The following is a 121896-nucleotide window of genomic DNA, read 5'->3' as shown; positions in this document are numbered from 1 at the left end:
GATTGTGATGTGTGGACACAAAACTTGTGCCACGCAGCGTGTGTCCTCTCGTTCTCTGTCTGCTCTCAACTATAAGAGGCAGGAGACATCCCCCCACCTCAACAGGGTCTTTCTATCTCTAAATGTAGCCCGGGGTGGGCTGAAATTCCTGGTTCAGCCTCCCAGGTTCTGGGAGAGCCAGGTGCATGTCACCACTCCCTGCTTGGCTCCCCCCCCCCCCCCCAAACACACGTGGCACTAGAAGCTTCTGGAAACAGGAAGTAAGACACATAGTGGCTGTGACACACTACAAGGAATTCAAATGAGTCCTTCCTTCCGTTCCTCAGAGTGACATATCCGGGAGAGTTTTCCTTAGTAGCTGTCGCTAAGAACCCGGGCCTCAGCTCACACGAGTGAAGCCAGGGGACAGGTATTTCCAGGTCTGGTGTTCAGTAGAATGTAAACAGGTCCTTAAAGTGCCAAACTGGCGCTAATGTCGTTAAAGGAACACTTTCTTGAAAGTGCCTCTGGGGTAAAGCTTTGGATCAAATTGGCACTATCCTCTCCTAGGGACTATCCTCTCCTCTCCTTTCGGTTAGAAACCGAAAAGTCAAAATTGCTCAGCTCAGATGTGTTTAGTCTTCCCGGTTTCCATCCACGTTCCCACGGTTCCACTTTCCCTGCGCACACGCCGCGGGCCCCGCCTCTCCTGAGCCTTGGCCCCGCCCTAGATCTTGGCAGCCAATGGGAGAGGCCTCACGAGGCTCGGGCGTGCCCACCCTGGCTCCAGGCCCTTTGCTGGAGCCCCGCAGGGTCTGCTCTGCTGGTTCCCTCCGCTAGCTCAGCTGTGCGGCCAGGGCCGGATCTGCCATGGCGTCTCCTGCAACGGGCGGGGTGGTGATCGTAGGCAGGTAAAGGTCTCAGTGGTGCCGCCGTGCTGCAATGGCTGGCGCCCTAGCAGCGTCCGGAACGCCGGGCCTCGCGCGGGCGGCTGTGAGTGTCTTGGGTGGGCATCCGACTGTACCTCGCTCCTCCAGGCGCTTCGCACTGGCGCCCGGGAGCTAGGCTGGCAGGAGACACGGTGTGGTGGCCTTGGCTTGGCGGAACCGTGAAGAAAGCTTATGTGTGCCTTAAGTCTGTCAGGGTCACCCGGAGGTTTCCACCTTTGTCAGCGCAAGCTGGACCGCTCAGTGGTGCAGGGCTACTAGAGGAGCCTGGCATCAGGTACTAACCGAATACTAGCCATGCTCCTGCGAAAACTATGTTCTAATGCTTTTGAGACGGGGTTGGGACTGGGGTGTCTCATGTAGCTCAGGCTGGCCCCCAAAGGTAGCTGAGGCTGTCCTCGAACTCCTGATTCTCCTGCTTCTACCTCCCAGTTACTGGGATTGCGGGTGTGCGCCAACAGCGGCCTTATTAAGAATGCAGACTAGAGATCTACCCAGGATGACTGTAACTGATGGAGATGCGTTCGTTCCAATGAGCCACTAGGCTAGGCTGTTGAGCTCTGGAGGCAGAACCCTTGTCAGTCAAGACACCCATATGTGCGTCTCAAGGTGAGAGGCTGAGTCACTTTAAAGCCCAAATTCATTCTCACTGATTTCTGTTGTCTTCACTTTTCCTGTGTGTGTGTGTGTGTGTGTGTGTGTGTGTGTGTGTGTGTGTTTCCAACAAGGAGGAGGCGTTTATGTGTACTTTTCATTGGCTGGCTGTCTAAACGTCCATCAACATGCAGCTACACATAGTAACTCACATTGGTGGCTGTTGGAGCCTCGTGTTCCTGTTTATACTTTTGACCACCTGTTGCCCTGCCTGCAGACCAATCCCAAGTTCAGGGTTTTTTCCTTTAGAACCCTTCGGAGGACGGTGTCAGAATGCCATTCTCTCTCTCACAGAACTATGGAAGTAACTGTACCTTTGTCCTTTCCGGTGGATGCCTGTGGTTGAATGGTCAAGAAATATCAAAAAGTGCACTTTGCCCCTGTGGTTAACTGTGCTGCCTCGCCTTCTGCGAGAGCCACAGGTGCCAAGGGATAGGTTTTTTTTTTTGTTTGTTTGTTTTTTTCCAGATCTCTGTCAGGAGTGAAGTAGTTCTCTGCTGGCACCTAGCAGATGTTAAGTGGAATTTTGACTCGATTCTGCTTTGTCTGGTGGTTCACAGTCTCCCAGGGAGGAGGTACTCAGCCGTCAGTTATTTCTGAGCTCATGGACAGGGAGCTAGAAGGGGCAGGGGCATCTTAAGGACCACAGGATGGCCTGGGGCCATTGACTTTTAATATGAACGTTCTGGTTTTGCTTACTCGCCCTCTCCTCCCCCTCCCCTCCTTCTCCCCCTTCCCCTCCCCTCTTCCTCCCCTCCTCTCCCCCTTCCCTTCCCCTCCCCCCTCGTCTTATCTGCCTATCCAGCTATCGGTCAATCATCTACTTATCTATATTACATCTACTACCTATTTTCTACCACCTATATAATCTTTATTAACTTTATTTCTGTTTTCTCTCTCACTCACCATCTCTGGCTTTCAGGGCCCCACAGGTGATTCAAGGGACCGTTCGTTTAACAGACGGTACCCAGAGTGTAAATCAATTCCCTAAAGCCTGGACGTAGAGCTTGGCAAGGCTGGCACCTGCACACCTGCAATCCTAGGGGGGCGGAAACGGGAGGATCTCAAGTCCCAGGCCAACCTGGGCAAGAGTCTCAAACAAAAACAAAAAGAACTACGAAACAGACCTGGCTGGGGTTCACTGTGGGTTTTTTGTTTGTTTGTTTGTTTGTTTTGTTCTTTGAAATAAGTTAGACAAGTTTAAAAAATATTTATGGTTGTGTGTGTCAGTGTGTGTGTGTGTGTGTGTGTGTGTGTGTGTTACAGTGTGAGTAAAGGTCAGGAGACAGTTTTGTGGAGTTGATTTTCTCTATACCTTTATGTGGGGTCTGGGGATCAAAGTCAGATTAGGTTGCTAGGTTTGCCCCTACAAGTACCTTTACACCCCAGCCCTCTCCCTGAGTCTCCCTCCCTTCCTCCCTCCCTCTCGATCTGGGTCTCCCACTCTCCCTCTCTCCATTCCTCTTTGCAGTGCTGGGGTTTGAATTCAGGGCCCTGCAAATGCTGGGCATGTTCCTTATTGAGTTGGACCTGTAAAAGGAGCTTTTATTCTCCTGGCTCAGTTGTTGTCTCGGAGGCTCACTGCCTCCTTCTGCTAGCCTAGGCCTAGTCCTAGTTCTGGTTTTTCAGCCTCTGAAACTTACTGCTTAATAAGCTCACTCTTTCTTGTTCTCACTGAGCCCTAGGCTGGCTGGTTCAACTCAGCTGTTATGGTTCAAACTCCTCTCCCAGCTGACTTAATTCAATCTGGCTTCTCTCTCGGCCTGGAATTGCTTTTCTTGGCCTCTAACTCCAGCAATCTGCTCTAACCTCCTGGCTCCTTCTCATTCTCTGGCTCGTTCTGTCTTCACCTGTGTCTAAATTGTTCTCTCATTCAACCTCTCTGTAAAACTCTCTTGGTAAAACTGCCTCCTCTCTCCTCATTATCCATGTTGCTTCCTAAGTAGCTTCCCTTCCCTCTCTGTTCTCATGAGAGTTATCCTATTCTGTCACATCTTTCTCTGATTTCATCTTTTTTTGTGCCACTCAATTAGACATCACTTTCAAACATGGGTGCTTCCTTCTACAAACGAACTTCACCTTCATTGTGTGGCATTAAAAGCATGTACCACCACACCTGGACCTACGCTTTTCTTTACCTGAAACTTGCTCTATACCAGGCTGGCCTTGAACTCAGATCTGCTAGCCTCTGTCTCCTGGATTAAAGACTCAGAAGCCTTCAATTGTCAATAGGTCCTCAGCTAAGGATGGGGGCTCTTAAGCAACACTTTTTTAACATAAATTTTTTTTTTCTGAGACAGATATTTTCTTCTAACTTCTGCCCCTACGTACTTCCTGAAAGGTGTCTCTGTTAGTTTTTCCACAGAGAGCCAACCATAAGTATAAGTGCTTGTTGCCTCTGAGTCTGCAACAGCGCTAATGTGCCCTTCCTAGGACACAGTAATGCCTCACGTAAATCAAGAGGTTAGGGGCAGCTTTACTTCAGCTTTTCCTCATAAAGAGGTAGCTGGAGAAAGACAGATCACTTTAAAAGTAGAGACAGTCAGGCTTGGTGATGTGTATAATCCTACCACCCAGGGGGCTGAGGCAGAAGGATTGCTGCAAGTTTGAGGTCACCCATGGCTACATAACAAGATAAGCCTTGAAAAAGAATAAATGGATAAATGAATAAATAAATGGATTTATTCAAAGCTGGCTCCTTGCTGTCTTAACATTCTTCTTAAGAAACCTTTGAGTAAAAGGAGTATTATCTCTAGGCAAGCAAGCTTCACAGTAAATGTTGTTAACTGTTGTGGAATTCCTGGCTCATAGCTGGTGAGAGATTTAAGCCAGATTTTTGGATGAGGAGCCCATTCCCTTCCCATACCTCTCTAATTTTCCTCATCTTTATGCCTCACTTAATATGGTCTAAATGCCACGTAAAGAGTTAGTTATTGTTTAGGGAGTAATGACCAGGAAAAGTCAGCATGTTCAGGACAGATGCAAGTTCTCCCAGTGTCTCACCTTTGGAGAGGCATCTGTCCAACCTTGCTGTCCAACCTGGTAGCCACTGTGACATGTGGACCTTGAGTACCTGAACTGTGTGTGTTCAGTTCTGCTCATCAATTGCACCTTAACATTTACTTGACTGTAATATAAATTTTAATAGTTACATGCAGCTAAAGTCTATCATATTGATCAGTACACATCTGGAGCTCTAAGAGTTTGATTAACAATCTGTATATATTCAATATAACACAACTTATATTATAGAAGATTTTGATTTTGCAGAACTTGGAGTCAAACCTGGCACAGTTGAGACACTGGCAAATACGTGCTCACCTGCCCTTCAGTTCCAGAGAGACTGGTTGTTCTACCCAGAGGCTCTTTTTGCCTTGTTCCTCCCCATCAGGCTCGTCTTGACACCAGACCCCTAAGACTTCCCCTACCTTGAATCACGTCCCTATTTATGCAGCTAAACCCAATGACTGAGTGTCAGTCCAAATCTGAACCTGATTAATGGCTTTTGAACACAGATGATGCTGTCTTTTCCTTGGGTTGTCATCCGTCTGTCTGTCTGTCTATTATCTATCTATATATCTATTATCTATATATCCATCATCTATATACCTATTTTCTATCTATCTATCTATCACTATTATCTATTTGTCTATCATCTTTATATGTATCTATTATCTATCCATCATTTATATATCTATCATCTATCCATCTGTCATCTATATATTTTATCATCTATGTATCTATCCTATCTATCTATCTATCTATCTATCTATCTATCTATCTACCCATCCATCCATATATCTAGAGCAGCTCACAGTACAGGGTATGTACGGAGGTCAGAGAACAATTTTCAGTAGTCAGTTCTTTTCCTGCCACCTTGTGGGATCTAGGTTTGAACTTGGGTGGGCAGGCATGTATGCAACCACTTATACTTGCTGAGCCATCTGGCCAGCCCTGCACTTCTCCGTTAGAGATGGAATATCCTACTGGATATGTAAGCAGGTCAGCCAAGGCTTCATAGTGAGACCCTATCTCAAAAAACAAAAACAAAAAAAAAAAAAAAAAAACCCAAAAAACCCCCAAAAAAAAAAAACAAAACAAACAAACAAAAAACCCAAAACAAAAGAAAGAAAGAAAGAAAGAAAGAAAGAAAGAAAAAGTTGGACTGTCCCAAAGCCTAAACCTTTGACTTCTATATCCACCTTCATTTTTGTGGTGATCTCACCAGTCTCATTCTTAGAGATGTCCATACAGCAATGCTCATATTGGCACCTCAGGTCAGGCCTCGACTCTGAACTCAGTTCCTATCCAGTTGTGTGCTAGACCAGCCTCTTTACTGTCTGCTTCCCACTTAAAAATATCCTGCACTGAACTGACTGCTTCCTAATGTCTTCATCAGTAGAGTTGATGGCATCTCACTCTTCCTTGTTCTTGGAACATAACTTGGCATCATCCATGGTTCCACTCCCCACTCCATCATACGGACCACCAGCAAGTATTTTTGAAGGTATGCAGCGCACCAGCAAGTATTTTTGAAGGTATGCAGCGATAGCCCAGCTTACCGCTACTTATCCCCCTCCACATCCTGTAACAGCTTCTGTACTCCTTACTCCCATGTTTGCCCAAGTACAGACATTTCTTGGCTTGTGATGGGACCATATTGTTGAATCCATCCTAAGGTGAACAACCATCCATCTGCACATCCCAGTTTAGTGTCACAGCACACTGTGGAATGTTTAGTTTCCTTAGTGATCCTGAGATCAGGGCTGACTGGGAGCTGCAGTTTGTTGATGCCCAGCCTCTTGAGGTGTGTGTGTGTGTGTGTGTGTGTGTGTGTGTGTGTGTGTGTGTGTGTGTGTGTGTTTTGCAGGGTATTGCTGTATAGCCCAGAATAGCTTTAAACTCAAAATCCTTTTGACAGCCCCTTGCGTGCTGGCATGCACTACCATGCCCAGCTCTAGACAGCTCTTTTTTTCAACTTTTAAAACCAGTCTGTTCATGTCTGTAATCTTAAACCTTTCATTAGCTCCCCATCACATCCCGATTAAAAGCCTAAATCCTACCCTGGCCCCTGAGGTGCTATGTAAGGAGCTCTCCTGTGCCCTCCACTCTCTGACCTCCTCCTCTGCCACTCTTTCCCAACACCTCCGTGCCAGTGGTGCCGCCATGTCCACCAGGACCTGCAAACACACTCCAGGTCTGCCAGACACCTTCAGGTTTGGTCCCTTACCACCTCCTCCAACTCCCCAGTGAGATAGTTCCTGGTTGTGCTTTCAGATTTCTTCTCTGCCTCCCAGTCGAGACCACTTCCTACTCAAGGTCCTTCTTCCTGCTACCTTGTCTTTCCCAGCACTTCCGTTCGTTGGCTGTCTTCCGCCCACTGTAAGCGCAGGAGCTGGAGTGCGGCCAGGCATACAGCCGGCACTCTGTATCTCCATGCTCCTGTGTCAACCCCAGAGGAAGCACCCCTGACCTTTATTTAGAGTTTGTCACTAGCGTATGTCAGCTTTCCCCCCCCTTCTATTGTCAACAACCAACACTTATTAAGCTCTACAATGTGCCAAGATTACAAAGGTTCCCAGAGCACGGAGTTCATCCTGTCAAACAAGCACAAAACAAAGTCGTACCATGGATCAGCACCATTTCCTCCACTTCCCTGCACAAAACTAACTGAAATTTTATCTGCTTGCTGAGCTAAGTACCAGAAAGATCTGGTTGCCAGCTGGTGAACCTCCCAGTGCTTGGGATTAAGGTGGAGCAAGGTCTTGCTTGGACATTTCCTTTGCTCCTAGGCACTGTCAGCCACACCTATGCCTGCCTGCACATGGAAGATGGTCCAACAATGGAGTCTGCCTAGAATTGGTCCCGAGGAAGACTGTCTTGACATTTCTGTGTCCTTGGATTCCATATCTGCAGATTTAACCAAATATGGATTGAAAGTAATTGACAAAAAAGTGCCTGATTTCATGTGTGCCAACTTTTTCCTGTTAGTACCCTCGAAATCAGTCATTCTCAACGTATGAAGGTCTTGACCTCTTTGGTCTAAGACCATCAGAACACACAGATATTTACATTACAATTTATAACTATATGATTATGAAGTAGCAACAAAATCACTTTATGGTTGGGGCCACTATAGCAGGAGGAAGGGTATTAAAAGGCCACAGCATTAGGAAGGCTGAGACCCACTGCTCTGAGCAATGTAGTTGTCTATTGACAGTCAGGTACAATGGCGTTTTCATTGGTTTACTTGTGTAGGTCATTTATAGGCAACCAAGGTGGGATCGACAGATGTGGAAGGATGGGTGTAGGTTCTGTGTCAGTGCTGTGCCATTTTATGTAAGGAACTCGGCCACCTACTGGGACAGGGACAGGAAGGCCCTGGAGCTAACCCCTCACTGAATCAGAGGCCACTTCGTTTGTTCTCTCAATGCCTCTAGATTGTGACAGTTTCTTCGACTTTCCTTGTTCTTGGTGACCTTGACAATTTTGAAGTATACCAGGCAAGAGGCTGAATTCTGCTTATTCTCCTAATACTTTGCTCCTGATTAGACTGAGGATATGGGCGGTGGAGGTGGGGGTGGATGGGGCAGGGCTCAGAGGTCAAGGGCCATTCTCATCACAGCACATCAAGGGAGTGAACAGTCAGCGTGAGTCACCATGATTGATAGTGACCTTGAACACCTGACCGAGGTCGTGTTTACCAGGCTTTTCTGTGGAGCTGAGTTTCTCCCTGTGTCCTTCCTTTCTCTACTTTTGAGAGTGGCTCTGCATAAGCTACATTTAGGGGTAGACGGAGGGTATACTAGTCAGAGTTGGGGTGTGATAGAATGAATATATATGAATATATTAATGAATACATATGTATATGTATATATAATTTATTAGAGTGGCTTATGGGCTGTGGTCTAGACAGTCCAACTATGTCTGTCTCCCAGTGGAACATCTAAAGAGTAATGGCCATCAGTCAAAGAGCAAATGCTTCTTCTTCTGTGTCCTTTATATAGGCTCCCAGCAGAAGATGTGGCCCGGGTTAAAGGCGAGTCTTCCCACTTCAAATGATTCAGTTAAGCCCATCACAGGTGTTCTCAGCTGCTTGGGTTTTAGTTATTTCAGATGTAGTCAGGTTGACAACCAAGGGTGGCATAGCCGCATAGATTCTTGGAATTCTCCTACAAGGATACTTCTTTTTATTTATTAATTTCTATATAATGAAAACTGGATTTCATTGCCTTGGCCCCTGAGCACTACTCTCTTAATGGTTTTATGTGTCCCTTTGACATGCTGGGCTGGGCTGGGTGGGCATCTACTTTAGCACTTCCTGGCTTTCTGGTGCTTCGGAGAGCTCCAGGGTCATCTCTTATCTTGCTTTCTCAGTCCCAGAGCTATTCATTTCTCCAAGGTGTCCAGCTTCCTTCGATGGAAGAATGGGATTAAAAGCCGTTTTGGACCCTGGATGTGTTCTGGACTCTTTTTTTGGGGGGGGGGGCGGTACATACCTTGCTATGTAGCTCATGCTGGCCCTGAACTCACGGCTTTCTTGTCTCAGCCCCCTGGCTCTGGGATAACAGGTATGTTCTATGTATGCCATGCCCTCTGATGTGTTGTTTTATAACTTCATTTTTAGCCCTGTGGAAACAGTGACCTTTTGCCCTTTTGTTTTTCAGTAAGTCTGGAAAAGTAAGTGCAATGCAGACCCCTGCTCAGGTCATAGCTTAGCTGGTAGTGTGGGAGAGGCTGTGGCTCTGCTGCTCTTCAGCACTGTAGAGACTGGGGTGGTGGCACACACGCCTAGAATCCCAGCACTCCAGAGGTGGCTGCAGAGGAATCAGGCCAAGGTTCTTCTCAGCTCTCCGGCCAGCCTGGGCTATTACAGGAGACCTTGTCTGAAAGCAAGAAAAATGAAAGTTGGATCTTGGGGGTTTCTCTTCTTAAGGACGCTCACAGCCATGCTCTCTGGCGTGCCTTTCTTTGTTAGTGATTCCCTTTTTCTTAACCTGAATGCTTGGAATCTATATTAAAAATATCTTTTGATAGAAGCTCCAGCTCACCTTTATAAAAACCAAACCAAACCAAACCAAACCAAACCAAACCAAACCAAACCGAAGCCAAAGACTAAGGACTCTTGAGTCAGATCTCTTGCCTTTGTGTCCTAGTCACAGCACACGCAGCCTGCCTGCAATCAACCCTTTGATATTTCCGTTTCCTCGAGTGTAAGAAAAAAGCTGATGGCATCTGCTATCTGGGGCTATTGTAACAATTAACAGAGGGGAGCCCTGAAAAGCCGCTAGTGGTGTCTGGCACCCGGTCCATGCGCGGGTGTGATGATAGTGCCAGTTGTTATCTGGGCATTGAGGGTGGGTGGGGACAATGCAGTTGTCCCTCAGTGTTCATGAGGGAAGGCTTCTAAGGTATCAGGTAGATGCTCAAGTCTCCTATGTAAATAAAAGGGGCAGCATTTGCAGAGAGGTGACGCACGTCTTCTGTTTAAATCCTTGGGAGATTTCTTGTTCCACGCAATCCAACATAAGAGCTGTGTAAACAAACAGGTGTCATGCTGTACCATTTAGAGAAATTGACCAGGAAAGCCTAGGTGTGCAGTACAGATGATGAGCCATTGTATAATTTTTTTATAGTTGTTTCAGATGAGACGTGAAAAGTGATTGGATCAATAAATGATTTTAATCTCCCCCTTCTCCTCCCACCCCCCCCTTCCTCCCCAGCGGACTCATCGGTCGGAGCTGGGCTATGCTCTTTGCCAGTGGAGGCTTCAAGGTGAAACTCTATGACATTGAGCAGAAGCAGATAGCGAGCGCCCTGGAGAACATCAGGTAAGCCTGGCTCGCACATCTGCAGGTACCCAGCCGGCCCTGCTCCTATCTGCCCGTCTCCCTCGGCAGGTGCTCCAGGCTGTGACTGTCTTTAATTGCCCATCTTCACAGCGCAGCTCTTGTACTAACTCTGAGATGATAAAGGCCAAGTTCAAGGTTCACTGGAACAGAACATGAATCCAGACCAGTAAACGGGCATCTATTGTGAAGAGAGCCTTTGCATTTGCCGGGAGAGGGAGCAGTGGGAGAGCCACCTATGAATGTTAGCCTTTGATCCCTCGCCAGCAGTTATACACATGTCCACCAGGGTGACAGTGACACTGGCAGCCCTAGCTTTAAGCTTTTAGAGAAGTTTTACACTCAGCAAAATCGAGAGGAAGGTCTAGCGATTCCTTATGTACCTCAAACATCCCCCAAATCCAACACTTACCACCTTCACCATCCCTCTCCCACTGGTAATTTGTTATACTAGATGAAACCACCTTGGTACGTCACTGTCACCCAGAGCTCTTGCTTGACATGAAGGTTCTCTCCTGGCCTTGTGTGTTCTGTCTGTGGGCTGCCCTCATGTGTTCCCACTGTAATGGGAGTGTGCGGAATAGTTCTTTTGCCTGAAATGCTTTGTGCCTTGCCTTTTCCTACACCCCCTCCCCCTAGTCCCCAGCAACCGCTGATAATTGTTGTTATCTCCGTAATTTGTTTTGTTTTCTTTGGTGTTTCAAGAATGTTACGTAGTGGAGTCAGGTGGTTTGCAGCTCTTCCCAACTGGCATCTTTCATTTAGCAAGTGTGCATTGAAGCTCCCTTCATGTCTTAACAGCCCACACTGAATAATAGTCCAATGCCTGGACTGTTCATTCGCTTTCTGAAGAGTGACTTGAAGAATGAGTATATATTCATTCTTGGAAGCAAGTTTTGGAAATTATGAATAAAGATGCTCTAAATATTCATATGCAGATTAGCATGGGCATGTTTCAACTCCTTTAAATAAATACTGAAGATCATGACCTCCTGAATTAAATGGCAAAAATATATTCAGTTTTATAAAAAGCCACCACACTAACTTCCAAAGTGGCTGTACTGTTGTGCACGCTCACCAGCAGTAAGTCGGAGTTCCTGTATCCCTGCCAACATTAGGTGCGGCCAACTTGCTACCCAAGTCCCTTGTAGCAATGTGGCATAGCATCTACATTGTGCATGCTCGTGCCCTGCGACCTTTCCTTCTCCAGATGGCGCAGGATTCCCAGTGCAATGCAAGTAGTCGTGCTGCGTTGCTTAGGGACAACGACAAGAAAACAGTCTGGGTGTTAATGAGTCACAGTGTGTGTCTAATGGTATCATCTTGTTTGTGATCGGCTGATGGTGTGTGACATTGGCCAACTTCCCATGTGATTTTTTTTTTTTTTTTTTGCCATCCGCACATTCCATTCTTTTCTTCCTTGCTAAGGATTGAACCTTGTATGTGTAAGCATGTACTCTGTTGTTAAGTAGATACAATCTCTTTCCTTCTTTCCATTAAAAACATGTTTTTTGGTTAATGAGTGAACCTTAAAGCTTTTCAAAGCACTCAGAGAAAGAATAGGAAGATTAGCAAGATGAGACTTGATAGGCTGCGACCATATGGTGAGGGAGGAGGTCCCCTTCTGTCACAGACCTAGGGGATGGGAATAGGGTGAAAGAGGGAAGGAGGGAGGAACAGGAGGAGACAAACAAGGGGATAAAAATTGAGAAGTAATATGAATAAATTAATTTTAAAAAAATTTTAAAAAGAAAAAAAAAGCTTTTCATTTGTGACTCCCTGGCACATGATAATTATTCTGAGCATGAGTTGTGCTCAGAATCCCATGTAAAGCTTTTGAAGGAAACTCTTCAGAAATTCTGGTCCACCACAATTATGGGAGTGGAAGTCTTCCGAGAATATTTAAATACATTAGTAAAAGCACATTGGGGATCCCTCACCAGACCCTGCAGACACCAAGTCCCTTGTAGCAATGTGGCATAGCATCTACATTGCGCATGCTCGGGCCCTGTGACCTTCTCCAGATGGCGCAGGATTCCCAGCGCCAACAGTCTGCGTGTTCCATACGATGAAAAACGCTTTTCTGACTAGTAGTTGGCTGATCCTGAGGATGCAGAGCCTGCAGACGGGAGGAAGGGCAATACTTGGTCAGAGTTGCCTTTTGTTACGTAAGAGCTTTGCAGACCTTGCTTTGGAAATGGCAGCTGGTAAAAGCGCCTGTTACGGTAGGGTTTAGGGTCAAATCCTGCCTCAGCAGCCCAGCAAGCGATGCTCGGTGATGCAGACATGGTTACAGACACAAGGTATAGTGAAAAGCAGAGAAAAAGATTTATTCAGTGTGGTCACACAGGGAACAGGAACAAATAAAGAGTCTAGGGACCCCCAAGTCTATCTTTGCGGGATCCTAACACAAGACTTAGGTTTGAACAGAGGGAAAGTGTTAGGCATAACTGAGCAGTCCTGGCCAAGGTGTGGCCAATGCTGAGTCCTTTTTGTCTAACTTCTGGTCCTGCAAGGAGCCTGATGAGCAAGCAGAATCATGAAGCCCCTTCTGGGAACCAAGTTCTTCCCTGGGCTGGTCCCAGGGCTTCGGTCCTTATCTTCCCTCGGTGTGAGGCGCCCACGGAAAGTTCAATTCTTAGAGAGCCAGTGTCTCAGTGGTCTGACCGCTGAGGGGAGGGTTTTCAGTAATCCTCATTTTTTTTTTCAGTGTCACACGAGCTCTGTTAGCCACTATGGATGACATTTCTTGTCTCAGAGCCTGAAATATAATAGGTTCTAGGTGTAGTTACCCACTGCAGGTTAAGTAAGACGTGATGCTCAGCCTCTTAGATCCTCAAAAGAGAGAACTCTCCTGGTGGTATTCCTTTTCTTTCTTTTTTTTTTTTTTTGTTCTGTTAATATTTTTCACAGACCCCCTTCCACAGTCATCTGTCCCCTACCTCGGCCCCCCTTGTGATTTGGTTTACTGCCCACATTCTGATTCTTTGTTTTTTTTGAAATAGGCTCTCATGTAGCCCAGGCTGACCTTGAATTTTATGTGTAGCCATAAATGGTCTTGAACTTCTGGTTTTCCAGCCCCTAACCCTCAGATGCTGGGGTCATAAGAGTGTGTCACCTGACCTGGCTTTATTTGGATTTTTCTGGAAAAAAAAAAAAAGTACAGCAGGGTCTTAGGAACGGTTCCTGGTGAGCTGACTAGGTTGTCAAGAACACCCGTGTTCAGAGAGGCCCTCTCAGACAACAGACAGCCACATGCAGTGCTAACTCCAGGCACCACCCGACCCTTCTTCTGGCCTCTTCAAGGGCCAGCACTCACAACTCTCTCTCTCTCTCTCTCTCTCTCTCTCTCTCTCTTTAGGTAGTCTTAGAAAAATCCTATGTGTGTTAGATTGGCCCCAGAGCACTGCCACTGAATAACATGCCCCCGCTGTATTTTCAGAGATGGTATCTGTTTATGTGTCTCAGACTGGTTTTAAACTTGCTATGTAGCCCAGGCTATGCTGGAATTTACAACCTTCTTGCCACTTCCTACAAAGTCCTGGATTACAGGTGTATATCGCCACTCTTGGTAACTAGTTTTAAACAGAAGAAACAGTGCACATTGATTTTGAAGGTGTGAAAACAAATTATAAAAGGAGAAATTAACTTTTTAAAAAAATCTTAGGACATTAGAGGCGAGGCATAGCAGTTTATGTCTGTAATCCCAGAACTTGGAATCTGAGGCAGGAGATTAATATAGATTCCATGTTACTCTGGGTCACAGAATGAGAGAGACTCTGGTGGTGCACGCCTGTAATCCCAACACTCAGGGAGGCAGAGGCAGGTGGATAGAACTCTGTTAGTTCAAGGCCAGCCTGGTCTACAAAGGGAGTCCAGGGCAGCCAAGGCTAACACAGAGAAACCCTGTCTTTCAGAGAGAGAGAGAGACGGGGGCGGGGGTGGTTAGGGAAGTTATTATAACTCACACCATGTGACAAGAGATTTGGTACAAGGGAAAAATGTCATCCAAGAGTTATGTTTTCCTAGCCCGTGGGGCAGTGAGAAACTTGTTCCTGGGTGTGGCGGGGAGAGGCCTTGCCCATGTGTCCCCGCTTTGTCTTTGTTTTGCTCCGAGCTCTGCAGGTGTTGGTTCTCAAAGCCCACCAGAACTACAGGAACACTTTATGAGGACAAACTGAAACCCAGTAAGCAAAGTGTCAACGGTGCCTACAGATCCGAGCGCGTTATTTCTGTTGTAGTACAAGAAGAGCCGCACAAACCACAGACACCAATCTCAGTGAGATATTGGTGGTTTTTTGAATGCCACAACCCAAGACTGACCAAGGTCAGGACCACAGCCTGGGTTCAGGGACCAGACTGTGACGCAGATCTGTGTCTAAGGCTGGATTTTTTTCCCCCCTGAAAAACCATAACCAGGTAACAACCAGGTAACCAGATAAAGGAAGTGGGGGAGCAGGAGTAACATACATCATTTTGACTAGCTAAACATAATTCATTTTGTTCCAAGTGTATCATATCTAGGTAGCTGGACAGATCATTTTAAGCTGCCTGGCTAGGATATATATAGGCTTGGGGACTTTTCAGTTCCCCATTGTTCCAAAAGAAAGGAACATAGCACAATGTTGTGGTCCTAACTCTAACAGAACATACATTTGTCTTTAACTCAAGTGAACATGCATTTATCATCTACCTATTAATCTAAGCAGCAAGTATTGAACTATTGAATTATATTCTGCACTCAGGTAGGTAGGGCCTGAAAACCTGAATTCTATTTCACCTTTATAATCAAAATAGAGACTTGGGGGCAAAATGGCTTCTGATATAATAAAGGCAGCAGCAGATAATAGTGGAGGAGCTACAGTTATGCTAAGAACTAAAGTAAAGTGGGTCTCAGTGGATGGGCTATAGAGTTTAGGCAGGTTAAGCAGGTTGCAACAGTTTCTTAGGACTTGCAGCTTGTTGCATTTCTGCGAGCCCTCCAGAGACCAGCACACCCTGGTGCAGGCCATGGGGTCATCATTTGACTGTCCCCCCCACCAGGTGAGGCTTAAGTCCTGGTCTGTGATCACTGTCTTTGGGTGACATCTCTGTTTGTCACCCGCCTTTCTGTACTCTGTGGGTCATATTTCTTTGCAAAAGTCTCAGCTTTTTATACAGTTGAGGAGTTAATAAACCACTGGAGGCGATCTTTGAAACAAGGCCACTGCCCTCTCCTCTGGCTCCTAGAAAGCTGACGTTTCAAACTCATGGCCTGCAGGTGACCTGGTCTCTTGTTTTTACCTCACCAACCTTCTGCCCCAGCCTAAACTTCATCTTAAACTCTGTTTCCACATGGAATCCACTGGATTTGTCTGTTTTTCTGCTTGGCAACTTACTTTTAGTTTCCCCACACACCTTAGGCCGTAACAGCTGGAATAGTGGGTGAGGTGTAGTGGTGCATGCCTGTAACCTCAGCACCTGGGAGGTGGAGGCAGGAGGATCAGCAGTTTGAAGTTATGAGACATAGTCACAAAACAAGATAAAACATCATCATCATCATCATCATCATCATCATCATCGATGACAACAACAACAACAACAACAACAACAACAACAACAACAACAGAAAACCAGTCCCTGGAACAGTGAACCACAAAATGGCCACAGCATAAACTACTCTCCTGTTTCCTGACATCCCCCATACCATTTTTTGTTGTTTTGCAGTACCAAGGATTGAACCCGGGGACTCACGTGTGTGAGGTAAACAGCCCTGTGCTGGCCCCTTTGCAATGTGCTTTTTGTTTTGTTCTGAGGCAGAGTCTCACTGTGTCCAGGTTGGCCTCAGCCCTGTGATTGCCCATGTGTATCAACCCCACAGAGGGTGACTTCCTGCTCCGACCTTGGACTCGGACCTGGCCATGCAGACTGGCCAGTGGGACATTGTTACCTGTGACTCAGCAGCAGCCTGGAAGGCACCAATGACATCAAGACCGCTGTCACTTGTGGTTGGGAAACTTTCCTCCACAGTTGCTCACTGTGACTTCCTGCCACTCCCTGGCACCAGCAGCCACCAAACAGCGTGGTCTGACAGCTGCCATGTTAGAGAGCCCTGCTAAGTGGGTGTGGGTAGTCCGGCCCTGAGGACATGAGAGCAGGAGAGCTGGCCCTCCCCCTTGGCCACTGTAGTATTGGGTGAACTAGCCAAGGCAGGGCTGGAGAGCTCGAGGGCTGACCAACTCAGGGCTGGCCTTGACTTGGTCCATCCCCAAATCTACCTCAACTGTGATCTGTGGGAGCCTGTGAAAGGGCCGGGCCTGCAGATCCAAAGCTGCAGGACCTCTGTGACCACAGCAACAACAGGATAACCAAGAGGAGTCCTGGTTAGGAGCCAGCATTGATGGTGTCTCAGGAGCTAGATGCCTTGAACCAGACTCATGACTCACTGTAGTGAACATTTGTAAAGATGTGTGGACAGAGGGGGTACACTGTGGGGCACACTGTGACACACTACAGCTCATCTGATGGGATGTTTCCTAATGCTTTGTTTTGTTTTATCAATTTGTTCACTTTTTATTTTGTTTTGTGGGGGAGAGGCTTCGAGGGAAGAGGGCAAAATATGAAGGCATGGGAGAGATGAGTGGGGTTGGGGTGCATGATGTGAAACTCACAATCAGTAAAAAGTTAAAACAAAACCCTGACCGGGCATGGTGGTGCACGCCTTTAATCCCAGCACTCGGGAGGCAGAGGCAGGTGGGTCGATGTGAGTTCGAGGCCAGCCTGGTCTACAAAGTGAGTCCAGGACAGCCAAGGCTGCACAGAGAAACCCTGTTATGAAAAACCAAACCAAACCAAACCAAACCAAACCAAAACAAAACAAAACAAAAGACTTGCCATGATGGGGCTGGGAACTGGTTTGCCTGCATCCTGCCTTGTACCTTAGCTGGGTTTTTGCAGTTAGCAACCACCACTGACTTCAGGACTAGGGGACTGGTGGCTTTGTGCTGCCAGAGGAGGCTTCCCTGCCCTCATCCCTGTCATCCAGGACCATTCTGGAAACAAATGGTGTTGTCCAGGACATAGCCCCACCCCTTTATTCCACAGTGTCTACTGTTGCGTTCAGTCTGCAGCATGTTTACACCACATGCTTGCAAAGCCTAAAGTGCCACTCGCCAGTTCGGGGAAGCAGGTAGCGACAGAGGAGTGCTGAGGCTGCTGGCGAGTTGGCAGTTCGAGCATACTGAATGTGAATGTTTGGGAAGGAGAAATTTGAATGTAGATTTTGTAGGTAAAAATCCCAAGGAGTCAGAGAAAATATCATATGGAAGAAAAAAGTTACTGTATTTGTATAGGTTGACTACACATAGAAAACAATAAAATATATTATCAGAATAAATATAGTATATAAAGTATATATAATATATGTATTGGGATAGGGTTTCTCTTGTCGCCTTGGCTGTCTTACAACTCGCTCTGTAGACCAGGCTGGCCTCAAATTTATAGAAGTCCGTCTGCCTCTGCCTCTCGAGTGTTGGGATTAAAGGCGTGCGTCACTATATGTTTTTCTTTTTCTTTTTTTTTCTTTTCTCTTTTTCATTTTTTGAGTGCTGGGATTAAAGGCATGTGCCACCATGCCCGGCTTACTGTAAATTTTTCAGGAAGTGTAAATATAGGATATCATAGACGCATTCATGAAGGGATGCTATGTCTAATTTTACTGATGAGTAGTAAATAAAATATAAATAAGTGGAGAGGCAGCTGCAGCCTAGCCCAGAAGGACGAGCAGGGCGCGGGTCGAGGAGTGACCTAAGCCTGGTAGTTTACGGTTCAGTCTCAGGTTGTGGATTCAGCTGGGCTGTTCCACCCTCGTTGCCCGGGTGTTCACAGATTCTGCTGTTACTTGGCTGTCAACATGACTGTTCAAATAATTGCTTCATTTCCCTTATTTGTTTTTCTCCCCAAACAGAAACAGCCTTAGGTGATCTGATTTGTAAAACCACAGGTGAGGACTTGACGTCTGAAAAGCTGGGGAGGCATCAGGATTCTGTGGCTGGCTCTTGACTGTGGGATGGCTGCAGGAGACTGTCCCTAAGCATCCCGAGGGCAGGGTTTCCTGTCAACACCGTTTACTTGGATACAGACGTGCCAGCCGGAGGGTAGGGCTAAAGATGTGGGCTGGGCGTGCTGCTGCGAACCTATAGTCCCAGCACTTGGAAGGCAGAGGAAGGTGCATCTCTGAGTTGGAGCTTAGCCTGGTCTACATAACAAGTACAGGACAGCCAGGGCTACATAGAAAGATAGTGTCTCAAAAAAAAAAAAAAAAAGAAAAGAAAGAAAAAAAAAATGATGATGTGGGATCAGAGAGATGCTGGCCCCACAACGTGACAGCCTGCCTTTGAATCCTAGCACCCATACAACAAGCGCCAAGAACGTGGTCTTGCCCATGTCTGCTTCCTTAGCGCCATGGAGGTATAGAGTTTGCCTGCCTACCTGACAAGTGTGAGCTTTAGACGCAGCCTGAAAGAAATTAAGGCAGCAGAAGAGAAGGGCACTTGCCACCCTCTCTGGCTCCCACATGTCTGTTTGTACATTCACACATCTGCATGTGTGCACACAACCTGCATGTATGCACACGCAAGAATTAGGTAATCTGTTTTTAAGAATAAATTTCAAAGGGAATGATATGACGCTTGCCGCAGTATTTTGATTCACGTTGCTGTAACAAAACGTTAGAGACTGCCTACGTTATAAAGAGCAGAGAGAGACTCGCCGCCTCGCAACATTCGAGCTGCAGACCCACTGCCAGGCAGCTCTGTTCAATTCTGGCTCTGGAAAGGGCCTTCTGCTGAATCACAAATGGCATCACACAGTGGGAAGACTTGGGAGTAGGAGAGGGTGTGTGCCACTCCCCAGGGAGGGGCGGGCGGGCTTGTTCTTTTTGTAAGACAAACTAGCCCGTTCCTGTGAAAGCTACTCATATACATGACCTCACCTTCTATAGCTCCCACCAGCTTTCGTTACTATTAAAGCTTCCGGCACGTGAACCTCGGGGCCCACATCCAAACTGTCACAGACTCTCTGTGTGCCCGGCTGACAAGCAGACACATGTGGTACCGCTTTCACGAGTGACCTGGCACAAGATGCTACACTGTATATTTTGGCAAAAGTGATCATCTTAACACTTGAGCAGACCTCTCCTGTTTCCCTGGCCTCCAAGTCCCAATGTTGCCTACCTCTAAGGAGAGAGCTCAAGAGAGGGAGAGGAGAGTCGCTTGTCAGACTCATGGACTTCCGTGGGCAGCTGGAGGCTCTTCCGTCTTTTTGCAGCACGTTCAAGCTCAGATGCCTCATGGAGATGGTTTCAGGTTCTCAAGGTTGGCTGGCTGGATAGAAGGTGTGGGCTGCTTGGTGGATGGCCCCGGGGCAAACTGCACATAGTCTTGGAAGCACTCGAAGTTTTAGAAAGCGCTGTGCTGACAGGGGAAGGTTGGTGTGCCTCTTGTGTTTAATTTTCAAGGGCTTGTCATGCCCACATTTGTTTCTATTGTCAATGAAATAGGACTCCAGTTTTCCATTGTCCTCACCTACTTAGACAGGTTCTTTTTGTTTCTTTGAGGAGAAGCATCACTGTGTAGCTTTGGGTGTCCTGGGACTTGCTACATAAGGTCAGGCTGGCCTGGAGCTCACAGAAATCTGCCTGCCTCTGCCTTCTAAGTGCTAGGATTAAAGGCAGGAGTCATTAGACTCAGCCCCCCACTAGTTGTTGATTTTTAAAATTTATTTATTTTTATTTCATATGCATTGGTGTTTTACTTGTGTGTATGTCGTATTTGTCGGTGTGAGTATCAAATTCCTTGGAACTGGGGTTACAGACAGTTGTAAGCCACATGTGGGTGCTGGGAATTGAACCTGAGTCCTCTAGAAGTGCAGCCAGTGCTCTTAACCATCTCTCCAACCTGATAGTTGCTGATTTTTTGCTTGGTTTTTGTTTTTCGAGATAGACTTTCTCTGTGTAGACTTGACTGTCCTGGACTTGCTTTGTAGTCCAGGTTGGCCTTGAACTCACAGCGATCTGCCTGCCTCTGCCTCCCTGAGTACTTGGATTATAGGTGTGAGCCACTGTACCTGGCTTACTTGCTGATTTTTAAATAAAACATCTAAAATAGAAATTGGGGCCCGTTGAAGTGGCTTTAGTGCATAAAGGTGCTACCAAGTCTGACCACCTGAGTTTGATTCCCAGGACTGTCATGATGGAAGGAGAGAACAGATTTCTGCAAGCTGTCTTCTGACCTCCATGTACCCTGCATGTGCTTTGGCCCATACATGCCCACACATGCACATACAAACCCCCCTAATTCTACCTTACAGTGATAGCTGTTTACATAACTTTTCCCCTTCTGAATTTTCGGGCTTTGAGACAGATCCTGAACTAATCCTACTTCCACCTTTCAAGTGCAGGGCCTACAGCACAGGGGCTTGGCTTAGTATTTTTCTTCTGTTTCATGGTGTTAGCCTGACATCTAGTGGTCAAATGCATGTATTGCAGTCATTACTAGCACAGTACACTAAGGGTGGAAGTCAGCACACTAAAGAGATACCCGCTTACTTTGTTTCCTGTGGCACCACGCTCGCTCAATAACTAAGTTATGAAACCCGTGTAGGTGCACACGAAATGATGAGTGCCTAAGGAAGATACGGTATGTGCGCGCACACAGTGGAGTATTATACAGCCATAAAGAGGAAGGAAGTAGTGTCATTGAATTAAGTAAAATGAGCCCGACATAGAAAGGCAGACAGATACCTGCGTTCTCTCATAAATGGAAGCTGAAGCAATGTCAATCTCAATGTAGGTTGGTGATTGCTAGAGGTTGTGAAGTGGGCGTTGGGTGGGAAAGGTTGGACTTCACCACTGAACATGTGTGTATTTGCAGTATTAGAATGAGCCTCATATTCATAGTTAATATGCATCAATAAAAATAAGTATAGAATTCCGGTGGTGGTCACGTTTTCAGATGACTATATATACATCCTCTACAAAGCACAAGGCAAACATTATTCCAAGATATTCAACAAGCAAAGAACTAATTCAAAGGAAGGGAATCACTGGCAAGTGGCCGGGTTTGAGGAGTTGTAAACCTAGAGAGGACGTTCCGAAACCTCCAGACTTCTCATAGTACTCTCCCAGGAGTGGGGTGAGGTACGGCCACCCATTTCCTGATTCTGTGTCTACCTACAGCCTATCCAGGGAGGAAGGGCCTTGCAGGTGAGGCATGTCTGTACATTCATCATCCTGAGTCTGATCTCTGATCTTCCAGGGCTGCGGCGTGTTCCCGTGTTCTGCTCCATAGAGGCATCACGTAGAGGAATGCAGAGGGGTTTGCCTCTACTTCTTGTCTTTCTTTTTCCTTTTCTCCTTCCTTTCTTAATCTTTCTTTCTGTCTTCACATAGGGTTTTTCTGTGTAGCCTTCGCTGTCCTGAATTTTGCTTTGTAGACCAGGCTGCCTCTGCCTCCCCAGCGCTGGGACTAAAGGCATGCGCCACCACCACCTGCCTCCATTTCTTACCTGACAGGATTTAATGCTTTTGGAAGGAAGGCTGTACGTTTGCTAGAGTTGATGAAACGATTTGAAGACACGTGACACGCCTCCAGAAGCTTGAAGGTGATGCTTTTGAGCAGATATGGTCCTCACGTCTAATTCCTTACAGGATAAAATGAATGGGCTTGGGCACCGGAAGACGCCATGTGCAGCTGGGGCGGTATAGCTCCTGCTGAGCACGCAGGAGACCCTGGGTGCTGTTCTCAGCACTGTAAGATAAGCCAACAAGCTAAGATGCTGTCAGTTCACTAGAAGACGGTGGTGTGAGGTGGGGGGTGACTCGGGGAGAGTTTTCTGTTGTGTTCACTTAAGAAAAGCAAACAACAGGATTGATGAGCAATTGCAGTTGCTTCTGGGTACTGGGCAGTTGGATGTTAATTATTCTTTTGACTTTTTCACTTCTTCAGTTATAAGACAGGGTCTCACTATGTAGTCTTGGCTGTCTGTCTTGGAATTCACTATGTAGGCTAGGCTGGTCTTGAACTCACAGAGATCCGCCTGCCTCCTAAGTGCTGGGATTAAGGGCGTGTGCCACTAACCTGGTCTATTTCTTGAATTTCGAAAAAAAAATCATAGAAAAAGTGACAGTCACGTTTATTAAATTATTAAAAGTTTATTAAATTATTAAATCTCTTGCCTATTCATTCAATAATGTAAGATTCTTACTTTAAAATTTTTTTATTATTACTTATTTTTAGTCAGGGTCTCTTGCATCCCAGGCTGGCCTCAAACTTACTGTGTAGTTGAGAATGAACTTGACCTTCTGACCCTCCTGCCTCCCTCCCTGTGTACTGAGAGTCACAGGTGTGCCCATTACATCTTGTTCATGTTGTGCGGGGATTGAACCTGGGGCCTTGTGCAAGCTGGGTGAGCGCTGTAGCGCTGAGCTACACATCAGCTCAATATGGCAGATGCTTTCAACTGAGCAAAGCGAGTCCCTGTTTGGTAGCACTACACAGTATGAACACTTTTGTTCTGGTTGTTATTTCTGGGTTATGTACTGTTTTTTCCCAGCTTTGTGGAGTCCTTAGAGATTGCTGCAGATCAAATTTGCACAAATAATTGTATTGCTAACTCAAAACTGAGCAATTCAGATGCGCCGTACACCCCGTCAGCCAGGAGGCCCTTCTAATCTCCAGGCAAAACAGGCTGCGGGCTCTTTGAGGTGACCGAGAACAGAGGTGTTCTGATCTCCTCTATCTGGAAGGACTGATTGTAAGACTGTGTGAGGGGGTGGGGGTGGGGCGACAGGAAGAAATCCCTGCAGGTGTGTTGCCCAGGCAGCAATGGGGCATCATTCAGGGGACACCTGAGCTGCACTGTCAGATGGCTGCTCCAGTAACACACAGCAGCTCTTAGCTGAGCAGGTCTTTCCCCAACGTCCACTGTTGTGTGACTCTGTGCTGCTCCTGTCCTGACTGTGTCCAATTGGGTGGGTTTCATTGCAGACTGCTTAGCTGCTGTTCGGCACAGGGTCCCTTGGGATGGTCAGCCCGTAAGATCTGTCTTTGGGTCAGTTCCCAACTTATCCCTGACCATGGATACTCATGGGACCCAATATGGCGTGTCTGTCGGTGACTGTTATGGGTTGAACATGAAGTGACCTCCATAGGCTCATGGTTTGAAAACTTGGGACCCAGCTTGTGGCACCAATTTGGGAAGTTTAGGAAAGTCTAGGAAGCAAGGCTTAGCTGGAGGAGGGAGGGAGGTTACTTGGGGGTGTGTTCCTCTGGGCATGCGTACTTACAGTTTACATATACATATACGGAAACACATAGACTTTTACAGACAGATACACAAACACGTACACACACTGTCTTAGGCTTTCTATTGCTGTGAAGACGCACTGTGGCCACAGCGGCTCTTATAAAGGAAAGCATTTCATTGGGGGGCTGGCTTACCGTTCAGGGGCTTAGTCCATTATCATCATGGCAGGATGCATGGCGACACACAGGCAGACACGGTGCTGGAGAAGGAGCTGAGAGTTCTACATCTTGATCTGCAGGCAGCAGAAAGAGACTGTGAGCCACACTGGGCCAAGCTTGAGCATAGGAGACCTTTAGCACTCTCCCATAGTGCCACACTTCCTCCACAGGGCCATACCTAACTTTAACAAGGCCACAGCTCCGAATAGTACCACCCCCTATGACCAAGCATGCAAATAAAAGTGTATGGGGGCCATTCCTAGCAAACATCACGCACACAAGCACATACACATATGCAGGTTACTTTGCCAGCAGAGTAGTGATCTGCAGGAGGCAAGAAGGCAGTTCAGCTCAATATGACTAAGTATCCAGTGTTGGGTCAAACTTCGGGAGTCTGACGCCAGTGATTATTTTCGGTATATTTAGGTACAGCACAATTTGGTGAAAATTTTCCTGGTGATAGTTAATTCAATCTTGTGCGCTCAATAAAGTACAAAGTCAGCTAAATAAAGGTCAGTTGTGACTACAGAGACACTCTGTGCAAAGAATACATTACTCCTTTCATAAAGACGGGTTCTATAGACTGACCGGGAAAAACAAGTTTATGAGAATGGAGCTGAGTCCTGCACATATGCACATGGGGTCATGACCTCAGTTCTCTCTTTGTTAAAATTGCAGGTTTCCCTCTCCTCAAATGCCAAATGGATGCAGTATCTAGGAATACTGGACTTTAAAGTAAAACTTTGCAGGTCTGATTTTGGAAATATTACTAAATGAGTGCCCTGAAATCCTTTCTAGTCCAAAATACATAAGACTCTCAGGCACATATATATTCTAGAGGATTTGAAAATAATGCACTGTTAATGGCAGCGGCACTGGCTGTTTGTTTTTGTTTTTTGTTTTGTTTTGTTTTGTCAACTTGGTACATATTTGGAAGAGGAACCTCAACCGAGAAAATGCTTTCAACAGATTACCTTCAGGCAAGCCTGTGGGGAATTTTTCTAATTAATGGTTGATGTGGAAGGTCCTGGGTGCTGTGAGAAAGCGGGCTGAGTAAACCGGAAGAGCATGCCAGGAAGGGGAGTCCTTCCATGGCTTCTTCAGTTCTTGCCCCCAGGTTCCTGCCCCGAGTTCCTGCCATGACTTCCTTTGATGGCAGTATGTGACATGTGATGCGGAAGTGTAAGCAAAATAAGCCCTTCCCCCCACCAAGTTGTCCCCCCTTTTAAATCATCATAGCAATGGAAACCTAAGACAGCAATGCGCACCCTTCACCCCCCCCCAATACTTATCAGCTACGTATGTTCCTTCTCTCTTTCTGTGGTGCTGGAGATGGAACCCAGCACCTTGCAAGTGCTATGCACTGCAGCTCCGTTTGCCCTGCTTGAAACTGGATTGCTACTGTTTAGGTTTTTTTTGAGTTCCTTATGTATTCTGGATGGCACTCCTTCAGATGCTGCCCCTTTCTGTAGGTTGTTTCTTGGTTCTGTTGATGCTTTCCCCTGTTGACACTTTTAGTTTGATGTAGTCCTTTTTGCCTGTTTTATTTGTTTAATTTATATTTGTACTTTTGTTTTCCTGCTTTGGGGGTCCTATACAATCATTTGTATTGAATTCTTGAATTTTTATTCAAGAGAGAATTTTTTTTTCTCAAGTCCATGTAGTTTAAGTGTTTCAGTTCTTAAGTTCAGGGTGTCCAAGGCTGGCCTTGAAATCCCTGAGCAGCTGAGGATGACCCAGTACTTCTGACTTTGATTCAGTTTCCCCAGCGTGGAGAGTTTCCTCCTGTGGATGCTGTCCCCAGCAGTGATGACTGACAGCTCTGTTGCTTTTGTCAAGCCTCTGGCTGTAGCTGTGCATCCCCCGCAGGGATCTCTGACCCTGCATCTGTTCTGTCAGCACCACGATGCCTTGGTCACCATGAGGCATAGGATGTTATGCTTGGGCGCTCTGATGCCTCCAGGCTTGTGTTCTTGTTCAAGATTGCTTTGTCTCTTTAGGGTGTGTTGGGTATCTTACAGATTTTAGGGCTTTGGGAAGAGTGTGGAGAAAAAGGAGAGCTTGAATTCATTTTGTGAACCTGTATTGCCATTATGCAGGGCAGTACAGAGCAGGTCTGCCAAGAAAGCTCAGAGCTGAGTGAATGTCACCTAAAACCTGCCATGCCAAGATTCTCCTTTAGGGTTCACCAGTGCTGGATGCATGGTCTCAGAGGCTATTTAAGCTTAGTAAAGACTGGCTCAGGGCCCAGTAAGATGCTGTGCAGTTGAAAACACTTGCCCCACAAGCCTTACAATCTGAGTTCAATCCCTGGAACGCACACAAAGGAGGGAGGAGACAGCCATTTCCACAATGACCTCCACATAAATGCTGTGGTATGCACCCACTAATAGTAAGAAATAAAATAAATTTAAAATGAAAGACTAGTTTAGTTAGTGGTTAACAGCGCATCATGAGCCCCTTAGAAGGGAAAGAGTGTTTTATTGATTTGTGTGTATGTGTATTTTAAGCTATTAGATTTACAGATTGGTATTTTTTAAAAAATAGAAACAGCTTGACAAAAAAAATCTGTCATAGGATTTTGAGACCATTAGAAGAAAATAATGGGAAGAAAATTAAGGCCAAAATTGGATGTGGTGGCACATGTTTGTGATCTCTAGTATTCAGGAGGTTGAGGCAGGGGGTTCATGAGTTCAAGACCAGCCTAAGCGACATAGATCCTGCATTAAAAAAAAAAAAGTCCAATTCCCATGTTGGTGATAAATCTACTGGTATACCAGGAGAGACTGCAGTGTCCATCCCCATGGTAGTCTCAGGGTTGTTTCCTAAAGAGTATTAGCTCCTTGTTGCTGTGATAAAACAAGAAGGGATCATTGTTTTACAATTTAAGAAAAGATACAGTGTACCATGACAGAAGGCGTGACAGTGGGGGGGGGGGGGGGGGGGGAGGAGTGAGAGAGGGCAGATGAAGTACCCAGTCACATCGTGTCCCTGTCAGGAAGCTGAGAGAGCTTAATGCCACTGGCCATCTCGCTTTCTTCTTATTCAGTCTGTGCCTCCAGTCCATGGATGGTACTGCCCAAACTTCCTTCCTCTGGAAACACCTTCGCAGACTTCCCGAGAGGTGTGTACACTGGGTGACTCTTAAGTCTTGTCAAGTTGACAATGTAGATTTGCCACCATGTGGAAGTTTTTTTTTTCTCTTCTTCTTCTTCTTCTTCTTCTTCTTCTTCTTCTTCTTCTTCTTCTTCTTCTTCTTCTTCTTCTTCTAAAGATAATGTGGAAGTTTATATTTTGGCACATCTCTTTTTTTCCCCCTTCAGCAACAGAGAAGCATTCTATACCTAAAACCAAAAATCAAAACGATAGTTTTAAGAAAGAAGAAACCCAGCCTTTAATCCCAGCACTTGGGAGGCCGAGACAAGTAGATCTTTGCGAGTTTAAGGCCAATCTGGCCTACAAAATGAGCCTAGGCAGCCAGGACTATGAAAAAAAGGAAACTCTGTCTCGAGAAAAGAAAGGAAGGAAGCCCTGTGGAGCTGCCCAGCATTGAGAGCTGTGCCATGGTACTCTGCTCAAGGCCACCAGTCCAGCTTTGTGACAGAACAAGATAGAGCAAGGCCAGACGGAGCAAGCTCACAGGGTGTCCTGGGGATAGCGAAGGCCCCAGAGGTGCCACGCCCCCCCCCACCCCCCGGTGGTTGAAGAGAGCACAGTTTGGTACAGGTCTGCTCACCCATATGTACAGTGTCCAGGGAGCCCATCCTCAGCTGTACTGCTTTGTGTGCCATCTAACATGTGAGCCCGCTGCCACTTCCCTCTGGCCCATGCAGGGAAAGCTCTGTCTGCCACCATCTTCCTGAGCTTTCCCCTGGGTGCTTGCAGCGTGTGTCCCTCTTACTTTCACAGCCTTGGCTGGATCTCCTGCAGTATGCTTCTGCTGGCTTTGGGCTGAGGAACATCAGTGGCTCAAAGCTAAACACTGTGGCAGAAAGAAGTACCACATGTGGCCTTCCTCACAAGCTGAGTGGGTTGCCAGAGGCTGGTGAGGAGGGCGAGGAAGGACAGAGGCAAGTTGAGCAATGGGAACCAAGGTACAACTGGGGGGAGGGGTAAATGGCTCATGGTCTATATAAACTATATATTTCAAAAACCTAGAAGAGATTTTGAATGTTTGCAAAATGTGTGTGCTGTGGTTTGGCCACTAGGTGGTGTATATACCTGTATCAGAACATTGTGTGGTACTCTGTGAATGTACACCACTTTAGTGTATTAGCTTTTCAAAAGGTAAAAACTTGCTGGGCGCGGTGGCACATACTTGTAATCCCAGCACTTGGAGGCAGAGGCAGAGGCAGAGGCAGAGGCAGAGGCATCTCTGTGAGTTCAAGGCCAGCCTGATCTACAAAGCAAGTCCAGGTTAGGCAAGGCTCCACAGAGAAACCCTGTCTTGAAAAACCACACACACACACACACACACACACACACACACACACACACACACACACACACGGGTAAAAACTATGACATGAAATGGAAGGTGTTCGACTTGCTAGTAGAAAAATCTGCAGTATATTCTGGGGGGCACAGATGCTGCCCGGGCAGTTGTATGAGGTTGTGTCTATGTTCTGCCTGCTTGGCGTCTCATGCATTGTAGGCAGCATTGGCAACAGAGTTTGTGAGGTGATGAGGATGTGGGCTCCCCACTCATACAGCACAAGCCCAGCGTGATGCACAGGTGACACCGCATGAAGCTGCCTCCCTCCTCTCCCAACACGCTTTCTGTCTTTAGCAGTGTTTCACTATGTGGGCCAGCCTGGTCTCATACACCCATGATACTCCTGCCTCAGCTTTCCACATGGTGGATTATAGGTTTACTATACCTGTCTAAGACAATGCTTTCACCTCACTCTTCCAGTGCTGGGGACTGAGCCAGGGATTAGAATGAATGCCGGGCATATCTACACCCCACCACTGAGTTAGTTCACCCTTAAAAAAAATAATTAAAATTTCAAAATGTGACAAAATACATGTCACAAAATCTGTTATCTCAGCATTTAAGTGTGGTTAATGCATGAGGCATAGCAGTGTTGTGCAGTTGTCACCACCATTCAGCCTGCGGAAAACTCTTCATCCTCCCGAGCAGGAACTCCGCACTCAGTCCCCTCAAACTCTCAGCTCTGGGACCTAGCACCCTGCTCTCTTCTTCCAAGGTGACGGCTCCCTATTTGATAGTAGCATCCAAAAAGTGTGAGGACTGTACATCATCGTGACTTTGCCTTCATTTGTTTTTAGTCGCCACAGTGACCGCTCTCTGCCCCTTTGCAGGAAGGAGATGAAATTGCTGGAGCAGTCCGGCTCTCTCAAAGGCTCCTTGAACGCAGAGCAGCAGTTGTCACTCATCAGTGGCTGCAGTAACCTAGCAGAAGCAGTAGAGGGCGCTATGCACATTCAGGTGAGTCAAAGCCAAAAGCCAAGGCCCTCAGGTTTGAAGAGGCAGAAATTGTCTTCTCTCTTTTCTGAAAGAGAGGGGCAGGATGCAACGACCTTGTGGACATTTTGTGCCTTCAAGGTTAGGATTTTGGCCAGGTGTGGTGGCACACACCTTTAATCCCAGGACTTGGGAGGCAGAGGCAGGTGAGTTCAAGGCCAGCCTGGTCTACAAAAGAGTCCAGGGCAGCCAGGGCTACACAGAGAGACCCTGTCTCAAAAAAAAAAAAAAAAAAAGTTACGAGTTTTTTCTGTGTGACAGGAATCAGACCTTGTTCAACAGCTCAGCAAACTATTATCACAATGTGTCTTAGAGTTGTTAGAATATTGAGGAAGAATAGAGTTTTGGGACTTCTAACACTGTTTAATTTCATTCTGTCACTTGGAACTTGCTATGTAGACCAGGCTGGGCTCAAACTCACAGAGTTCTGTCTCAGGAACATTGACATTAAAGGTGAGTACTGCCAGGGCTGGCTTTATCGCAGTCTTAAGTGGAGACATTGCTGCTCTAATAAGTAGAGAGTTGAAGGCAGTTACCTAAAAGAAAACATTCCATTGGCATTTTCAGTTAGTGATTCTTGACCAGTGGGGTTATTTTCTCTTCTGTAACAGGGCACCTGTGGTTTGCAGTGAGACAGCCTGCCGTGTTGCTCCGTCTGTAAGCTTATTTGCATATACCCCAGTACTAGTGGCTGTGAAGTCATGCCCCAGGAATAATGGGATACGCCAGTGTTCAAGAACTTTCTTGCTGCTCTTCAGGCTGGCCGTGAATTTATAGGTTCAAGGAACACTCTGTAGCCTCAGGAGTATAGGCAGATACAACCATGCCTGGGGATTTCTTGGACTTTTCTCCCTATTTTTGAAAAAAAAAAAAAAAAAAGTCTAGCAGTTGATCACCGTAACCACCAAAGAGAGCATATTGTGGGGCTGGGGAGGTGGCTCAGCGGTTGAGAGCACTGCTGCCCTTTCAGAGGACCCAGACTCAGTTCCTAGCAACCACTTGGTGGATTACAACCATTGATTACTCCACTTGCAGGAAACGAGACACCCTCTTTAAACCTACATACATACATGCAAAAACAAAGCACTCACACACATAAAATAAATAAATCTAAAAAAAACTTATAAAAATGAAAATCTTCACTAGCATGAAGGCATTGTAGTGGCTTGGATATAAAGTCAACCCTTTAAGGGAAAATATTTTTTAAATTTATTTTTAACTTATATGTCTGCTTTACATCCCGATCATAGCCCCCTCCCTCCTCTCCTCCGAGGGAAAAATCTTAAGGGGACATAGTGCTACATTATAAGGTCCTTGACTCAGCAAATGCTTCATAAATTATATATTGTATAATTTGTGTACAATTTTTGACAACAAGTAGATGACATAGAGGAAGAGCTGTCCTCCCTACACAGCTGAGGCTGTAACTAAGGTCTGTCTTTGTTTTCCAAGTAACGAATGTGCTTATGTGGAGCTCTGTCTGTTCTGCAGACTGACCAGAGCAGGGAGAGGAGGGAAAGAGAAGGGAGGGGGTGATTTCAGACCCTGCTAGGTTTCATGCCTGTAAGAGACCGCATGACAGAGAGAATGGGCAGGACTAGGGGAGGTTTGAGGCAGAGGATTTGATGAGTGGAGTTTGGGGCGGGGAAAGTGGGGTCAGGGTAGGAACTGTATTCAGAAAGAGAGGATGGGAGGAGACAAGTGTGTATGCCCTAGAAGGCTAGTGCGTCTGAGACAGGTGCAGTGTAGAGGAAGAGCAGTGGCGGCAGGAGGTGACTCAGGGTGGTTGGTTAATGCCAGCCCAGGGGTTAGCTACTTAGATGAAATGAGTTTCTAATACGCTGCGGATGATAGTAACACTGGGATGTGATAACGTATTTCCTGGGGCAGCTGGAGAGGTGGCTCAGTGGTTACAGTAAGTTTTCCTCAACTGTAAATATTCTGATACAGAATTAATAAGAGAAAATATTTAACTTTTAATGAAAGCCCTGGGTTTTTTTTTCTGGTTTATGAAAAACAAACTGAGAATGGAACGGGGTTTTAATAATTGCTCAAGATAACATTATTCTAAGACTAAATGGGCACAAAAGAAATTTACTGGGAAAGTTCACAGCAAAATTGACATATTTCTTAGCAATATGGACATAAAGATATTTGTCCTGTACATGAATTACTATTAATAAAAATGTAAGCTCCAAGGAAAAAAAAAAAAAAAGAACACTGACTACTCTTCCAGAGGTCTTGAGTTCAATTCCCAGCAACCACATGGTGGCTCACAACCATCTGTAATGTGATCTGATGCCCTCTTCTGGCCTGCGGGTGTGCATGCAGGCAGACACTGTATGCATAATAATGTATTTCCTGAATAGAATCTTCCAAAAAGGAGACAGGGAAGCGGGAGGGGAACGCATGGAGATCCCATTTGCTGCATGACTGATCTTCTTGGGTATGTTTGTGTAGGTTTGTCTTTCCTTTCCTTTTCTACTCTGCCTCCTCTTCTCCTTCTTCTTCCTCCCCCACCCCTCCTCCTCCACTCCTCCTCCTACCCCCACTCCTCCTCCCCAACTCCTCCTCCTCCTTGTTGTTGTTGTTCTCCTCCTCCTCCTTCTTCTTCTCCCCCCCCCCCCCCCCCCCGCCCCAGACAGGGTCTCACCCTGTAGTTCAGTTCAGGCTAACCTGGACCTCACCATGTAGGCTGGGCTGACCTCCTGCCTCAGCCTTCTAAGAGCCAGGATTACAGGCATGAGCCACTACACCTGGCTTGTACTTTCTTTACACAATAATTTTAAAAATTCTTAATTCCTTGAGGTGCTGGGTATCAAACACCAGGGCGTGGTGTATGGTACGCAAGTTTCCTACTGGTGAGCCACAGGACATAAGTTCTCCACTGCTGAGTTACATCTCAAGTCCCTGGTTAGACCAGGTCTTGCTCGGTGGCAAAGGCTGCCCTTGAACTTGTGATCCTCCTGCACCATGCCAGGCAAACAGTACACTTAATACTCCAACGCCTACAGTTAGCACCTGCCCATGCTTCAACTTTTGTTTACTAGGCAAACAAATGAACAAAACCCCCATAGAAAAACCGTGTAAAGCTATGCTACATGTTTTAAAGACTATGCTAATGTCCTTAATATCCAGGAATGTTAAACGTATAATTTGGAGAAGACTGAGGGTGGTGAGTCACTCCTATAATTGTACCACGTAAGAGGCAGAGGCAGGGGGATTGATGCAGCCATGAGGCCAGCGAGATTCCACTTCAAAACCAAACATTTATGTGGTGTGTGTATGTGTGTGTGTGTATGTGTGTGTATGTATACATGTGTGATATATATATATTTGCTAGATATATGTATATATGTATATACATGTCACACGCACATATACACACGCATGTATATCACAGATAACTGTTTTCTTGGGTCCATTATCCCAAAACAAACCCACTTTTTGATATATTTTATTTCCTCAAGACTGTATCAGACAGAAGTGAGGTGTTTGGATGGAACTTTCTATCTATGAATGTCATGAAAGCCAAAGCTTCAAAAGCCCATGGTGCCTGTCCACACAGCCTCACACAGCTAGTCAAGAGCTGTCTCTGAGATGTACCCACAAACCTCCAGGACTTTCAGTTTTTGTTTTTGTTTCTGTTTCTGTCTCTGTTTGGAGACGGGGATCTAATGTGGCCCAGGCTGACCTCAAACTTGCTACGTAGCTGAGGCTGGCCTTGAACTCCTGGCCTTTCTGCCTCTTGCTTAGAAGCACTGGCATCTCAGGTCTGTGTCACTTAACCCTGCCCGTCTGGAACCGCCCCAGGAGCTGCACCCATTCTCTGTTCCCACAACTCTCTCTTCCTTGTGGAAAATAAGTGGCTTGCAGGCTGTTTTCTTTTCTCAAAATTGTTATTCTAGTGAAATCTTCCAAAGCAGGAGGCAGGGCTTGAGGATAAGCAGACACATCCGGGGAGCTCGCCTGCCCTAGCTCCTCAGCCTGAAACAGGCCCCACTGAGGTGTGTGTGTTTAGTTCTTTCCCCCACGGATAATCTTCTACCCAAATCCCAGAGGGCAAGAGTGCCAGTGAGAAGCAGTCTTGAAATGTGGGCGCCTCTGAGAGGGAAATCAGAATGTCTAGAATGTAGTGCAATTCGGAAATCAAATCCTGCCTGGCAGGAAAGTCTTCCCGTACTGGAAAATAAGCTGCATCTAAAAAGCCCGTCTGAGAGTGGCACCCACCCTCAAGAGCGCTAAGGCTGCTGGAGCACTCTACCTGGGCATCAAGGTGGCAAGTGGGAGCCCTGAGGGTACCTTAGCAACTCAGGAAGTTGAAATGGAGCTTGCTTCCAGAGGCAAGACCACGGCTGAAATCTAGAAGCCCCAATCACACAGTCCCTGCAGATGAAGGGACTTTGCATCCGAACCTCACCTTTCTTTACAACTTGGAAAATGTTGGTCTCATTTGGAAAGGACTTCAGACGCAGGCATCAGTTACAGGAAGTTGCGCTCTTAGGTGGCAGTGCCTTTGAAATGGCTGTGTTCCTTTAAAGCATAGCAGCTTATTGGGCTCTGGTCTTAGTCTCCCGGGCTCACAATGGTCCCTTCTTCAAGTGGGGCTGAGGATGGGGATGGGGGTGGTTCAGGGAGCAACAGGGCGCTGGGATGGCAGCATTGAGCTGGCACAGGGGCGTGCACTGAAACTGGAGTTCCATGGTTCCTCTGTGGCATTCCTTCTTTTTTGAGACAGGCCTCCTTAGGCATGTGACAGCTGGTTTCTATGTTAAAATATTTTTAAATATAGGTTTTTGTCATCCGTTTCATCGCTGCCCAGGGATCGAATCCAGTGTCTTGTGTCTTCTAGGCAAGCATTCTATCACTGAATGTAGCTTTAGCTCTCTTAAACTCTTAAGAAATAAAGTAAGGTTTCCTAGTTTGTTTTTATTTATCTGTTTGCTTTGTGACAGGATCTCATGTAGCCCTAGATAGCTTGGAACTATCTATGTAGCTAGAGTTGGCCTTGAACTCCTGCATCTCCTGCCTTCTCCTCCCAAGCACTGGGAGGACAGGTGTGCCTTACTGCACACAGGCAAGGTATCATTTCCATATTAAAAAATAGGATTGTCTCAGTGTTCAGTACTATGTATGTGTGACAAATGTCCACACACCTGGCCTGTGACGCACAGAAGCCCATGGGGCTGGTACCTGTATTTGAGTTTGGTGGGGAGGACAGTACAATGTTTGTTGAATGCTTGTCCACATCCATGGATCCAGCCTATCATAGACAAGAACTATTTAGAAGAAAACAATATGGGGACTGGTGAGATGATTCAGCAGCTGAAGGTGCTTGCGGCTTGCCAGCAAGCCTGACAACCTGAGTTCAGTCCCTGCTTGGGGCCCACACAGTGGAACTGACTCCTGAAAGTTGCCCTCTGATCTCCACATGTGCCGTGGTGTGCACTCACACAGTAAATAAATAAATATATAAACACACACACACACACACACACACACACACACACACACAAACACACACACACACACACTGGGCTGGAGAGCTGGCTCAGGGGATAAGAGTGTTTGCTACATGCCCTTCCAGAGGACCTGAGTTTGGTTCCCAGCACCTATGTCCAGCAGTTCACAACTGCCTAAAACTCTAGATCCTGGTCCATGTGGGGAAGTTTCAAGGCACTGAGAGACCCTCTGTCAAACAAAGGGTAGGAGACACTTGGTGACCTACACTTGAGGTTGTCCTCTGACCTCCATCAGAGCTGTGCACACATGTACCAGCACCCATATGAGCAGTCATCTGGTCTACCCAACCACACCCCCATGTAAAAAAAAAATACAAGGAAAGAGCCCTCCCCTCTCCCCTCGAGATTGTGATTGACAGTAGATTAGTATGGAGAACTGGCTTGTGACAAAATTGCACCTTGGGACATGTGCATGGTATGCCCCTTTATTTACTTGTCTTTAAAATTTTCTCTTATGTGTTTTGTAGATTTTAATACCAAATTTGAACACATCTGTCAGATATATTTGTAAATGCTTAGTAATTTTAGTTCCCTTTCAATAACTCTGTCAAAACCAACCCATTTGAGTTGCTCTGTTCATTAGTTTATGTCCCGGGGTCCTGCTAAACTCATTCATTAGCTCTGGAAGATTTTTGGTGGTTTTTGAAAAATATTTTCTGGTAACAGCATCATGTGTCTGGATGATTTTCTGATTGCTATGATTTCTATTGATGTAATTTTTGGTGCTAACTAGGCTGTCTCATGTGGATCAGGAATATACGATCTGATACCCATGCCACTGTCTCGTTTTTATTTTTATTATGATGATGATGATGATGATGATGATGATGAAATAGTTTTATTTTTCATGACTAATTGAGATATTAGAGTTCCTTTTAAAGTTATTTTTGGTGCCTTTTATCAACTTGAGGAAATTCCCTATATTTCCAGTTGTTTGAGCATTGATAATGAATGGATGTTGAACTCTGTATTTTGTCAAGCACTGTTCTTTGTTCACTGAGAGAACTGTGTGGTTTTCTCTTTTAGTCTGTTATTAGCATTTTTCCCCTCCCTCTTTTCTTGGAGAACAAACTCAGAGCCTTAAGCATATGGTGGGTTCTATTGAATTATTTTAGAATGTTGAGTCAACCTTGCATACCTAGAGTACTTGGTCATAAAAAGTGCCCTTTTTATGTTCTCTTGGTTCATTTGGTTAATATTTATTTATTTATACCTACCGTTTGTGTGTGTATACTATTTCTGTGTGTGCGTGCAAACGCGCGGGTATGCTCTTGGTGCATGAATGTGCGTGTGTGGGCGCACGCACACACACACACACACACACACACACAATTCTCTATTTCTACCATGTGGGTTCCAGGATTGAACTCAGGCAGGGAGTGCCCTTAGCTGCTGAGTCATCTTTATAGGCCTCAATCAGTTGACATTTGTTAAAGATTCTTACAAATGTCTTTATGAGGGATATTGGTTTGAAATTTCATTTCATCTGCCTTTTGTCTTCGTATAAAACTGGTCCATAAATTACACTAGAGAAAGCCTGTCCCACTGTCCTCCAACAGACCTGTGTGGAAGTGATTTTATTTCTTTTTAAATGTCATTGTACACTTCACTGTGAAATTACCTAGTGGCTTGGTTGGTTGAGTATTTTGAGACAATGGGCATGGCTTTCTTAGTAGATGCAGAATGGGCTACCTATGTCTACTTGGATAACTTTGGAAGCTGCCATCTCTTGAGAAATTTGCTTATGCCATCCAGAGTTTTGAATTTATGGGAATAGTGTTTGATAACATTCTTACTGTCATTTTAGTGTCTCAAGATTTGTTCCTGTTTCTTCTCTGTTGTTGATAATCAGTTAGTGCAGTCTCTCTCTCTTTTTTTTCCCTAAGTGGTTTATCAATTTTATACTCTTTTCAAAGAACTAGTTTTTGGGGCTGGGTGTGGTGGCACACACCTTTGATCCCAGCACTTGGGAGGACCTAGTTTTTGGTTTTATTTATTTTCTTTCTAGCTGATTTTCCTTAGAGCGCACTGGTTTCTGCTGTCAGCTTGATTTGCCACCTTTTGCTCATTTGGGATTTCATTTATCTTCCTCTTCCTAAGTGTGTAAGTTACGAAGGTAGAAAATTGGTAACTTGGCTTGAGTCCTATGTTTTCTTCTCTTCCTCCTTTTTCCTGTCTTTGTCTCTCTGTCTATCTGTCTCTCTGTCTCCCTCTTTCTGTCCATGCCTCTCTTTCTTCCTGTGATTTTTAACCTATTTTCAGCTTTGTTGGGCCCTCGTTTCTGTAGAGTCTAGCGCTTTGCATGGCTGTGTTAGTGCTGTCTGCCCGTTAGCTGGAAAGTATGTTGCCTTAAAGCAATGGAAAACACATTTTGTATTGGAGGTACTCTGTGAAGTGACTTTGGCTTTCTTCTCTCTTGATACAATATTGGCTGGGGCTGCTGTTATCTAAGGTTTAGCTGGACCTAAGGCCCCATTTTCAAGATAGACCTCTCACATCTGCCAAGTTTATGGATGGAGGCTACAGTCCCTCCCTGTGGATTCTCATGGATCCACAGGCTTTCTCCATGATGGTGTAGCAGGCAAGTGATGTCATAGCACATGGCAAACACCACAGCGTTCGTGGTTACGTCTCAGAAGTCATGGGATCATTCCTCCCTCCCTCTCCAGGTCACACAGGCCAGACCTGTTCACCATGAGCAGGGACTGTACAAAGTCTAACCGCCATCCATCAAAGGCAGTTTTCTCTTTGCCATTTTCACCCGATGCTTTACTACAGTATCCAGCTCCCCGCTGACATCCCTTGTCTGTTCGCTTTGTCATCAGAACATTTAAGATGCTGATCTTCACTTAAATTCTCTGTTGAGTGGTCCACTCTCTAGATTTGCACTGGATCCAAATCTGTCCACTTTTTCTTTTTTTTGTGTGTACTTTCCTGTAATATCCCACAGATTGTTGGTTTGAGGAATGGAGTTGCATCCATCCAGCCTAGACGGTGCATTTTGCTGTTCCCATAGTTCCTTGAGGTCTGTCACCAGCTCCATGTGGCCCTGCGTCCTTTATGTCCCTGCTTCGTGAGTCTCCCACAGTGGCAGCCTTCAAGGAAAGCTCCGTCCACCCTCCAGCTGCACCCAGACTTTCCCGGGAGCCCCATAGGGTAGAGCTTTCTGAGGTGGATGTCACTTTGTGTCTGGGCCCTCACATTGGCACACACTCTGAAGGTACAACATCTTTCCCCTTGGTTCTTCGTGGATAATTTCCAGGACTTTTGATGGATGCTTGAAGCTGTGGAGACCAGCAAAGCCCGTATATCCACTTTCTCCATCCACATACATACTGATGACAAAACCAACGTACACACTGCTTTCTACACCCCAGGCCAAGGTGGGATTCCATGGGTTTTCTTCATTTTATAAGCTGGATCAGAACACTAGTGCTTAAAATAAGGGAAGTGGGCTAGAGGTGGCGTCGCATCCCTGTGATTCTCTAAGTCCCTGAGAGGGCTGAGGCAGGAAGATTGTAACCCTGGTTTGAGGATGCTTGGGCTACATTAGTGAGCCAGAGGCCAGCCTTGGTTACAGTGTGAACCCCTATCTCAAGAACAAACAAACAGAACCCTCGTTAGTTCAAACACTTTTATGTTAAGAATTTTAGAAGTGGCGTGAGAACCTAGCATAGTTGGTAAAGCCGATAGTATTCTCAGAGCCCAGGCCCCATCCCCTGGCTTGTATAAACTGGATGTAGTGGCACATACTTGTAATCCCTGCACTTGGGAGGTGGAGGCAGGAGGACCACAAGTTCAAGGTTGCTCTTGGTTACATATCAAGTTGGAGGCCAGCGTGAGGACTATAGCGTTGTGCTTAATGATATGATGCATCCATCTCTTTTATGTCTTTATCAACTGTGCATTCCTGTGGGTCGGGAAATAATTTCCGTGCACGTCATTCAATCATTAACTGTGTTTCTACAGTTGAGCATTAATTAATGCCCAGGACACAATATAGTTTAACATATTGAAGTAATCTTTATGGACGGAAGACTGAAATAATTATGACCGTAAATGTGGATATTATCGATTGACTGCTAAAGGTTTATGTCTAAAATAAGTTAATGGGAGCTCACTGGGCTGCAGTGTGCCCCTCGTCCTGGGCTTGTGTAAATGCAGCTTGGTCACAGCCAATGATAAAGGGCCAAACTGAGCACTCCTGGGGAAGAAGAGGATTTCTGTTGGGTTATCCATGAGACCACTGCTCAGACTTTCCCCAGTCAGACCATCCCATGCAAGCTTTCTCTGTACACCCCAGCGACAGAGCCCCAGACCCTCTTTTGTTTGGAGGTGCCTACATCAGGAAGGAGTATCTGGCTGTTTGTTCAAAAGAACTGTTAAAAGTTTAATGGGCCTCCGCGGGTCTTGTCAAGTGCTAATGACGCTGACAGCAATGTGAGTCTCAGCAAACCTTCTCTTTAAGATCTGGGCCAAAAATAGTTTAGGGTTTGAGGGCTGGGTAGAGTCTCTGTTGCAGATATCTTTAAAATTTTGTTTTTGTTTGTGTTTTATAGTCTTTCATTGTTAGTTTGGAGCATGGAGGGGTGCTGACCCAGAGTCCTGTTGGCTGCCTCCTGTTGACTATGCAGAAGATGCTTGCTATGGCAGGCTTTGGCGCCCCTCCCCAGCTCACCATGCTTGCTGTCAGTATGCCAGGCCTTGGCGCCCCTCCCCAGCTCACCACTTCTAGTCCAGGCTGGTCCTTACAGCCGTAAGATCTGGGATTCAGGGCCCAGCTCTGTCACTAAAGGGACCTTTGGGTGGAAACTAACTTCTCTGTCCTATCATCCTGGGTAAGTAGGAATAGCAGTGGTGCAGGGGCTTTGCTTTCATTCGCCAGCAGTATCCCTGAATTCCCGCCCTCCTTTCAGGCTTCTCCAATCCTACAGCCTCAGCTTCCCAGATGCTGAAGTGGCTGTCCCTGCCATTATAGCTGTAATTCGCTTACTAAGAACATTCTTTTCTTTTCTTTTTCTTTTTTGATTATTGACACAGGGTTTCTGTGTACAGCCCTGGCTGTCCTGGGACTTGCTCTGTAGACCAGACTGTCCTCATGCTCACAGAGATCTGCCTGTCTCTGCTTCCTGAGTGCTAGGATTAAAGGGGCGTGTCACCACCACCACCTGGCTGTAAGAACATTCTTGAAGGCCATCAGCGTTTGTGGGAGACTGGCTCCAAGATTCTCCTTGGATAGGAAACTCTGAGTCCCTTGTACAACATGTTGTAGTATTTGTACACACATTATGCACACCATCCCATATGCTTTAAATCATCCCTAAATGGCTTTTAATGGTTAATACAATACATGTGCTAGGTGAATAGTGGTTATATTGTCTACTTTCGAGAATGATGGCAAGAAGTCTACACTTTCTCAGCGAAGGCATTTTTTTTTGTTTAAATGCTGGGGATAGGATCCAGGGCCTTGTGCAGCATCCCACCACTGAGCTGTATCCTCAGACCTCAAGAGTGATTCTTCAAATAATATTAAATATGGACTTTAGTTGATGTCTTACTACAAAGTAACAAAATGCCCCGCGCACTGTCCCTGTCAGTTTATTTACGTAGCCGTTTGACTCTTATTAGATTGTTGTTATTTTGATTTCTAGGTAAAGTTTCCTAGCCATTGTCCCTCAGATATCTTTTGTTAACAGGAGGAAACAGATCAAGCACTGCCTCCTGCCTGAGCTCTTCAGTTTTAATCCCTACAGGAAGGGACCTGGGCTTGAGTAGCAAAGAGTTGGTGGTACTGATGTCTGCAGGTTGGGTCCTAGGCGCTAGGAGTGCCCTGTCCGGCTTACAAAGTGTCAAAGATGGAAAGAAACCACAGGAAAGTACCTTCAAGCAGAAAGGATTTGTTCAGGAGTGGGAAAAGTGGTTGTAACCCAGATGTAAGCTATGGCAAGCTGTAAGTATGCCATACAAGGGAGAGGAAGCTTTGCCAGCGAAGGGGAGAAATTCAAGTAAGTCACTTCTGTGCACAGTCTGCGGGCCTTGGGCACTGATCAAGGCAGGGATTGGCATCAGCTGACCCAAAGAGAGGCCACCTGAAGAGTACCTCTCCCAAGTTGTGTGACACCTCACAGAATATCCCAGAGAAACTTTGACAGAGACATCTGTATATACAGGAAGGGTGAGGTGAGTGAGGCATGTGGCTGAGAAGACTTTCAGGTGGTACATTCTAGAAAGTTCTTGAGACAGTTCAAATCTTCTACAAGCAAGGCACCAACTCCTCTAAGCCCCCCCCCCCCCCATCTTCCTGGCTTTGGGTTTTGTCTGCACCTGACAAAGAATGACTTTATCTTGGTATCAGCCATTTTTTTCAAAGCTGAAAAGTAGGTGGTAACAGGAGGAGATTGTGTGTGGACTGAGGCCCGGGGCAAGATTTCTGAGGTATGTCACCATGAAAACCACCTTTGGCTTTGTCACACGTCATACGTCTGGACGAAGGGAAGATTGTGGTGATTTTGGCTCAAGTCTTGTTGGTAGCACTGAGTGTGGAGGAGGGTGATGAAGAGAGAAGCCTCCTGACACTCTTGGCCCACTTGGTATCAGAGAAGCCCGTTTGTCTTAGAGTGCCAAGGCTCTATCTTAGAGTACAAGCTCCCCAGGGGTCCCCTCTGCTCAAGGGCTACTCAGAACAACACAGCTTCATTATTTGACTTGCAAAGTGTGAAGAACATTCTGTCCATCTTTCTTCTTACCAGAATCCTTAGTTTTCTGATAGGTCCTTCTTGCCCTATTCATAGTGGCTTCCAGACTTGAGCAGGAGGTCTGGTTTCTTGTTTCTGTGTATTTGCATTCTCTCTCTCTCTCTCTCTCTCTCTCTCTCTCTCTCTCTCTCTGCTTTTTTACTGGGGCATGTATAGCTTTCCAAGATACAACGTAATCAAGGAATAACATGTGTTACCATATACCTATGAGACAGAGGCACATTTTCTCTGTAGTTACGCACAGTTGCACAAACGGTGAGACTACTGCCATAGGACCGATAGGATTATATTCAATTCCCAGCAACCGCATGGTGGCTCACAACCATCTATAAAGACATCTGGTGCCCTCTTCTGGCATGCAGACACACATGTGAGCAGAACACTGTATAAATAATCAATAAATAAATCTTTTTAAAAAAGATTATATTAAGGGCTGAAAAATCTTTGTCACCCATAGGTGTCCTAACACTGTACTGCAATGTGTCAATCATGGCTGTGGTGATGCTGTGTGAACTGACCTGTACTGCAAGTCTTGTACTAGCAGAACAATTATATTCGGGACTTAAGCATCATAATAAGCAACAATAGTACTAGCACGCATGTTTACTGTAGTATACTTTATTATTTTATTTTATTTGAGACAGGATCTTACTGAGCCTAGGCTGGCCTGGAACTTACCAAGGTAGCTTGGTCTCGAACTTGTTGTAATTTTCCTGCTTCATCCTCCATAGTGGGGCTTACAGGCATGCACCACCACACCCAACTTGTATTTTTAGATCAGAATTTAGAGTACAGGTGTTCTAAACACACACACACACACACACACACACACACACACACACACTCATATATAAATTTTACATAGATCTTGGAATGGTGGCTAATCCTGTAACTCTAGCACTTGGGAGGCTGAGGTAGAAGAAGCAAGAGTTCAGTGTCATCTTCAGTTGCATGTGTAGTTGGAGGCCAGCCTAGGCTAAAGAAGAAGACCACCCCCCTCTCTCTCTTTCACACACACACACACACACACACACACACACACACACACACACACATCAAAATTTTTACTTTAAAACAGTGTGGGTGTGATACTGGAGGCGGTCTTATACACCTCAACCTAACCTTGTCTTGTTTTTACATGTGGCGCTAGGGATGGGTGGAATCTAGGCATACCAGACCCTTTTTCTCCCATTGAGTCACCGTGGAAGCCGCCACCATGCCTCATAAGTGACTGTGTGTAGCATCTGACCAGGACTAGTTCCCTTTGTGTCACTGTGCTCCCGTACGTTTGCCCAACCATAAAATGACCTCCTCATGCAGCTCTCAGAAGTATGCCATCACGTAACACATGACTGTATTAGGGTCTGTGACCAAGTCCTGGACTTGAGAAAGTCATTAGTCAAGGTATAAACAAAGGGAAAAAATGAAGTCACAGGTGCGGAGGCCACCTGCTTTGCATTCCACCTGCTTGCAGGTAAGGTCTGAAAGTGGCCAGCATGGCTGCCCTCCAGCAAATGTTTCCCTTACAAGTCCCTCAGTGACAATGGAGCTAGAGTAATGACTTGTGTGTCTCAGATTGTGTCATCATCTGCAGGTTGAGTAGGAAACTATTCCATGGCCATTTGTTCTCACTGGCCTTTGCCGTCTGAGCCTGAGAAAGAAGCTCAGAGGGGGAGTGTTTGCCTGTGGTGGGTGACGGCCCAGGTCTGATCCCCAGTTCCCCTGATTCCTTACAGCCACCAAACCAAGCCAGCCCTGTGCTGCAAGCTGTCACACTTGCTTCATTACCTCCGTTCAGGTCACTGTTTAAAAGGAAGTTTCATTAAAAAGGGAATTTCCAGGTGAACGTTCTTGTCTGGCTAGTTCGTGATACATATTATTGGGTGATATTTTATCACTTATTTTATCTTCATTGTATGTGGATGTGCTTTGCCTGCATGTGTGTATTCATACCATGCATGTGCCTGGTGCTGAAGAGGGCCAGAAGAGGGCACCAGGTCCCTTGGAACTGGAATTATGGATGGTTGTGAGCTACCATGTGGGTGCTGAGAATCCAGCTTGGGACCGCTGCAAAAGCCCTGCCCTTCTGGACCCCTCTCTCCTTTTTAGGAGCAATCTGTTGGTATGGCTTGATTTTAAGTTTACCTATATTGTGTGTATTGCTTTCTTTCTTTCTTTTTTTCTTTTTTCTTTTTTTGGTTTTTCAAGACAGGGGTTCTCTGTGTAGCCTTGGCTGTCCTGGACCCACTTTGTAGACCAGGCTGGCCTCGAACTCACAGCGATCCACCTGCCTCTGCCTCCCGAGTGCTGGGATTATGGGAGTGTGCCACCATGCGTATATTGCTTTCTAAAGGGATCAAATAAAACACTGTCCCCTCCCTTCCCTTGCTTTCCCCTCTTCCTCCCTCCTCTCCTTTTCTCTTCCATGACAGAGTCTCGTGTAGCCCAGGCAGCTCTCAAACTTGTTATATAGCTGAGGCTGACACCTTGAACTCCTCCTGATCCATGTGTTTCTACACCCCAAGTGCTGGATTTACAGATGTGCACCACCACACTCAACCCAACATTAATGTCAACAGATTTGCTTGTACATACCTATACTCCCAGCACTTGGACGCTAAAGCTGGAGGCTTGCCAGTTTGAGGCCAGCCTGATCTACACAGTAGGGCCCCGTCTCAAAAACAAAACAAAACAAAACAAAACAAAAATGAAAACAAGCCTAATGACCTTGCTGTCCTCTGAGCTTAAAACAGAAAGCCCGAATCCCCGAGAAGGATCCCACAGGACGTTTTTAGGAGGATGGAACAGCAAATTTGTGATATAGGCTTTTGACTTTATACTAATTATATCATCAGTGTAGACAAAAAAAAAAAAAAAATCTAATTATTCACTATGGTCTACAAATTGTAGGCTGTTCAGTTAGTGCTCAAAGTAAAAATAAATTAGTATCTAATTATTTTTTAAAATAAAATTATGTTATGTGGAATTCAAGCTAGGAAAGTAATAGTTCGATCTAATCATCAGGCTAAAAACACAGGATACCACCGAGAGTGGTCATTCCATACACACACACACACACACACACACACACACACACACACATCCCTTTCAATGATGGAGACCCATTCTAGCCTCATGCATGCTAAGTAAGCTCAGAGGGAGAGTGCTTCCCTGTTGTGGGTGGCACCCTGGGTCTGATCCCCAGTTCCCCTGATTCCTAACAACCACCAAACCAAACCAGCCCTGTGCTGCAAGCTGTCACCCTTGCTTCATTACCTCCCTATAGTACTCCCCCATGGAGGGCTGTCAGGAGGCACATCATGTCCTGGCACACATAATAAAGCTTCAGAGACAGTGAGGAGTTTAGCAGCTGTGACATTCACTTCCACTCACTCTTCCCTAAGTGTTTTCATTCCTGGTTGTTGGCTGTGTGGCCGCTGGTCGCCAAGTCCGTTAGATCCTGTGTGCTGTACCGAGCACACCAGGGACTCTTGCCTGTTTAGAAGGCAGATGAGGAAATCTTCCCAGCAGCTTAATATTGATAAGGAACTCCTGGGGCAGACCTCCACGCTGGGCCAAGACCACGAGACTCTGGCGTTTGGGTGGTGGCATAAAAAGCTGTCCCTGTTGTTTGTTTGGTTTTCCTGGCTTTTGGGCTTCCTGTGGCTCACCCTGTAGCTTTAGCCACGGGGGGGGGGGGGGGGGGGGAGACGGGGACGCGTATCTGCTGACTCTGCACTGCCTTGGTTGTGTATTTTCATTTGAAAGTCGATGTCCATAGACCGAAGCACTGTGGGAGGGGTGCTGGGGTCATACGGCTTTTTTTTTTTCTTCAGTTGATTGCTTGCCTTTCTTGAGTGGAGTTGTGCTATGTGGGTTCCCTGTCCTAAGCAGAGGCCTTCTTGTCACTCAGAAGCCACAACAATTGGCATCAGTGAGTTGCCTGTGCACCTGGGGCATGAGTCACAGAGACTGTCATTTTGGTCCTCTGGAGGATAGCATCTGAGCCCTACCTTCTCTTTGCCCAGGGTGGGCAATGCCATATGTACAGGGAACTTCAGAGAGATCTCCTTGCACATGGAAGGCTGGAATGAATTTTATTGGAGGCAGCTTTCAGTTCTTCACTTCCTTTAATTCATTTAATTCCTTTAATTCGATGTCCTCAGCACATCAAGGCACTGTACTTTGGGTATCACTTTCTGAACTCAACAGTAGCCTTCTCTGGAGTTGCTGGGGACTGAATAACAAAACCCCATCTGGGATTGGGGGACACGGGTGGTGACTGGTGCGTGGGAAGGGCCAGGAAGACATTTCCTCCCAAGTTTCACTCTTATTCTTTCCTCAAGCTGAACCTTGATGTATGTGTTTTTCACCCTGCAGCTGGAGAAAGCAGGGATGACCGTGTGACTGCTGCTGGAATGAGCACTGAGTCACCGAGTCACCACTTTAGTAGACAAGGTTATGGCAGAAAGTGGAATTGTGAAAAGTGCACTTTCAGTCCCTTAAAATTCTATTAAGCCAGGCATGGTTGTGTGTGCCTATAAGCCTAGCACTTGGGAGCCTAAGGTGGGAGAATCTCACGTTCAAAGTCATCCTGGGCCATATAGTAAGCTAGTCAGAGGCTACAATGGAGACACTGTCTTAAAAGAAAAAACCTCAAATCAAAAAAAAAAAAAAAAAAAAAAAAAGCAACCCCCAAACTGTATTGTCTGTCTCAGTCCTTAACTGTCCGTTTCCAGTAGCTGCTGTCACACCAGACCTCCTTTGCAGACCACATACTGTGTTACTCTTTGTGCTGCCCAGAGGCAGGGAATCCCTTCCCTAGAGACTCAAAACCACATGGAAACCGATGCCTTTCACTAATAACCCTGAGTGGGCAGCGAGAAGTGAGAAGCTTTTCTTTTTCTTACGTACAATGAGCTTGGTTTTGGTGCTTTCCTGAAAAGACTTGAGACTGCGTGGGAGTCATTGCTTTGTTGAGTAAACAGCGATAAAATGAGAAATGAAATATCAGTTACCAGGAGCCTGCCAGCTCATGTGCTGCCCTCTGGTGCCTTTCTTCCCCAGCCTCAGCATTACTTCTAGTGCTCTTCTGGCAGCATGGTGCTTGTAACATTGTCACAGAGACCATGTTACTATCTTTAGAAGGCAGCCCGGGTCCCATGGCCTTGGCTCCAGATGTGCACTTTGCTTCCTGGTGGCTTTGATTCTGTTTCATTTTCTTTCTTTCCTTTCTTTTTCTTCTTCTTTTTTTTTGTTTTTTTGTTTTTGTTTTTGTTTTTTGTTTTGTTTTGTTTTGTTTTCTGGAGACAGGGTTTCTCCTGTGTAGCCTTGGCTATGCTGGACTCACTTTGTAGACCAGGCTGGCCTCGAACTCACAGAGATCTGCCTGCCTCTGCCTCCTTAGTGCTGGATTAAAGGCATGCGCCACCACTGCCCAGCTTCATTTTCTTTACCATGCGAGGGAAGATAGTGCAGAGCTGGCAATGCATGGCCATAGGCTGAGGAGTCAGTGGGCAGGGAGCACAGGTCACGTCTCACAGTGGTTGCCGGTCAGCACACTGTGCTCTGCTGCCTGAACCTCTGGAAGAAGTCACAGAGTCCTGGGTATCTCAGAGAGCTACCAGGAGCCCTGTGGGACAGAATCAAAGCCACCTGCAGAGGAGTGCAGTGGGGAAAGGACACCCTGTCCGAATGTTCTGTGCAGCCTAGACCCTAGCCGACAGGGAACTGTGTGGCTTCTGGGTTGCTTGGAAGGAGAAGCCCACGGCAAACCTCAGGACTCTGGGTGGGTTCCTGTGAGAGAAGCCTGGGCTTCAAAAGGGAATCGGCTGGCTCCTTGGCATTTAGTCTGTCTGTCTGTCTGTCTGTCTGTCTGTCTGTCTCTGAAAAAGTAGAAAGCACCAATGTCCAGTGCCCGATGTCCTAGCTCTTGTGGTATTAAGTCCTTGAGGGCAGGACCTCTGATCTCCTGGCTTTCGGGCCAGGCCCAGACAGCTTCAGCTTGACTTTCCTCTAGCTTTGGCAGCTGCCCTGGCTCTGGGATAGCACAGGTCTGTGTACTAGGGAAGATGCAGGCTTGGACCAGGCTTGACTAGCATCCAGGACCAGGCTTGAGCTGTGCAGTCGGAGAGAGCCTTCCAAGCACCAGCAGGGAGATTCTATGTCTCCACTAAAGCCCGTCTATTCTCTCTTACAACTGCCTTGCTTTTGGTGAGGTTTCCAGAGAGATTTCTGCTCTTGGGTTGTATGAGAGAGGAGGGAGCTGTTAATAGGGAGATGGCTTTGCTCTGTCCCAAAGCAGCTGTTGCAGCTGACAGCCTCTCCAGGGCCAGTAGGTATAAAAGACTGACCTCCATCCCATATTGTGTGCTGTGCTCTGAATGCTGAGGTCCTCTTGCTCTGCTTTTGAATGTGCGTTGTCCCTCGCTGAAACTTGTGTTGAAATTTAACCCTATTCTGAGATAGTAAGAGGTGGGAGCAGCGAGACATTTCAGAAGTGATTAGGGCCCTTCCTTCACAAGTGGATCAGTCTACTGATCCAGTGGGTCTGCTATGAAAACCAGCTTGGGGCAGATGTGGCAGTACACACCTGTAATTCTAGCATTCAGAGACTGAGACAGGATGGTTGCTGTAAATTCAAGGCTAGCCTGGGCTATATGGCAAGACTGTTTCAATAAACAAGCAAGCCAACATGGCCATCTCTCTCTCTCTAAACATGTGGTATCCTCTGAGGCCTTCAACTCTGCCAGCAAGGAGGTCATCTCTGGATGAGGCTTCTCAACCAGAGATAAAAACTGTGAGCTGGAACAAAACTTCTTTGCCTTAGACCTACCCATGTCTGTGCTTTTGTGTTATTAGCAATAGCAGAGTAACTAAGACATCCCTCAAGGCCCATTGACCTTGTGTTCATACTTAGTTTGATGTAAAGTGGCCATAGGTCTAGACCTTACCTGCTCTATGCCTGTGAGAGAACCCATGCCTCACCAGTGTGGCTTTCTGTTTCCTTTGAAGCCAGGCCTTCGTGCAGGAAGGACAAGGTCTCCATCCAGACCCTGACAGGTTTCCTGCAGACACACAGACAGACAGACAGACATCATTCTCCCCTGCCACCACCCCCCCCCCCCCCCGCCACAGGGCTTTTAGGGCAAGGAGTACTGTAGACATCTTACCATTAGCCTCATGATACAATGGATACAGAAAGGAAGGTATAGTAGCTAAGAAAAGCTGCAGCTGTTATAGGATTTGAACCCCATGTTTTGCCACATCTGGCCTTTCTGTGATACGAACCAACTCATTTCTTCATTTTTCAAGGCAGATTGGGTTGGGTGTTTGATTGCTTTTGGATGAAAGCACTTGACTGGTAAATATGGTAAATTGCATTCTGACACAGACCTGACCTTCTAGAAGGCTTCCTGGTCACTTTAAAAGCTTGATTGCAGGATTGGAGGTATAAAATAATACTTGTCTACAGGTACATATAAGGAAAATTAAAGTTATGTTTATAAATCACTATTGGGCTTAGATTGGAATGACACGGCTACTGAAAAAAAAAAAAGCTCCTAAATTTGAACTTGTTTTTTCTTCCTGATGCTGTGGTTCCTGTCCTGAGGGAAATGCCATTTATGCATTAGGAGTTCCAAGGCCCTCAGAAAGCTCCAGAAAATAGCCTATTGTTCTATCCCTGGAAGACACTGGGGACTAGGGTGAGAAACCCGGCTGTGGACATGGCTTACGATGGCAATGCTGTCCACAGCAGAGCTGCAAGCCAGCTCTCTCTGTGTTCCACTTTCACGCAGGTTCTGGATGCCTCATAGCCAGCTTCCTCACTTAAAACACTAGAAACTGGACAACAAGGTACAGGAAAGGAGGAGGCATTTCTAGAAAGAAGCCTTAGAAAATAGCTTCTAGTATGTTCTGTGGATGGCAAGGATGCTAATCCTACCAGGGGTCACGGGCTCATACCAAAGATGACTGACTAGCTGAGGCATGGTTTCAACACACACACACACACACACACACACACACAAATACATTCTGAGAAGATGTGGGGCCAGGAAAAGGCTCCCAGTTGCAAAACTGGAAAATTTCAGCAATTTAGCTTCTTTTGTGAAATTTAAGTATTTCGCATACTTTAATATAGATAAAAGAGGGTCCCTGCCAACGCAGAATGTCTGTTTCTCCTGGTATTTTAAGGCGAGGCTTGTAGCATTTTAATGAAATAATCTAGACATACAAGACTATGTAGAATAACATAGTGGGAACATCAGGTTTAAAACAAAACAAAGCAAAACAAAACAAAACAAAAACAAACCAAACAAACAACAAAAAAAACCAACGCTGGCTGCTGAGGTGGCTCAGCAGGTAAAGGCACTTGCTTGCTGCCAAGCATGATGACCTCAGCTGGATCCCTCGGATTCTCACGGTGGGAAGAGAGAACTCACTCCCTCAAATTGTTCTCCAATTTCCACATGTGTATCCATGGCATGTTTTCATACAGGTGAACAGATACATACACAATGTAATTAAAAATTTAAAGTCCATCTTTACAAATATGGCATCCTATTTTAGGTCTGTTTTGTCCTCAAAGGATCACTACACATTAAGTCAATTTTTTTTAAAGTTTATTTTATTTGCATTGGTGTTTTGCCTACATGTGTGTCTGTGAGAGGGTGTCAGATCCTCTGGACCTGGGGTTACAGATAGTTGTGAGCTGTCATTTGGGTGCTGGGAATTGAACTCAGGGCCTCTGGGAGAGAACCCAGTGGTTTTAACCACTGAGCCATCTCTCAAGCCCCTATTAAATAAAAATTTAAGAGCCTTTTTAAATATATGGGTTCAGGAGAAGGGAAGAGGAGACAAATTACCCTTCAGACAGTATCACTGCCACTGACAGCCCCTTGGAGGCCTGGGCAGGGTAGGGCAGCAAGGTTTCAGGTCCAGAGAAAAGTGTTGTGAGACAGAGCTGGCACAAATAGCAAGCCAGGGTCCTGAAGGGGGAAGGGCCTTCAGTCCTGGACGACAAAGGAATTTCTTGTTCCTGTAGGTTTCAGGGGAAAGTTCATATATGTGACCTAGCCTGCCTTTGGGTGTCACAGCACAAAGGCACTAGATAAAAGTAAAGACTTAACTTAAGCCTATTTTGGGCCTGTGTATCAGGAGGCGCTAAGCTGGCACCACTAGGGCAAAGGAGCAGGCAGAGTCACAGAAGGCTAGCCTTTCAGCTGGCCGGAGAGCAGGGGGGAGGGGAGTGCCTTGATTTCTGAGCTAGACAGCAGCAGCTAGAGGGTCTTCTGAGCCAGATGTGAAATTTGTCACTTTGTCTTTTTTTGTTTGCTTGTTTTTGTTTTTCTTTTTGAGACAGGGCCTTAGGACTAGGAAGGCCATGTTGGCCTTGAACTTGCTTCAGCTTCCTAAATGTTGGGGTTGTTGTCTTGAGCCACAGTGGCTGATTATAGTGTGTGTGTGTGTGTGTGTGTGTGTGTGTGTGTGTGTGTGTGTGTGTGCATGCATGAATGTATATGTGTGTGTGTGTGCGCGCATGAATGTATATGTGTGTGTGTACATGCTTCAGCACTGAGTTTCATCTCTAGAGCCCTGTGCATGAGGCCCATACATGGATCTATACTTCCAGTCCCGTTGTTATTTTCATTATAAGCAAATGCAGCCATAGTTTTGTACCAGGTTATTTTGAATTTTATGTGAGTGTTTTCCTTCTGTGTTATTCTGCAGCTTGTCTTCATTCATTGCCATGCTTAAATATTGTACAGTGTAGCTGTATCTCTGTTGATAGGTGCCTACGCATTATTTCCTTATTATAAATTAAATTATAAAGAATGCCAAAAAGCCAGGCACGGTGGTCCCTGTCTGTAATCCTATTGCTCAGGAGGTAGGGGCAAGAGAATCAGAAGTTCAAGGCCAGCCTGGCCTACATGAGACCTTGTCTTTAAAAAAAAAAAAAAAAAAAAATTGTATGCATTATTGAAATTCTCAAAGAATTAATAAAACATTATAGCTAAATAATAAAAAAGAATTCTCTAGTGAGTATTCACACATATATACACATGTATAAATGTTAATATGTGTATGAATAATTAAGGTATGTAATTAACTACATATGGATACAATTTCACACACGCGCGCGCGCGCGCGCACCCACACACACACACACACACACACACACACACACACACTATTTTCTGGAGCATACCAATTCATTTTCTTACCAGATCTAAGTGAGAGATGTAAATGCTTGCCACTCTGATGAGGGCATGTAGCCTGTGCTTCCTCTATCTGAAAGGCTGGAGTATTTGAGCTGGTTTTTACATTCTTCCCTGCCTATGGCACAGAACCTGTTTTGTTCATTTAAGTCAAATCCTTTTAGCTCTTTTTTAATGGATCCAAACTGCTTTTGTATTTTACATACTAGACTCTTTGTCCTAAGGGTGCCTGCTGTGTTCCTGGTGTCCCTTGGCGCACGTAAATCATCATCCCCAATATGGCTAAATTTATCAACATTTTCCTTTATCTCTTGTGCTTATTAATGCGTGTTTAAGAACTTCTTGTCGCCTCTGCCAGTAGGACAGCTGGAAGCCCTTGAGGCCTCCGACTTCAGGAGGCACATAGATCATGGCTACCAATATTCTCCAAAGCTGGTGATGGGCTAGTGCCAGGTCTGTGCCGAGAAGAGACATCCAAAATAATGCGCAAGTCAGAGTGGTCCACCTGCATGGGAGCGGCAAAGCCACAGTGTGATCTGTGCCTGTCCTGTTTTCTCTGACTCTCGCTCAAGGATTGAGTTGTCCCCCTCGAAGGCCCAGGGGGTCTCCAAATGCTTGCTCAGGGCTTTCCTTTCTTAGGGGAGGGAATGAAACCCAACCTTCTAGTTATTCCAGAGGAGCTCCTAGGAACTCTTCACCCCAGCCCTGCCCCAGAGAACCTTGCACACTGAAGTGTTTTGAATCGCTGTGTCTTTGTTTCCCTGAGTTTCAGGGGTCCAAAGAGGTTGAGTGACTTGCCTGGGTTCCCGCAGCAGGCCAGCAGGGTGTGGAGTAGTTGTGGAATTCTGTGACTCCTGGCTTAGTTTTCTGGCTCTGCTTAGGCTGTTCCCTGCTGCGAAACTTTTGTTTATTCGTCCTTTACTCTGCTAAGCTTGGGGAATAGTTGGGATGTTTAAAAGTCTGAATCCTTTAAATTGTAGCTCCTGTCCAACCTAGAATGTTTGGGGAGGGCTGGTAAAAGAAATTATTTTGCCTTTCTACATAAACTGTTGTTGTTGGTGCAAGTTGAACATCCCTAATCCAAAAATCTAAAATCCAGGATGTTCCAAAACCCCACACTTCTTGAGTGTGGACACGGTGGCACAAATGAAAATTTTTTACAGTACACTTTCATAAAACTGAATTCCATTCACACATATGCTTAATAATTTCAGGATTCGTGTAGAAGGTGCATGTGAGTGAGCTTCTGTTACCGGGACAGCATACCTGAGATTGTCAACGCAGGCGGAGGACGGCTTATTTCAGCTTACTGCCTCAGAAGTTGTAGTCTGTGCCTGTTAGAGCTAAAGATGTTACAGTGGTTCACAGCGAGGAAGGGGCTGAGTTAGAATGGGTGTGTAGCCACAGGCAGTCAAGATCGGGCCTTGAAATGCGAGAGCCTTAGGAGAGAGAGGCTGTGTGGTGAAGGTCCTGAAAGGAAAGAGCGTTAGAGAGAGAGAGAAGGAGAGAGAGAGAGAGAGAGAGAGAGAGACAGACAGACAGACAGACAGACACACACACACACACAGAGACAGAGAGAGCCTTCGATTCCTTCAGTTCTACAGGGCAGCAAAGTTGTAGCTTGTAGCATTACATCATACAGGATGCAGTGGGGTCCGGAAGAGATGGGGTGACAAACCCTTCAGTTCTGACAGTTTCCTTTCGATCCCAGGGAACAGGGTGGGGATTCTTACTCATATAGGTTTTATTTTGAGGCGGGGGCATGTTTTTGTACCACATGCCTACTTAGAAGCCACACAGCATCCATACAAGTAAAGTTATGGGGGTGGAGACGTGGTGAGGAGGTTCAGAACCCTTGCTACTCTTGCAAAGGACCCCAGTTCAGTTCCCGGAACCCACATCGGGCAGCTTACAACAAGCTTCAGGGCATCTGATGCCCTCTTCTGGTTTCTCCAGACACTCCACCCCCAACATACATACACACAGACACACACTGACATACATACACACACACACACACACACACCATGCCACACCATACTACACCACACCATGCTGCCACGTTACGCCATGCCACACTGTAGCCCAGATAATTGTATTGAGTCTGGGCAGTGGCAGGAGGGTGCTGCAGTTGCCAGGGGAGGAAGAAAACCCTTCGAGCACCGCAGGGTCACAGCATGCTCCTCATCGGCTCTCCTTGGCGAGGGAGAGTCTGGTTTTTGGCAGTGAGAGGAACATCTAGAAGCTCTAACGACATACCAAGGACTGTTTGGCCCTGTAGCTTCGGGCCTGCTGCTTTTCAGTCTGCTATCTCAGGAGTGTGTAGTAGAGGAGAGTTGCTCACTCCTTGGTAGCCAGGAAGCAGTGGTAGGGGCGTCAGAGCCCCCATACCCTTCCAGGCAACCTCTCTCACGGCCAACTTCCTTCCAAAAGTCCCACCTCTTTTTTTTTCCAAAGCATAATGAACATGTTTGTGTCTTTTCACAGTTTCAGAATTTATTGAATAAACATAGATTGACAAGGTACCTCTTCTTGTCTGCATTTGCCAAGTAGTCTTGATAGCCCTCGGTAGCTGGCCAAGGGCGAGCATTGATTCGTTTATTTATTTATTTATTTATTTATTTACTGAGAAGCTCCAAAATGTCTTTTATTTTTAACCACTGCCATAAAAACATCTTCACTGAAATAATGTAAAAATCAAGGAAAGGCCTATTACTCAGCGTGATCATGCCCTTTAAAAGGCTTTGACATTTTCTTTATTTTTCTAAGAGTTTTAAAAAATTTTTATTAATTTATTCTTGTTACATTGATTCATTTATTATCATCTTAATTACTAGAATGAAATCTAAGATCATTTCATATGGTATTATCTATCTATATTTGTATATAGGTTATGGAACGGCAACAAAAGGGTTAAAGAGGTTGGAAGAGTTCAAAGGCGGCCTTACTGGGGACAGAAGCAGAGCTGGTACTAATGCTGAGTCATTGCAGGTACTCCAGTAAGACACAGACAAACTGCTTGGAGGGCTAAGAGAGTGAGCAGAGCTGAGGTGTAAACAGGGGGGGGGGGCAGGGGGGCAGGCGTAGGGCTGAGGGCACTGTGCAGAGAGGAAGCCGCAGGAACATTCGGGAGCTCCCTATCTTTCTTTCCCATGATGCACACATTGGTGATCAGATAACAGGTAGGCTGTGATGTAGCCATCACATTAGGTAGCTCCCTCTTTCAGGGTCCAGGCAAAGGTATGCAGTATATATGACGAATTCTTGGGCCTGTCTCTCCTGATAGGGTTTTAATACACCCGTGTGCTCATGTGTCTCCAATCTATGTTGGTAAGTTTACTTGTAGGAATAATTTATCAGTCTGTGCCTGTGGATGGTGTTAAGTGCCTGGCGAGATGCAGAGTCATCCTGTCTCTGCACTCAAAATGGAGTCCCCCCAGGGCAAGACACAGCCTGAAAACTGCCGTGTCTCACAACATGGAGTCACTTAGAGCAGGCCACAGTCCTTTATCAGTGGTAGGGGTAAGAGGTACACAACCCTCAGGCTCACAAAGTCTTGTTATCAAGATTACATAAGCAGAGAACAGCTGCTAGGAGAGGAGACGCAAGCGGGCCATGGGGGAGCGGAGGCGTCTCAGTTGCCTGTTGACAGACGTTTGGATACTGCCTCTTCTTTGATCTGGGGTCTGTGGGCTCCTTCTCTATCTGAGGTGAATTGAAAGCCACAGGGCTGGGCGGTGGTGGCCCATGCCTTTAATCCCAGCACTTGGGAGGCAGAGGCAGGTGGATTGCTGTGGGTTTGAGGCCAGCCTGGTCTACACAGTAAGTGCAGGGCAGTCAGGGCTGCACATACACACGAAGGAAGGAAGGAAGGAAAGAAAGAAAGACAGACAGACAGACATAGGATTTAAAGGTTCTGTAGCCCCCAGTGGCGCCACATGCTGGCGACCAGTCTTTTGGGGGAAACATTCTAGATTCAGACTAGATCAAGGTATAAATGAAACAGTAACTGAATTTCTAGTTTAGCTAGATATCCCAGCCCCGTGGTATCTCATTACGTGTAAGTAAATGTTCCAAAATCTGAAAAACGCTCAAATCCAAAACACTTCCAGTCCCAAGCATTTCAGATATGAAATTCTCAAAGTCTATGTCACTCCCACCTAAAAAAGACCAAACTATATATGGAACAAACATTTGAATTTTAATTGACTAAAGGACTTACCTGTAGGAACTTGTGGGCAGAAAGCATCACTGTCATTTTGAAAAGGGAGTTTTTCTCTCAGGTAATGGTGAAGGTAGCCAACTGTGGGTTTTTGTTGTTGTTGTTGTTGTTGTTGTTGTTGTTGTTGTTTTGTTTTTTAATGTCCAGGGGAAAGTTTTACTATATTCTTGAAACTCGTCTGGGATTTCCTAATGTGAAGTGGATTCTAGAGCAAATGTGACTAATGTGCATCAGATTAAAGAACTTTGCAGACACCAGAGAGAGAGCAGCATTGTGGGAAAATTTGTTATAGCAAAGCACACCTCAAAAGACGATAATGCACTGGGCATGGTGGTGCACACCTTTAATCCTAGCACTGAGAGGCAGAGGCAGGAGGATTTCTGCGTTCCAGGCCAGCCTAGTCTACATAGCAAGCTCCAGGGCAGCCAAGGCTGTCTCAAAAACAAAACAAACAAAAACATAATGCATAAAGAACTGCTACAAATCAAAAAGGATATTAGGGGCGCAGTGTTAAGATGGCCAGGTGTTAGGAATAACTGACCCACGCATAAGATACAAGAGCTCAAACCATGCGTGTCTCTTCTCCAGGCCTCCCTCTTTCCTCTTATGAAGGCATTAGTCAGTGGATTTACAGTTCACTGTAATCTGAGATTCCCATAGGCCCACAGAAGACCTCATCTTAACTTGGTTTTATCCATAGAGGCCCCGTGTCGAAATAGGGTCACGTATGAAGGCACTACGGGAAAGACTTCATCATTACCTCTTTTGGGCATGCTGTCCTATCTGTTCTAAATGGGCGCCCTCTGCAGTCTCAAGTCCAGGGTTCTGCCCTTTAGAAAGCAGACCCCATTTGCACAAAAGTTTACATTCTAGCGTGTTCATTACTGCCGTGTTTGCATTGTTGAAAACTAAAAGCTGCCTAAGTGCTTTTATAAAGTTGAGTAGAAGGCCAGGGAGATGACTCTGTGAGTACAGTCATTGTCACCAAGCCCGACAGCCTGAGTTTCATTCCTGGGTCCTCCGTGGTGGAAGGAGAGAGAACTGACTCCTGAGTGTTGTCCTCTGGCCCTTCACCTGCATGTGACACACACACACACACACACACACACAGTGTGTTATAGATTATTTAATTCCGTTTGATAGATATTAGGCTTTTTGTTTGTTTATTTGTTTGCTTTTGTTTTTTCGAGACAGGGTTTCTCTGTGTGGTCCTGGCTATCCTGGACTCACTTTGTAGACCAGGCTAGCCTCGAACTCACAGAGATCTGCCTGCCTGCCTGTGTCTCCTGAGTGCTGGGATTACAGGCATGGCATGTGCCACGGTGCACGGCTTGTGTTACATTTTCTTACTTGCTGCCTTTAGATACAGTGATGTCCCTCACAGCTATGTGTGGCCTCCTTATGTATCTGGCTCAAAGTACCTATATATATCCAGCTCATGTTTTGTGTCATGCCATGCTGTCATAATGTCTAAAATATGTGATTTTCATATTTTTGTTCCCAACCGCAGTAAGGAAATCTATCCAAAATCTCTTCAATGCTTGATTTGTTGCTTTTTTTTTTTTTTTAAGTTTTTTTCCAGGTGTGAAATGATAAACATGAGCTTAATCTGTGTTCCTGTGGTTAACACTAAAAATAAAGACAAGAGCTACTTACAGGAGCTACCTATCTCTGCTTAAGGAGACGGTGGGAGTAGTTCACTGTCACCTTTGTCTCTGTAGCCCCTTTGGGAAACAATGGAGTGTGAGGTCTACATAACACCTGACCCAGAAGGGATGGTAAATGTCTCCAGCCTGTTGGAAGCTGAGAAAAACAAAATGCTTAGAGGACAGATTTCACTAGCTGGGTGTGCTTGTGCGCGCTTGTACTCCAGCAAGACTCTGACTCCAAAAACAAAATGAGAGAGGTAGGGATAGGGAGGGAGAGGGAGGGAGGGAGGGAGGGAGAGAGAGAGAGTCTTGATAATAATTGGCTCCCTTTAGAGCCAACATGCAAGGAGTTTTATTTAATTTTTTTTCCCAAGTAAAATCAGACACCATAAGCTTTAACTAAACCTTTATGGAGTGAACATCTGTGTCACAGTGACAGGAAAGGCACATCACAGGCCTGTGTGGAGGCTGATTCCCCCCACCCCCCAAAATATCCCTTTTTAATCTTTTTTTTTTGCCTTGACACTTGCCTCTTTGTAGGGAACACATAACTGATTCTGTAGCAATGCAAACATACTTTGTTTTTAAAAGAGGCTTCGCACACAGGTATGTCTGGCAGTTATGAGTGAGATATGAGTCACTAAGATCCGGCTTCATGGGTGGGCACCTGAGCTTGCTTGTCCTGGTCAAAGCCCGGGGCTCGACCGACCTGGCTTCCAGTCCCACTACTCTTGCTTCTTAGCACATGAGTTCGTGAACTGGTCCTCATTTATAGAATGTGAGGAGAACAAGACTGATTTGTGTCATCTCCCCCGTCTTGGGCCTTCGATGAAGCAGCTCATCATGGTGGGAGCATACGGTAGGCAGGAAGAAAAGAGGAAGAGGAGCTTCAAGATGGTACCCCTCCCGCTGCCGGGGTCCCAGTGACCTTTCGCTAGGGTCTACCTCCAAAGAGTTCTATCTCCCAATAGTGTCCTAGGCAGGAGACTAAGCCTTTGTCACAAGAGCCATGGCATGGAGGGGGGTCACTTCCAATCCAAACTAAAATGTGGTTACTCCGACATTTACTTATTTATTTTTGTGTGTCTGCCTGTGTAGTGCACTTGTGTATGTTTGTGCACATGTGAGTGTGTGTGTGTGTGTGTGTGTGTGTGTGTGTGTGTGTGTGTGTGACGGCTATACCTTACTTTGTTATTCACCTTACTTATGAGACAGGGCCACCTTCACTGGGCTTGGCTAGACTGGCTGGCTAATGAGTTTCAGGGATCTGCTGGTCCCTGCTGCCCCACAGCCCTGGGCTGGGGTTACAGATGGATGTGACCACACTTAGCTTTTATGTGGGTGCTGGGTTTACACTCTCAGGTCTTCCTGCCTGTGCAGTGGCGCAGCAGACACTGTGCCACCTGCGACATCCCCCGGCCTTCCTCTGAGAATTAAATGAGGCATATAGAGTACTTGTGACACGCTGGGGATCACTCGAAGCCCTAGCGAATGCTAGTGATAATAACACACACCAGCATTTCTCTGCTCTCACACATTTAGGTGCAATGGAGTCAGCTCTGGTCGGTTTCTCAGAGTGAAGGCTGTGGGAAGGCACATTCCTACAGGTATTGGAAAATAAGACTGTGTTGTCATTGCATTGGGAAGGAGTGAACCTGGTTACCTCCCCTGTGATTGAGTAGAATTAAGTGAATTGCCAGACTGACGGCTCCTTTATGATGTGAGCCTTGGGTTTAGGCATAGCCACAGGCCCAGACAAGGCTGAGCAGAAGAAACCTGTGATCTGTCCCTGGAAATATGGCAGCGAGCAAGGTGACTGCTCAATTATTATTCTAAGTGTAGGCTGCTAAGTGGCTTGTGCTGGTATGTAATGGCTTCCAGGTGATGGAGACTGCCAGGGAAATATTCACACTGGCAACTCACCGAGAATCTTCTCTGCCTCAGAGGTTGGAGGGCTTCCAGAGCTCTCCCTAGGACAGTGCTCAAACCTGTCATAGTTTATTTTGTAGACTTGTTTTCATGCCACAGATTTGATCGCTGCGTTCACTGTGTGAGTGCTGAAAGCATATTACAGCATCCACCTACTCCAAGACAGTCGTTTGTGTAGCCTTATCCTGGAGAGTTCTGTGGGACTTCTCTCTGCCAGCTCAGCCAGATGCCTGTCACGTGTCCTCAGTTCCAGACTCCCCCACCCCCATGTCCACCCAACCACCATGGAGTGACCTAACGTCCTGAATTCATTTTAAATTCTCTCTTCTGCCATTGTTTTAGATTTCCAGATGACCATTCTAGTGGGTTTTCCATCAACTTAAAATTCTTCCTCAATGTGGCACTCCACCTAGCTCTCTATAAACCGTTGGCTGCACATCTCTTGTCTCTCACAGGCCTTGGTGCTGTGGAGGTGTGAGCATGTCAGAAGAGGGGCTTGCTGGAAAATGCTCAGTGTGGGCGGATGGTTTCTAAACACCACTCCATACTTGAGAACAGACATGAAGCTTGCTCTAGAGGACTCAATTCAAGGCTAGCATGGGTCCCCTCGTGAGACCCTGTAATGAAGGAATGGGGAGGGACAGGAAGTCAGAGAAGAAGGCAAGAAGGATGCCCTATAATTAGAAGTCTCAAAATGAGGTGCAGGAGTCTGGGGAGATGGCTCAGTGGTTAAGAGCACTGGCTGCTCTCTCAGAGGACCCGGATGTGATTCTCAGCATCCACATGTTAGCTCACAATTGTCTGTAACTCTTGTTTCAGGGGATGTGATAAGCTCTTTTGGCCTTTGTGGGCACCAGGCATGCATGTTGTGTACAGACATACACGCAGGCAAAACATCCAGACATGTAAACTAAAAATGAGCAAGTCTTTTCTTTCTTTCTTTCTTTCTTTCTTTCTTTCTTTCTTTCTTTCTTTCTTTCTTTCTTTCTTTCTTTCTTTCTTTAAGTGAGCTATAGTTCCAGGAAGATGTAGACAGCTTGTCACACACACATAAGCACATAAGTCTGACCACCAGGATCCACATAGGAAATTCTGGCCATGGCTGCAAGACAGGTGGATCCATTTCCTAGGGCTTTGCTGTAGCCAGCCAGGCTAGCCTACCTGGCAAGCTCCAGATCAAATAGACTCTCTCTAAAAACAACAACAACAATAAAGCCCAAGGTGGACTGTACATGAGGAATGACACCTGAGGTTGACTTCTTGTCTCCACAAACATTGACCCTGACAAGCATCTGCATGTGTATGTGCATGAGTGTACACACACACACACACACACACACACACACACACACACACACACACGTTATAAAACTCATAGGCTTTGGGGCTGGAGAGATGATTCCGTGGTTAAGAGCACATACTCTTGCAGAGGATTGAGTTTAATTCCTAGTACCTACATCAGGTAGCTCACAACCCCCTGTAAGTCCAGATCTGCCATCATCTTCTGGCCTCACATGGTATATAGTCACACACATAAAACAAATTAAGCATTTAAAAAAAAAACCCTTATGGGCCTAAAAGAACACGTTCTGAGGTGAGGATATAGCTTAGTTGGTGAATTCTTTCCCTTTCTCTTTCTTTTTTTTTCTTTTTCCTCTTTTGTTTTTTTCTCTGTGTAGTCCTGGCTCTCCTGGACTTGTTTTGTAGACAGAGATCTGTCTGTCTCTGCCTTCTGGAGTTCTGGGATTACAGATGTGCACCACCGCACCTGGTCAATTTATTTTTTTTAATTGATAAATAAAAATTAAACAATTGAGACTGGGGGGATGGCTCAGGGGCTGAGAGCTTGCTGTACAATCATGAGAACCCAGGTTTGAATCTCTTCCCCTCCTTTCACTCATGTGAAGGGCTGTGTGTGGCTGGTGCTCTGTCACCCCATCAGGGGCAGAGACAGGTAGACCCTGGGAGTGCACGGCCAGCTAGCCTGGCCTCAGGCAATGAGCTTCAGGCTCGGAGAGAGAGACCCTGCCTCAAGGGGAGGGAATAAGGCTCAGCACAATGGAAGAAAACACTTAATATCACCCTCTCTAGCCTCTGCACCTGCACAGTCACGTGAGTGCAACACCTCCCACACACAGACTGTATACACCTGTAAGGTGTTATGTACTGTTTCGATACACGTATAGACTTTGTAATTCAACATATCTCCTTTGTTTATGGTATTTGTATAATTGTTGGGGTTTCTTAATGCCAGGGATTGAGCTCAGGGATTTGGGCATGCTCCCCAGCCACAGCAGACCTGCCTCACTCTTCATATCACGATCAGGAATTCGTTTGCTGAAACCTTGCTTTTTTTCTTGTTTTAGACAGGGAATCATGCAATCTAAGCTGACCTTGAACTTGATATATAGTCAAGGATGGCCTTGAACCCTGGGTCCCCCTGGCTCCACCTCCCAAGCTCTGGGGTCACAGGCATCCAGCACCATGCCCAGTTTTCTTTTTTCTGGTTTCTTAAAGGAGGGCCTAGAGTTTTAATAAAATCTTATGCTTGCATATCAAGCATTATTACTAATTGAGCCATCTCCCCAGCATCAATTTTTTGCATTTTTATGTATCAATTAAAAAAATAAATTGATCCATCCTCTGCCTCTTGCTGCCTGTGGCCTGTGGGAACTGGCCCTAAGGTCGTTAGAGCAGGAGAGCTGTCCCTGCCCATCACTGGCTGTGGCACTCAGGATAGCAGGCCCTGAACCTTGCCTAAGCAGCATAATAGAGCTGACAGGGTGCAGAGTGAGCTGGTCCCAAGGACGTGAGCATGGGAGAGCTGGCCCTGCCCCTCATCTGCCATGGGATGGTATGCTCAGGGGAGAAATGTCTTCCCCTTTCCCCCTTGCTGCCTGTGGCAGGCAGGGAAGCCAGCTCTGGGATCATGAGAGCAGGAGAGCTGGTCTTGCCCCTTATTGGCTGCAGTACTCAGGAGAGCAGGCCCTGCAGCTTGCCTGGGCAGCAAGCACAGTAGAGCTTACCCTGGTGGCAGAGGTACATGTAAGCCACCCCCAAGGACATGAGAGCAGAAGAGCCACCCTACCACTCACCTGCCATGCAGTGGTGTGGGTTCAGGAAAGTCCCCCTCCCCCCAACATTCATGTACCTACACACGTATATCTCATACGTATACATATGTACCTCATGCATGCATGCATACACATGTACATCTCACTCATACACACACATACATATGCAAATAGAGGTAAAATAGAACTTTAATTTAAAAATAACAACGAATACAAACTACTTCATTATCCTTTTCTCCCATTGAAAAGACTAAAGACCCAGAGGGTGCTTTTCATCCATCCATCCATTCATTCATTTATTCATTCTCATAGTGCTCATACCAAGCACTGGGTGTATTCTTTTTTTAAAAAAATTTTTATTACACTTATTTATTCCTTTATTCCTTTATTTATTTATTTATTTATTTTTTTTTTTTTTGAGACAGGATTTCTCTGCGTAGCTTTGGCTGCCCTGGACTCCCTTTGGCAGACCAGGTTGACCTCAAACTCACAGAGATCCACCTGCCTCTGCTTCCCGAGTGCTGGGATTAAAGGCATGTGCCACCAAATATAATTTACATTCTCGATTTTTTGGATAGGATTGGTGTTTTCCTACGTATAAACATCTTCTCAGGAAGATTGGGAGCATTCTGCTAATCTATACATATACATAATATTAATTTTGTGGGGGGTTGGTTTTCTGAGATGGGGGCCTTGAACTTGTGATCCCCCTGCCTCGGCCTCCCAAGTCCTGTGACTGAAGGGATGCCCCACCACACCCAGTTTGTCTGCTAATATGTTTGGTTTTGGTGCCAGAAGTTGAGCTCCGGTCCTTCTGTTTATGCTGGGCATCTGCTCCACCGTTTGACTATACCCCTAGACTTTGGCTGATTTTATTGTCTCCTGCATGTAAGATACAATCTATTCATTCACTCATTTGGGCTTTTTTGTTTGTTTGTTTATTTTTTGTTTTTCAAGACAGGGTTTCTCTGTGTAACAGAGCCCTAGCTGTCCTGGACTAGTTTTGTAGACCAGGCTGACCTTGAACTCACAGAGATCCGCCTGGTCTCCGCTGGGATTAAAGGCGTGTGCCACCACCGACCTCCTGGCTTTATTCATTTGTTTATTTACTTATTTATTTTATGTTGACATGTATGTCTGTGTGCGCATGTTTATGTATGTACAGGTGCACGTGTTCATGTGTGTGAGTGTGCATGTGGAGTTCGAGAACAACCCTGGGTTCCGTTCCTCAGGAGGCGGCTGGCTACCTTGTTTTTTAAGACAATGTTTCTCACTGACCTGGGTCTTGATGATTGGGCTAAGGCTTTTTTGTTTGTTTGTTTGTTTGTTGTTTTTGTGAGACAGGGTCTCTCTTTGTAGACCAGGCTGGCCTTGAACTTATAGCGCTCTGCCTGCCTCTGCCTCCCAAGTGCTGGGATTAAAGTCGTGTGCACCATGCCCAGCTAAGCTAAGGCTTTTTACTGTGGTTCATCGTTCAGCCTTTCCAGAAGGTATTTTTAGACCAACCCTCACCAGACACTGAAGTGGACTCCTGACCCTGCGGCCCAGCATCTGCTCCAAGGCTGATACTTTTCCTTCCTTCCTTCCTTCCTTCCTTCCTTCCTTCCTTCCTTCCTTCTTTTTTGAGACAGGATTTCTCTGTGTAGCCTTGTCTATCTAGAACTTGATCTGTAGACCAGGCTGGCCTTGAACCCAGAGCTCCGCCGGCCTCTGCCTGTCCCGCGTGCTGGCTTACAGCGTGCACCACACTGCTGGATGACGTCATTTTCTTCACTTTCTGACAGTGCATTTCTCTATCCAAAGGGACAGTGTGCTTTGTATAGAATCATCTAGTATTAGAAGAAGGCGGACTTAGTTCCCAGCACATTCTGTTTTCAGAGCCAGAAGTCCTCGTGTGTTTAATGGGAGAAAGGTGTGCTTCCACAGGGTGTGTCCTCTCCCCCACCCCTTTCTCTGGCATGAAACTGTCTATTTGCCCTGTTTGGGGGTCACAGTTATAGTTTTTTTTCTCATATCTATATTGGAACCTGTGGGGGGCCCTGGTGAGGGACTATATTGAGCGTCTTTCTACTATAGGCTGAAGGTCATGGGGGCAAATCCATAAACAAACACACACGTACACTTTTACTAAGCATCTCTTTTTTTACTCCTCTGTTGATGGGAGATAAACACGTCAGGATTGTGGCCCAACGGAAGTATGTGTAGGTCACGAGGTGACACTTTCCCTGTGTTCTCCCAGGCAGTCAACAGCGACTCCAGAAGTGGGTGCGGTTTCCCCATCATGCCAAGCAAGGTATTCATTCCCCGTCAGCAGACACTGGCTGGGGGCTGTACTAAGTCCGAGCTGCAAAGGTCTACACCTGACTGGAGACAGTCTGATCAATCTTGTGCGTGGTGGACACAACCCCCAAGGCTACTCCCCACCCCTACACTTTCCCCAGAAGTTCCTGGTTTCTTTACACATCTGTCTGTCTGTCTGTTTGTTTTTGAGACAAAGTGTTGCTCCTGGAAATGTGTAAGTCAGGCTGTATTCCTACAACATCGTCCCCCCTCTGCCTCTTCCTCTCTGTGCTGATGTACACGTGTAGGCCCCCGTGCCTGCCTTTTCTCTGAACTTTCTGTGAATGAGTGTTCCCAGGGTCCGGTGACCTGCCTTTGATTCATTTATTCCACCAGATCGCAGGGTGCAGACAAACAGCATTTACTGGTTTATTATAAAACGTATCATAAGGCTGCAAATGAAAGGATGTGTAGACTGAGGTGTGGGGGAAGGGATCGAAGTTTCTAGACTCGACCCTCTGTGGGCTTGCACTCTCTACAGTTTCCCACCTGTTTAGGGGTGCAGAAGGTCATCTGAACCTCTCCTCTGAGTTGCTGGGGAGACTTCCCTGAGTAAGTGTGACTGATGCAAGGGCTTGAGCAGACATCTAGGCTGCTCCATGCCACATTCCTTCCTCTAGGGCATGGGAAAGACTTTTCTGGAAGGAGGAATATAACCTACTATCTGTCAGGAAAGGTCAGAGAATTACTTTATGACCACCTAAAGGCCGGAGAACACTAAAGTTCCTACGGCAGGCCTTGAAGGAGTTGTGGTTTGACAACCATGGGTGAAAACCAAAGCATACACCCTAACATAACACACAGACACGCTGGACTCTCTCAGTTTTGGGTGGCTTTGTGAGGCAGGTCGTCAACCTGGGGGCTCTACCCTACCTTTTTGCTACTTTCAAGGAAACTCCCTGACTTTGGTGATGTCCCATTTAAGACCCAGTGTCAAAGGATGGCTGTCTCTCTGCCCTACGGCACACACTGTATGAATGCTTGGCTTGGAGACCAGGAAAGAGTGAGTGTGATGCCAGCCTCTCATGTTCGACTCTTAATGTTGACACAGACTAGGATTACATTAGAAATGGGGGGTTACAGAGCCTGTACTCGTATTGGACATTTGAAATCTTATTTTATTTTATGCTTTGAAACAAGTCTCACGTAGCCCAGGGTGGCATAGAATGTCTGACCCTTTTGCCTTTGGCTCTCAAGTGCTGGGATTATGTATGCTGTCTCCCATGTCTGATGTGTAGTAGAAATCTTGGCTCACCAAAACTACCAAATAAGGCCATTTTTTAAAAAAATCAGCATGGTTTCTTCTTTTCAAAAAGAAAACAAAATTTAAGAAACCAAGTATTCAATATATAACAGTCAGTACTAGGACTCTCTCTTTACGAAGGGCAGTGAGGGATGCGGCTAGGACTCTCTCTTTACGAAGGGCAGTGAGGGATGTGGCGTTTATGCAGTCTCAATGTCTAGGAGGCAGAGGCAAGAGGATCTCCCAAAATTCTGAGGCCAGGCTGGTCTATACATCGGATTCCAGGCCAGACATGGCTATCCAGCTAGATTCTAGCCCAAAGAAAATTACACAACATAACACAAAACAGGCTGGGCATGGTAGAGTGCCTGCCTAGCTTGCAGAAGGCCAAGTGCCTCTTCACAGCACCAGGCCTGAAGGCGCACGCCTGTAATCTCAGCAACAGATGGGAACAGTGAGATTGGAGATATAAGGCTATCCTAAGCTACACAGTGAGGCTAGCCTGGGACTCACGAGGTGTTGCCTGGAGAAAAGAAGAGTGTGTGCTCTCTTTGGTGGCATAGGTGAGGGGAAGGGATCAAATGCGTAAGAGAGGAATCAGGAAAAAATACACGCATGGCATCCTGTCAGTGCTAAATAAAACAAACATAGATTTATAGTGGAAATAGCCAAGTGTCTTCTGTAAAATGTACCAGCCAGGTGTGGTGGCACGGCCCTGCAAACCCGGCACTCCAGATGTGGAGATGGCATTTGCCTGGGTTACCTAGTAAATTCTGAACCAGAGATCCTGGTCAATTGTGTTTGGGCAGATTTTTTTTTTAAACCAACTTGTAGCCAGGTATAGTGGCTATACATGTAATCCTAACATTTGGGGAGGGGGAGGATCATGAGCTCATGGCCATCTTCAGCTACATGGTAAGGTCGAGCCTAGCCTGAGCCACATGAGATCCTGTCTAAATACACGTGCACATGCGCACGCAGGCGCGCACGCGTGCACACACACACACACACACACACACACACACACACACACACACACACCATCAGAAGAAGTCCCAGTAACTTGTATTTAAACATGTCACTTCTCTTGAAGCTCCAGGGGAACAAAGGCTTAGCACAGGGCACTTACACACATGATGTCACCTCTTCCTCCTGAGAAATACTAGGAATGCCACAAAACAATAGCATAAACAGGGATGTAAGTGAACTGTTTTCATTGCATTATTTTATTCATGTCAAGCATCTAAATTCTAAATAAATGATCTCATAAAAGGTACAAAGGTATCCGTGGAATGAGGATGGGTCATGTGTGCTCAGAGGGACAGCACTGTGTGTGCCATGCTTGTCTTTGAGGTTCTGTGATGTCATGAGGGACAGGACTGCTTTTAAAGCAGACAGCACTAATCTGTGTAAGCAGACGCCTAAGCTCCGGGAACTGACCACTCAGTGTGCTATGTGTCCCCCCACCTCCACCTCCAGTACGCTCTGCTCTGTCCTGCCATTTCCCTTGGGAAGGTCTCTGCTTGTAATTTGTTTTGGATCTTTGTGGAACCCTCTAGGCTAGCAGAATGAGCACATGTAATAGACTTAAAACAAAACAAAACCAAAAAAAAAACAACCAATTCACCACCACAATGAACACGCTTTAATTTGATTTTTAGGGAGAAATGAGCCCCCGGTTTTGGCACAGTACCATTGGCTTGGCTGAGATGGCGGGTGTTGAAAATGAACGTCCGTTCCTCTGGCACCTGGAAACTCCTTGTCCCTCTCATGTCTTTCCTCCTCCTCTCCCTCTCTCCCTTTTCCTGTCTCCCTCTTCAGGAGTGGACACGGGCAGCCTGTTGGGTGATAGGTTTTAAAGATTGTGCTCTTGGGGAAAACACTGAGCAAGCAGTGGCAGTGGCTAGACAACGGAAGCAGCAGATGAACTGCTAGTGTCAAGGCTGCCACGCGTTCTGCATTCCCCTCTCATCTCCAACCCTGAAGTCTCTTATGGGCCCTGCCAGCTTCTCCCCTGGCTTTCCTGAGGCTTCTTCCTTGACATTAAAACCAGCTTTTAGGACCATATTGTGTGTCAACCACCTTAAGTACTAAAGGCTTCTGGGGTTTTCTTGGAAAGCACATTGAGGTTTTTTTATCAGGCTGCTTCATGTGAGTCATGGGGTGCTATTTCAGTTGTGTGGGGAGACTAGGGGAGGTATGGTGGGGTGGGGGGGGCCATTAAAAAAATAGCAGCAACTCAACAAAATGTCATCTTTGTCCTTCATGGTTGGCATCTGTGGGAATGTGTATCCTGTGGCTCTCTCTGGGAACCATCCAGAGAACTGACGTGCTGTGACTGCGTATTATCCGAAGTACAGCCTGCTAAGTTCTCGACACCCTGGGTAGCTTTTACTACTGACGAGACATTGACTCTGGTCTGTGATTTACTTTTTAAAAACCTGTAATAGCAAACGTACACCCATGACACCATCGGTCAGTTTCTTCTGTTTGAGAAGGGAACGAGGAACAGTCAGCATTGACGTTTAGTCCCATCTGTTTGCGGCAGCTGTGGCCTCAGCCTGGAAGCTAGTGAGGGTTGGGCTGGGGATGTGGCTCAGTTGTCAGGCCCCGAGTTTGATCCCTGACACTGCATAAAGCAGGCATGGCAGCTCATGCCTGCAATCCCAGCACTTCCAGAGAGACAGACAGAGACAGACAGAGACAGACAGACAGACAGGAGGGTCTGGAGTTCTACATCAGCCTTGGTTACATATTGAGTGGAAGGCCAGCCTGGGCTACCAGACACCGCCTCAAACAAACAAAAAGAGGAGGCTGATTTTGACAACCATTAAAAATTCTTTTCTCGTTTGTTTTGTTCTGTCTGAGGCAGAGTTTCTCTGTGTAGCTAGCCTTGGCTGTCCTGGGCGTGCTTTGTAGACCAGGCTGGCCTCTTGAACTCAGAGATCTGCCTGCTTCTTCCTCCCAGAATGCTGGGATCTACAGGTGTGTGCCACCACGCCGGCTCCATTAATAACTCTTAATTAACAATTAAGAAGCATTATCATTAACTTACTTCCCAAGTGTTCACCTTTTGGTTTTGCTGCCTAACCCAGGCCGGCCTCTGGTGTTGGCTGTGCATGGCCATATCATTTGGGAGACGTGGTATTCCTACTTCCTCAGAACAAACCCAAACAAACAACCATAAAGCATCTCTGGAGGGAGGCGTGGTCAGAGCTCATTAGATGGAGGCGAGCTGGTTGCCTGCAGCAGGGATAGCAGACACTGCGAATACTTCAAATATAGCAGCTTTTTATAGACACACATCCCTCCAGGGCAGACTGAGGGAAGAGGCTGGGGCGTGTGGATGAGAGACAGGGGCGCATATCCACATCCCTGCGCCGTAGCAGTTTGTCCCATCATTGCGGACTTTGAGGGAAAGGAGGACTACAGCCTTTGGGGGGGTCTGAGGTCCTGACTAAAATGACCCACTTCCTTTTTTAGACATGGGCTCCCTTAGTGGATAACAGGGAGCCGAGCCCAGCACGTGACATGGACCGAGGCCTGAGGTCGGTGGCTCCATCCCTCTCACACAACTGGGTTACAACAGCTAGAGCACCCAAGTTTCAAGCCAACGGGCCACTGGAAACCCTTACATAATTGTAGCAGGTTTGGGTTTCCTGTGGTTCAAGTTTTCTTGCCTCTGTCATGATCAAACGATCTGGAGAAAGGCATAGAATTTCAGAGGAGAATCTGCAGGCTGGCGCACAATGAGTCCATTCTTTCCCCGGCTCATACAAGCTCTGAATCAGCCTTCACCTCTGGCTTGACTACAAGGCTCCATTTAAACTGAACCCACCTCATAGATTTAACTGATCCAGGAGTGACTCAATAGGAACAGCCAGCCACTGTAGCTCTCTTTCCCTTTTTGATAAGGGGACAGAACACAATGGGCTTTACAGTTCTTAAATGACTCCGTTCTTCGCTTCTGTTTGAGATGGTGACACGCATATGGCCTTTTGTTCTTAATAAAATTTCATGTGGCCCAATTATGCTTTTAAAAAGTACAAACAAACACAGTGTTGGCCCTTTCCCCTTTGAATAAAGCTTTAAAAAAAACTTTAAATTTTTAAAAAAATTTTGTGTGATGGGTGTTTTGGCAGTGTGCATATCTGTGCACCACGTGCGTGCCTAGTGCCCATAGAAGCATTGATTGGATGCCCCAGAACTGGAGTTACAGATGGTTTTGAGCCACCATGTGGGTGCTGGGAACTGAACTCAGGTCCTCTGCAAGAGCAACAAATACTGTTAACCTCTGAGGCATCTCTCTAGCCCCTGTTTTATTTATTTGTTTGTTTATTATTTATTTGTTGTATCACCTATCTATCATTTCAATTCATAACAGTAGCAAAAATGAGGTAGCAACAAATTATTTTTATGGTTGGGGGTGTCATCACAACAGGAGGAACTGTATTAAAGGGTCCCAGCATTAGGAAAGTTGAAAAATACTGAGGTGGGGGATCCTGATGTTGGTAGAATGCCAAGTATGGGCGACGTATCCACTCTTTCTTTTTAAATAGTGACAATGCACGTTGAATCTGAACTTCAGAATAGTAAATCTGGGCTTTAGGAATCACCAGGATGCTTGTGGAAAATGCAGGGGCCTCAGTCCCACCTGTATGAGATCTGGGACGGGGGCTTGAGGTGTTTAAGTTAAGGAACACATAGTTGATCCAATCCTTGCCTTTTGGTTCATTGTGAATAGAAAGGGACTGTTCTGAAGGGATGTTGGGGGTCCCTTGCCTCCCAGGTGATCAGAGACTGACTTTGGTAAGAGTGACCCTCAGTGTGATCCTCACATGTGCAAGGGGGCACTTCCTCACCCATTGCTTCTATCCAGAGCAGGGTGTTCACCTGAACCCCAAGTTCCCAGGAACACCTCTTACCTGTGGCAAGCCTTGGCTGTTGGAGATTGTAATCTCAGTCCCACCCAGCCCTGTAATTAGAATTTCAGAGCGGTTGTTATCGGCAGTAATTAATCCAAATGTACTCAATCTTCTGTATCCTGTTGCCCACCCCATTTGGTACTTTGCAGTTGTAAAGACAAAGGTCTTTTTCAAAAGGACTCCCAATTAGCAATGAGTCCTGGAGTGCCTGCAGGGAGTTACAGGTGCTGGGGAGTTACAGGTGCTGTGCGGTTGTTTGTTTGTTTGGTTTTTCTTAGGAGGGTGAGAGTTTTCCCCTTGAAGATCCTGGGTGTGATGGAGGGGCAGATAGGGCAGGTATCCGGTGATGAAAGCTCTCAGCTTTACAGTGGCTTGCCTGAGGGCTCCCGGGAGCTCTGTCGTGGGCTCCAGCTCCATCTTGAGAGTTGGCAGGTTCCCGGCAGCCCTGGTTCTGGGAACTGGAATCAGAGTCACCTCCAGATGCTAGCCAAGTGCCTTCCCACAGAACTGACCACCAGCCCAGGTGTCTTAGGATGAGAATTTTCAGACCCATCTAAAACACTAGTGGAGGAGTCCCTGCATTCATATTCCCTGCCAGGAGTGTCCCTGTCCTCTCAGCAGTCCCTTCTGTTCTTAAACTCCTGTTGTGTTTTGCAGGGGACACTAGGTGGTCTTTTCTCACCTCTGACAAGGTCTATAAGCTGAGGTTCCATTAACAAAGCAGAGACCAGTAAGAGCACACATGCACTTAATAAAGTTTTATGTGGCTTAGGACTGGCCAGAAGCAAGGATCCAAAACAGCTCATGTGGTTTTACAGCTAAGTGAGGAGTGAATGTTTGCTCAGTTAAAGGACAAAGGGATTCTGACCCAATGGCTTAGCCTAGGGAGTGAGCAAGCCCTCCTGTTAGGGTCTTCCTGTCTTTGTTCCTGTGTTCAAAGCTAAGATGCCTCTTTCTCTCCTCTGTGTGTCTCGGGATAATTCTGCAGAGGAAAGGCAGAACACTGTTTTGTAGGTTTCTTGGGGGGGACGTGTGTGTGGGGGGGGGCAGGGGAAGGCCAGGGAAAAGCCAGGCAAACCTCCTCCCTCGGTTGTTTTCAAGGTGCTCTGTGCTGGCCTTCCGGGTCCCCAGACCCATCATTTCCAAACTGGCTCATTCTAGGGACAAAGCCAGCACAGTCTGACTGTGGCCTTGATCCTACATAGTCACCTGCGTGTGTCCCTTTCAGGAGTGTGTCCCAGAGAACCTGGAACTGAAGAAGAAGATTTTCGCCCAGCTGGACCGCGCCGTGGACGACAGCGTTGTCTTGAGCAGCTCCAGCTCCTGTCTGCTGCCTTCCAAGCTGTTCGCGGGCTTGGCGCATGTGAAGCAGTGTATCGTGGCCCATCCCGTGAGCATGTTCTCTGTTTGTTCCTTTGTGGTGTTAGGGATCAAACCCAGGTCCTCTCACATGCTAGGCAAGTACCGAGGCACACCCCAGCCCCTGGGAGCATGGTAAATCTGGCGACTTGATTGTATCTCATTCTTTCTTAGGGCCAATAAATTGCAGTGGATCTGCAAGTATCTTGAACAGCTTCACTGAGTATAATTCACATGCTACACACGCTGTTAGTCAGTATTATACAAGTTGGTGGTTTTACATACACTTAGGTATGTGTAAGGTCATCATTAAAAAAAAAAGAACATGATGCAAACTTTTTTTTTTTTGGATTTTATCTGTGTATCTAAGGTGTTATAGCATAAAACAAGCAATATTTACCACTTAAACCCTCAAGGCATTTACCATGTGGTATAAGGCTAGGTGCTAGGTAAGCTGTCCCATCATCATAGTAAAAGTGCTGTATTAAAAATGTCCATGTGGGCAGAGATGGGGGTGGGGATGGCTAAGTGGATGAGGTGTGTACCGTGCAAGCACAAAGGCCTGGGTTTGAATCCACGGAAACTGAGAATAGTAGTGTGTGCATCTGTGGCCACAGAACTTCTACAGGGAGAAAGGAAGTAGAGCCAGGAGGAGCCTGGAAGCCTGGGGGCCAGCTCACCTGTGTGTGTGTGTGTGTGTGCACATGCGTGCAACAAAGACCTTGATTCAACAAGGCAGAAGGTAAGAAGTGGTACTGAGGTTGGCCTCTGGCTTCTAAAAGTGGCCATAACACAAGTGCATACACACACATAGGGACATGTACACACACACACACACACACACACACACACACACACACACACACACACACACAGAGAGACAGACAGACAGAGACAGAGAGACAAAGAGACAGAGACAGAGGGAGAAAGGGAGAGAGGGGTTTATTTTAAAGTGTACATGCCATGCAGGAGTTTGTGGACAGGTCGCTCACCTTGTGCCATTTATTGAAGGACACTCACAGTAGGATCAGATCTGTTAACATGCAGATCTGATGGGTGTCACTGTCAAAGTTCTGATTTAGGGCGTCTGAGTCGAAACCCTCTTTTCCTGCCGCTCCCCTCTCAGCCACCTGCTGTAATTGACTAACCTTGCATGGGGAGCTGTGCCACCAGCTTCAATTAGCAGGTGAGGGAGGGCTCAGGGAGTCTTTTTAAGGTTACTGTGCCATTCTGAGGACAGGGAGCCAGCGCGGTGTGCGGTGTGTGTGTGTGTGAAAGATCACTTAGTGAATTATGTTGGAGTCCTGAGCATGGCTGTGAGGAACCAGGACAGCCTGTTTGGGTGGGAAAGCTAACTCAGCTCTAGCCTTGATAAACATGATGGCAAACAGCTATACAGAGGAGCAGGGCCAGCCTGGTGAGGTTGATGAGGACTGTGCTGGGAGCTGAGGTATTGCGTAAGCAAAGGCTGTAGGGCAGGAGCAAGCAGGAGTACATGGGATGGGGTCATGATGGCGTCACTGGGAGAGCCCATGCATTGAGCCGGGGTGGGGGTTAGGAGGAGGTTGGAAGATAAGAGATTACAGATCAGGTGTTTGTGTTGGTCATGTTCCTGACAGGAAGTAAGTTAAGGGAGGAGGGTTGTTTTAGCTCTTGGTTTGAGGAGATGGATATGGCAGAGACAGAATGGTGGAGAAAAGCAAAGAAAAAGCTAGGGCCAGGGTCTGCTATAAACCTCCAGGCCCATTGCACAGTGACTCACTTAAGGGTTCTACAACCTTCTGGAACAGCGTCAGAAACAAGGGACCAAGTGTTCAAACAGATATGCTAGTGGGAGACATCTTTTTTTTTTTTTTTTTTTTAATATAAAGATTTATTTGTTTTTAGTTTATGTGCTTGGATGATTTGCCGGCATGTGTGTCTGCACCACATGAATGCCTGGTGTGTGCAGAGGCCAGAAGAGGGCATCAGATTCCCCAGAACTGGAGTTATAGACAGTTATGTGCCATCATGTGGGTGCTGACAATTGGACTTGAGTTCTCTGGAAGAGCAGAGAGTGCTCTTAACTGCTGAACCATCTTTCTACTTCCATAGGACATTTCATATCCAAATAGCCAAAATATTCGGGACTAAGTATTTCAGAATTTGTATTTTGGGATGTTTACATAGTTGTTAACAGTTGAGCGTTTTAATCCCCCTCCCCACTCCAACCCCTACCCCCCAATCTGAAAAGCTGTGAAATTTAGATTTCTGAGCACAGTGTCAGACCCCAATACATTACAGATATCCTGAACATTTCAGGGATGGGGAAGCCCACCAGCAGTATTCTAGAGGATCATGGGAGTTTGCTCTGAGGAACTGTGGGAGTCTGGGTGCACAGCAGCAGCATGGTGCATTGGAAATGCTGCTTTGGGAGAGTAATGGCCTCCTACAGCCCACCCCCCTCTACAACAACACAGTGCATAGGGCTGCATTTGAAGCCTGAGAAGCTCAGGGCTAGAGTGGGGAGCAGGGAAAGTCTTCTTCCAAAGAGAAGCAGTTGGGGGGAGGTGCCAGACTGGTCAGGGTGAAGAAAAAGGATGAGCTGGACACTGACCACATAGTGGACATCAAGACCCAGGCAGTTCAGACCCCAAACTTTGCAGTATTGTGAAATACAATGGAAAGACTGATGATCACTCCTCAGAGTTTCTGCCCCAGAACCAAAGGAACAGAATAGATTCTATTCATTTACAAAACGTGCGAGTGACATTAGAGGGACACTAGTTGAAAGCACCGAAGCATCAATGCTGTGAAGTTCTCTTTTCTCCTGTGATAGATGTCACACACACGCACACGCACACGCACACACACACACATCCTTCTGAAATCAGTCACTGACTGCTGCAGTGGAAGGCATTTGCTTGTAAGAAAGCCGCCGATTGCTAACCAGTTGCTTTGCGTTTAAGTTGGATGAAGAAGGAACACTACTTAAAGACTTCGGAAACCCCTTGTACATTCTCAAAAAGACCTTTCCACCATGGTTAGGTGATGACAGATGGCATAAGGCAAGTCCAGTTGGTAGATGGCTTTCCTCATATACGTGAAGCCCTGGATTTGATCTCTAGCGGTATAGCCCTGGGGTGCGGGTGAGGGTGGCTCAGGCCTGTATCCCCAGCTTTCAGGAGATGGAGGCAGGGTGATCTTAGGAGCTGGAGGTCATCCTCAGCTGCATGATGTGTTTGAGGTCCGCCAGGATTTGTGAGACCCTCACTCAAACATAGAATAAATAAATAAGCACCGAAGACCCAATGAGCTTTGTACACAGGAGCTGGAGGGCCCAAACTGGATTTGATCTGAAAGCATCCTCCCTGAGGACTGGCTTTTATGGTATCAGAAGATGCCACCACACCAACGAGGGAAGCAAGCAGCAGTCCTACCCAGCTATGAGGCCTGTGAGCTACCACAGTGACTAGCACGGAAGCAGTTGGAAGGGTACAGGAGTGGCACTCATACCTTGGCAGTAACCAGCGGCTGACTAATTGGACTTAAGACCTGCTCAACAAAAGGGAAGCCATGCCTGGTACTGGAAGCTTAGCTAAGTCCTCAGGGCTAGTGAAGCCATGGATCTTGGAGGAAACATACTACCACCATTTCGCTAAAGCAGCACAGTTCCTGGTACACTGTGAGACTACTACAGAAGACCATAGCCAATCAAAATGCAGTGAGCAAGCGACCATGGGGAGCCCAGCCCCAGTGAATACATCTACAGCACAATTCCTGCACCTAAGGCTCTGGGCTCATCATAGAAGGGGGGAAGCCAGAGGAACAGGAAGACTGCTGTGACAGTGTGCTTCCTAGAAATGTCCGACACACTACACCCATGAAGATTTACAAGACTTAAACACGGACCCGAGCAAAGATGACACCCATAGACAGACTAACACGGAAGGAGGGGAATCTCATGGGGGCCCTCAACCCTAGACAAAGAGCCTCAGGCAACTTAGGAATGCTGAGAGAGAGGGAGGAATAGTCTTCCTCAAATAAGTGGCCCCCAGTTGGCTATCCAGTCCTAGATGGTCAGCCCTGACATTGTAATAGACACGTGAGTAGCATTATATGGACTAAGGGTGCTGTGTTTAGGAATATGTGTAAAACAACAAAGAAAAAGAAGCCATGGATTTGAGAGTAAATGGAAGAGTTGGAGGGAGGAAAGGGAAGGGAGAGATGGTACAATTATCCTTTAATTTCAAAATAATGAAAAGGATTAAGAAGCAAAAAAGATAAATATGTAAACTAAAGCATAAATGTAAACCTCTCTGGAACCAAGTGTAATTCCAGGACTAGGGTCACTGAGGCAGGAGGATCATCGTCAAGTTCAAGGCTGGCATGAGGCCACAGATGAGACTTTAATCTAAGAAAAACAAAACCAAAAGCTACCCCAAATTGATCTCTGGGTTGGGGCTGTGTCTTAGGGGTAGAGCAATTGCCCCACCTACAGAAGGCCCTAGGTCTCAGTCCTAGCAGGACGTAATAAGAGCGTATATGTGTGCGCACACAGACATAGACCACACACACACACACACACACACGCACGCACGCACGCACGCACGCACGCACGCACACATTAAGGATTTTTTCATGGGGAGAGGTTGAGACAGGGTTTCTCTGTGTATCCTTGGCTGTCTTGGACTGGCTTTGTAGACCAGGCTGGCGTCTAACTCACAGCAATCCACCTGCCTCTGCTTCCCCGGGTGCTGGGATTACAGACATGCACCACCACACCCAGTTTATAAGATTTTTTTTCAACCAAAACTGATATTAACTAAAGCAAATCAGATTACCAAAGTTAACCACCTTTGGATTCTGTCATTCCACAACATGTAGGAGAGTAGGCAAACCATCTTAAATAATTTAGACAGCCCTAAATATTCAAGAGTCATTCTAGTCTTTGAGAATCTGTACTTTTTCCCAGTCCCACAGACCAGACCAGAGTGGCTGAGCTCACGTCCTCTGGGATCTTTGCCTGCACAGGAAATCAGATGTCGGGAAGAAGGCCGGGTCATGCCCCTGCAAGGTCTTGGCACCCTGGGTATTTATCATTGCAATAGGTTATGGCCTCCACCTCCACACAGGGAAGCTCCAGACAGCATGTTAGGGCAGCCCCGTGTTCTCAGGCACATTTCTGCAGGGGCAGGGCAGGATTTCTGGTCATCTCTGTTTCAAGGGTGAGTGGAAGGAAGGTACTGAACAGTGTGTGTATGTGTGTGTGTGTGTGTGTGTGTGTGTGTGTGTGTGTATGTGTGTGTGTGCTGTCAGCACAGAAGACCTCAGGTGGGCTTCAGCATGGGGCTTTCTGGTCTGCCCCTCAGAGGCTGCAGAGGATCTGTTTCGCAGAGCCCCACGAGAAAGAGGGGAATTGTTCGTGTACCCACCTTCCTGGTTATGGCCATTTGTGCCCTCAGATGTGTTTTATATCAACTTTCCTTTTTGTAGGGAGGAAGCCAGGGTTGGTGTGTGTAGGGGTGTATTTTCAGATAGACTGGCATGTGTAGGGGTGGGGTGAGGTGGGGGTGGGGGTGCGGGGCCTTGCCATGTGGTCCTAGTTGTTCTCAAGCTTGAGACCCTCCTGTCTCAGCCTCTTGGGGATCTGGGATGAAAGGCCAGCTCCCAGTACCTTTTCTGTGGTGGTACTCTCTGGTTGGACACCAGGTTAGCCCCAGTTGGGAACCCTGGTGTGCTGCACTTTTAGGCATCCTGGCGTGTGACTGGATGCAGGACTTGTTTGTGTGGGGGTCTACAGCTCACTTCCCAGGAAGCTTGGGAGGAGCAGCCCCTACAGCCTGCGAGTGGAAGACTGTCCTGCAGTGTCTGAAGACCTGGGAGGGGAAGGAAGCATCTGTGGGTGTTGCCAGGGATCGCTGTGCCTTGGTCAGACCTCTGAGAAGAAGATTGCCCTGGGCGGGCTTAGAAGTGATGCTACCATCTGAAGTTTGCTTCCTCCGGCCTCTAGGGCATTTTGGTTTCTCCTTTCCTCTGTCCACTGTAGGGCCCCAGGTACTATCGCTGCTTGTCTCTGGCTCCAGATAGGGACTGACTTCATTGTCAGAGGTCAAGTGCTCTGGGAGAGTGACAACATCCTGCCCAGAGCATCCTGGAGGGTTCTTTCTGCAGCTTGTACATAGGACCAGAGAGCGATGAAGTTCCGTTTCAGAAAGTCTAATGGGTCCAATGTTTGATAGCTATACCACATTTTTAATTTTTTTTTGAGATTGGGTCTTATTATAAAGCTCTACTGGCCTGGGACTCTCTGTGTATATCAAACTGGCCTCAAACTCACAGAAGCCTATCTACTTTTGCCTCCTGAGTGCTGGGTGTTGGACTAAAGGCATGTGCTAACATGCCCAGCCTAGCCCCACAGCTTTTACATTGACTATGAGAGATCACACCCAAATTTTGAGCTAGAAATGACAGGATCAGAATACTCTTTCTTTCTTTCTTTCTTTCTTTCTTTCTTTCTTTTTCTTTTTCTTTTAATTGTGGTAACATATACCTACTATAAAATTGGCCATTTTAACCATTCTAAGGGAGTGGCTCAGAGGCATCAAATACACACATACATTTGTGATTTTATTGAGTACCCATCTTGAACACCTTCCCTTCCTTAAGGAGGCTTACCCTTAAGGAGGCTTATCAATCCCCCATCCAGTCCCACCACTGCATACCCTATGATGTGTTAACACACTAACTGTCATCACAACAGCAAGAGATGCATGTCCGTTTTTGCCGCCTGTACTCTATGCTGCAAGTTCCTGGAGCCCATCTGATGCAGGTGTCCTTCCAGTTTCTTATGATCCTGGTGTTTTTATTTGAACACTTTTACATTTATGTGCTTTGTGTATGTGTGTGCCCACACACTGAGATCATAAGACAGCTTGCTGAGGTTGGTTCTCACCTTCCAGTGTGTGGGCTTATCTTTATTCCCCGATTGATCGCATTAGCCCCCATAATCTAGATTCTTAAAAGGGTCATAGGCTAAGTAGTTTCATTGGAGTTCAGCAGGAGACAGGTGATTAGATTGGGGCAGTAATAGAGTATTTGCCTGGCATGAGTGAAGCTATGAGTTAAGTCCCCAGCACTAAAAACAAGACCACAGACTCATACTTGTAATCCCAGAACCCGGGACTCTGAGATGGGAGAAATCTCTGTTAGTTTGAGGCCAGTTTGGACTACATAGTGAGTTCCATATCAACAACTGTTTTTTGAAGCCAAGTATAACAAAGTAAAAATTTAAAATAACATAAAAATAATAAAGCTTGTTCCTGGGTAGACCAGTGGCACTCTTGAAGTGGTACCTTTCACCCCTCAAAGTCATTACGGATGGTGTTTGTGGAATCATCTACAACCATCTCTGTGTACAGAGGAAAAGGCATCCGAGGGCTTTCCTCGTGGACAAGATTGTCATAGTAGAGGCGGTTAGGCACTACTAAGCTGTGTTTTCTTTGGGATGTTTGATAGTTCTTGACAGGGAATAGCCGAGGAACCGAGAAAGGCAGAGCTGAGGGTCACACTAGCATTGCCACTGGGTTCCCCCTATCTTCAGCTGCGTGGCCTGCTGATCTCTAGAACAGAGTGGGACCTTGGATCACCCACGGATGGTGAAAAGTGCCAGGAGGAGTCAGTGCCAAGCTTTGGGAGCTGCTGTTCACGGAGTAGTTTTGTTTACTGTGTAGCCCAGGCTGTTGGTCCTCACAGCCTAAGCTACTTAGTGTCTTCCTATCGTCTGCCTCAGCCTCCCAGGCTCTGGGGTTATCAGCGTGAGCCACCATGCCTGCCTTTCCTGTTCACATTCTTAACACAGGTGTGGAGAGTGCCTGAGCCTCAGGGGATGAGCTTGGGGAAGCAGTCTGGACAGTGGGGAAGGGTAAAGCCATGTCAATTACCCATACAGAACCTTGTCCTGGGGAGGCCGGGGCGCTGGGTCTCCATGAAGGATGACAAGGTGCACCTTGTGTGTTCTTTTAAAAGACAGAACCATACAATTCTGTGTATGCATTCCTTTCTCAAGTCTTGTCTTTGAGTGTGGATCTAGGGGACCTTTCCAAAGTTGCCCCTCCCCAACTTGCCACTTGACGTAGGTGAAGTGGGGTAGACCAGAGCAGCACTCGACCAGCCGTGGCCTTCATCCTCTTACTCTTCTCTTCCCTCCTAAGGTCAACCCACCATATTATGTTCCTCTGGTTGAGCTGGTCCCTCACCCAGAGACGGCTCCAGCCACGATGGACAGAGCCTATGCCTTGATGAAGAAGATTGGACAGTCCCCAGTGCGAGTCCTGAAGGAGATCGATGGCTTTGTCCTGAACCGCCTGCAGTATGCAGTCATCAGCGAAGCCTGGAGACTGGTGGAGGTTGGTGATCTGTGCCCCTCCTTCCTTCCTTCCCTGTTCTTCCTCCCTCCATCCTCTCTCTCTCCGTCTCCCCTTCCTCCCTTTTCTCTTTCCTTCCTCCCTTCCTTCCTCCATTGCCTCCCTGGGTGAGTAATACAGGAGTCACCTTCTGGGTCACTGAAAGTTAGAGGACACTCAGGGCTCCTTGGTCTAGTCTGGAGACCCAGGGCATTCCATTTGGAGACAGAACACAACACAACAGTTCACTGAGGGATTCCTCTCTCTTAAGTCACTATTTGATAGCAAGGCACAATGAGAAACCTCTGTCCTGCCCTTTGTACAAAGGTGCTTGTGTGTGACATGTTGCATTTTCCCACAGACAGATTTTTGCCTCCTGGTGTCAGAATTCTTCGGGATGAAAAAGTATTCTTTTTTTGTACAAAGTAAACTTGTACTCCCTTAAAAGAATCCAGTTTATTTCTTGGGAAAACCATGACAAATACTAAACTTGTTAGTAATAGGCTTGCCTTACATATAGGTCAGAAATGTGCATGTGTGCCTCTGTGTGTATGTGTCTGAGTGTGTGTGTGTGTGTGTAATGTAAGTATATATATATATACATGTGTGTACCATATGAAACCATGGGTTCTAGAACTTGTGAATCCAATTAACCACAGCTTAAAATATTAAAAATGCATTTTTCCTGAAGGGGTTTTACTCTATCATTCCCTCAACAGTGCAGCATAACTCTGAACACTGTACTTACATGGTGTTAGTATCCCAGGTCATCAAGATTACTTAAAGCATGTGGAGGCCAAGTGTGGTGGCACACACCTGTAAGCCCACCACTTGTGTGTTATAAGCAGGGAAACAGGGGTTCAAAGTCATACTTGGCTACATTTTGTGTTCGGAGCCAGCCTGAGCTACATGCAAACTTGTTTCAAAACAAACAATATGCAGACAAGAAGAGTGCATACGTTCTTCACAAATATTAAGGCATTTATGTAATCATCTTGGCCACCCATGGATGTCAAGGGCTTACTGTATAGATTTAGCCTGATCCTTTGGTTACAGTATTGTATGTATGCGAACACTCATGGCTAAACATGTTCTCATGCACATTGCTATGAAGGTCCGTGGCCTCTGTCAGGAGAGAGGGCAGAGTGGCCCTCAGGATATGGAGGTGAAAGCCACATGATCTAGGGGTCAGACTTTCGGCTCTTGCCAAGCTTCTACATGGGTCAAGCGTACAGCGGCCATATCCATGCAGGTCATAATGAAGTGTGCAAGGGACCGCCTAGCTCTCAGGGAAGGAAAGCATTGCTTGGCTTGGACCATCCACCCTGGGAATAACCCCACAGCTCCTTGCAGAACGCACAGGACAGGAACCAGGAAGCCAGCTGTACCTCATCGCTAGTGGGTGTTGTATTTCCTTCCAGCATTTCCTCCAGACTTCAACAGGTGTGCATGATGTGTGTGCCTCTCCCAGTTCGAGTCATCGGGTGACCCCAGTTACCTGTGCACAGGGTACTTGCCGTGTCATGACTCAGTGTTTGAATCTGCCTCCTACTCTATGCTTGCGAGATACGTGCTGGGATCTCACACTCCTTGAATAATGTTTTAGAGCTCACTCAGTGTCAGGATGTTTTAAAGAAATTCACCATTTAAAATACCTCCTCTGAGATCTATTTAAAATAGACTAGAACTGCCATCTAATAGACTCAGGAGAAAGTCAATACTGGAGACCAGCCTGGTGAGGAGTGGTGGTGTCGCCATGTTAACTTTTTCTCTGTTTGGGTCTTATGGCTCTGAGTTAAGCCTTGGCTAGTTTACTGGAAAGTTGTGAACCAACTTTAGAAAGAATGTAGAGATTATGTAGGACATAGGGAGGAGGCAAGCACAAAAAGGGTCTGGTTTTGATTGTAGATTAGAAGGTCTGAGCAGGATTGGTGTGCCTCCTTGTATTGTTGGAAGAAAGCAAACTGGAAAGGATGCTGAGTCCACTATCCTGGGAGCTCCTCCGGGTTTGTGCTGCCTGCCTCTTCCCCAGGACTTTGTGGCAGCTCTCGGGTATTTGTTGAATTGGCTGGCAGAATGATGGGCTTCCGGTGTGACAACCTCCCGAGATAGCAAGTCTGGCATGTGCCTCTGCATTGTCTGCTGTGGAACACTCATGTCTGGAGTGAGTGCTTGAGCCTGGCAGGATATGGGAGAAGACATGGCAAGGGCAAGAGTGTGTGACTGGTACCCAGGGGCTTGCCTTTTCAAGAGAGTCTAAAAGAGAATCTATGCTCAAGTGCACAAGTGGCCCGGAGATCGTTAGGACGACCCTGAAGGCGTGTCTCCGGTGTGTGGGGGCTCTGGGCTCTGCACAGGGCATAGTGGTGGAATGAGATCGTTAGGACGACCCTGAAGGCATGTCTCCAGTCTGTGGGGGCTCTGGGCTCTGCACAGGGCATAGTGGTGGAATCCAGGGCTGTACTTTGTTTTTACCACATCAACTTAGCAGCAGATCTTTACCTCTTCTCCCGGGACCCTGGACGGCTGGATGCTGGCTCTCTGCTGAAGCAGCTGCTGGCATGAGTTTCTGGGTGTTGACATGGGCCCCTTCCTTTCTGCAGGTCTTCCAAGCTCAGTCATAGGCTGTGGTTCATCTTCAGGTGACTCTAGAGAAATCCTCCTCGCAGTCCGTTTACAGCTATAGGACCCCTCTCCCATAGATGGCAGAGGTACATCTGGCACTGTACCCACTGGAGGTTCGTTTAAGGATACCTGACTATTGTGTACATTTTTTATAGGAAGGTCCACGCTTCCTGTGGCCTGGTTCCTCTTCAGACACTGCAATCAGCATAGGTTAGAAAACCTCTCTAGAGCCCCTTCCTCCTGCTGCCAATCTGCCCTCTGTGCTCTGAGTGTCTGTCCTGGCAGAAGTTACGTGACTCTGATGTACAACTTTGGACAGAGCCATATGAACTTGAATTTACATTTTGGGATAATTCAACTTGGTTGGGGTGTTTTTGGCTTGGCTTGGGATTTTCCAAGTTTGCTTCAAAACTGTAGGGTAACTTTAATATCAAAAGAGCAGAACTGAGGCTAGTCACCTACTAGCCTTGCCAAGCCTCCCTCTTTCTCTGTTACCCCCTTCCCTTCCTCTTCCCTTCCTCCCTTCCTCCTAGCCCCCCACTCTCTCATTGGCTTTTGTAGTCAGGGTCATTTAAGAAGGTCAGTCTGGGCTGGAACTTATCATACAGCCTGTGCAAGGGTAGAACTAACTTGATCTTCCTTTATAGGTCTGCGCCATAAGGCCTGCCTCAAAGCTTCCTGGTGCACACAAAGCCTGGGCTGGGCTTCTCACGTGGCCGGGATGCCTGACGCTCAGCCTGGCCTCAGAAACTCGGATGAGCTTCCATGTGTGGGGTGGCTTTCCCACTCTCCAGTTCCCTGAGGGTGCTCTGCCTCCTTGTTCTCTGGATTCACAAAGCAAGTTGGAAGGGGAGGGGTTCTTTCTGCTCCACACAAGCCAGGTGCATTTATTGGTAGAACATGGCTGTAGGTGTGAGGGAAGCCTGCTAGAAATGGACCCTCAGAGCCTTTTGTCCAGCTAGGGCAGCAGGCCCAAACAAGCAGTTCTGTTCCTTGTTATCTGTGTGACAGAGGCTCTGAGCAGATTAAAGCCAAGCGTGACCAGCCACATCCTGATCCTAAGTTGGGATCTAGGCTAGGGTAGGAGAAGTGGTGGGCCTGGATGAACCAGCATGGTAATGCTTGATGCTGACATGGAAAAAGCAGACAGAAAAGCTGCCTGTGACTCACTTGCTGTGATCCTGAGAGTTGTGCTGACTTCTTGGTATGGAGCCAGCCCTGTCTGGAATAACTCTCCCTTGCTCCTGGAGTTTATTTATCTTTTAATGCACAAATGTCGCTTTTAATTGATAAATAATTGTGTTTAGTTGTGGAATGCTCAGTGGGGTTTGACTCTCCACCTGTCCTCCGTGTTGGCACTGATGCACACCCTCATGTGGTACGCCTGTCCTCCATGTTGGCACTAATGCCCACCCTCATGTGGTACGCCTGTCCTCCACGTTGGCACTAATGCACACCCTCATGTGGTACGCCTGTCCTCCATGTTGGCACTAATGCACACCCTCATGTGGTACACCTGTCCTCCATGTTGGCACTGATGCACACTCTCATGTGGTACACCTGTCCTCTGTATTGGCACTGATGCACACTCTCATGTGGTACGCCTGTCCTCCGTGTTGGCACTGATGCACACTCTCATGTGGTACGCCTGTCCTCCGTGTTGGCACTGATGCACACTCTCATGTGGTACGCCTGTCCTCCGTGTTGGCACTGATGCACACTCTCATGTGGTACGCCTGTCCTCCGTGTTGACACTGATGCACACTCTCATGTGGTATGCCTGTCCTCCGTGTTGGCACTGATGCACACTCTCATGTGGTACGCCTGTCCTCCGTGTTGGCACTGATGCACACTCTCATGTTGTACGCCTGTCCTCCATGTTGGCACTGATGCACACCCTCATGTGGTACGCCTGTCCTCTGTGTTGGCACTGATGCACACTCTCATGTGGTACGCCTGTCCTCCATGTTGGCACTGATGCACACTCTCATGTGGTACACCTGTCCTCCATGTTGGCACTGATGCACACCCTCATGTGGTACGCCTGTCCTCTGTGTTGGCACTGATGCACACTCTCATGTGGTACGCCTGTCCTCCGTGTTGGCACTGATGCACACTCTCATGTGGTACGCCTGTCCTCCATGTTGGCACTGATGCACACCCTCATGTGGTACGCCTGTCCTCTGTGTTGGCACTGATGCACACTCTCATGTGGTACGCCTGTCCTCTGTGTTGGCACTGATGCACACTCTCATGTGGTACGCCTGTCCTCCGTGTTGGCACTGATGCACACTCTCATGTGGTACACCTGTCCTCCATGTTGGCACTGATGCACACCCTCATGTGGTACGCCTGTCCTCCGTGTTGGCACTGATGCACACTCTCATGTGGTACGCCTGTCCTCTGTGTTGGCACTGATGCACACTCTCATGTGGTACACCTGTCCTCCATGTTGGCACTGATGCACACCCTCATGTGGTACGCCTGTCCTCTGTGTTGGCACTGAAGCACACCCTCATGTGGTACGCCTGTCCTCTGTGTTGGCACTGATGCACACTCTCATGTGGTACGCCTGTCCTCCACGTTGGCACTGATGCACACTCTCATGTGGTACGCCTGTCCTCCGTGTTGGCACTGATGCACACTCTCATGTGGTACGCCTGTCCTCCGTGTTGGCACTGATGCACACTCTCATGTGGTACGCCTGTCCTCCGTGTTGGCACTGATGCACACTCTCATGTGGTACACCTGTCCTCCATGTTGGCACTGATGCACACTCTCATGTGGTACGCCTGTCCTCTGTGTTGGCACTGATGCACACTCTCATGTGGGTCACCTGTCCTCCATGTTGGCACTGATGCACACCCTCATGTGGTACGCCTGTCCTCTGTGTTGGCACTGATGCACACCCTCATGTGGTACACCTGTCCTCCGTGTTGGCACTGATGTACACTCTCATGTGGTACGCCTGTCCTCTGTGTTGGCACTGATGCACACTCTCATGTGGTACGCCTGTCCTCCATGTTGGCACTGATGCACACCCTCATGTGGTACGCCTGTCCTCCACGTTGGCACTGATGTACACTCTCATGTGGTACGCCTGTCCTCTGTGTTGGCACTGATGCACACCCTCATGTGGTACGCCTGTCCTCTGTGTTGGCACTGATGCACACCCTCATGTGGTACGCCTGTCCTCCATGTTGGCACTGATGCACACTCTCATGTGGTACGCCTGTCCTCCATGTTGGCACTGATGCACACTCTCATGTGGTACGCCTGTCCTCTGTGTTGGCACTGATGCACACTCTCATGTGGTACGCCTGTCCTCTGTGTTGGCACTGATGCACACTCTCATGTGGGTCACCTGTCCTCTGTGTTGGCACTGATGCACACTCTCATGTGGTACGCCTGTCCTCTGTGTTGGCACTGATGCACACCCTCATGTGGTACGCCTGTCCTCTGTGTTGGCACTGATGCACACTCTCATGTGGTACGCCTGTCCTCCATGTTGGCACTGATGCACACTCTCATGTGGTACGCCTGTCCTCTGTGTTGGCACTGATGCACACTCTCATGTGGGTCACCTGTCCTCTGTGTTGGCACTGATGCACACTCTCATGTGGTACGCGTGTCCTCTGTGTTGGCACTGATGCACACCCTCATGTGGTACGCCTGTCCTCTGTGTTGGCACTGATGCACACTCTCATGTGGTACGCCTGTCCTCTGTGTTGGCACTGATGCACACTCTCATGTGGTACGCCTGTCCTCTGTGTTGGCACTGATGCACACCCTCATGTGGTACGCCTGTCCTCCACGTTGGCACTGATGCACACTCTCATGTGGTACGCCTGTCCTCCGTGTTGGCACTGATGCACACTCTCATGTGGTACACCTGTCCTCCGTGTTGGCACTGATGCACACTCTCATGTGGTACACCTGTCCTCCATGTTGGCACTGATGCACACTCTCATGTGGTACGCCTGTCCTCTGTGTTGGCACTGATGCACACTCTCATGTGGTACACCTGTCCTCCATGTTGGCACTGATGCACACCCTCATGTGGTACGCCTGTCCTCTGTGTTGGCACTGATGCACACCCTCATGTGGTACGCCTGTCCTCCGTGTTGGCACTGATGCACACTCTCATGTGGTACGCCTGTCCTCTGTGTTGGCACTGATGCACACTCTCATGTGGTACGCCTGTCCTCCATGTTGGCACTGATGCACACCCTCATGTGGTACGCCTGTCCTCCGTGTTGGCACTGATGTACACTCTCATGTGGTACGCCTGTCCTCTGTGTTGGCACTGATGCACACCCTCATGTGGTACGCCTGTCCTCTGTGTTGGCACTGATGCACACTCTCATGTGGTACGCCGTCCTCCATGTTGGCACTGATGCACACTCTCATGTGGTACGCCTGTCCTCCATGTTGGCACTGATGCACACTCTCATGTGGTACGCCTGTCCTCCATGTTGGCACTGATGCACACTCTCATGTGGTACACCTGTCCTCTGTGTTGGCACTGATGCACACTCTCATGTGGTACGCCTGTCCTCTGTGTTGGCACTGATGCACACTCTCATGTGGGTCACCTGTCCTCTGTGTTGGCACTGATGCACACTCTCATGTGGTACGCCTGTCCTCCGTGTTGGCACTGATGCACACCCTCATGTGGTACGCCTGTCCTCTGTGTTGGCACTGATGCACACTCTCATGTGGTACGCCTGTCCTCTGTGTTGGCACTGATGCACACTCTCATGTGGTACGCCTGTCCTCTGTGTTGGCACTGATGCACACCCTCATGTGGTACGCCTGTCCTCTGTGTTGGCACTGATGCACACTCTCATGTGGTACGCCTGTCCTCTGTGTTGGCACTGATGCACACTCTCATGTGGTACGCCTGTCCTCCGTGTTGGCACTGATGCACACCCTCATGTGGTACACCTGTCCTCTGTGTTGGCACTGATGCACACCCTCATGTGGTACGCCTGTCCTCTGTGTTGGCACTGATGCACACCCTCATGTGGTACGCCTGTCCTCCGTGTTGGCACTGATGCACACCCTCATGTGGTACGCCTGTCCTCCGTGTTGGCACTGATGCACACCCTCATGTGGTACACCTGTCCTCCGTGTTGGCACTGATGCACACTCTCATGTGGTACGCCTGTCCTCCGTGTTGGCACTGATGCACACCCTCATGTGGTACGCCGTCTAGACATTGCTGACTTCACATTATGTGTTGTTTTTGTATCTGACTTCACAGTAGACATTTACTGGCAGCTCGTATGCTATATTATGTGACTTTGATTTCAGGGTAGTTCTTTGTAAAGTAGATTGTGAAAGATTCTCCCCTTTCTGAAAGAGATTTATACAGGCTTCTTAATTCTCCTTAAATGCTTGGTAGATCTACAGTATAATTACTCTAGCCTCAAGAAATCTTTTTCAGGAACTTTTAAATCACAAATACAGCTCCTTTAATTGTAGAATCACTGTCTGTTTTCCTTTTGGTTGAGTTTTGATTCTTTATGGTTGCTTTGGAAATGGGTCCATTTATTTCAAGGTATTGAATTTCTAGTGTAAGTTGATAAATTACTTTAATGGCGTCTGAGTCTATAGTAAGGTATCTGGCTTTATTTCTGAAATTCATGATTTGTTTCTGCTTTTCTTTCTTTTTTTTCCCACTGCATTTGGTTAGGGATTTGTCGATTTTATTTATTTGTAAATTTTATTTTGAGAAGGAAAACTGTGTTGGTCAGCTTTCCATTACCGTAATAAAGTACCTGAGATAAGCAACTTTAAAAGAACAAACGTTTATTTTGGCTTACAATATTGGGATTGGGGTGGGGGGTTGGAGTGGGGTTAAGTCCACAACTGGCTGGTGCCTGTGTCAAGCATGTGAGAGAGGAAGCCTGTTTATGTCATGGTGAGCAGATTGAAAAAACAAAAAAAGGAAGAGGAAAGTTTAGGGTCCTATATCCATTTGGAGATACATTCTGCTGACCCAAAGACCTCCCACTAGGCTCTTCCATCTCCCAGTAGTGCCCATCTGGAGACTAAGAACTTAACACGTTGGCCTTTGGGGGACATTTAATGTTTAAACAGCAGAACCTTTTCTTTCATTGGTCAAAACGTCTATTTTTGCTGTTTTAAATTCCAGTCACTAATTTTGGAAGATGTATTTGAATTCTTGCATCTAAACAGCCAAGTTTAATTCTAAGAGAAGCAAAGGGGGAGGGACAGGGGAGAAGGCTCACCTGTGGACATGCCCACGGCCCGTGCTTGTGAAGGTGCACACTGCAGCAGCAGCATTTCTAGGAAACAAAGAGAAAATGTGGTTCCTAGAGGCATGCTCTCATCCTACCTTTGCGCACCCTAGCCATGATGTGCTGTTTGCTGCTGTCCTCACACCTCAGGCCTTCTGGAGAAGGACGGTATCTGAAGACATGAAGGAACTGGAATCTGCAGTGTTGTCCCGTGGCCATTAGTCCTCTTTTGTCCTCTCTCCTAGTTTGGCCTCCTATTTGGGGCCTGGGAGACCGTCATGAGCTGGTAAATGCCAGGTCTGGCCACGGTCTGTAACACTAATATTTCCTGCCAGGACTGGCTCACTGGGTAATGAGATCCCTTTTGGCTGGGAATGTAATTTCAAGTTCATATTCCCGAGGCATTAACACAGAGAAGGAATTCGTGTAGTGATGAAAACTCTCTGGCCAGACAGTTGCTGAGTTGATTGCCCATAAATCCTTTCCTCGTCGGGGCCAGGTAGGTGGAGGAGCCTGGGATGAATCATGAAGACCTCAGCAGGTTCTCAGCCTGCTGGCACGTTCCGGTGCTAAGCCTTAGACATTGCTTCCCTTGTGTTTTATCCTTTTGAGCGGTGTAATCCCTAGCAGGACTCCCGTCCTTAGGGCTCTATGGGGGCGAGGAGGAGAAAACATCACCTTTGCCTTTGAGTGGTTTAAGATTACACTGACAAGTGACAGGGCATGCAGACTTGCTACTCTACCAGAGGGACATCACAGGACACTGAATGCCCCGTAACCCCTCACAGTTCAGATGCTTCTATGTATGCTCTTCCTTGCAGGGGGAGGCAAATGACGGAATATAGGGCATATTTGAGGGGCAATGATTTTTTTTTTTTTTTAGGCAGGATGAATGACCTTGAAAACAAATAGCAGTTTGTAAACCATCCTTTTTGGAAGTTGAACGGACTCAGGAGACAGACAATAGCTTGTGACAAAGTCTGCCCAGGTATGGTAGCATCTCAGTCATCGTCCTGTGGAAGGAAGGCTTAGTTCCTGAAACTGGGAGACCAAAGGCATCGTTTTCCTCTTTGGTGAGTCTAGGCTTCAGGCAGGAAAAGGAAGAGTAGCCTACTTACATGCAGTCTTCCAGCATTTGCCAGCACACAAGACACCTGACTTTAAGTCAGCACCTAGCGTATTGTGTGGTGGGGAGAGAGTCTGTGGGCCCCTGCATCCTGAGAGATGGGACTCAGTATCTCTTGGGCTTTTCACAGGCAGCATGGTCTGTGGCATCGGATCAAGATGCCCTGGGGGTTCCAGAACTTCCAGTAGCGAGCTTCATTTCAGATCAAGCACTGGGAGGATCATTCCAGTTAACAAGGCTTCAAAGACCGTGTCGTTAGATTAGGAAGTGACCGCTTGCCTGCCATTGCTACAAGAACTAGGAGTCAGCCGAGCCCACCTGGAACAGCTGCCTGCCCGGCACAGCCACACCCTCCTGTGTAGGATTCAGGGTTTGGAGAACTTTCTTTCCCATTTCCCACAATTGGATCTGTTCAGCTCTGCCAGTCAGTTCTCAACAGCAGGAGAAACATGCCATTATTTTAGACTTTATACAATAGGAAACTGACCGATAAGTTATGTGGCATGGTCAACACATTCCAGCTTGTTTGGGAATTGAGACCTGTTCTGTGAATTGGAGATGATTTCTTCTTGGCTTATAGCGAGGACTGTGTATGTGTGTGTGTGTGGGGGGGGTGTGTCTCTGTGTAAGGGCTTAGACCACTGTCTGCCACGGAGCTTAGGTGATGGCAGCTGTTGCCAGGGGTGCTCTAAGCTGAGGCACTCACATTCTGTTTGTATAGGAGATGCCCCCTGGGACTTCCTGAGCCCTGCCTGGGTGCTTATAAGAAATGCGGTCTCAGAATCTGCATGGTGACAAGCAGGGGATTCTAATGGAAGTCAATGTTGGAGAAGCCTTGACTGTGGAGTCACTGAGGACTGGTCCTGAAAGTCCCCTTGGACTGTATTTCACAGATAAACTCTGCCCATTACATCTGGTGAGGTAGCTTAGTTGAGTGGCAGCTCTTTGTTCCTTAATAGGATATTAATGCCAAATTAGCTTGCACTTGGTGGAGTCTCCATTTCATGGAGATACATGACATTTCACTTCTTGATGGCCTTTCTTCATTATTTCTCTCTGCTTGCTTGTATGTTCTTTGTTCCATCTTTTCATCTGGGACTCGGGTGTCCCGTCAATAACAGCTTGTACTTAAATGGGGCTCAGATGGCAGTGACACTGTATGGTTTTAGCCCCAGTTTAAAGTGCCGAATAACCCTGACTATTCCGAAAGAGCTGTGAAGATTGATTGTGACACAGGGTCAGACAATGCAGGTTCAGAGATCTACCTGCCTCTGCCTAGTGAGTATTGGGATTAAAGGTGTGTATCTCTCTCTATTCCTGGTTCAAAAAAGTTCTAATTCACCCTCATTAAACCACAAATATGAGTTGGGAATGTATCTCAGTTGGTAGAGCATTTGGCGCTGGTTGGTACTGAGGCGCTGGTTTTGATGGCCAGTACTGCACAGACCGTGGGAGTTTGAGGCCAGTCCAAGCTTAAATGAGACTCTGTCTCAAGAAACAAAAACAAAAGTGAAAAACAAACAGGTCAGAACAAATGCAAGACTGTAATTGTCAAAAGGTAAGAATTGCTCTACGGGCCATAAGCTTCCTGGCCAGACCTTATGTAGAGGAATGTTAATTCAGAACACGGCTACTCTGGCAAGAGATCACATGCAAAGACCTTCTAGGTCTGTGTGATCTGGCTGGAATTGTGAACATGCCTTTAGTCCAGGAGACAGAGGCAAGCAGATCTGAATTCAAGGCCAGCCTGGTATAGAGCAAGTATCAGGTAAAGAAAAGCCTAGGTCCAGGCCTGGTGGCACATGCCTTTAATCCCAAACAGTGAAGGTGAAGTTAGTTTGTAGAAGGAAGCACCCATATTTGAAAGTGATGTTTAAGTGAGTGTCAGAAAAAGTGACAAATCAGAGAAAGACTTGACAGAATAGGATACGCCCAACTCTCAGAAGAACAGGGAGGGAAGGGAAGCTACTTAAGGGAGCAACACAGAGAGAACAAGGGAGACACGTGGCAGTTTTCCTGGGAGAGTTTTACAGAGAGGTTGAATGAGAGAACAAGCCAGACACAGGTGAAGACAACGAGCCAGAGAATGAGAAGGAGCCAGAAGACTAGAAAAGCTGGCTGGAGTTAGTTTGAGGTCAAGCAGAGAAATTCAGGAGCCAAGAGAGAGAAGTCAGATCGTATGAGGCGGCTGGGAGAGGAGTTTGAGCCAAAACAGCTGAGTTGAACCAGCCAGCCCAGAGCTCAGAAAGAACAAGGAAGGGTGAGCTTATTAAGCAGTGTCAGAGGCTGAAAACATTCAAGGGCTAGGCCAGATGGTATGGAGGCTAGAAGCTTCTAGGACCAGGCCTAGGTTAGCAGAAGAAGCAGTGAGCCTCCCAGACAACAATTGAAACAGGAGAATAAAAGTTCCTTTTACACCCCATTTCACTTGTACTTGCTCCCTGGTCACATTGCTCATAGGTGTGATACCAGCCACACTCCACCCTTTGATTTCCCGAGCAGAGATGCAAATTGTGATCAGGTTTCTTGTCAGGAGAGAACTTATGTGAGTAGAAGCAGGTACCTGGAAGAGGAAGAGCCTGGGGATGTACATCCAGCTCAGGGGAGGGCTGTAGAGCACAGTTGTGTCCAGATACCCTGCCCGCAGCAAGGAGAAGTGGGGCTACCTGCCTGCCAGCAGCATATGGAAGTGAGCACTCCTAGCTGCTGGCAGGATGCAGGAGGAGGGGGGACCCAGCTGCCTAGAAAGTCAAGTGGTTAGTGTGCGTCCAAGTCACTGGAGAGTCAGTTTTCTTTCCTTTTCTTTAAAAAAAAAAAAGATTTGTTTATTTTTTTATTTATTACATATACAATGTTCTGCCTGCACACCAGACGAAGGCAGCAGGTCTCATTATAGATGTGGTTGCTGGGAATTGAACTCAGGACCTCTGGAAGAGCAGACAGTGCTTTTAACCACTGAGCCATCTCTCCAGCCTGAGAGTCAGTTTTCTTAAGACCAGCCACACAACCATGTGGGATTTATCCCAGGAATGTAAGAATGGTTCAACCCATGCATATATGTAAGTGTAGTGCATCGCACCAACTAAGAGCAAAACCCATGTGATCCTCTGGGTAGGTGTGGAAAAACATTTGGCAAAATTCAGCATCCTTCTGTGATGGAACAACAGCACCAACAACCCCTGAACTCTATGTGTTAGGTAAGAAACCAGTGTGCCTTGGGTTGATATGGTGGCACTCCCCTTTAATCCCAGCACCTGAGAGGCAGAGGCAGGCAGATCTTTGTGAATGCAAGGCTAGCCAGGGCTATGAAGTAAGCCCCCAGCTCAAAGAAAGGAAAAAAGAAAAGAAAGCAAGATAAAGTGTACCTCAACACAACAAAGGTCATGTGTAACAACCCCACAGCAAGTGTTATAATTAAGAGGTCATACATCAACTCAAAGTCAAAAACTTTCCCTCTAAGATCAAAGAGAAACAGGGCTGCCCACTTCACTGCTCCTGTTGGAAATCACCCTAGGGTTCCTTGCCAGATAAACTAGGCAAAAGAAGAAATAAAATGCATCTAGATTGGAAATAGATTAAATCACCTCCGCCCTTCAGACTCTGTAATCCCAGTTCACTGTCTTCCTTGAAAACGTGGTCATCTGCACAGTGTAATAAGAAAAGGTGCTTGGGAAATTACAATTTTTTTTTGTTTAGTTTAGTTTTGATTTTTGGTTTGTTCCTATTTTTAAACTTTAAAGAAATTTCAAGGGGGAAAATACCTCTAGCTTTGCCCTGTCCAAGGCAGATTTCTTTTTTCCCTCGCCAGTCCCTGCAGCATTCATTGAAGCTTAATGGCTTCATCATTTCTTTTGATTGACTTCTGACTGTTCGGATATTTCTCCCGAGTTAGCTTCTGTTTCTGTCACCTCACTCAGTGTCCCCTTTACATCTGTTCCTTCATCCTTGCGGGGGGGGGGTGGGGGGTGGGTGGAGAGCAGACGGCTTTTCATGGATAATCTGAGGTATGGGCTCTTCAGGCTAGGCAATGGTATTTCCACCACTTATGAGATGTGACCCAAATGCCCCTGAGAATAAGATGTGCTTCTCCTGCTACCCATGGGCTACCTGCCCTCAGCAGGCTCGCCAGTGAGGGCCACCTGCTGCTGCTCATCTTCCTTCCCCAGGGCTCTAGCTCCTTAGCGTCGTCTCTTGTCTAGCTTTTGAGAGCATGCGTGTTTTCTAGGCATGATTCAGTGCCCTGTTGCATGAGCTAAGCGTGGGCTTCGGTAGCCTCTTCCACAGTTAGCACAGTCTGCCCATGTCATCGTGCAGGAATGTCTGTGTCCTGCTTCCAGGGAAGCTTGTAAGTGTTGGCGAGAGGCCACGCTGCTCTCAGACCCATGAGTAACTATGAGGCAGCTCACAGGCGGCTTTTCTTTTCTCCTTATTAAGATTTACTCTTGCCTGGCATTTCCCTGGAAAGTGGCACGGGTGGGGTGGGAGTGTTTGGGCCACGTCTTTTTTTGCTCTTGCTCCTGGGGCTGGAGTTGCGGGTTGCTGTGAGCCACCTGATGCTGGGAAGCGAACTCAGGTCCTCTGCAAGGGCAATATGTACTCTTGACAACTGCACTCTCTTTCTAGCATCCCTGCCTCCCTGACCACATCTGTGATGCACGGAAGAGCAGTTTTACGTGGAGAAGAAAGCACAAAACAGAATATATATATATAAGACTATACCCATGGGAGGGGACTAATCCACGGTCCCACTCCATCCCTTGTGAAAATTGCATTGTAATAGTCCTCAGTTTGCATGACCAGTGTACTAGCCAGTACACCATGGGGCCCAAACAGTTCTCAATTTAAGCCTCCAGACCTGGAACTCCCTGTCTTGGCACCATCTACCAGGGCTCCAGGGACGAGTGTCTCCGAGGGGGACAGCCCTGAACCTGGCTCATGTAGGCGTCACTTCTGTACCTGTTGGTTGTCTTATCAACCTACCTGGTATCACCTCAGGAGACGGAGACGTTGCTGTAGCTCAAGGCTCGTCCATATAAGTAACCACTGAAGTGGCCCCTTGACCTATAGCCTCTTCCAGGTGGCCAAGATATGGCAAAACAAGTCCACCTTCCTTCCTGTCTCCTTTAGGTGATGGAAGATGGCGGAGGCTCATGTCTTCTGCACACAGCGTAGTCTGGAGCTTATTCATGATACAACCTCTTCTTCTTCACCCTTCATCTTTCCATAGTTTCTCAATTAAGACACTGGTCTTGCACTCTGACAGTTTTGGGTGAAGGTTGGGGAGGGGGAAAAACTCATATAGAACCTTATCTGCATGCCTGGTAGCAAGGCTGCATCCCTGGAGGTGACCATGGTGGCCAAGTAAGGACTATTTGCTCAGAGATACTTGACAGCTCAGGACCAAGCAGGGGAAATCAACACATCAAAAAATGGAAGAACAAAACAGATTTTTTTTTTTTACACTAGATAAGGGAAGGTAGCAAGGATTAAAATGAGAAAAGTGAAGGGAAAATGGGGGCCAGCAACCACATAAAAAAACATTATAAGAATGGATGATCAAAGAGAAGGGAAGATAAATGTGTGTTGCTGGTGACCTGTGGTGACAACAGGCACAGGGTTCAGTCATCAAATAGTGTGCACCACACCAGGCCTCACCTGCCTTCCCTCCCTCTGCCAGAACCCCAATCACCTCAGTAGGCATCGCCTTACTCACTGTTGGTCCCTGGATGCATGTGTCTTCTTTCTCTCCCTCCTCACAGATAAGCAGGCCAGACAGTGTGGAGGTGCTCCTGGAGGGACTTTGGGTGTCAGCAGACCTGAACTACCAGGGGGTTATTCTCTGTAACCTGGATAGGCCAACATCTAACTAGTTGAGAAGTCTAAAGAGCTAGATTGAGGCCTCCCAAGAGTCACCAGCCCACAGTCACACAAGCCACTTCCTTGAAATAAATATTCCATATATGTGTGTGTAAACAGTGACCTGTCTGTGCCTGTGAGTTTTTCACCCATGGATTCAAGGGACTACAGGTTGAAAATATTATTACAAAATGAACAAAGAGTTGCATCCATTGTTTTCTAAACAAGATGCCATGACAAATATTAAATTACTTATTTGTTTATTGAGTACATGTGTGTGTGTTGGGGGTTGCTTTCATGAATACATATAGAAGTCATATATCAGCTTGCAGGGATTGGTTCTCTCCTTCTACCATGTGGGGAGCAAGGCTTGAGCTCAAATTATCAGGTTTGGCTGCAAGCATCTTTACCCACTGAGCCATCTCACTGGACCAAATTATTGCATAGCATTTATTCTGTGTTAGGTGTTGTAAGTCACCAAGAGGTGAGAGTTGAGTTAAAGGCTAAGGGAAGATGCACATAGGCTTTAAGACAGTTCCACAACCATTTTTCTTGAGGGACTTGCGTATCCATAGTCTATGGTAAGGGGAGATGGAATATTCTATAATAAGATTTCCATGGACTCTGAGGATATGTGTGTGTGTGTGTGTGTGTGTGTGTGTGTGTGTGTGTGCGCCCGCATCTCCACTAATAGAATCCCAAAACATTTAATTTTTCTCAAAATGTATATCAGAGTAACTGAACACTTCATTCACTGCCTTGTGTTTTCTTACTTCTTGTTTCTCCTGGTCACCAGGCTGATGCGTCAGTGTAGACTGTGGTAAGTCCCAAATCGTAAAGAGAAGCCAGACTGGAGCTTTCCAGTGAAAGGGGATTCCTTACCATTGTGTCTGGGCCCTCCTCACCCTGGCATTTCTCAGAACATGGTACAAAAGCCGGACTGAGCAAACAGCGATGGCAGTGTTCATTGCTCTGTATGAGTTCTTAGGGCTCTTCTAACCTCCTGGGATGCTCCTTTGTATGTGTGTCTTGAGAAATTTGCCACAGAATGGAGGAAGTGCTGGTAGCTATTCTGATAACTATTAAACTGGCCTGGCATCGGGTTCCATGCTCCAAACCAGTGTGCTGAGCTCCGCCAAGGTTGCAGGGTCATTGGTTAGCTTGGCGTTTCAGCGTCAGCACTTGTTTCTACCTCTTCTGCCTCTGAGGACATTTGTTACACACACCATCATACATGTTATTATACAGTTGGGGTGGGAATGAGCTCAGGAGCATGAGGACCCACACATCCTTGAGTGTGAGACTGCAGCTCAGCGTCCGGAGCAGCTTGCAGGAGACTGTTGCGCATTTGCCTCAGTGATGTGAAGTTTCAGTCGGCAAGGAGCAGAGTGGAGTGGAAATACCCACGGCGATTTTCTTCCTCTAGATCACTTTCTAAGGGTGAAAACGTGCGCTTGAGAAATCCCCTTGAAAATTCCCACACAGGGCAGAAAGAAATGCAGAAGTGAAGATAACATAACACTCTTCCCTTTTCTGTCTGTCTTATGGGGGAAGGACTGAGGAGAATAGATTGCTCTTCTCCAGACGACATCAGAAAGAAAGGCAAGCTGATGGGAAATTGGTAGGACGCTAGCCTGGCACATGTGAGGCCAGCCAGGTCCCTTCCATCCCCAGCAGAAGAGGAAAACAAAAACAACAACAATGAAAGTTAACTACTTTGGGTAGCTGATTGCTTGAGTGTGTTGAAATTCTTTTAACGTCAGCTCTAAAATTACTAAACCTGACTGAAGGAGAAAGAACCAGATAGCATTGCAAGTGTACGGTGGTTTCAATATTTCTATCTTGTTCCGGTTTGGAGGCTAAAGTGAAAAAACTTAAGGCATTTGGAATGCCAACCTGAAACTCTAGGTTGAAGGAGGGTCTTTAGGCTGCCTGGCTACCTCTCACTGCATTCCAGGGCCTGCAGAGTTCGGAATCGCCCCCCACCCCACCCTTCAGGCAGGCGAGGAGAGCAAGAGCTCACCAGGTAGGAAGAAACATCTGGGAAGGACAATTTCACATTGGATGGTTTTCTAGATGGTTCTGGACATTACCGGGGGTGGGGGTGGGGATTCCATGGATTCTTTCTTCCTCAGGTATCCTCCCTTCTTGCAGCTCTGTTTTTGGGGGAGCGAAAGGAACAGCATTTGTCAGCATCTGGGTGAACTGAATAGATTAATTTGTTCTTCTGGGCAGTCCAAATAAACACTGGGCAGGGTGGTTAGTAGTAACAAGGGACCCAGTGACTCCACAGTGCCCTACCCAATCAGCAGTGTTTTTACTCATCATGGCACCCTGTGTTTGGAAGGCAATGAGTGATGAAAACCGCCTGACCCCAGTGCTGGTGCCTGAGGTAATGAGTGCGATGCAATGCTCTGGGGATTGGCATAGCATTGCCTGACAAAGCAGAAGATGGAGCATGGATCTGGCAGTTGTTCTCAGACATAGGCTGGGGCTGAATTCTAGAATATTCCCTGTTGCCTTGTGTGTAAGAGCTGTACACTAGAATCAAGAAGAATAAACAAACTGCAGAAGCATATAGAATGGGTGCATCTGTAGGAAGGCCCTGTGTGTATCTTCAAAACCTGACATCGGGGAAACAGAATTAAGCCACATGAGAACGAAAACTATGCATCTGCTTGATTAGAAATGTGCAGAAAGAGAAGACTTTCAGTGAGGGACATAAAGAGAGGGCTGGTGTCAAAAGCCAGGACATGGTTATTGCTGAAGGTGGACGTCTGTGTTTAGGAAGACAGTGAGCTGAGCCAGTGCCTCCCATATGTGCAATATTCGTGTCTCATGTCCTGCAGCGGGATGGAAAGTGGTCCTCTAAAGTTGAGATGCCCAGTCAGACATGCCTTATGTCTTTCCAGGGTGGTGGGCTCGGCCCTCATCTTGGTTCTGCAGCTCTAGCCTCTTCCAGAAGCTGCCTCAAGTGAAATGGGGTGATCCAAGCACACACAGACCCAACACTCCCCACATCTTTTATTTGTTGGGGTATAGTGGCGGTGGCAGATCCACTTTGCCAACTGCTCTAGGTTCTTGTGACCTGTGGAGTCTGGGAAGTGGAACCTACCAGCTCACCAGGCCAGCAGGGGGCGCTTCAGACTGTGAGGCCCAAATCCCAGGGGCATCTGAAGGACAAAGTGTGGAACCCTGAAGACTACGATGACCTTTCAGAGTCTTCCTTCAGCCAGGCAAAGCTTGTCTCTTAAGAAGGATGTCAGACGACCATTTCAGGGAAAGATCTAAAAAAACCCAGACTGAGGTGAACATGTCTGGTAGGATTGCTTGCCTGAGCTTGTCACTGGGAGCAAGGTGCACAGGGTGACAGTGCATACATGTATTTTTGTATAAGAACTGGGTCCTCCAGCTAAGAGCTAAGAGTGGGCCTCCAGCGCTGCTTACATGAGAGGTGCCAGGCCCCATAGGGCCTTCTCTGAAAGAAACTGCCCAGGAAAGAGTCCCTGAGTGGTAGGTTCCAAAAGAATGCTGCCAGTCTAGCCAGCGGGGAGACTTGGGGAAATGTTTCTCTTTCCTCATATCTGCCTTCCCAAGAGTCGAGATGCCCACGGTACAGAGGTCCTTACAGAGAGCTAACTTGGCATGAGTCGCCAGAAAGTACACACAAATTGGCTGGCTTTCTAAGCACAGCATCTAACAACTTTCCTCTTGCTTGGCAGTTCACCTTTGCAGAAACTTCTAGGGCCCCACCTCAGCAAACAAACTCATCCTAAACTGTGTTTCATCAAACAATGGCATTTCCTACAAACTCATTAAAAGCTGAAACAAGGCCTGACTTGCAGGCAGGTGAGGCCTTAGAGCCACTTTCCGTTCTTTGGGGTGTTGAAACACACTCCTACCCTTTGATCAAATATCCAGAAAGTCCCCGTGGCCTTTTCCTTGGGTCACCTTTATCCCTGTTGTCTCCAGAGCTCCAGGTGATATGTGGGGATGGTGAAGAGGAGAAAGGGGTACAGGTAGATTGCAGGTCTCAGTATTTGTGCCATAACAGGCTTTTTTTCAGGACCCATACACATAAGATAGCTTGGTTGTATAAAATTCCATTAAGATATCGCAGTTCATTGGTAAGTGTTTTTGTGTGTTGGGGGCAGGGGGAGGGGTGATTACTACCTACAAGAAGTTAGGCCAAGCAATGTTAACAAAATTGCCTTTCCAAAGAACTCACCTGTGTGTTGCTACCTTCTCCCCATGCAGGAAGGAGTAGTTTCTCCTAATGACTTGGACCTGGTCATGTCAGATGGGCTGGGCATGCGGTACGCATTCATCGGACCCTTGGAGACTATGCACCTCAATGCTGAAGGTAAGCCTGGCACAGAGATGGGCTCTGTGATGTTTACTTTCTGTGAGCTTGTGCCATCTCCCTTTAAACAGAGTAGTAATGGCAGTCCCCCTAGTAACTCGGCCAGGGGTAAGGCGCAGAGCACTGTGAGCCAAATGTTCGTGCACATGGGCTCCAAGAAGCTCAGGGAGCCGGGTCCTGAAGAGTCCTCGGTGGAGTCAAAAGGGAAGAAAGGGAAGTGCTATGATGGGGACCTTGCTGTGTATCTTGTTGCTTGATGGAAGAGAGGCTGTAGCTTCTACAGGGTGTTGAGATTAATTACAGAGGCAAGAAGCAAGACAAAGACACGGGGCAGCAGTGCCAAGCAGACCCCAGACATGCTTCTGGAGGCATCATCTGCCTACACAGGAGTGCCTATGGGTACTTCCACAGAGCGGTGGCATGGCCTTCCTGAAGTCACAAGGCCTCACAGGAGAGACCTGGCAGGGTGCGGGCAGGCCAGCCAACTATCTGGAAGCTGACTTCAGAGGGCTCCAGGAAGTCATTATGACCTGGTAATTCTAAAGAAAGGATAAGAGAAGCAGATTTTTAAATGACCCAAAGATGACCAAGTAACTGATGAAACCCATACCAAATTAAAACACACCAATACAGCAATGCACCGAAACCCGGAAGATGCTGCCTACACATTAGCTATCTCTTGACATTAAAGTGATAGTAACTTTTTTTCTTTTCTTTTCTTTCTTTCTTTCTTTTTTTTTTTTTTTTTGTCCCACTACATAGCCCTGGCTAGCCACAAACCCATGACCCTCCTGCTGAATTCTGGAAGCCATGGGCGTGAGCCAGATGTGACACACCAGGAAATGGTGTTTATGTTTTCTGCTTTTCCATTTTTCCTTTTTGTTTTGCCGGGGATCAAGCCTAGAGCTTTCTGCATGCTAGGCAAGCACCCCTCCGCTGAGCCTCAAGTAACTTTGATTATCTTCTTACAGCTCTGCTGCCGGAAAATCATATAATTGTATACAGTATCTTAACAGAGCCCTCATTAAGTAGTAAAAGAGACATAGAAAGAAAAAAAAGGAACATTATCTGGAGTGTCAAGACTGTATTTCATGAGAGATAATGAGAAGCGAGATTTCCTGGGGGTGGGTGTCGGGGGGAAGGCCAGAGGGGAGTAAATATGTTCCTGTCCTTTTGTTTTGTTTTGTTTTATTTGGAGACAGCTCTGGTGATACTTGTTATGTAGCCCAAGCTGGTCTCAAACATCAAATCATCCTCCTGCCTCAGCTTTCTCAATGTTGGGATTACATGAGTGCATCACCACACCCTGCTATGTGCCTGTTTTTTGAGTGGGTGGAGCCAAAACAAAAGACTGGAAATGGCAGGCAGACAGGTTTGTATGTGAGTGATGAGACAGAAAGAACTTTCTAGTAACTGCTGTTGGTGACCCGGGAGGGGAGAGCTCATGCCCTGGGTTAGCTAAAGGGCCATTAGTAGATGTCAAGGGGAAATTCCTGTCACGTGGTAGATCGGAGCTGCCGGCCTCTCAGAGTCTGGCTTTTGTCCTGTGATCCCCCTATGTCCTGTGATGCCTCGTTACTAGCTCAGTCAGTCTCCACCAAAGTAGTTAACAAACTACTTTTTACAGTCAACGTTCAAGGTGGATTTCCCAGACTCAGCCTTACATACCGCAGGTGAATATATGGTTTAAGGAGTGGACCCATTACACACACCCTGCAATATCGGTCCAAAAACTGAGTCTTCTTCAAAGGCAAGCCTTGCTAAGAGCAGCCAAGGAGGAAAGGAATCTCCCAATGGCTGCTGGGCTTCGTGTAGAAGGGAAACCATTGAGCAGGAGAGGAAGATACCAAGAGGGCGCCTTCGTACAAGTGAGCTAAGAGTTTCAAAGTATCATTGAAACGGTCTTGGATCGTTTCAGATGTCTTTTCAGCCAGACCTTCTGAGTGGGGAACATAGCCAAGCATTTGAAGTGGACGTAGCCCCTGCCTGATAACCGCCTTATTTCTCTTTCTTGAGAGAACTGAGATAGTTGAAGGTATTGTGAGAAATCGATAGCTAAGGAACTGAGCACGGCTTTGAACCCCAAACAAATAGAAACAGAAGCCGGTGACACCAGGCATTCCAGGATCAGTGGGGTCGCAGACAGGAAGGAGGCCACAACAATTTTTCAAACACAACCAATATGATAAGAAAGCTTAATTGGCTTACTATGATAATAGGGGGTGGGATGCAGTTTTCAGCTTTTGAGCATTCCAGAGCCTGGAGCTAGAAAGCTAGAAGGTCTGACTGGGACCCAGGGCCTCCCATTCTTCTGCAAGGTTGGACCTGGGAGGAAGTTTCTTGGTCTTGCTGACATGGCTTTTATAAAGCCAGCCATCTCAGGCTGCCAGGAGTTTTTAGTCTTAAAAGCTACCATTTTTTTCCAAGGCAAGAGCAGATACTTTAGGATTATTTAGTTATTTTTTAAAGCTTAAAGATAATTTTGTTTGGGTTGGAGAGAAAACACGAGGCCAGGCCAGGAGGAGGGGAGATACTGAAGAGAACAGTGTTGCCTTTTGTTTGTTTGTTGTCGTTTGTTTTTTTTTTCTGAGACAGGGTTTCTCTGTATAGCCTTGGCTGTCCTGGGCTCACTTTGTAAATCAAGCTGGCCTTGAACTCACAGTGACCCACCTGCCTCTGCCTCCCAAGTACTGGGATTAAAGGCATGCGCTACCCCCACCATCACCACCCAGCAACTACTTTTAAAAGCACCCTCGGTGACATACATTCTCTAAGAACAGAGGTTCTGGCCAGCAAGACAGTCAGCTAGTCCCCACCTGGCTTTCCCAGGTTAGCTGCACAACTAAGCTTCCATCAGCCACATGGTTTGGTGCACCTCTGTGTTCTCACCTGCTCAGTGGCGATGACAACCATTTCCAGCTGAGGCAGGGTAGGGGTATGTGCAAAGAAGCCTTCAAAAACAATTTCTCAAGCTGGGTGTGGAGGGCATTTGGGAAATAGAAATTCCCAGCATTTGGGAAATAGAAATAGGAGGGACCATGTTTCAAAGCTATCCTTGGCTGTAAGGTGAGTTTGAAGCCAATCTGAATTATGTAAGACCCAGTCCCAACACACACACACACACACACACACACACACACACACACACACACACACACACACACACACACAATATTGGTTTCTTTTCCAGTGCAGATGAATCAAAACTAGACCTCAGAGACATAGTTAGTCTTTCTTTTTGAAGAATGTCTAGCACTTGCTTTTGTTTTAGATCAATCAAACACAGCCTTCGCAGGGTAGATGAGAGCAAGCTTTGGGGTCTGTGCAAATTCTGCAGTTTTGTGTTCACTGACCTATTGCTGAGGCTTTGTGGCTCTGGAAGACTGGACAAGGGCCCGGGGTCCAGCCAGATCAGTGCTAGGGCTCAAGTCCAGCACCACAAAATGGGGGAAAAAAAAAAAAAAAAAGAAAGAAAGAAAGAAAAGAAAGAAAAGAAAAGAAAAAGAAATGTGCCAAGGGCATCACAGGCAGGACTTACAGACACTTTGGCCTCTGGGCTCCTAGGCCTGGCTCCTAGCTCATCTTATCTCTATCCTTTGCAGCCCCAAGGCTCAGCATGTAGGGGATGAAGGGGTGCCCTGGGACAGGTGGCTACACCCTGGAAAGGTGCCCAGGCTAGACTAGGCTTGTGCTTTCCTTCAGAGCTTACCTGGGTTTCCTGTCAGTGTTGACTGCAGCTCACACAGCCCTACCATTGCTTGTACTGACTGTGAACCCCTCCTCATCTACCAGAACCCTGAGGTGGGGAAGTTTAATCGGCCTGGCTGGGCTGGGGCGGCCTGTGCACAGGGCTGCAGGCTGGCCTGGCTCCAGCCCTCCTTAAGAAAATGTCAGCAAGGGCTAAATACAACTCCAGTGCAGCTCTAACCAGCTCCCGTAAATACCTGATAAAGTATAACCTGACCTCAAGGCTTTAAGAGAGTGATAAGGAGTGGGCGGGGGTGGGGGGTGGGACTTGAATTTTGACATCTGAGGATTATAAATAATGAATGGAAGACATTCATGATGATTCATGCCTGTCGTGCCAGCACTTGGGAGGCTGAGGCAAGAGGATTACCATGAGTTTAAAGCTATGGTGAGCAACAAAGTGAAACTCTGTCTCAAAAAAGGAGGGTGAGGGACCCCTGAGATGCACTGACTGAGGACCCCTGAGGTGCACTGACTGAGGACCCCTGAGATGCACTGACTGAGGACCCCTGAGGTGCACTGACTGAGGACCCCTGAGATGCACTGACTGAGGACCCCTGAGAGGCACTGACCGAGGACCCCTGAGAGATGCACTGGTGCAGGACACGTGACAGGCCCAAGGGTGCTAGTGTTCTTTAGGGTTTTAGTTTCCAGAAAGCTATAATAGTGACTCATGGTGGGGGCAGGGGTGTCCTGCTTGCTTGAGCCAGAGGTCACCTCCTGCCTCTGTAGACCCTCTTCCCAGGGCAGAACCTTCGGCACAGGCCTCGGTTTGGAGTTAACAGAATGTTCATGCTGACGTGTGGGTTCCGGTTTCCATGCCATTTCAGGTATGGTAAGCTACTGTGACAGATACAGTGAAGGAATGAAGCGTGTCCTCAAGACGTTTGGACCTGTTCCAGAGTTCTCAGGGGCCACAGTGGAGAAAGTTAACCAGGTATATGGACTGCCCAGGAGCATGCAAGCTGTCACACTTGCCATTGTGCCACTACCTCTGGGTGGGGCGTTGCCAGTAGCTACAGTCTTGACTCTTGATTCTGAAGGCAGGTTTTTCCTGACTGCCCATGGTTGCACCCTGGTCTCTAGGATACCTTAAGGGCAAAGTGATGGTGACCAGTGCTCATTTTGACTTGTCTTGGGGCTCTCGGGAGAGCTGGGGATTACGCTAACTGTGGGGTTTGGAAGTGGTATACACAGGAGAGACAGTAACACTCCTGGCAGAATATTTCCTGTACATGTGTTCTCTGGTTTTCTTCCCCCGTCCTCCCAGGACATGTGCACGAAGGTTCCTGATGATCCAGAGCACTTAGCTGCCAGAAGGCAGTGGAGAGATGACTGTCTCATGAGACTCGCCAAACTGAAGCAGCAGGCGCAGCCCCAGTAAATTTCTCGTGATGCCACCACCACTCCTTCCTGGAAGGCTCTGTGTGGGGGAGACGAGAAGCTCTTGGTCCAATCCCTGTGCAGCATCGAGAAGCCCAGGAAACTGGCCTGAAGACCAGGTCTGCTTCTCTGCGTGTTTCACCATGGGCAGCTGTAGACGCCAAGAAGTGTCTTTTGGTCACTCCTGCCTAACCCAGCACCAGGGTACCAAAGCACTGCTGGGGTCCAGAGGCCTGGGTTTCCTTCCACCTGAGCAAACAGGTGGGAGCTTTTCACCTTTTCTTTCCAGTGTGATTGTACATGCGTTTCCAGGCGATGACTGCAGTTTCCCGGTATTTTAATCTACTTCAAATGTATTTTTGTAATCATTTTCTAATCTCCCTCTGAGCGTCCTGTGACCCTGCGTTATGAAGCAATCACCTTCAGTTTGCTAGCACTTATTCTGAATAAAAGCCTTGATTCTACAAGGACCGTCTGTTTCTACATACATACACACACTGAATGAATGAACTGCGAATGAATGAATAGTCCTCTAGTTTGGGCCAGTGCTTTCCCAAACTACTTCAGTGGTACTCTGTGATTCTCTGGTCAGACATGTTTAAGAAGCACTGTAGGCTGCCCAGTCCCGTGAGGATTCCATGTCTGTGATAAATGAGATGATGCAGAATTTAGCAGAGGAGACACCTGCTTTAACTGTCATTTCTAGAACCTCCTTCAACATGAAGTTTGTTTCTGCCACAAGTTTCCAGAACACTCTGAGAACCCCAGTGCATGTGACTCTCCACGGCAACTCTGGTTACTGGACGCCATCACAGGGCTCCCCAATAGTTCCGGCAAGGCACTGGCCTTGCAGTTTTGGGTGGTGAGGATCTCAGTGTCATGTGATCCTGCCTTTCCTCAGCATGGAGGCTGTGGTATGGAAAGCAGTGACCCCCATTAGGAACCTCCACGTGGAAGGGGTCACGTTTGTTAGCTTGTGAGCCTCAATCAGCACACCCCTGTGTCCTCAGCACATACCAAATGGCTGAGGATCTGGGGTTACCATGAAACAAAAAAGTAACCATGAAGCAGACTCAGTGCCTCAAGGGCTCATGCACATGATGGAACGTTGGTAACACTGAGAGGCCCTGCAAGGGAGGCTTCGAGGACATGGCTGTGAGCCTCCATGAATAACAGCCAGCACCTCCCAGCAGAGGAAGACCATGGGGTCAGAACAGGCTACGCTTAGACTGGCTCAGCTCACTGTGGCCAGGTCAGAGCTCCACAGAGAGGCCCCAACCAGCCTGATCACGAAGCGCCCCTGGATCATGGTAATGGTTAGACCTCTCTCTCCTCAGCACTGGATTGGGCCAGGCTCTTATGAATTCACTCTGACAACAGAGAGGACCAGACTGGATGCAAGCTTGCTATAAGGCTGGCATGCGATGCACCGGGGATGCTTGCAAGTAGGAGCTGTCTGCCATGGCTGCAAATGTGCTAGACATGCCTTGTTCAAGGTCAGAAAGTGAGAGGCAGGGCAGGAGAGCTGAATGTCCTGTGTTGGAGATGTCACAGGGAAGATGATGTGACCAAGACGGAAAGGAAGTGTGGAATCTTGAAAGGCCTTGTCCTCTTTGCCTCAGATAATCTTTCAGCTCTGATGACTCAGTCTCTCACCCTACCTGATCTCATTGCTTCATCCAGAAAAAGGGGGGCCCTTGCACCTCCCTGCAGCTGAGGCTCCAACACCCTCCCCTCAAGGCACTTCCCGGTGCTCTTGCAGAGTCATAGCTTTGTTCTAAGAGCCACCTTAGTCCTGAAAGCCACACAGTCCCCAGGCCATGCTTGAGCACCATATGACCTAGGCATGAGGCACAGGTAGGTCCCACTTGTAATATGTCTGGCTCTTGGCATTAACGAGCCATGAGGGACCAGGAAGGGCTAGCTATGTGCACTGCTGGGTCCAAGGCTGCATGAGTGAGGCCCGAGGAGTGCTCACTCATTCTGGCCAGCATTTCTGTAGGGGGTCAGAAGGTGGTACCACTTGGAAACATTGGGTTTTATCGTATGTCTAAATTATAGTTTTCTACTTTCGTTGTCATATCTTCCTGGATGAAAGCCAGGCATATTTAGAAATATCCACAGGTTCAGAATCTAAGGAGTTTGGCCAAATGGGGATCAAAAATATTTGAAAAGAATTCCAGAAAGTTCCAAAAGACAAACATGTACAAACTTCCCCCCCCCCCCCCCCGCATCATTGTCAAAGCTACAGAACATGACAACCATTTCCATAGCATTTACATTGCACTAGCTCTTATGAACCATATAGGCTTGACTTACTGTATGCAGACAGAAGTGTGTGGGTTCTTTGCAAATATGGGGCCACTTTAGGTAGGGAACCTGAACATCTGTGGATTTTGGTACTCACAGGGATCCATAGGACAGTAGCAGATTGGCCTCATGGCCATATATGTAGCTGTCACAACACATGATGAGGAATTGATAGGGAAGCAGACGCTGACCCTCACCTGAGAATAACAATTAGACAGTTCAAACTTGAGAACAGATAGAGGGGAGCATAGACCCAAGTTGAGGAAGATGGTTCTGGAAGCAGCTAGAAAGAGTCAGGATGTGGTCAAACGTGGAGCTTCAGGGGAGACTGTATGAGCCCAGCCTCACACAAACCTTAGGAAACACATGTGTTAGGGGGATGTCACACTGGGAGGGCGTCCTGCTTCCAGCTTGGTAGCCGGTGGGCTGCTGTGAAGAACCCGGCTGCTCTGATGGGTCAGGAGATGCATCATTCCTCATATCCATATCCCGGAAGGACCGGCCACCTGGGCTGTTGGGAGAGGACCACGCTTTGCACATCATTTCCTGTCTGCCCAGCCTCCTCCAACTGGCTTTTCATCTCACAACTTTTGACATTTGTGAAGAGGCTCAGTCTAGGTTTATCTGATGTTTTCTCACGAGTAGACTGGCATCTGATTTGAGATGAGACAAAGTGTCCCTCTTGTCACATCATGACTGGGGTCTGTGATACCTAAGTCAGACTGCTGGGCCTTCATAGATGGATTTCTCTATTCCAAATTACTACTATTAAAAAAAAACAATAGGGAGTTAATCAGAAGGACCTGCCCAATCAGATATCATCCTGACTAGTTTCTGAATCATTTTCTTGGGGTTGCAAAGCCATAAATCTCCACCAGCACAGAGGGTGCGCCCAGTGCTTTTCCCGGAGCACCCAGTGTCTGTGTGTGCTGACCATGCACAATGGCCCTGTTTGACATGCCAGCACTGGAGTGCTTACAATTTCTGCTCAGCTTTTAACAGAGGATCAAGATTACTCTAACCATTTTTGAGACAGGGTCTATGTAGTCTAAATTGACTCCGAATTCTTGATCCTCCTGCCTCAGCCTACAGGAACTGGGCTCATAGGTATATCACCATGCCTAGCCTCGCAGAACCCAAGAGCCCGAGACAGGAGCATCACTGAGCTGAGAGAACAATTCTGTCCCCCGAATAAGTGTCAGCGACCTTGAAGACCCCACCTGTAGACTCGGGCTCAAAGGTCTGACGCAGGCAGCATACTGTATGTGGGAGTAGCCCTCCTGTGCCTTGGCCACCTTCACCACTACGCTGGCTTTTGGGATGGCCTTGCCTTGTACCCTGTGTTTAACGTTGACCGCATTATCTTGTCATACACAGTGACAGAGCTAGCTAGTGGCTTTGCACCTAGCCGAGGTGTGGCCTTGACTCTAGTTGACCTTGTCAGAGTGTGGGCCCTTACAGGGAACCATGTGAAAGACCAAGACTGTCACATTAGCTGTCACAACATGTTAGAAATTTATTAACTTTCAGTGGATTCACTTAAAAGCTATCGAACATCTGTTGTATGTCAAGACCTACTTCAAATGTTGAAGATAGAGTGTAGGCTCAATTTTGTTAACAAATATATTTTATTACAAACTTATTAACCGAGTGTACATCCCTTATAACCCGACTAACCGAAACAATAGGAAAAGAGGACTAAAGAATACAATAACAAACCGTAAGGATATCAGTTCTGAGGAATGATTCTCCTGGCATAATCAGCAGGATTTTTTTCTGCTGGGACCTGGAGCAACCAGAACCCAGAACCTCAGCAGGAGCTGGAGCCCCGAAGCCTTCCCTTGAGCGGTTTCTCCCTACGAGCGTCTCAAAGTGAAGTGATGAACAGCCAAAACTATCCCAAGTCTCCAAAGCCCCGCCTCTAGTTTCTGGCTCACTTACATATCTCCTCCCAGAGTCTGTTCACAGCTCTTTTTAGCAGACAACAATCAAGCTGCTGCATGAGGTGGTTTGCCTTCTAATTGATTAACATCACCTGTTCTCTCACAAGATCGTTCCCCATCCCACACTTGGGATTATAACAAAAACAGGTTTATCTCTCCCTCAATAGAGCAATAAATAAAACAAGCAAAAAAAGAAAGGCAGGAAGGAAGAAGAAAAGAAAGAAAGAAAAGCTGTGCCCATATAGGCCTTACATTGTGGTAAACAATATAAACATAAACAGACAAATGGGCCAGTGAGGCAGACGATATGTCTAAAGATTGATTGTGAGGATAAAGACACAGCAAGGGGCCTGTGGAACGGCTCAGCAGGTGGAGGCGATTGCTGCCAAGGCAGACACCCTGAGTTTCATCTCAAGGACCCATAGGGCAGGAGGAGGGAACTGATTGCCACAGACTGGTCTCTGAGCTCCACAGGCACACTGTGTTCTGTGGTGTGAACACACACACACAAAAGCAAAAAGAGTAAATGAAAGGGCGGTGGAGGAAGAGTTGTACATGTAGAACAAGTGCATTTTGGGTGGTGGCTCCTCCCAGCCACCCTCTGCCAAGCAGTTGTGGGTAGAGGGATAAAGCTAGGGCCACAGGGGTATGGAAGTGGCCTCAGCAGCATGCAGCCCCTCATCGATGGGTTTATATGCTGTGTGGTGTGAGTGAGCTGCCCCACCCTGCTAACGACACTGGAGGAGATGCTCCCTGTCGGGTGATTCCCCACACAGTCAGGGTGATTCTGGAGAGAGCTGTGGGTCCTTCTCATCTCTCACTGGCAGGAGAGGGGGTGAAGCTCCAAGTCAGGACATCACACTGTCCCTGTCACTGTCACTTTTCAGGGCCAACACCACAAGATAAGTAAACAAGAAGAGGAAAGGAACTGTGGTGTCGGGGCTGAAACTGCTATGCATGCTAGGTCAGTGTGCCACCACCAAGCCACACCCCCCCAGCCCCAAGAAACCTGTCGTTTGTGACTTTCACCTGTCTTGGGTCTGAGTGGGACAGACCACAGGCTAGAAGGTTTAGTCAGCCATTGTTTCTCACGATTCTTCTGGCTGAGTCAGATTTTGAGGTAAAAGTTAACTCGGGTCTGCTAATGCCACACCTCAGCTTTAAAGGCAGCACTTAAAGCTGTCCAGAGAGAAGGCTGTATGTAGATAGGACTCTCAGTGTCACAGGGACGTCAGCCACTCTCTTCCCAAATCCCTCCTGCCCCAAAGCCAATGGATGTAGAAGAGAAGGGAGCCAGGAGCTGTGGAAGGCCAGGCCCTTCGTGAAAAGGGGGGTGGGGTGGGGTGGGAGTAGGGGTGGGGATGGGGTGGGGTGGGGGCAGGGCGGGGTAGGGTGGGGTGGGGGTGGGAGTGGGGTGGGGTGGGGAGCTCATCTGTATCCAGTAGAGACAAGCCACCTCTTCTCCTTTTGGCTTTTGACTTTCTGCGTTCTTTAGTTGTTCAGGTGCGAATGTCACCTCACCACCTTCTCTCTGCCACTCTCCAAGCCATCTGACGGAGGATTCACTTTCCTGACTAGAATTCTGCCTTGTCTACCCTTGGCACGAGGGTGGCCGGTACATGGTGTTCAGTCAGCCAAGCTGAGGCTTCCACCTAACCAGTGCTCAGGGCTGCCGTCATCATACCTACGCCAATAACATTAATATCTTAAGTTGTTGCAGGGTATTTGATCCCGTCAATGAACCCGGAGATTTGTGAACTGTAAAAATCTGTTTCTTGTTTGGTGTGGTTCAGCCCTAACACACACCTTTAACCCAACAACCCTCTGTTTATTGTAAACAGGTGATTGGGGTGTGTCTCAGCCCTAGCGCACACCTTTAATCCAAGAGCTTTCTGTACACAGGATTTAATAAAGTTAGCCCTAGGTCAAGAGGCAGAGCAAGAAACCAGCTGACAGGGATTAAAGATGGGACTTTTGAGTTGTATTTAAGATAGCGTGGAGAAGAAGAAATTGGTTGTTTGGCTTTCAGCTTTTGGCTTTCTCCTCCTGGGATGTCAGGTGAGCTAGCAAGCTTTTGGTCTTTGGGCTTTCGGCTTTTGACATTTTCCTTCCGGATGTGAGTGGTATAGGAAGGTCAGCTGGGTGCTTTCCCTGCCTCTGTGAGCTAGCAGGTTTTCACCCCAGCATCTGGCTCCTCAGTTTTCATTTGGGATTTTTTCATTCTTTATAATAACATTAAAATGATCCTTGTATTTATTTATTTATTGAAAAACTGCCTTTTAATTTTGTGTTCTCAGAGAAGTCATACAACATTAGGTATTTTTGCTGATTTCTTCCCCCCCCCCCCAACTGAATAATTCTTCCAAATAACTCCATTTCTCCTCTCTTACATCACTGAAGCTGGCTGGGAAATATACGTGAAATCTAAATATGTGCCTTATCCCTCAGACCTTTTGAGGAGATTCACAGGAAGATGCCTTTAGACAGAGAACATCTTCTCGAGGCTAAATGATATATGGGGTTAAAAAAGAGAAATACAGGCTCCCAGTGAGGTCTGAACCCTTTCTGGGAGACATCTGAGTGTGCGGAGGCTGCTCTGGTATGTGAGGTCAGGAGGGACACAAAGTCCTTTGCTATCCAACAGGCCCAAGCCATGTTTAAACTTCCAAAATGTTCTCTCTCTGTCTCTCTGTCTCTGTCTCTCCTCTCCCCCATCTCTGTACATATGTATGCTGTATGTGCTTATGTATATGTGTATGTGTCAGGTACACACGCATCTATTTGTACATGTGTATAGAGGCCAGGCATTGACATCACTCATCAGTGTGCGTGTATGTGTGTGTGTGCATGTGTATGCTGTGTGTGCTTATATATAAGTCTCCGGTACACGTGCATCTATTTGAACATGTGTGTAGAGGTCCGGGCATCAACATCACTTGTCTTCTTCATCTTTCTCCATCTTTTTTCTACAGACAGTGTCTACCACTGAACCCAGAGATCCATGATTTGGCTAAATTACCTGCCAGTGAGCCCCAAGGACCCTCCTGTGTCTGCCTCCCAGTGCTAGACTTGCAGGTGTGTGCCTCCTGCACACCTGGCTTTACATGGCTCTTGGGGGTGAATATCAGGTCCTCTAGCTTGCATGGCAAGAACTTTGCTGACTGAACAACATCCTCAGTCCCACCATCATTCCTTCTTTTTATTTTTTTATTTGTTTGCTTTGTGTTGGGGAATGAAACCAGGGCATGTGGATACTAAGGCAGTGCTCTACTAAAGAGCTATACTCCAGCCCTGGCCATTCTCAATTTATTAATAAGAATACACAGAGTAAAATGTGTCCTCCTTAAATATATGGTCACCCTGAGGTATGCTCAGTATAGGAGAAATGGGTAAGAAGCTGATTCCTTTAATTTACCTGCGTGAGTTAGTAGTAACTGGCATGAAGGTGACCATTGAGGCTTTAAAATTCATTAGTGGCTTTATAAGCTCAGGAATGTATGTTTTAATAGTCTGTAGCTGTGATTTAGGGAGGCCAGCATTGTCTGTCTTTGGCACTTGAGACCCTTGTCATTTTGGCTCCTGAGGGTTTTTTTTTTTTTTTTTTTTCTCTATTTTTTTTTTTTTTTTTGAGACAGGGTTTCTCTTTTAGTCCTGACTGTCCTAGACTCACTTTGTAGACCAGGCTGGCCTTGAACTCACAGCGATCCTGCCTGCCTCTGCCTCCTGAGTGCTAGGATTAAAGGCATGTGCCACCACCGCCTGGCTTGTTTTTGTTTTTTCAAGACAGGGTTTCTCTGTGTAGCCTTGGCTGTCCTGGACTCACTTTGTTGACCAGGCTGACCTCAAACTCATGGAGACTGCCTGCCTCTGCCTCCGAGTGCTGGGATTAGCCCTGCTTCCTGAGATTTTTCATGTAGCCTGGTTGTTGAGAGAACCTTTGTTTGATGGTATGTCAGAGCACACATCCCTATCCTTGCAGTCTTATTTTATATTTCCTATGCCTTTAAGAGAGACATATCTATCATCTATCATCTATCTGTCGTGTGTGTGTGTGTGTGTGTGTGTGTGTGTGTGTGTGTGTGTGTTTTCTGTTTTGGATCCACATTTCCAAGACAGTCATTACCAGGAGTGGCCAGAAGTTGAGACACTAGTCATCAGTTTGTTCAACAAGTGCTTGTTGAGAATCTACCTTGTTTAAATTCTAGGAACTGAGGTGATGCATCAGTCACCTGGGGGTGATGAGTACCTCAGTGAAGTATATATATTATATATATATATGTATACACACACACACACACATACACACACACACACACACACACACTATATATATATGAGTCTGTACTAGGATGTTTATCAGTTGGCAAAGACCACGCCCCCACAAGAGGTGGTTCCTCTTCTAATGGACAAACATCACCTGTTCTATCACAAGTCTGTTTCCAGTAGAAAAACACCACAAACCCTCACACAGGTCTGTTTCACGTCCCACACTTGGGATCAAAACAAAAATATGTTTGCATCCACTACACCCCTGCTGCTGGACAGAAGGAAGGCACCGTTCAAGTGGAGCATCCATCGGTTGGCAGAGAGACACCGCCAGGAGGAGATGACTCTGGAAGTTCAAACAAGGATTCAGACATATTGAAATGGGGAAGGCCTTCCCTGCACTCTGAGTTCTATCTGATGCCTGATTCAACAGATGAAACAAACAACACGCTGAGCTAATGTCCCTGTACTGTGTCACACGCAGCACTAGGAAGTCCTTTCCCAGGATTAGTCATGTCTGTCCCTGAAGTCAGAGTGTCACTATTGTAATGCCCATGAACCTTTTGGTCTTACACGGCATTCCTTAAGTAGCAATAGAATTTAAAGCTATTCTTCAAAGGGTAGGAAAGTACCTCAAATACAAATAGAGCCAGGCAGTGTGAAAAGAGGGGCCCAAAGACAGTAAAGGCTTATCAGTGTCACACATTCCCCTAAGTCAGCCCCAAATTCTGTCATCCAAAGGTAAGACAATGTTGCAAACAACGTACATGTGCTAATTAGATGCAACAGGCTGGGAGAAATGGTTTCATAGAAAATGTATTTCTGAAAATTCATTCTAGAAAACAAAAAAATTTAAAAACTTTGGTATGGTTCTTTATCTATTAAAAACAAAACAAGGAGTCATGGCCAGATGCTGTGGTGCACCCTGTAGCTCCAGAATTAGGGGGATGGAGGCAAGAAGATCAAGATTTAAGGCCAGACTGGGCTATACAAACCCTGTTTCAAAACACACACATACACAAAACAAATGCCACAACAAAGCTGGGCCCAAGAGGCATCTCTGGGGCCTTGTATTAACATTCCTGAAATGTTTAATTTTAATCTTGTGTTCCAATTCTGGAGTAAATTTGTAAAGGTTGGTAACACTCACCCCCAAATCCAATTATAAGCAAAAAATTAACATGAGAAACATGAGGAAACCCAAATTTCTGCCAATTCCAGCACAAAAATATCAGCAAGCTCCCCAGTGCTGTGTGAGCAGCGAAGCGCAGTGTCGTTAGGCCATCATCACGTCGTAGATGCACTGGTTATCAGGTACCCCAGTAAGAGAAAAGAAGGTAAACTGAAAGGACATAAAATACCATATTATTTATATATGGATTAAAGAGCTAGTTTAAAACATTGGGCTAAATCAAGCGTATAATTTTTTTCTAAAGAGGAAATTGTCGTTCACAACTGGTCTGAAGGCACGACCCGCCAGGCAGTGGGCTCCTCCTACTAGGGCCAATCCCTTGCACAGGCCTCGCCTTCCTGCTATTGTAAATACACTCTCACCTCAGAGACTCAGAGAAGAAATGTACAAAGCAAGGCTTAGGATGCTACCTTGAGGATATTCAACACATCTGGACAACACAGATTCTTCAGCCCCAGACTCCCCAAATAAGACTCCCCAAATAAGACTCTGTAGGGGCCCCTAGGCCCCCTAAATCAGACTCTGCAGGGGCAAGGCCGGGAATGCCAGCTCCTGCAGTTGCACCAGCCACCAAGAGCTCTCTGGAACTCTCTGGAGAGCAGGTTCTTCCTGTCCCCTGGGTGCCCATGTGATCTTAGACAACGGTGACTCAGGACGACCTCCGTTCTCTCCTTCCTTCTGGGGTCTCAAACCCAAGGCCTTGTGCATGCTGGGCAAGTGCCTCCACCCCTCCCGTACTGAGCCCTTTCTCAGACTGATTCAAGACTTGCCTTTTGAAGTCTCACACTGGGTTCTCAGTGTCACTTCTGTGCTGTCAATCAGATCTTCTCTGGTCCTTCTGGTATTAAGTAACACACCTCAGAGCCCTGCTGTGTGGCTTCTAGCGTGGGCCCCTTCCTTCTGGGAGGAGGAAACAGGGACGGTGGACTGAGGACTGTGAACAGTGTCCCCTTTTGGAACCGTCTTATATCAAGTTCAACTAGGAAAAGATGCTTTTGGCTGCAGCTTCATACTCCCGGGAAGCAGAGACCTAGCTTACTGTGGGACCTGGAGGACGGGGTCTTTACTTCTTACTGAGAAAATGATTTGAACAGAAAAGCTTACAGTGGATGTGTGTTGGTCTTTGAAAGCTGAACCAGCAACTCATGGGATGCTAGGAATTGAGACAACTTTTTTTCTATGGTGATGTGGGGCAGGGGGCGGGGGAAGGGGCGGGGGAGACACAAACCATCTGAACTCTGCAGGTGGCCAAGTGTCAGAGCCACTGTCATTATCATAGTTAAGATGACAACCCTTAGACACTAGACAGCTGAGTGACCTGCACCTTGCTGGGCACTCTGGGCAGGTTCTTATTAACCCTTTCAGGGCAGACAGGGCTGCGTTGAATTAACTTCCCCAATTCTTTGAATGTTCTGCATTTCTTCATAGGTCTGCGACTCCGTCCCCTCTTCTCTCTCTGAAGTAGTTGGATTAGTTGAACTGTGTTTTCTCCTTTACAATCCACTGATGGTGCACGTTGCTGACAGGTTGACCACAGGTAATATTTTGACAGTGCAGGAAAAACTTGGATATTCAAAACATGCAAAGAGGGTCTTAGATCATATCTCCAAACATTTTGTTAGTTAACTTTGATAAAGCTGGGTGGGGTGGGGCATGTCTTTAATCTCAGGCCCTAGCACTCAGTGGCAGGCACATCTCTGTGAGTTTGAGACCAGCCAGAGTAACATAGTAAGACCTTGTCTCAAACACACAAATAAACAAACAACAACAACAACAACAACAACAACAAAAAACCAACAACAAAACTTAGTTAGCTTTGGCCTACATGCAGCTTCCTTTCCTGCCTTCCCACAGTGGATATTACAGAAGGTGTGAGCCGTGGCTTGAACAAAAAGTATCCTTCTGTAAACTCATGTGTCTGGGGCATAGGTACCAGTTAAGTGACATTATCTGGAAAGTTCTGGAAACATTAGGAGGGACCTTGCTGGAGGAAATGGGTCACTAGGGGTTGGCCTTGGGAGTATCTTGTTCCAGGGTGCTTTTTAACTCTGTCTCTGGCACCATGAGGTGACAGCCCCTGCCACACACTCCAGTTACCATGATGTTTTACGCAAGCATATGGGCCAAACAGCCGTGGACTGAATTCTCTGAAACCGGAAGCAAGAATTTGAAACAAAACAAAACAAAACTCCTTCTTTTAAATTGTTTGTTAGCTATTTTGGTCACAGCAACAATACAACTAGCATAGGACATTACTTACTTTTCTGTTGTCTGATAAACCAGTGTGACCAAGGGCCGGAAGCCATGATGACAAAGGGAAAATATGGTGGCGAGAGAGAACAGCTGAGTCCTCACATCCTGAATCACAAGGAGGAGGCAGAGGGAGCTAATGGAGAATGACCCAGTTTTTAAAACCTGAAAGCCAATGACCTGGTTAATAAGCTCCAAGGATTCCAACTGCCTACTTAGAGATACAAACTGCAGTGCCTGCCATTCACCCAGGACCCCAAGATATGAGCAGCTAGCACCTTGCTAAGTAAGCCAATGCCCTAGCCCTGGTATGTATGTATGTATGTATGTATGTATGTATGTATGTATGTATGTATGTATGTATGTGTGTGTGTATCCAGACTAGTCTAGAACTTGCTAGGAAGCTAGGGGTGACTTTGAACTTCTGATCTTCCTACCTCTCCACCTCCCAATTGCTAAGATTACATGTGTGCACTCCCATGTCCCACCTCCACTCAATGTTTAAAACTTTCTTTTCTCTTTGTGCTTCAAGAAGTGAAGTGATCTCCCCCTGCCCATGTAAGCCAAGTTGTCCTCACACTTGCCGTCCTGCCCCAGCCCCCAGCGTTGGCATCACAAGGCCTGCACGTTGCTCCTGACACGCTTTAAGGTTCACAGTACTCTCGCTGCTGCACAGTCCCAGCTCAGCCTAGCCAATGGCTCCTTAGCCCCAGAAGCATATTTTCAGGTCTGTAACAGTGCTCCCACATTTCTCCGTCCTCCCATCCCTTCTTACATGCCCTCCACCGTATCTGATGGTTGGTTTCAGCCGCTTCTCCAATGACTTCAGTCTCTGGCGTATGTATCCGCAGGTTTCTGTGGTCTCCACTCTGGGTTTCCTTGTCTGTTTATTTGCTTTTTGCATGTCTAGTAATTTTTTAAAGTTGCTCAGTGATTTGGAACTGTGTGTGGGCATGTGCAGAGACTCTGAATTGCACTAGCTTCCAACAGTAGGTCACTGGTAGATTCCTGGTTTTAGGCGTTGCTATTCAGGCTTTGGCGATCCCCTAGGGCTTTAGTCTCAGGATGTGGCTCTGACTTTTTCACAGTCCTTCTCGTTCTTCAGGAAGAGCCTGTCATGGCTATGAAACTCTAAGGGAGACTTGAAGTTGCAACCATTGAGGCTACTGCTGTCTGCAAGGCCCCCAACATTGGTACACACACACACACACACACACACACACACACACAAATAATAAAAAGAAATCTTAAGAAAATAATATGCCTGAAAAAACATTGTTGGTTTGGAACAAGGCTCACATAATTACACCCATGCTACACACACACACACACACACACACACACACACACACACACACACGCATACATATGAAAACACACATGTGACAGCACCAGTAGCTGTCTGACTTTTGGGATTCTCCTTCATTTCCATGTTTAGGATAGCTCTGAGCTTCTGTCCCATAGGGACACAGCTTTTTCCTCTCTGTTCAGCCATCTTAATGTGTTTACTATGGCAAGAACTTTTGCAAGGACTATTCTACACACAAAGCTGGGTAAATCACCACTGCTCAAAGCATGTCACCAGAAGGTGAGCAGATGTTCACTACAAAGGAACCTCTAAATATCTTGGTCTCAGCTGGGCGTGATGATGCAGGCCTGCAAACTAGGCACTTGTGGGTAGAGGCAGAAGAATTGCTGTGTGTGTAAAGCCAGCCTGAATTTGTTTACAAACAGAATTCTGTTCACACACAAACAAGCTACGTTAGTACATAGTGGCAGAAAAGTGTTTCCTGAAGTACGAGAGCGCTGGTGCGCTGCCGGCTGGGGAGAAGTTTTCTCTGGGTGATAAACAATGGGACTGCTTGAACGAATGATTCCTGTTCTATTTTTCTGGCTGTTGGCATTACATTTATCGAGGTCAGTCTATCAGAAGCTGTGTGGTTGCATCACATAAACATGCCTGTCTTGGAACCAGGGATGCTGGCTGTTGGATCTGAGTCACCATTCCTGCCCAGGTGTGTCTTAAACCGCCCCAGAATTTCCTTTCTGTGTTCACCGTTTTGTAATTACCTTTCCGGGTCTTGTTTACCTCTGCTGTGAGCTGTGAGAGTCAATGAGGAAATGAGATGAATTTGGTTTTAAAAAGCAACATGTGACGCCCTTTCAGATGGGTGGACTGGACAGACAGTCTTTTTGTTTTGTGGTGGAAGGGCAGGGACGGCGGGTGAACACTCGGCTGGATGGGCATCTGGGGGAAAATGATATAAAGTTCTTAGCTGCTGCTTCTTGTAAATTTACGTGTGTGTGTGTGTGTGTGTGTGTGTGTGTGTGTGTGTGTGTGTGTGTGTGTGCTGTGTAGGCAAGAGTATAGCTTATGGGAGTTGGTTCTCTTCTTCCACCATTTGGATTCTAGGGATCAACTCAGGCCATCAGCTTGACAGATTTACGTGCTGGGCATCTCAAAGGCCTTTTGTTGTTCTAGTTGTTGCTGTTGTTGTTGTTGAGACAAGGTCTCTGTAGCCCAGGCTGGTCCCCCAACTCCTGGTTGCTAAGATTGCTGTGATCACAGGCACATGCCACTGTGGCCAATTTATCCTGAGTTAGGGCTCCAGCCTAGGGTTTCATGCTGACTCAGCAAGACGCGACCAACTGAGCTGAGCTACCTTCCCAGCTCAGCTGCTCGCTCTTCCTTCCTTCCTTCCTTCCTTCCTTCCTTCCTTCCTTTCTTTTTCTCTTTCTTTCTAAATGCTGATTCCTGGCTAATAATGTGCCATTTATAGAGATCTTAAAAGCCCTGTTTCTCTTATCTTTCAACATGTGGTACAATTACAATGCATTTGGTTTCTAGTCACTACCTATTGTTTGCTTTCTGTTTATCTGTACTGTTTATACTTTTCTTTTGGTACTCCATTATTTTAGAATTTTCTTGTTTTTAAATTATAACTCTACCATACTCAAATAACGAGAAGAGAGCAGAAAAGGAAGCTACTTAAGAGGCAGTTTTACAAAGAGAGGAGGCAGTTTTACCAGGATAGTAAAGGAGAGATGGGTTGCAGAGAGAGAACTCAGATGAAGATGGAATAAGCCAGAAAATGAGAAGGAGCCAGAAGATTATAGCAGATTGCTGAGTCAGTTTGAGGCCAAGCAGAGCAATTCGAGAAAAGCCAGATTAAAGAAGTCAGCTGGGAGAAGAGTTTGAGCCAGAACAGCTGAGTGGAACCAGCCAGCCCAGAGCTCAGAAAGAACAAGTAAGGGTGAGCTTATTGAGCAGTAAGTGTCAGAGACTGAAAACATTGTAGGCCTAGGTTAGATTGTACGGAGGCTAGAAGCTTCCAGGACCAGGCCTAGGTTAGCAGGAGGCGGTAGTAAGCCTCCTACACAACAGCTGAGCCAGGAGAATACAAATTGCTTTTACAAGAATGTCAGTTGAGAACTCCCTGCTTCCTGATCTGTGGGTGCAATAAAACCAGCTGCCGTCACATCCTGGCGCCATCCATGCCTTTTCACTGTGATCCACTGTGTCCCTCT

The 121896-nt window shown here is 46.9% G+C and overlaps 1 protein-coding gene across 2 annotated transcripts; it reads left to right on the top strand.

Moving 5' to 3' along the window:
* The first annotated feature begins 771 nt into the window (after positions 1-771).
* Positions 772-106875, top strand: Cryl1 (crystallin lambda 1). 2 transcript variants are annotated; one of them, XM_051160616.1, is made up of 8 exons: positions 772-890; positions 10304-10411; positions 29257-29383; positions 72527-72688; positions 80850-81044; positions 101172-101277; positions 105855-105961; positions 106295-106875. In XM_051160616.1, exons 1-8 carry the CDS (start codon positions 850-852, stop codon positions 106406-106408), a joined length of 960 nt encoding a protein of 319 aa, XP_051016573.1. In that variant the 5' UTR covers positions 772-849; the 3' UTR covers positions 106409-106875. The 2 variants fall into 2 exon arrangements, with proteins under 2 accessions (XP_051016573.1, XP_051016574.1); XM_051160617.1 differs by lacking the exon at positions 72527-72688.
* The last annotated feature ends 15021 nt before the right edge of the window (positions 106876-121896 follow it).

Source organism: Acomys russatus, chromosome 18, assembly GCF_903995435.1.
Source record: "Acomys russatus chromosome 18, mAcoRus1.1, whole genome shotgun sequence".
In the NCBI taxonomy this organism is placed as follows: domain Eukaryota; kingdom Metazoa; phylum Chordata; class Mammalia; order Rodentia; family Muridae; genus Acomys; species Acomys russatus.
This window is presented reverse-complemented; position numbering and strand designations above follow the sequence as displayed.

What these genes read in the sequence shown, in the direction of transcription:
- Cryl1 (XM_051160616.1), top strand. Translation starts at nt 850, where the DNA reads ATGGCGTCTCCTGCAACGGGCGGGGTGGTGATCGTAGGCAG. An exon ending in AGCGCCCTGGAGAACATCAG is followed by an intron (nt 10,412 to 29,256) that starts GTAAGCCTGGCT and finishes GCCCCTTTGCAG; the next exon opens with GAAGGAGATGAAATTGCTGG. An exon ending in AGTGTATCGTGGCCCATCCC is followed by an intron (nt 72,689 to 80,849) that starts GTGAGCATGTTC and finishes TTCCCTCCTAAG; the next exon opens with GTCAACCCACCATATTATGT.